This window comes from Abrus precatorius, unplaced genomic scaffold (genome assembly GCF_003935025.1).
Source record: "Abrus precatorius isolate BTA unplaced genomic scaffold, Abrus_2018 Scaffold10, whole genome shotgun sequence".
Classification (NCBI taxonomy): Eukaryota; Viridiplantae; Streptophyta; class Magnoliopsida; order Fabales; family Fabaceae; genus Abrus; species Abrus precatorius.
In genome coordinates, this window is record NW_020874292.1 from 15,062,639 (window position 1) to 15,206,817 (window position 144,179).

General features: G+C 32.1%; 5 protein-coding genes, 1 non-coding gene and 1 pseudogene across 15 annotated transcripts; 2 read left to right on the forward strand and 5 right to left on the reverse strand.

Annotated features, from left to right (window-relative positions):
- The first annotated feature begins 22,428 nt into the window (after positions 1-22,428).
- LOC113852676 (transcription factor TCP5-like) lies at positions 22,429-24,690 on the forward strand. 3 transcript variants are annotated; one of them, XM_027483014.1, is made up of 4 exons: positions 22,429-22,467; positions 22,574-22,631; positions 22,965-23,023; positions 23,113-24,690. In XM_027483014.1, the coding sequence occupies exon 4, from the start codon at positions 23,200-23,202 to the stop codon at positions 24,343-24,345; it is 1,146 nt and encodes a 381-aa protein (XP_027338815.1). In that variant the 5' UTR covers positions 22,429-22,467; positions 22,574-22,631; positions 22,965-23,023; positions 23,113-23,199; the 3' UTR covers positions 24,346-24,690. The 3 variants fall into 3 exon arrangements, with proteins under 3 accessions (XP_027338815.1, XP_027338817.1, XP_027338816.1); XM_027483016.1 differs by lacking the exon at positions 22,965-23,023 and having other exon boundaries at positions 22,430-22,467; XM_027483015.1 differs by lacking the exon at positions 22,429-22,467 and having other exon boundaries at positions 22,517-22,631.
- Positions 24,691-31,770: 7,080 nt separating this feature from the next.
- On the reverse strand, positions 31,771-31,842 carry TRNAT-CGU. The gene has a single exon. It is a non-coding gene; the product is annotated as a tRNA-Thr (tRNA).
- A 719-nt stretch (positions 31,843-32,561) lies between these two features.
- LOC113845902 (protein LONGIFOLIA 1-like) lies at positions 32,562-41,028 on the reverse strand. Its single transcript, XM_027473594.1, has 5 exons — positions 40,002-41,028; positions 39,437-39,507; positions 36,895-38,973; positions 36,615-36,765; positions 32,562-35,975 (listed from the first exon to the last, which is right to left on the reverse strand). The coding sequence occupies exons 1-5, from the start codon at positions 40,144-40,146 to the stop codon at positions 35,149-35,151; spliced, it is 3,273 nt and encodes a 1,090-aa protein (XP_027329395.1). The 5' UTR covers positions 40,147-41,028; the 3' UTR covers positions 32,562-35,148.
- Positions 41,029-60,950: 19,922 nt separating this feature from the next.
- On the reverse strand, positions 60,951-65,503 carry LOC113864558. Of its 8 annotated transcripts, none has more exons than XM_027498454.1 (8): positions 65,221-65,258; positions 64,433-64,761; positions 63,135-64,021; positions 62,962-63,043; positions 62,738-62,804; positions 61,854-62,039; positions 61,692-61,752; positions 61,031-61,546 (listed from the first exon to the last, which is right to left on the reverse strand). In XM_027498454.1, the coding sequence occupies exons 3-8, from the start codon at positions 63,970-63,972 to the stop codon at positions 61,314-61,316; spliced, it is 1,467 nt and encodes a 488-aa protein (XP_027354255.1). In that variant the 5' UTR covers positions 63,973-64,021; positions 64,433-64,761; positions 65,221-65,258; the 3' UTR covers positions 61,031-61,313. The 8 variants fall into 8 exon arrangements, 4 of the variants coding, with proteins under 4 accessions (XP_027354212.1, XP_027354229.1, XP_027354220.1 ...); XR_003504883.1 differs by adding an exon at positions 62,200-62,369 and having other exon boundaries at positions 61,055-61,566; positions 63,135-64,761; positions 65,221-65,429; XM_027498411.1 differs by having other exon boundaries at positions 60,951-61,546; positions 63,135-64,761; positions 65,221-65,433.
- Positions 65,504-80,814: 15,311 nt separating this feature from the next.
- LOC113852485 lies at positions 80,815-84,513 on the reverse strand (annotated as a pseudogene).
- Positions 84,514-127,951: 43,438 nt separating this feature from the next.
- On the reverse strand, positions 127,952-129,734 carry LOC113851951 (UDP-arabinopyranose mutase 3-like). Its single transcript, XM_027482224.1, has 4 exons — positions 129,414-129,734; positions 128,902-129,152; positions 128,410-128,578; positions 127,952-128,281 (listed from the first exon to the last, which is right to left on the reverse strand). Exons 1-4 carry the CDS (start codon positions 129,732-129,734, stop codon positions 127,952-127,954), a joined length of 1,071 nt encoding a protein of 356 aa, XP_027338025.1.
- A 4,300-nt stretch (positions 129,735-134,034) lies between these two features.
- Positions 134,035-136,340, forward strand: LOC113863650 (COBRA-like protein 4). Its single transcript, XM_027497300.1, has 6 exons — positions 134,035-134,201; positions 134,301-134,380; positions 134,614-135,070; positions 135,185-135,332; positions 135,649-135,935; positions 136,042-136,340. The coding sequence occupies exons 1-6, from the start codon at positions 134,096-134,098 to the stop codon at positions 136,338-136,340; spliced, it is 1,377 nt and encodes a 458-aa protein (XP_027353101.1). The 5' UTR covers positions 134,035-134,095.
- Positions 136,341-144,179: the final 7,839 nt, after the last annotated feature.

A 144,179-nucleotide genomic window follows, 5' to 3' on the forward strand; every position in this document is an offset into this window, starting at 1 on the left:
TCACAGTTATTTTATTTTTATTTTTTATTTTTTATTTTTTAGAAGTTTTCAATTTATTTTCTGCATTTAATAATGGTCTTACATTTGAGTTGTGATAATTCATGAAGTTGCTACACATCTTTGATGCATAAACACTTCATGTTGCATGTTACCTTATTATTTGACACGCGTTTCTGCATAATTCTAAAATTTTGCAGTAGGAGAACACAAATTGTGGAGACCATTGAGGACATACCCTTGGAGACCATTGAGGAGGTTCGCTTGCTAGCGGCCACTTATGCTTGAATAGAGAGTTCCACTTTCCCTTTCCTTACTACATTTTACTTATATTTCCATTATACATTACATTGAGGACAATGTAAAGTTGAAGTGTGGAGGGGGAGAGTAATAGGTTTTTATTATTTAGCATTGTTTTTGTTTTGTTTTATTTTTCTTTGTTGAATTGGAAGTTGTTGAGTTAAGGCATTAGTCATTAAGGAGGATAGAGTTCCTACATGATTTCATTTTTGCTTCTTCCTCTTGTTATATGTGAATTGGGTGATTGATTTTGATTTGTATGATTGAGTATGTTAGACTTTACCTTTGTGAGCTTTTGAGCCTCATTTTTGGATGGTTGGAATTCATGCCATTCTTTTCTTTCTTGTGTGCTTTCCCTCTTAGATTTTGTCATTCTAGAACTTGTTTTGATTCTTCTTTAAGGCTACAATTTTCATATGCAATTATGAATATGATAGAGGCATTTCTTTCAAATTTTTACCCACTTGGCCATATAGCTTACCTTGCATTTTGCCCTTTGTTTAGCCCCTTTGAGTCTTATTGATAATTCTTTGGCTTCTAGCACATTATAAACTTTAAGTGAAAACCATGTTATACCTAATCTTAGGGAATAGGGAGTGCATTGGTTTCATTAATGTTATTGCATTTTAAGTGTGGGGGTTGGGAAAGAATGCAAGAAGAAAAAAAAGGGGGGGGGAAGAAAGAAAAAAAAAAAAAGAAAAATAATAAAAAATGATTACAAAGAAAATGGGAAATTTTGATGAAGGGAAACGGAAGTCCAAGGAGAATAAACGTATGTTATGGCTTGATTTGTCTAAGAACCAATGTTATTTCTATTCTCTTTGGTTGTATCTTGTTATATCCTCATATTTCCCTACCCTTACCTTAGCCCCATTACAACTATTATATAAAGTTCTCTTGATTTGTGTTTGCATATGATTGTAAGTAATGAAGAAGTAGAAGATTAACAAGCTTATGGTAATGCATTGTCTTTTGAGGTGACCTGAGTGAAACACTTTGAACCATACACTTGAGAGTTAAGTTGTATACACCATCTTGTGAGATCTTTCATTCTTGATCTATATACTTTGAATGATATTGCTTGGCTTGCATTTTTGAGAGGTTGGGAGTTGGATGTTTGATTGTTGTAGAACTCTTGATGCTTTATTTGATCTTGTGTCCCTAAGTTCAGCACTTCTAAGGATTCATTGGAGAATTTATTTATTTTGATTATTCTATGATTTTTTAGGTTACATGTTTTTATTTGCTTGATTGAGTCTTACATGAGGACATGCAAGAGCTAAGTGTGGGAGAATTTGATCAATTGGATTTTTATAACATTATTTCCTCTAATTCCTAGCTCATTAATCCTCTTTTGTGCCTAATTGGTTGAATTGGATCATTTTATGATGTTTGAATTTTATTTGGGCTTTATTTAATTTTTCCAGTATTTGGCAAATCCTGATACTGTTTTGGTTTCTGGACCATATCTTGAGTTGTAGAACTTCTTTCATTGTGATTCTTGATTTGTAGGAAAGCTAAGAGAAAGGTACACAATTCCTATGAAGAGGTCAGAAACTAATTCTTATGATAAGAAGCTGAAACTGAGCCTGGAAAAAGTTAGAACGCTGACATCCAAGGCTACAATTGTCCTTCAGGCCACGAACCAAAAAGAGGTCGTATTCATAGCCGAAAAAATGGAACAAAGTGCGAACAGAATTTTGAATTTTAAATTTTGAATTTAATTTTTTGGCTCTTCTCTTCTCTTCTCTCTCTCTCTCTCTCTTAGCCCCTCTCACCTTTACGACTTGTTATGTTCCTCCATTAATGGAGGCTTAGATTTCCATCTAATTCAAGGATTAAAAGGGACGTGACACTCTTGAGGATTGGTCTCACATTGGCATAAATTCAATAACAAATTCCGTTTCATCTCTTCCTTATTTTCTACTTTTACTAATTATATTTTTGAATTGAAGTTATTCGTTTGGATTGATGATTATGCATCTGATTGATTACGTATTATTCGATTGATGTATGTAATTCAGTTTTAAGGAACGTGAATTAGATTTTCAGGTTTGAGATCTAAGATTAATGGCATTGGTGAATTAAATTAACACAAATCGGTTAGTTCTAGAGGTTTCTGAACTTTGAGCGAATTGTATGTTAATCGAATGCATAAGGGTTCTCGTGTGAATGCTTAATTTGAATTGAGGTTTCATTCGAATTTAATGTTAATCACTAATTTGTTGTTTGATGCATCTTCTTGGAATCCGGTGATAGAGTGGTCGTAGTTCTTCTAAATTCTTGGATTAGAGTTTTTAATTATTTTTAACTTTCGATTCTAATTAGTTATTCTATAAATCAAACCCCCTCTAAAAATTTTATAATCGTATAACGTTATCATCGTTGGGAGACGACTCGGATTGCACCTCTTACTACATAATTTTTATGCAATTCAATTTTTATTAATTTGTTCGAGAGCGACACTCGCGATCAGTCCTCCCAATCACCCTTCTGATCAAACACAAGCACGCAGTAAATCTTCTAATGTTTGAATGGTTCGTTCTGACTGACCATCAATTTTAAGGGCGATATGCTGAACTCAGTCTCAGCTGGGTACCCAAAGCTTCTTGAAAACTTTGCCAAAATTAAGAAGTGAAGCGAGGGTCCCTATCAGAGATAATGCTAGAAGGCACCCCATGTAACCTAACAATCTCTCCAATATATAACTGAGCAAGTCTCTCCATGGAATAAGTCATATTAACTGGTAGAAAGTGAGCACACTTAGTAAATCGATCAACTATGACCCATACAACATCATGGTTTCTAATAGTCTTTGGCAAATGGGACACAAAATCCATAGTTACACCATCCTATTTCCATTTAGGGATCTTCATGGTCTGTAATTCTCCAGGCAAACAACAATGTTCTGCTTTTTCCTTTTGACAAGTCAAATAGGCCTTGACAAATTTGGCTATTTTAGCTCTCATGCTCGGCCACCAAAATATCTGCTTCACGTCTTGGTACATTTTTGTTACTCTAGGGTGCAGATTTAGACCGCTCTCATGCCCTTCCTTTAAAATTTTCCTCCTCAACTTAGCTCCCCTAGTGATACAAACTCGGTCATGGTATCAAAGAATACCATCAACACCTTGATTAAATCCAATTCTACGATCTGTGCCCAAAAACAATACAATCCAGCATAATCTAGTATCCCACAGCTATTTATCCTTCTCTTACAGGAATTCATTAGTCACTACCAGCTTGCCACAACTGATTTTTCCAAGTACTGTCTCCATGTGTAAGTTCAGATTTCCAAATTGTTCAATCAAAAGAGACTCACTAACTCTTAGTGAGAAAGTTTGAACTGCACTTCTGCTTAGAACATCTGCTACTACATTAGCTTTTCCTGGATGGTATTGAAGTTGAAACTCATAATTTTTAAGAAATTCCATCCAACGCCTCTGCCTCATATTCAATTCTCACTGATCAAACAAATATTTAACACTTTTATGATCACTGTATACATTAAACTGTGCCCCATATAAGTAGTGTCTCTAGATCTTTAGAGCAAACACTATTGTAGCTAATTCCAGGTCGTGCGTGGGGTAATTTTCCTCATGAATTCTCAATTGGCGTGATGCATACGCCACTACTCTCTAGTCTTGGATCAATACACATCACAGCCCTTGATGCAATGCATCACAGTATACATCAAAAGGTCGACTGGTATTAGGAAGAATCAACACTGGAGAGGATGTTAACCTCTGCTTCAGCTCATTAAAGCCTCACTCACATTCCTAAGTCCAAATGAAAGGTTGATCTTGGCGAGTCAGTCGTGTCAAAGGTGAGGCAATCTTTGCAAATCCCTCTATAAATCTTCTATAGAGGCCTGCTAAACCCACAAAACTATGAATTTCTGTGGCTGTTTTGCGCCTTTCCCACTTCAACATCGATTCTACCTTGGAAGGGTCAACTGCAATCCCTTCAGCTGAGATCACATGACCCAGAAATTTCACCTCTTCTAGCCAAAATTCACACTTGGATAATTTAGCATATAATTGCTTCTCTTTTAGGATCTCCAAAATAATTCTTAAATGTTCAGCATGTTCATCGTTTGAACTAGAATAGATAAGGATATCATCAATGAACACCACTACGAATCGGTCCAAAAAAGGTCTAAAGATCCGGTTCATGTAGTCCATAAATATTGTTGGGGCATTAGTGACTCCAAAAGGCATCACCACATACTTATAATGCCCATACCGAGTACGAAAAGTTGTCTTTGGTATGTCCTCCTCCTTCAATGGAATTTGATGATATCCAGACTTTAAATCAATCTTAGAGAATACCTTAGCACCTATCAACTGGTCCATTAGATCATCAATTTGTGGCAGTGGATATTTATTCTTGATAGCTAACTTGTTCAGCCGACGATAATCTACAGAAAGTCTTGAACTTCTATCTTTCTTTCTCACAAGAAGGACCAGTGCTCCCCAAGGCAACACACTTGGCCTAATCATCTTTTTCTGCATCAGATCCTCAATCTGATCTTTCAGTTCCATCAATTCTCTCGGTGCCATCCAATAAGGTGCTATAGATACTGGCTCAGCTCCAGGTACTAAGTCTATGCCAAACTCAATCTCCCTGGGTGGAGGTATCCCAGGAACATCATTAGGAAAGATTTCAGGAAAATCCCGCACCATTGGTATTAACTGAAGTTCCTGCTCCTGCTCTACACTCATAATAGCTAGAAGAACAAAACATGAAGCCCTTTCACCAATAGCTACCTCCACTTGGCTTATAGAAATTGTTTCCGATAAGTCTTATTATTCAGGGAAAATTATACGTCGCTGGGCACAATCGATCAGAACATAATTGGCAGTCAGTCAATCCATGCCTAGGATTACATCCAAGCCCGATATAAGGATACTAATAAGATTAACCCTATACTCATGTCCCTCAACTACTACAGGGCATCCAATACAAACTGTCAAAATCGTTACTGAATTCAACGTGGGTGTTGTCACCACTAAGTCACATCTCAGATCGCTAACAGGAAATTTCAAATCTTTTACGCAAGCATCCACAATAAAGGAGTGCATGGCTCCGAAATCAAAAAGCATGGAAAGAGATGTACCTGCCACCACTCTTGTCCTTTGCACAAGATTTGTAGCTTGAGCAGCTTCTGTCCAGAGGTAGTAAACACACGGGCCTCAGCTCTAGGCCTAGTTACCTGTGGAGCTCTAACTGCTCTGGGTCTCACAGCATGTAAAGCACTAGCAGTGGATGATGCCGCTCTACTGCGAGAAGTAGGGCAATCCTTAGCAAGATGCCTCGGCTGTCGGCATGAAAACAAACCCTGGTGTTAGCCTGCTGGCATTGATTCAAGTAGTGTGGTCCTCCACACCTAAAGCATCTCACTATTGTAGGGGCTGGAGCTCTAAAAGATGGCACACTTGTTCCCCTAGGCTGAAGAGCAGAGGTGATAGTACCCACCGGTCTAGGAGCTAATGACATTGCTCCCTTAGACTAGAAAGGTCAAAACTGTTGCAGACGATATGATCTGCTATAAGGGCCCTTCCTGGCACCCCTATTTCCTCCATAACTACTAGCCTATTTGCTAGACTGAGCTTTCCCTGCCCCACCAGCATCCTCTAAATTGAGGCTCTCAATAATTGTTGCTTGATCCACCAAATCAGCAAATTTCATAATTCTCAACAGGATCAAAGTTTTCTTTATATCTGTCCTCAATCCATCAAAAAATCTCTGGCATCTCCATTCCTCAGAGGTAAGATGTGAATAAAATCTATAAAGTCGTTCAAACTGGATAGCATATTCGTAGACAGATGAGTTCCCTTGCACCAAACTCAGGAACTCCCTTTCCCTCGCAGCACAGACATGAGGTGGAAAGAACTTTTCCAGGAAGCTACTCTTGAATACCTCTCAATTAATAGCCTCACTGCAAGCCTCTAACATAGTACAACCTCCTTGTCACCATATCTCTGCATCTCCTACCAGCATATATTCAGCATAAATAACCTTTTTATCCTCAACACATGCCATGGTAATAAATATTTTCTCAATCCCTCAAATTCAGAGCTCAGTTGCATCTAGTCCGTCAACTCCAGTGAACTGAGGGGGTTCACTCTTCCTAAATTATGATAGCCTCTGATACTCAAGTGGTGGTATTGCTGTGGCAGTAGCTGTTGCTACAGCGGCTGCTTGGCTTGCAACTTGCTGCTATTGGACTACTTCGAGACTCTGCCTCACGGTGGCTACCATAGCCTTCATAGAGTGAGCCATTTAGTTCACGCCAGGTGAAGGAGGATTTGAAGCAGGTCTTCTAGGTGGTCTTGCCATCTTAACACAAACAAAACCAACTTAGAATGTTTACAGCTAACCACATCTCAATTTAACTATTCATCCATTTAGTTAATCTATTTGAACAAACATATTTACAACAAGATATACTCCATCACACATTTCAACTCTACCAACACAGCATCATGTTATCATTTATAATTTAATGCAGACAACAAAACACAACTTATTTGACCATTTCTCAAAGCTCAGCTTAGCGACATCTTACTCAGCCACCTAACCTACCTATAGCTCACCCAAGTCTCATAAGCCAAAAATTCCTTACGTTCATAATGTTAGAGAACAGAGGTGATCAAGCTCGTTCTCCCACATAATCAACTGATTAGAAAACTTTGGCTCATGATTCACAACTAAGACTCCCTGCTCAAAATACACAACTGGAACCTAGTAACCTCACCCGTAGGTTTACCTAGACCATTGCTTTGATACCACTAAAATGTCACGACCTCTTTTTATAAAGAATCAATGACATTCCGCATTTGCCATTCTTAACTACTAATTATATACATGAGTTTAAAAGCATGGTCTTATACCAAAATTTAATTTCGGCATTCACATCAACAAAATAAAGAATCTTTTTGTATATTTCTATGTAACACCAGAATTTACATAAAATTTATATATTTATAACATAGTAATTCATTGAAGATCTCAAAATACAAGAATTTAACTTATAATTACATCTATTGACAAATTAAAAATACACTAGGCCAGACCTAATACTCAAATCTAGACCAATAAAAATAATTAGCTCCATGCTCTTCCAAAAAAATGCTAATTCTAGAATCTCTCAGCCAGACCTTCCAGCTTGAGAAGTGGATGCATCCCCTATACCTTCTGCTCACGTACTATCATACGATCATCGCAAAACACATATATACCAAAACAACAAAATGCAAGGGTGAGCTTATGAAATTGACAACCTTATTAATGAAATATGAATAAATATAGATGAAATTAATTGAACAGCTCATATCAACCAGCACACAATGTTACATAGCTTCAATACAATAATACAGCATGTCCAGCCTATTCCCAACCCATCTAATGCAAATGCAGCAATTTCAGTTTCCATCTGGTTTCACAGCCTAAGTAATCCAAAGAAACTGTTCCGGTTTATAAGCGACCCATCCCAGTATCTGGATCAAGACACAGCACAACTCAATGTCCTACGGAGCTCTAGGATGATAATGATAAATGCGATGTATTACAGTTAAATCAACATATCACAGCACAACAACACTTCATTTTTAGCTTCAGCATTACAGCTACATATATATTTTCACAGCCTCAACAAAACAACAATACATATGTTCACAGCAGAACTCAACATTTCATGTATTTTAATATTCTTAGCGTATACAACACAGCATTACAACACAACATATTCTACCACAGCTATTCAAACAATTGTCATACAACAAAGAAATACACTCAATTATACTTACTTTGGGCTTTTACCCTAAAACTTGTCCATACCACCAATGATTCTCAGCTAACCAAAGTTATTCATCATATGAGCTAAATCAGCTTAGTTAAACAACCAAGAAAACTACTCAGCTATACTGCTCTAAATTTTTGTTCAAGAATATGGCAACTTAATAACTTATTTCTTGGTTACATCAACATCAAATCCATAACTAGCTCCATGTTCACTATAGAGATAAATCTCCTCAGATAAGCTCCCCCTACCTGGAATGAGTTCCAAGATAATGATCCTAGTAAGTTCTGTAGAGAGAGATTGACAGTTTGGATGTGGAATACAGCTTGAACCATTCAAATCTACTCAAAACAACTCAATTTAAGTCCCTTGAGAGAAAGAGAGAAGAAATAACGTAAAAACTAAGAACTGAGCTTCGAGAACTCACCTAGACTTTAATGAGATAGAAGATTTTGCTTTGATCGGGAAGGAATTTAGCTTCGAGAAGGTTTTCCCTAAGAGTAATAGGAGAGAAAATTTGAGAGAGAAAAGTTGTCTAGTGAGAAAATGAAGTTTCTGGGCACTGAGACCCTTTAAATACCCCTCCAGCGCGGGCTCTCGTTCAAGCGAGCTACTTCTCGCTTGAGTGGGCTCTAGTCTCACCTAGGCGATCCAACCCTCGCTTAGGCGAGAAAACCAGATAGTGGAACCTCTCAAATTTCTGATATTCTCGCTTGAGCGAGAAACTCGTCGCTTAGGCAAGCAGTATTCTCACTTGGGTGAGATTGCATCTAGAGAGCTACCTATTACTCCTGCGACATCTCGCTTGAGCAAGAACCTTTCGGTTGAGCGAGATCACCTCTCGCTTGAGCAAGACTCCTCCTCACCTGGGCGAAGGGGCAGTTGGGGTGATCCTATCTTCTCTTCACTTAAGCGAAACTGATCTCGCTTAAGCGAGAACACTCCAAGATTCCTAATTCTGCACGAAAATTTCTCACTTGACTGAGATACCCTGCATCTCGAACTCTCAATTTATCTCTCAGATGAAATTATATTGGTTCTTGATTATATTCGCTAGCTTATTTCATATACAATACACTTAATACAAATTTCTAACCATTTTGCTCATCACACTCGACAGCATCATAATATAACATTCAAACTATATACAGCTCGTCATACAACATCAAATATATATATATATATATATATATATATATATATATATATTTCATACACTTTAAACATACCTAACACAATTCAAATGGAACGATAAAGACATCAATTTGACATATTAGACACATTTCATACAAATTATTAATATTTATAAAAGAGATTAGAATTAATATGATAAAATTAGATAATTTTTATATTAAATTTGTAACTATTAATTTCATTAAAATTATCTAAAAAGCATAGAAATAATTTATAAAAATTATCAAAATATATTTAATAAATAATGAAAACTAATATGATAAATAAAAAAGATGCACGTAAAAAGATAAAATTGATAAAATGCTTAATTATATAGTGCATATAAATTGATAAAAAAAATAATATTTTTATTTTTATTTGTAATTTTAAATTTTTTTGGCAAAATTATTTTAAATCAATAATTATATATAAAATTAAATACATAGTAAATTAAAATTCACATGCATATATTATATATCATTTGATTTAAATTTCATTTTTTATGCATTGATTTATGTGAATATTTATCATCTTTTTCAGACCACGGATGTCTTTTATTTAAGGCAACTATGTTTAAGTCGAATAAAACTACTTTAAAGAGTAAAGTTTTCCTTCTATGTATTGTAAATGTAGATTTATAATTTTATTTTTCTTATAAAATTATTTTAAACAATATATCTATCCATATAATCTATATATCTACATATAATTCATAAAAAATCATCATCTAATGTTCTACATATTTATATTTATATTGAAATAACTTTATTACATATAGAACTTAATTATTAAAATTCATAATAAATAAATTGATTAGATTTAATTCTTTTAGACCATCTGTGTGGTTATAAATCCATAAAAATGAATATATATATATATATATATATATATATTCTAAAAATTCTTATACTTTATCTAAGCTTTTAATTTAACTTACATCTAACATATTATAATTTATTACTTCACTGACCATTAGATGTAAGTTAAATAAAAAGTTCAAATCGAGTGTAAGAGTTTTTATGAGAAGGTTTTTCCTATATATTATCTATGCATTGTATTTATATGCACAATAGTCTTTGTAAATTAATATATTTTCAAATCATTAAAAAAATCTCAATAAACTTTTAATATATTTTTTATATTTAAAATATAATTATTTCTAATATTTTTAAGCAAAATAATTCAATACAAGAATATAAACAAATACACGTGCATATTTCATAAATTTCTTAACACATTTAATTAGTTGACTTGTAATTTTATTAAATCATTAAATAATATTAAATATATTTTCTAAAATTTTTAAATTAATAAATTGTATATTATTTAATCTACATTAATTTATTTTTGAAACAATAAAAAAGTATATTATATATTTTATAATTTAAAACAAAATAACTTAATAAAAATATAAACAAATAGTGATATATTTAGCAGCTAATTCCACTAAAATTGAGTTAGCCTTTGTAACACCTTCAAATTTAATCATAGCAATTTATTTATTTATTATTTGTTGATTTTAAATAGAAACTTTCCATTTTGAGAAGCTGCAAAGGATCTCACTCAAGCGAGACAAGTTGTTTTGGATCAAGAATTTTAGGGCACTCTCGCTTAGCCGAGATGGGTCTCACCCAGGTGAGAGAGGATAATGTCATCCCAATTGTCCTCTTGCCTAGGCAAGCAGGCACAATATAGATGGAGAGCTATCTAGACTCATTCTCGCTCAAGCAAGAATATCATAAAAAGCTAGAAAAATTCATGATCTGATTTTTTTCTCAAGCGAGAAAGGCCTTGAACAGGAAAAAATGTCCTTGATCAAGGGAGAACTCATGAAAGGTATTTAAGGAATTTCCTATTTTAAAAACTTACATTATAATCCAAGAAACTTTTTCTCACTTTTCTCTCTAAACTCTCTCTTCTTTTTCTCTCAAAGAAAAACCCTTAAGCTCCAAACTTCTCTTGTATTCTAACTCGAATATCTGCTTTAGTAAATCTCAAGTATATGATGTATGAAAAAGAAAGAAAGAGATGCATGATTATTATGCGTGGGTCAGAATGACTTGAAAAGGGTGATTACGATATATATTATAACACACTGAATGGTGTATTATAATATATATTGTGATCCACGAAATTATATCAATTGTAACTCACGTATTATGATATGTTGATTGATAACAAGAATATGAAAATGAGAAATGATGAGAAATAGAAAGAGAATAATTATAGATAGTACAGCGATACACTGGGGGTATAGAGTCTGGAGAAGATTTGGAAAATCTTAGAGAAATGAATATGGTGAATGCTAATGACAAAAGGGTGCACAATATCAAGTTCTTCCTCAAATGAGTACTTCTCCTCACACCAGTCCACCATAGTACTCTCCTCAACAGGGAGACCCACCACCTTCTCTCATTTCCTGACAAAGTTCCTGACTATACCTTTGCTAAAAGGGGCCGAGGCGACACACGTGTATCCGTGATGTTACAGCCAACCAGTAGCTATCTATGCTAGGAAGTCCTTAAGGGATCCAAGGGGCAATGATTATGAGTGTTATAGATGTAAAATAGTATAGAATTTGTATGATTATAATATATGTATCGTAATAGATCGATTTATGTTGTTATGATATGTGTGTTGTAGTACATCAACAGGTGTGACTGGGACACATGTATTTGACATATTAATTGAGACGATATGATACATGTATAATAAATAACATACAGATCAACATAGAAATGTATGTTTAATGAATGAAGTGTTGTATATGCTTTGATTGATAGTTGTATTATTGTATGTACTTGGATGTGATGAGTGTTAATATGAATTGTGCAATATTGATAATGAATTAGAATAGAGTATTAGACAATAACTTTAGTTGCTTTTATAATAATTCATAATAAAAGAGATTTAGTGGAGCAGGGAAATACTCACTCTTACTGATATGTTTCAGGTAATGAAAGAGAAGGAATAGAGATGGATGATCCGTTCTAGGGTCACACTCGTCAAAGATTGTGAGAATAGAATTTCTTAAATATAATAAATTTAATGTAATAGATGTATAAATCTATTTATGTATTTTTATTCATTGACAGTGAAATCTTTTGTTGAGAGATTCTGTAAATTTGTCAAATTTTATTAGTTTGAATTCTCATATTGTATCATTTATTCAAACCTGTACTATTTCTTACAAAATTTCTTATTTATATTTTTAATAATGTAAAAATTTAAAGAAAATTAGTTAAAGAAGAGAAGGACGTTACAATCATGCTCGCTTGGGCGAGAGGACAATTAGACCAAGTTTATCCTATCTCGCCTGAGCGAGATTGCCCTAAAAACATGTGGTTCTAGGTGTTCAATCTCACTTAAGCAAGACTCCCTGCACCAGAACTCCAACAAACACTCATTCAATCAATTTAAAACATAACCCAATACCTCCCTATATTAGAATAATTTATCAAACAATAGATAAATAAAAGAGGGTGTTACAAATGACATCTTGATAAATACTTAAGAGCATAGTTAAACAATGAATCATGTAAAAAAAATAATTATGTTTTGATTGTTCATTTGAAACATTTTATTTTTTAGAGCAACTTTCAAGTTTTTTTTTTTTGTAACACCTTAATTTTATTTTCAAATAAATAAATTTCACAAAATTGAAAATAATAAAAATTTTCATTCAAACAGTTCCCAATATATAGTTCAATAAAGTAATTCAAAATAAGGATAGATTACAAGTTTATATCAAATGATTGCTACAAGACTAGTTCAAATACATTAGAGCTTTCAAAATAACTTTCTAAGTCCTATAACAGTTTCATCCATCCCGTCACTAGGCCCAGTGCTGATCATCTTGGTGATGAGAATCAAGGAAGGCCCATTGAAGACAAAGACTTGAAGGCATTGGAAGAGCTTCAAGGACCAATGACAAGGGCAAGGGCAAAAAGAATAAATGGAGACTTAGAAAAGATTGTTGTTGTCTTATTTGAAAGGGAGCTCAATTTAGAGTTAGAAAAGCCCAAGATAATCAATTACATATGCTTAGAGGATTTGAACTCTAACGAGTTTTATTAGGATTTAATTATTATGTTTAGTTTATTTATTTTAATATTAGTCATTACTTATTTTGAGTTTTTATTTAGGATAAAATCTTGTTATTTTATTTAGTTTATTTGAATTTAGGCTTGTTGGTATAAGAAGCCCATTAGGGTTTGCGTTAGTATTAGTTTACAAGCATTAGGCATATATAAGCTCTTGTAAACACACTTTTAATTAGTTTTGAATATAATTTGAGATTGAATACTCTTGTGAGAGCGTGTGACTCTAGGTTCTTGAGTGAGCCAATTTTCTTTGATCTTATCAAGAGGCAAAAACTCTTGTCGCGATCGTTCCTTGGCTTATCAATCTTGCGATTGTGGCGTCATTTTCCATCTCTATTCTATTTTTACTTTTTATTAATTTTCTTCTTATTTCAATTCTTATTTGTGCCGTAATAATTTCGTTTTTATTGTGTGAAATCCAATTCAAGATCGTTTAATTCGGTGACACGGTTTGTGGTTGTCATCACTTGGTCACTTGAAAAATAAATGTAAGGGTGAGTACTCTACATTATCACATACAAGCACAAAGATTCACCTTTGCACGTTTCACAACAATCACTAATATCATGAAATTACATTTAAACAAGCATCAATCCATTCTTTCAACAATGTTCACATATATTTACACATCCATTCATACACACGTACGCTGACTGCACCCTCAAATATTTCATACACACATGTGCGCTTACTGCACTTTAGCCACGCTCACTATGACACTGTGATCACAGATTTCTGACGCCCTCAACCTCAGGGACATACTCAGTTTCACACCATGGATGGTTGCTAGATAGCCCCCGCTCCACGGATACAATGTGTGCGGTTATGGGCCCCCTAAGCAAAGGTGTTAGTCAAAGGCCGAGTCAGGAGGAGAGTACGTGGCTTGTGGTGCACCCACACTCACTGTTGGTGTCACCATCACCCTTTCTTCCCCCAAGGTATTTTTATCACCTCCATCTTCTACACCCCAGTGTATCACTGAACCATTCATAGTTTTTAACATTTCAAACACAATTACACTTAGCATGCCATTCACACATATTTTCACCAATTTCATAATATCCAATAACCAATGGCATGTCTAAGCATTTCAATCACATTCTTAATCATATCATGATAGTTAATTTCACACATGGCACGTATGCCCACATTCAATCATATTACACTTAAGCACATAAATTCCACCACCATCTTATGGTAAACAAAGTCATTTCATCACACACATTTCTCAATATCAATTACATTATATCACACACCAAATTTTCATCAAAGTCCAATCACAATCAAACCATTCTTATCAAATACACATCATCCTATGTTTTATCCTAATCACATTGCAATACTTAGCATAATAAATGAATTCTAAGTACAACGAGATAGAGTAGAGTCCCTCCTTACCTCGGAATGAAGACCCAACACGAAACTCAACAACAGAAATGCTCCCCACATGGATTTTGTCCTAAATACATGGAAGAATTATATGAGAAACCAAAGAGAACCGAGAAAATAGAGAAAAGGGACGAAAACAAAACCCTAGCCATCTAAACTTACCTCTAAACGCTCCAAACATGATTCCAACCTTCAATCTACCTCACAAACAGATTTGGAGGTAGTTTAATCGATGAAATGGGATTGATGGTTGAGAGAATAGAAGAGATTTCGAAGAGAGGAATGAGAGATAAATTTTTCAAATCCTAAAACCCTCAAATACCCCTTTGGTCGTGATGTTTTTGCTACAGCGAGACATCTCTCTCTACAGCGAGTCTTTCACTGTAGCAACACTCTCTCTTGCTACAGCGAAAATATCAGAAAAAACTGCACTCTAGTTTCTGCAAAATCTCATTACATCGAGACCCTCTCGCTACAGTGAGACTGCAACTCAAAAATGTACCCCTTTCTGTTACCTCCTCGCTGCAGCGAAAGGCTATAGCAAGGAGTCTCTCGCTACAGCGAGAACACAATAGTTTCATGCTCTACGCATAGGGCCTTCTCGTTACAGCAAGAATGTCCTTGTAGCACACACTTAGCCTATTTTCTAATCAATCCAACCCAATCACATCCATATGTATTTACACATTAACACCATAATATACATATATCTTCACGATTATATTCACATCCAAATCATTACACATTCAAACATCAATTTACACATTCATATTAATAAATCAATATAAATTGTTATAAAATTTAGGGTGTTATAATTTCCATGAAATTAGTATTCTTTTGCTAATAAGTGATGAAACATTTCATTTGAACCAAATTGATTGAAAATGCATTAAAATGATGTATTATTATTTAATTTTTTCTTAATGATTGAAAATAAGAATCAATTCATTTAAATGTAATATTTTAGTTAAATTCATGAGTTTTTTTATGATTTTCAAGATTGGAACTCAAAAAACAAAAATTTAGTTGCTTTAAGTGAAGAATGAAAACAATTTGGAATGAGAATTGCAAGAAAAAGGAAGCCAGGAAGCACAAGTCTAAAATATTGAAATTTAGAGTTAGGCGTTTCATTCCAACATTGGCATCAACTCAAAAAATTTTGAGTGACGATTTCTGCACATTCTAATGCTCATTCTAGCATCAAGTTTAAATATTTAGATACGAAGTGAACTTCCTTGATTTCTTTTAATTTCCTAGACATAGGGATTGGAGAAAATTAACAAGATCCTTTTAATTCTTGTTCATCATGATTTTTTTAGTTAAATTTCACCAAGACTTTGGATTTTTCTCTAAGAATTAAGGTATAATGCCAAGGTTTACTACAATAAAAATTACATCATACAATTAGATCTTGAAATAAAGTTAGAAACCTAATTTTTTACATGAGTGAGAATATGGTTGAAGTCTAAATTCTAATCACTTTTATCATTGTAATTTCATCCTCAAATTACCTTTCTTAATTCACATTTCTAGAGTTTCATTTTTAACTTCATATCAGTCTACAGACTTTTTCTAATTTTCATTAGTTTGAACTCTTCAAGTCCTATATTTTTACACTACTTTTGCTAAAACGCTTTTCCATTTGTATATTATCACAAAACCTTAAAAACATGCTCTTTGAAATGATTTCTTCTTGTTCTATATTAATTGTTGAATCTTAATCACATTCCTTGTTCGAACTTACCTTTCTATACACATTAAAACGATTGGTATACTTATCAAAATGATATATATTAAAATGATAAAAAGTTAATAAAATTAAATAATTTTAAAATAATACCTTTATTGTATAGTGTCAATTTTTTAATTTAATGTCGATAATTAGCATATATTATAACTGTAAATTTAAGAGACAAATTTCTTAAAAGTAAACTCTAAATTCACAAAAATTAGAAAAAATTAATATAATTTTGATAAATATAAAAATAGGTATTTACCACAAATATAAAATTTTATATAAGGTAATTAGATAAATTTAAATAACAATTTTAATCTCTAAAATTTAGAACAAATTTAACAAAGATGTGGATAAAAGGTAAAATCACAGAGAAAATGCATTTTACACATCATTTTTAATCAATTTTAATCTTAAAACATACATGTGACAAATTGTAAAAGAGAGTAATTTTCACTAATGCTACACTTTCTAAATAATTGACTCTCATTAATAATATATAGTTTGATGAAAATATAAATTTTATTAGATTAATTAGTCATCTTCTATTATATCACTAAATAAATTTTTAGTTTCACTTATATAAGCAACTGTTTTATGATTTTTAAAAATTTAGTAAGTGTTCTTTCTATTATTTTACTTTATTCTTATATTTTGTGTGTCTTTAACTCTTTATACTAATCTAAAAAGGAACATATACCTTTTAAATTAATATTTTTATTTTGTTTCCATAAATTATTTTTAAAGTATTTTATTTCTATTTATTAAGTAAATATAAAATTTCATTGTTTTTAAATGGTATCATGTATAAGATTTTATTTTAATTTGATTGAATTGTATTAAATCTGTCAATATTTTGTTAACTAATCCAACTTTCAATAATATAAATTTACAGTAAAAAAATTTAGGTCATTGAGTTGATATATTGTATATGTTCATATTCTTTAAAATTTTTAAAGAGAAAACTTTATAAAAAATTATAAAAATAATAGAATTTCAGGTCATAAATATATTTATATAATTTTTAAAAGATTTTAAACATATTGATGATAAATAAAATATAATTAATAAAAAATTAAGTATTAAATTTTAGTTATTTTTATTCAGTCATGATATATTTTTATAACAGTCATGATATGCACATTATCTATTTATAAAAAAATTCATAATTAATAAGATTTATAATCATTCATATTTTTCAAAAATAACTTTAAAAAAAGTACTATGAATTGATTTAGATATATTTCATAAAAATAATTAAAATTTATAAAATAAATATTAAAACTAACATATAAAATTAAATAATTTTTATATTGAATTTATGATTACTCTTTTTCATAAAAATTAGCTGAAAAATAAAATTAAAAATATTAATTAATTAAATGAAATTATAAAAATATAAAAATTTATTTAAAAATAAAAAATGAGAACTACTATAATAAAAAAAAGTACAAATAAATATATTTATTTTGTTATTAATGATATTTTTTAAAAACTTTTAAAAAAATATTGACAAATGATTAGACACATTTCATACAAATTATTAACATTTATAAAATATATTAGAATTAATATGATAAAATTAAGTAATTTTTATATTAAATTTATAACTACTGATTTCATTAAAATTATCTAAAAAGCATAAAAATAATGATATTAATTAAACTTAATTTATAAAAATTATCAAAACATATTTAAAAAATAATGGAAACTAATATGATAAATAAAAAGATAAAATTGATAAAATGCTTAGTTATATGTTGCATATAAGTTGATAAAAAAAATATTTTTTTATTTTTTATTTGTAATTTGTAAATTTTTTTGACGAAGTTATTTTAAATCAATAATTATATGGAAAATTAACTACATTATAAAATAAAATTCACATGCATATAGTATATATAATTTAATTTAAATTTATTTTTTAATGCAATGATTTATGTGAATATTTATATTTTTTTTAGACCACATATATTCTTTATTAGAGATAATTGTGTTTAAGTCGAGTAAATCTACTACAAGCACCAAAGTTTTCCTTCTAAGTATTGTAAATGTATATTTATAATTTTATTTTTCTTATAAAATTATTTTGAACAATATATCTATCCATATAATCTATATATTTATGTATAATTCATATAAAATCATCATCTTATGTTCTACATATTTATATTTATATTGAAATAAAAACAAATAAATAAATTGATAAGATTTAATTCTTTCAGACCATTTATGGTCATGAAACCATAAAAACAAATATATATATATATATATATATATATATATATATATATATGTGTGTGTGTGTCTACATTGTATATTATGATTTTTTAAAATTTATATTTTTATATTTAAAATATAATAATTTATAATAATTCAACATAAAAATATAAACAAATACACATGCATATTTAATTTGTTGACTTGTAAATTTTATTAAATCATTAAATAATATTAAATATATTTTCTAAAAATTTTAAATTAAGAAATCGTATATTATTTAATTAAATTAATTTATTTTTGAAACAATAAAAAGGTATATTACATATTTTAAACCAAAATAATTCAATAAAAAAAATATAAACAAACAGTGATATGTTGAGCAGCTAATTCCACTAAAACTGAGTTAACCTTTGACTTGTCTTTCTTTTATATCTTGACAAATGTTGTAACCAGTGAGTCCTATGTCGTGGGAAGGTTTGGCCCTGTCGCTTTTGCAGTTTTGCGGCACAGTGCAATTACTGCGTGGCTTGGCAGCAGATGCAAAAGAAATCGACAGAGAAAGAAAAAAAGACTAACATATGGCAATGTTTGTTGACATTTATCATCTTATTAATATATCGATACACATTTCTCCAACCGACAATGGGAATTTGTTAATTACTCCTCACAACCTCTCTAATTATCTCAGTCCATCCATCTGTCAGCGCACACATTTATTAATGGGTCATTATGCTGTGAATATCTTGCAGTAGCGATGGCGATGGAATATGCATTCATTCATTAGAGAGTTACTCTCCACCCAGACCACACTGCCGATCATCATCCATCATATACCGTTTTCCCTTTGCATCTTTCATGAAAATGCAACGACCATGTTCTACATTAAAGCAAATTCCTCTCTTTTCTTTCCCTTAATTCCCACCCTTTATCCACTGCTATATATTTATCTTATTTCCTTTCATTATTATTTTATCTTCTAATTTTATGAAATAACTTGCTTTAGTTATTAATTTTTTAAAGCTTCAAGATTAAATCAATCGATACTAATAATTTAAGGACTAAAATAGTATTTACCTGTAAATTTCATTTATTTAAAATAATGAGATATTTAAATACAAAAGTGAGAATATATACATATATATATAGTTTTAATTAAAGTGTTGTGTAAACTAAAATTAATAAGCACTATATATCACACTAGTTAATGCTTGACAACTATTATACATATGGGTTTCGTTAAAGCAATTTCTCAAACTAATAAGAACAACTCATCCTCATGTTTTACGTGCAAGTGTATCCAAATCAGCACACATTTACCGTACCTAACAACATTTTCAATCTGTTTGAATATTATGTATTCAATTTTGATTCATTATTAACATAAAATTTCTTTACCATTATTAATTATATTAGAATTTGCAACAATATGAAATAGGCTATTATAAATTAGTAAAAAATAATAATATATTAACATGGAATCAAACTCGTCAAATTTTCTAAAGATTAAGCTACGTACAAGCTGTGCTTTTTACATGTGTAGAACATGCATAATAACTGTTATAAAAATGGGTTCAAGTAATGAGTTACTAATGTTACTAAGATCCATGTATAATTTTTCCAAATCCAGTTTCACTATGACGGGTTATTAATTCGTTTAAAGTTATCCAATTATCTGAAACTTGAATATACAGTTTCTGTGTATCGTTCGAACCAAGTCCAATCAGATACTGTCTCGTTGTGGTCAACACTTCTTTAGCAATAGCTCGCTGACGGAAAGATAAATACATAAACACAGAAAACCCTTGAGCAACATACATAACAGTGCGTCAAATTCATAATCATTTTGTTTTCGTAAAAGGAAAAATACAAGCATTTATAAGTAATTAGCCATCTTTTCAAAGGACGAAAAGTTCAGTTATTTGTTTTTTTATTTGAAATTTAGGGTTTTATTTTTTATTTTTCAATTTCATATGATTTGTCTAAAGAATATATAGATAAGACTAATTGGGTGCTGAAATGATTTTCACCTTGAATGCTTGTATTGTTGGTAGGTTTCCGGGGTTCATAGGGTTTAATTCATTTAGGTTTTGAAGCTAAATCTATATCAAGTAGCTTCAGCTTTTGGCAAGTACAACTGCAGTTACAGTGTCCTGAGATGAATTTCTCAATTATTTTGTGAAAATTCCAATTATCTTTTTTTTTCTTACATATTGCTTAGTTTTGAAGGAAAATCTGCAGGCTCTTACCCTTTCTCACTCTGCGGAACAGCACAACCTTTTCAAGGTTTCTTGTTCTTAAAAGCACAGTGTTTAATTACCAGCTAACACTGTAACAACTTTTGTTGAGATATTCAGAATTGTGTACGAAAATTAAATCTATAGTTTTTCCTTTTCCTTTTGACAACTTTCTATGTCACTTAACTAGGGTTATCTTGGGCTGAAACTCTAATCTAGTACAAACCCATTTTTACCTATTTCCTCTTGATCAAGCCCCATTTGGAGTGTAACAAAAATCTGAATATCACTCTTTCAGAGGAGCAATAATTGTCTGTTAGGTTTTTTCATGTTTGGCAGCCTACAAATTACTCCAAATATTTAAAGACCTCTGCAAAACAACTACTTAAATGGGAAAGACTGGAGACTTTAGAATGCCAAATTATTCAAGTTATCGAGTCAAATCCGGGCACTCAAATTCTTGGTGCTTTCTAACACATATTGATCAATTAGCAATATATATGCATCTTATTGGAGAAACACATGCATCTTAATGAAGTAATAAAACACACGCAATTAGATGGCTAAACCAAACTTGTATATTTTTGTTACAGAATAATGAAAGTCAGATCTTCCAACTTGTGCCGTGCAAATCTCACTGCCATCTGCCTGTGGTCCCTCTTTCTATGAGTTGAGTGGATGCTTTTAAAAACCTAAGTTGGTCCCTCATCTATAGCGCAGCTACCTATGATCTATCATCTAATCCAACTGATGCACACTCAAATACCATACACCACACCTTTTGAAAGTTATTATGACTTCTCTAGTTGAATTTCTTCCATAGTTTAGTAAATTAGCTTTCTGTAACTGGCTGCATATCTTACTCTTATCACCTTAATTAAGAATATTTGATATATGAATAATTCTAAAATAATTCAACGTTTAACACACCAAAAGGATTTAATTCTTATAAATATGCTTAGATTTCGCTCTTGCATGTGATCTTGCTTTCCTACTATCAGAAATGCATTAATTCTTTTATTGATGTTATGTGGAATTCTCTTTCTTTCCTTTAATTTGGAATTTCTTGATAAAGATATATGTATGGTTGCACAAAAACTGCAAACCTTTTCTTTTAAAATAAAAAATCAAGTTATAAATGGACTTAAGGTCTTTTTTTCCCTGTGTTTTCTTTTTATCTTTCTCTCTTTGGGCCGGCAGTGCTTAGTCCAATATTCAACCTTGCATCTAGTGTGCTCTCCAACACTCAATTGAATAACTATATTGATAACAGTTAATCATTAGTTAAGCAAGTGATTGATCAGTATGTGGTATGAACAAATCGAGGAAATTACCATTGGTAGTTTGTTTGACGTGTCACTTCAAGAGGATGCCACGTATTCAATAACTTTACCTTTTACATTTACATGCAATAATAAGAATGCCGTAAAATTCAAACTTCTCTTCTTTACTAAAATTCTCAATTGCAGAGTGAATTATTCCCTTTGAATGAATAAGTTGAAATCTAAGGTTGGTTTCATCTGCTCAAATAATTAACATTTATGTTCTAATTTTGGAAAAGGCTTTAATTTTAGGGTATTTCTATTCCTGCTCCTTTCATTTCTTCTCTTTCTAGGTTATGGTGGAAGGCATAGAACAGAATAACCAGTAGCATCCAGCATTTTCTCTCTCACGTAAGTTGGTTCGTGATTACAATATTAACCTAAGCCTTATGCTTCTCATTTTCTAATGCTTTCGCTGAAATCCTGTCTTATATATTTGTACAATTTCCAACTACCAAGGCTATGGTTTTCTCTTCAAATTTGATTTCATAAATATTAATCGAGTGAAATTGCATATCCTTCACTTCAATTTTTGAGAACCATAAGACTTCAACAACAGTGGAAGTTCTCAAATGGAGCTAGATAAACTGATTTCAGTATAGATAATCCTTTTTTTGGAAACTACCTCTTTTGTGAACCTTTTTGCTCTCTAATTTTTAAATCTGTTTTTTTATTATGTACCAGCTACTGATAATGGGAGTGATTCATTGTCAAGCGTGTAACAAATTTTGTATAATCTTATGGTAAATTTTACAACAGAAACTGTATAATAATAAGACAAAAAGGTTTATAATTCTAATAGGGATGGATAAATTTTTTCATTGTTTGTCAGAGGGTTTGCTTGCAGCTCTAGCGCCATATATAGAGGAGGAAAGCAATTCAAGGGGAAAATAAATGATGTGAAGAGAAAGATGAACAGATGATGATAATGATGATGTCAAGTTCAAGAGAAGGTTATCAAGCCAAGCAAGAGGGTGACACCATTATTATTGACAAGTTCTCCAAGGCATCATCCACTTCCAGACAATGGTCAGGGTTCAGAAATCCAAGAATTGTGAGAGTATCACGTTCTTTTGGAGGAAAAGATAGACATAGCAAGGTTTGCACCATAAGAGGGTTGAGGGACAGAAGGATTAGGCTCTCAGTTCCCACAGCAATTCAGCTATACGATCTTCAAGACAAGCTTGGGCTCAACCAACCAAGCAAGGTAATAGATTGGTTGATTGAAGCCAGTAAATTTGACATTGACAAGCTCCCTCCACTTCAATTCCCTCAGGGTTTTTCTCAATTCCATCATCAACAAACCCTACTCCCTTTTCATGAATCAAGTGCCTCTCATCTTTCTCTTGGACCCTTTTGTGATGCTAACTCCACATTTGTAAGGGATGGCGGGATTCAAAACCTCATGGCAAGGCCAAGGTATTGGGATAATATAGATTCAATATCAAGAGTAAAAGGCAAGGAAGTTGAGAAAGGCAAGTGGATCAAAACAAATGAGCAAATAAATCAAGATGGTGTTGGTGGTTTCAACAGCTTGCAAGTTTCAACTCAGAAGCTTTTTCCAATGGGTACTACTGCTACTACTCCTCACTACTCTCCTTTACCTGTTGGTATGTTAAACAATGCCATGTCATATAATCCCTACCATTCTGAACCTTCTAGTCTTTCCTTATCCCAATTTGGAAGCCATGGATTGTTTCCTTCCCAGGTAGATCCGAATCCAAGCGGTGGCAATGGTGTGCCATTCCCATCTTCTTTGCCATTACCATCATCTGGTGGTTCCCAATTATTGTTTGGTCCATCTTCTGCTGCCACACCATCACTCTTCACTACCTATGCTCCATTTATGACCAACTCAGTGGACAATGATCCTAGACAATTCAACCATATTCAGTTCTTGAACTCAGGTTCTCAACTCTTGCCTCATCCTCTCATTCCATCTCTTCACTCATTCAATTCACCTGTCAGACCCTTCCCAGCAGCACCATTTAGTTCCAAGCTTTTGGATTCAGATAGCAACAACAACAATCGTAGCCAACAAGATAAGGGTAGCCCTTGTTCTTGAATCTTGAAGCTCCTCGTAATTGTTCCATTCACAGATGTTACATTGTTGGTTCTATGCGTATATTATATGACTTAATGTGTGAGCTATATTGAAATCACTCAAGCAGCTAAAGCACATTATATTTTATACGCTTTCAGCCAGGGTGAGTACGTGCACGTTTGTTAGTATGGCAACGCTATACATATGAGATGGATATATTTATTTTGTATTTGAATGTATTTGGTTTCAGCTATACATACCTTATTGACAAACCATTGTGGGTACCGATTAGAATAAGTTAATCCAATTAGAGTTCATTTACCTGTATGCATATTTATGAATTCCATCGATTAATTTAATTTATGTAAAAGGAAAAAAAATTGTTGTTCGTTTTAGTTAGTAAGTTAGTAAGCACGAGACCGCTCCGTGATCCCAGCTACTCCATGCATGTGACAAGGCACGCGCCATAGATTTGTAAGGGTTTAGCTAGAATTTCACTGTGATCACCACGAACAGCTGAGACTGATTACGGCATATGATGGGGCTAGAGAGGATGATCATAAAATAAAGTTCAAGAACAAATGTATTACTCCTTCTGTATGGATTAAAATTTTTATCCTTGTTTTCCATCTCTTTCCCTGGCTCTCCATTGTTTGGCAGAATTAGCACCTATGTGATTTAGAATTAATCTTACAAAAGCTCGTGGGTCTGTTTCTTATTACTAAATATTTACTTAGTAATTTTCTTATTATTGTATCAGCTTTTTCTGAATTATAGATTGCTATGAACATGATTTTGCCAGGAAAGAAATGAGACGCAAATCATTGTCAGATGCTCCCCGCAAAAGTAAGTGCACACACATTCTAACACTAATTTAAAGGGACAAAGTTATTAAGCAGTTTGAAAGGGAATAAATTGATCAAGCTTTGCAATATTTAAGTGTTACTGCTAGATAACTCATTTTGTGACATTTTCGTTAATTAGTGTCAAACTTAACATCAAGGAAATGTGTTCACGGTGTATATTTGCATGTCTATTACGATGTCATCAGTCCTTTTTTTTCACTAAATTTTTCGGTTTTTTTTTTTATTAACAACGCTGTTTTAAATATGGATTTTTTCTTATTGGACAAGAACTGGAATTACTGACACATTTATTTTTACAGGTAACATTAAGTTATATTTTGATTTTGAGTTTTCTAAGGCAAAAATACTTTGGAAACTTTATGATATGGTGGGAGGATAACAATCTAACTTGCGAGTTGCGAAGCTGGTATATATGTTATGGTTTTGTCTTGCAACAGTAGTGATGGTCGGTTTGCTTGTTTCATGTTTTGACATAAATCTGTTGTAGTTCCAGGATGCACGGTTATTTTGTATGCTACCTAAATGTCACTACATTAACTGTGAAAAGATATATAAATAAACTGTGCCTTGTTGGTGGTACGGTATTGAACATAAAAAGATATGTTACATTTAGTGTATATATAGCTCACTAGCGTGATATATAATTTACACGCAATCAGGAAAGATGCATGACGAATTCTTAATAAATATGTGTGTACCTTGTCCTTGCGCATTAACATATAAATAGTAAGATTCAAAAGCTAGTAATGCAGGCTAAATTTAAATCAAAGTATACGTACAATATTGTTCAACTACATGATGAACAGAAAATTCCTAAAGTATTTGTAAAGAAACTTCTTTAGGTGCCCTTTGTTAATGACTTCCCGGGATTCTTTCTCGTGCATGCAGCTGCTAGCAATGCATGCCGACCTATTGCATGTGATAGTGTGCCGCAAGCTTATATAGTAGGAAATAGGAATTAAGGATAATATTCAACAAAGGCAAGGCTTGGAGATGCAACTAACCATGAGCCCCTATATACAGCAAGAAGAAAAAGGAAAAAGAAAGAAGCCATTGCCAACGCAAAATGTCCCTTGATCAAAAAGGAAAAAAAAAAAGGTTATCATTTAGTATTTTGGAATGATAAATACTTTAAATTAAAAAATTATTATTTTAAATATTTAAATTTAGTCTTAAGAGTTAACAGTGTAAAATAATAACTATACATATATAGTATTATATATGTTATTAATTTTTTGTTTTGAAATTAATAATGAAAGTGATTACCAAATGATGATAAAAAAGCATTACCTATTATATATGTTCTCTTGAAAAATAGAAAAAGTAAAAAAGCTGCGAAGTTGCATGCTACAGTCCAAAGCTCTTTATATACATAGATGTGTGTGAAATAGTAGGCAAGGAGTCTCGTGTCTATCTTCATCTTTGTACCCTATTTGACAGCATCTTGATGAAGGCATGGAAGCATCCATCCACACAAGGTGTGAAAAAGTGAGAAAAATGTTTCCAAATCTACTACAGTTCTTACTGACAATGAAAAGGAGGCAACATAAAATCACAGGCAGAGACTGAATTTGAAAGCAGCCTCTGTAGTAGACAATAATATATCACAGGATCCAAGATAAAAATTAAATTAAGGGAGACTCAGTGGTGGCAGCAAGTTAGGTTTTCAAAGGGTCCTTTAGAGGTGGCCACTGGCTTCAAAGAAAAATGACCAAAAGTTTTATATTTGCCTATGTGTGGTCCTAATTACTTATTCTGTGGTTTTGAAACATAGTCACAATTTGGACTTGACAGTACATGATTATGGAAAAAAATTTATTTGTTTACATTATGTAGTTAGCAGTATATGCTACATTAGCCCATCTTGATTTATATGGAAGCTTGTAAACTTGCAGTTTCTGACCTCACTACGTACCCTTCAATTAATGAGTGAAAGAAAGAAATCAGATTTATAAGTAACAATTTAATATGTGCCAGTTATGAAACTTTTGACCACACAACCATTGTCGGTGTTGACGCAGTGAGAGCTAGAGATTAACATTTTATTATATTAAATAAGATTAAACTTTAAACAGTTTTTGAAATGGATAAAGTGTCCATGTACACATTACAATATTTAATTAAAATTTTAATGTATCTGTACATTCTTTTCTTAAGTTAATTTCTATTACAGTAAAAAGGTTAATTAATTATGTCCATGTTTAAACACAACACATTTTGAGTTTGTTTATATCAGTATATGAGAGTAATCTTATATCGATCAGCATCCGCTTTGTATACTACTATATTTATTCCCGAAGCAAAGTTTTATATCTTGATATATAATTTATTTTTTTATTTTATTATGTTAATTGAATTTTATATTATTTATTTATTTATTCCATATTAATTTAAATTTTATTTAATATAAAAATTATTATTATTAGTTATAACATTTACTGTTTTTTAAAACTTGTAAAAAATAATTATATTTAAAAAAAATCCTATAATTTTTTTAAAATTATTTATTTCAAAATTTGATTTGCGTACAGAAAACTACTAATTTTTAAATTGAAGTATCTCTTATATTCTCATGTGATAAAATTAATTTTTTAATAAAAAATTATAATATTTAGAAGACGTTTAAATTGACTTATTTTAAGAAATTAATTGCATATCAATAATTTAATATTTAAAAAAATTGAAAATTAATAAATACTATTTTTTTAAAATTATAATATTTAATATTATTAATATATTAATTTATGTAATTATACGAAGAGGATATCCAAACCCTTCAAATTATAAGAATGCCAGAACAATGCCCTAACTAAAATTTGCAAAATCAATAAATTGCATGATTAATTAAAATAATCAGACTTCAAATAAAAGTTGAATATATAGCAAATTGAAATATTAGTATTGCTGTATGGTTGTGTTTCTAAAACGAATTAAATGATGGATGAGCAAATTCAGATTGTAAGATGTTACCATTTCTCATCTCGGAGGTAGTTGAAGAATTGCTCAGTAAATAAAAGTACTATATAGCTATCTAAAATGTTTCTGTAACATGAAAATATGCGTAAAGTAAAAAAAGAAAATATTATTAATTTAAATTAAATATGTTATTATTATAACTAACTTTAAATTAATATATATAAGATTTTACATTTTTAGTTTACATATTATTTGTTAAACTAACTTTTAAAAATTAAATGTTAATTTGTGACATTATAATGTAATTTCTGATAAAATAAGTAATGCCCAATCCACCGGACATATAATAATGATAACAAAAATGGCACCATAAGAAAATAATTTTATCAATTTTAATTTTAAGAATTGAGTCTAAATACTTTTAAATAATAATTTTTATTAAAAAGTACTTATTATTTTGTATATCCCTAATTAAATAATTATTTTTTTAATAAGTTTATTGTTTCTAGAAACTTAAATTTAGTTTTTAAGGGCTAAAATTAATTTACTTTTAAGGGTTGAAATTGAAAAACATAACAAGAAAGGCTTAAGGAGTTGAGTCTAATACTTGGATAGGGAGATTGCTATTTATATTATTCGTGCTACTTTTATGTTATTTTAAAAATAATTTTAGGAAGTAAATTTAATACATTTTAAAAATTAGATTATAGAAGTTAATATAAATGACTTCTAAAATTTTATTTTTAAAGGATAAAATTACTTTTAAAAATTAAATTTTAAAATTAATTTACCAATGAAATTTAAAATAAAAAATATAATTTTAGTTTTAGAATTTGATTTCTGGAAATAATTCATTAATCATTTCTAAAATTTAATTTTTAGAAGTACATTAAATATCCTCCTAAAACATGAATTTAAAAAAATAATAATAATACTACTAACAAGAATGACTGGTGTAAAAGTTAATCCCCATAAATTGGGATATGTTTAAAGTCTATTATATTGATGAGCTTAGTCCAGAGTACACAAGAATACTATACGTTGAAATTACATACATATTCATACGTGTGTTGATTTGTTTGATAATAATGTTTATGTGTATTAAGTATATGTATGTGTGTATTGTGTATATGCATGATTAGATAAGACTGAAATGGGCTAAATGCCTAAGTGCAAAGCGTAACACTAGGCTGTTCTCGCTGTAGTGAGAGGGCCCTAGGAGAAAGGATCAGAACTGTCATCTTCTCGTTGTAGCGAGAGACGTCTCGCTGTAGCGACAGAGCGATTGAGTGTAGTCTGTAGCAAGATTCTGCAGAAATCAAAGTACAGTTTCTCTGATTTTTTTGCTGTAGCGAGAAGGCATGTCGTTGCAGCGAGAGTATCTCGCTATAGCGAGAGTGTCGTGACTAGAAAAGAATTTAAAGAGGTTAGGGTTCGGAGTACAAATTTTAAAAGCTAAAGTAAACATGCAAATGACTCAACTTTAATACTGTAAAACTTTTGTTTTAGCCTTTAAAAGGTTATTATATTTATTTTAATGACCATTTAACTAAAAGTGTTATCAAAACCACTCTGTAAATAAAATTGCTAACAAATTACTTTTAAAAAACTAACATTTATTAACAAAAAAAATACAAGGCATTAAAATTCTCTCGAATATATAATATAATTTTTATTTCAAAAAATAAACTATTAATAATAATATTATAGATCTACATTAAATATTATAATATATCATGCATGCTGATATTTTTTTTTATGTATAAACAATACATTTCAATTTCTTTATCAATAAAATTATAAATTAATGTAATATATTTATTATTAATTTAGACTATAGATTAATATTTATAATAATAATAATACTTGAATTTTTGTAGACAATATTTATGTTAGCTTAACTATCCAATATGTATATGACTTTTTTTAATAGGAAAATTTAATGTAAGGCTTTTATTAGTGTACATAAATATGGTGTGTTGTGGTCCTTTACAATTTTTTTTTATGGGTACTATACTTAAAAAATTTATACCAATAAAAAAGAGACACATAGTAAGTTAAAAAAATATTATTATATATAATTTTTTTAAAATTATATTATTTATTGCATAATCCTATTATATTATATATATATATATATATATATATATTATATTAAATTTATTATTTTTAATAAATTTTTAATTTTGTTCATATTTAAGTAATTTTTATTTATTATAAATAACAAAAATTATAATAATATATTAATTTAATAATTAAATATTAATAATAATAAACTTAAGAATATAAAAAATATATTAATATAATATTATTATTTTATTTTTAAATTTTAATTTATTTAATTTTAATTACATTTTGGTCTTATTTAAAAATTTAAATACCTTTTCACTTATTCAAATATAATAAATATAATAATTTATTATAAAATAAATTTATTATTTAAATATGTATCTAAATATTATTGATTAAAAAATTTTATGTACAGTAGTACCTTGAAAATTTTTTAAAGGTACCACCAAATTTTTCTTTATCTAAAAAGACTTCAAAACACACAATTTTCTTTAACAATTTATTGAATTTTTTTATTTTTATCAAAGTTTTCTTTAGTTTTTATTATATTATATTATTTATTACACTGCTAAGCATTGTTTTAATTTTAGTTATATTTTTCAGCGATTTATGGTTGATGAGTGCAAAATAAAGATCGCTTTTGAGTGCATGCGGTTTGTAGGCGTGCAGACGAGTGCGTACGTCATGCCTACTAAAGAAAATTGAATGGCTTTGTGGTCCAATTAATACACATTTTACGTTGTACAATTCATTAGAGAGCATGGACCAATTCTTATCTTCTTTACCTTCTTCGCGTTTTCTTAAAACCAAATCACAAATTATATTTTATTTATATTGAAGATAAATATTAAAAATAATCTTTTTTATTGAAGAATTTTCACTTTAAAAATATAAAAGTATAATAAAATATCTAAAATATCTAAAATATCTAATTCTAACTTACATATATTGAATATTTTATTCAAAATAAAAAATAAACAATTTAAGGCTATATTTAATCATTGAAAAAAGTTATCAGGAATTACTAAGAAAATTCTAGAATATAATGATAACCTAATTCTAATTATCCAAATATTCTTCTCGTAAGTAATTATAGATTCTAATACAATGCATTCTGTAATCAAGCTTCCTAAGCTTTTATTTTTTTTTTTATTTTGTGAATGAAGAAAATAATAGAATAGAATATGGTGAACCTGGATAGTTGATATCAGCTCATCTCTAATGATATCAATTTTTCATTCTCTTTATTTATTTTTGAACTTCATCGAGAGAGATTATATCAATTTTGTGTGTTCATTCATATTACAGAGCATAGTTTTTTATCCTCCAAAACTTGACAAGAATGGGAAAGTAGGTCACTCTAGCTAAAATATTTATTTTGCCGTATCTACTTTTGCATCAAAAGAAGATATTCAACCTTTTTTCTTTTGTTCGTTCAAGACTAAGTTTTAATCTCTAAGCCCAATCTACATTTTTGTTTTTGACAGCCCAATCAGCAAGTTTGGTACTTGTAGTTGTTTCGATTATAATAATAATAAAAAAAAAAGGATCATTGGAAGAAAATGACGATTTGTTGAAGCATCCCCACAGCCATAGCCCCCGGCGAGGATCGAACTCGCGACCTTTCGCTTACGAAGCGAACGCACTACCACTATGCTACGGAGGCAGAATTAGTCAATTTTAATCGTTTTCTTTATACCAACCTTATAAACATCAAAAAGATTTTTATTCTTTTTATTGCTATTCACTTGAAAATTAATCCCAGACTCACAGTTAGGTCCTTCCTTAACATACCTTATTGCTCAATCTCACGTGCTGCCTACAAAAATGATAAGAACTATTCATACATTTCAGTGTTTTTCACCTTAAGGTTGTGTTGTATAAAATTAAAGACTTATAAAACTAGATAAAAATAAATGTGCATTTGTTATTAATTTATTTTAAATATTTTTTAATTATAATAAATTAAAATATAAAAATTAACATATCTTTACTTACTTTACAAATAAAACCCATCATATTAAAAAATCACATGAAGTCTTCTTTTCCTATGGTTGTTAAAATCTAAGCTACTAATATCACTTTTTATAAAAGTAACAATATTGATATTTGTTGATTATCTTTTCTAGACTTTTCTCATTTAGAATATTATTATATTTAAAGTTGGTAAAATGAGTATATCCAATTAAGCTAACCTAAACTCATCCAATCAAATGTATAGCTTGAGTTTTAAGATTTTAGCCTGTATTAAATTTGAGTATTTTAACTTTATCCTTGAGATAAGCTTAATCCACAAAAAGTTCAAAAATATTGAACTTAGTGAGCTCGAACACCATTTTTACGAGTTTGAATCTGATTCGATTTTTTTTTTTTTTTTGGATTACCAAGTCCATTTTGTCAGCTATAATTGTATCGTAAGAAATTCATATAATATCTATTATGTTTAAAGACAATATTTTTTTTTCTTTGTATCTTATTTAAACTATTTAACTATCAAAATTAAAGTAAAAAACAAAATACAAGTAGCATAGGTTTGTGAGAAGAAAACCATTTTTTAAAATAAAAAAATGACTTTAGAGTCTAAATAATTAAAATTTATGATAAAAAAATTATTAAAAAAGTTACTTTTATCATTTTAACTGTTAATTGTTGTAATATGATCATAAAAATTATGTATGTAAAACATTACCTAATTCAAACATTCATAGAAATACAATTTAGTAGAAGTTATTTGCTGATATTTCAAATAATATATAATTTATTGAAATATAATAAGACAATAAAGTATCAATTAATATTTAAATTGTGTGAATTTTGACATACTCAATCTATTTTATAAAAACTTTAAATTGGTTGAATTGATAAATTCACTTTCAATAAAAGAAAGTTAATTAGATATGTTATTTTGTAAAATATGACAATCTTTATTTAATCTTGACCCATTTATAATAATAAAACTATTAATTTTTATTTTAAATTTAATATGTCAAACTATTTATAGATTTAGGATGGGATGGAAATTTTGACCTTTTTATTCAGTAATTTTCTTGCTACCATGAGGATATTTTACAAGTACCTAATAAATCTAGATTCAACTTACTTTTTTTCATGTGTTTGTTTATGTGTGATAAAAATAAAAAATCTTAGTCATATAATTAAAATGAACAATTAAATTTTGTTAAAACAATCTTAAATATTTATGTATGACTGTATGATCAAAATTTATTTTATTATATATTATGTATATTCACTTGTTGAAATTTGTTTCAACTTAGGAACAATTTGGGATAGATACAAGTTTATATATTCTTGTGTTTAAAAAAAGAGTTCAAACAAAACACATTTTAGTTAAAATGATCATGAATTAAGTTTTAACTTAATTTTAAAATTAATTTAACCTTGTGTTTTATAAAGTTATTTTAATTATAAAAATAAGTCATTTGATTTTGTTTTCTCTTCTAAAAAACTTATATGTTACCCTTCCTACCATTGTTATCGTCTCTTGATTCCATTGTTGTCATTACTATCATTATTAATTGATCATCCTCTTTAGTAACATCACCATCGTTGCATTATTGTCACCACTACTATTACTCTCGCTATTATTACTATCGCAACCATCACTATCATTAATTAACATTGTAACCATTGTTATTATTATCATAGACACTGTCATTTATCATTTTCTCTTATAAAAGACTTATATGTTACCATTACTACCATTGTTATTATCTCTTAATTTCATTGTTGTCACTATTATCATTACTGACTGATCATTCTCATTAGTAACAATATCACCATCATTGTATTATTGTCACAACTATTACTACTCTTGTTATTGTTACTATCACAACTATTAGTAATTAATACTATAATCATTGTTATCACCATTATAGACACTGTCATTTATCATTACTTTTGTTGTTATCCCACAAGCCTTCAAACCACCTACCACTATTGTTATTTCTACCATTATCATTGTGAATGAATCTTTGTAGATGTCACCACTAAGATTGACCATTATTATTATGACTACTATTACCTTCACTATTGATATTACCATAAACATTGTTATTATTAATTGCCATCATCATCATCAATGTTGCTACAATTTTTATTATTTTTTCTCATTTTTCCTAACTATTTACTACTATCATTATTACTACGATCATTGATGTTCATACTACCACTAATAATCATTGTTATTAGTATTACGTACTCTCATTGTTTTATTACCATCATCCATTGACATGATTGCATTATCACTACATTTATTATCACCCTTGCTGTTATTGTCACCATAATCATTAATTACTATGTTAATACTATCATCATGATCATCATCACATTCATAGTTAGATTGTCAATAATAATTTTAACCATTTATCACCAGTGTTGTCATTACTACCACTAGTTGCCACCTCATTCCCAACAAATAAATTCAAATGTATTGAGTTATTTGCATGTTTTAAATTTAATGTTTGATATTAAAATTTGAAAACTAAAAACTCTAAAAAATTAAAATGAAAGCTATAAAAACTGAAAGCTCTTTATAGTTTTTAAAATTTTTAAAACTTAAAAAACTAAAATCACCCTTAATGAGCCAATGATTCCGAATTTGAGTATACATATATCATTGTCCAATTGTTTTCTCTAGCTTCCATGAGGTGGACAACTCTCAAGTCGTGACGCATTCATGGCATGAAAGTTGAAGGAATTGAGGGAAGCCATGGCTCAAAAATAATATGGGTGAATAGTGAAAGATAAAGATGTATCATATAAGGAACTTTTGGTTTTTATGTAGTATATAGCCATAAATCCATGGCAACTTAAATTTCTTTACAGCTTACCCAAAAAACAAAATTATCAAAGCTCTAGTGAGCAAATTTATATGGCTTGACATAAGAAAAATGTGTATGCAAATTATAAGAATCTCTAATATAAGTGAGAATGGGAAGAATTGAACAACAAACTACTTTCCAAATAGCTTCCTGCGCCTAACTGATGACTTGACTCGCAAACCAGCTGATTCGCCAATCACAATCTCATCGACCAAGTCCTTAAATATGAGTCTCTCAATATCCAACACAACCGCAGGTAAATCACCTTGAAAATCTGTCCAACTTTCGGAGCCATGCGTAACATCTTCCCACAGCATATTTTTCAGACCATCATCTTCGTTATCTAAGCAGCATTCTGGCTTCTTGGCTTGAATTTTCTCTATCTCAAAGCATAGTTCTTTGAGAAGCTTTTGAGCACTGAGGGGTTTCTTTGTGAGTCTGTTATTGTTAGGCTGAAACCACGGCTCCAGGGAGGAGCCTAATTTTGCACCAAGAATCTCATTCACAGCATCAAAGATGAGTTTCCTGTGAAATTTTTCTTTATTTAGCTTCAAGTATGCAACTTTTCCAGGGCTGGTTTCTTCCTTTGAAAGTAAACTACTTGCCTTGGTCTGTTCCAAGACAAGGAATAACTCCGGGTTAATGGGATAACCCGACGAGTGAATTTGAAATGATAGCAATTCGGAACTCAGATCTCTTAGTAGGAGACCTGAAGCTAATAATATCTCAGAGATGTATCTGTGGTCTGGATTTGTGTTTTCGCATAGGGAAGCAATGTAATCGATTCTAGCTTCATCGTGACTGGAGTTCAGCCGTCTAAGCTTCTGAACAAGGTGATCTATGCTCTGTAACTTTTTGCGATTGATCTCTCCAGTTCCTGTGCTGTTATATGTAAGGCTATCTGCAGCGTTCCACTGATCATTAATATCATTTTCTTTAGATTCTTGAGTATCATCACCTGCAGAATTTGATCTTATAATGAGATAGGTGAAGAAATTCACATATTTTTGAACAATCATATGACATCTACAAGCAAGATCTATTGACGAATCTTCAGACCAAATTTCTGGACAAACAGATTAAGCAGGGAAGAATGTACAAAGCCTAAGGTTTGTCAGTGCCAAGGCCCATAACAATTTAAATTATTGTGTAATATATGTTTTTTCTTCTAGCTGGTACCAACACCATTATTGTCTTTGACAGTGATTAATGCTTGACTTGCATACACATCAAATATCATTTAAGGTTTGCATAAAACCAAAAATTCTGGTCCAATAGATAGCATCATATCTAGCATCGACAGGACAAATCATACATTTATTTTGATGCCAAGTGCCAATGCAAGCTTGATCAACTGAAATTCTGAAATTGTTATCACTTGTCAGTCCCTCATTTAGAAAAAATTTCAATCTCTTACTTGAGGAAACATTTTAAAAAGAAAAAATCATAGATTTTTCTTTATTTATAAAATTATGATAGATCCTGATGCTGAAACAATAATGATGCTTGAATTTATCCTACAGTTTTTTTGGACTATGGCCATTATAGACAATCTGGATCAGGTCTTTTATCCTTCATGAGAAAACAGAAACTATACCTTTTGGATCTTCAGATATCTGCTTTACTGGGGATGGCATCTCATCTCTGTAGACTGAACCATCAAGAACTGAGATAGGACTAGGATGTTCTGGGGCATTTGTTGCAAGTTCTGCAGTTGTTTCATCCTCGTCCAATCTTGAAGCTGATTTCTGGAACATTAGGCACAATATACATTTTATTAGCAAACAAAAGGAATATGTTATTTGCCAAAATGTAAGATTTTATCAGATTGTTTTAAATAGAAAGCTTTGTTATCAAGAGCTGAAAATGACTCATACTTTCTGGACTGTTTCTGAAACCATTTGCTTCATAGCCTTTAAGGATGGGCTTTGGCTGTTATCAATTTCAGCAGATTGTAAACTACTAGTGACTTCCACATCCATCTTTGAGTTGACAGAGAAACTGTCTGATTGCAGAGAAACTTCATCCCCATGGCAGCTTAAACTTCTTGATTCATTGCTCATCTCACTCAATAGTTCATCACTATGCTGCAAGTTGGGGGTTTTGGGTCTTAGTTTTCCACCTGGTGAACCTGATTCTGTTACCTTCTTACCAGATTGCCTTCTGGGTTTATTAGAATCTGATGGGGGGGCAGGTGGACGAGACCGCTTCTCTAACTCCAATTTCTTGGGATGCAATCTTGGGCTCACAGATCCTGAGTGCTTCACTGAACTTTGGCTATTTTCTTTGGGAAATTGTTGAGACCTAGACTGAGAGTGTACTGATCTTGTAGTCTTACTACCACTTGCTTTCTTATCAGTGGAACTCGCAGAAGCATCCCGGTGAATGTTTCTAGGGGACTGATCTTTCGCTACTCGAGTAGATATACTGTTCTTATTATCTACATATACAGCACCATTTTGGTGTTTATGGGATCCAGAAAAGCCACCAATTGGAATGACTGGAGAAGAACAAATCACGGTCTTCTCAATAAGTTTTGCAGGTTTCATTATCACTATTGGGGATTCAAAAGCCCCATCTGAGTCAGATCCCTTGAGCGTGGAAGATAGAAAATTGTTTCTCTGATGATTTTGTTGCCTTACTGACCTGGTATTCTGAATTAGATTGGTAACTTTTGGTTCATAGTCACTTTGACTTGCAACAATATTTGGAGCTTGTTCTTCTTTTCTGCTCTCCAAGAGCCCCTTTTCTTGCATTGCTTCCAGTATCTGTTTTAGTGCTCTGAGATCCCTTCCAGATTGTTTGAATTCGAGATCCTTCAATCTCTTCTCTATCTCACTATAAACTGAGGGAAATGAGTCCGGTGCCCTTGCTGGAACTTTTGTGGGCCTTAAACTTGATTTTTGTGAGTTTCGGTTTCCCCCATCCTGCTGCTTCCACGGCGCTGGTTCAATGGGGAACCTTGAACTTGAAATGGGTTTCATAACCAGATCAGGATTCTTTCTCCGAGGAGAAGTTGGGTCTTTCAGTGAGATTTTTGGAGAACCAGAAACTCGGAGTGGCCGGGTGAGTCCATTTTTGGAAGGAAACTGACCATTACTTTGAACTGAGTAAGTTTCAGTTGAACATGATTGAGTTTCACCAGCCAAAGAGGACTCTGGTAATGCTTCCAAGCCCATTAATTTTGCCACAACACTAGGTGGACGACTTGGGGTTGCTGAAGACTGATGTGGGCTAGAGAATTTGTCATTTGAGGTGGAGGCAGAGGTGCCACCATAAATGTTTCTTGAGCGCAATGAACCTTCCTTACTATCCAGTGAAAGCCTAGGAAGCTCTTTCAGCTTTGGTGTGGATTTTATGGTATCTCGTGATTCAAAAGATAAACGGCTTATTTCTTTTCCTTCATAAGCAAACCAAGGAGCTTCCTTTGGGAGGGAATGCCAGTGTCCATCTTTTACTTCATATGATGATCTTGGATGTTCTTTGGTTTCATAATACCAAGGTGCTTCTCTAAGTTTAGCAAGGACCCGGATAGATTCCTTTAGATCAATCGACACACTTTGTTTTCCATCTATTCCAACTCCATAAGATCCATCAACTGTTTTGGACAGCTGAATAGGTCGCGGGGAATCCTTGTGTTTCATGGCATGAATGGCAGATTCCTCTCTGCCTGTAGTCTTCACTGACAGTCCTCGAGCGTCTCTATACATAGAGTCCTTCACTACATCCCTCAGGTCAAGGGAGTGACGTCCTAAATGGGGAGAGATGGTTGGTTGGTTCGTAACTGTATCCCTTGAAGGAGTTTCAGGAAAAACAATCCTGTCCATTGCAGCCTCTGCTTCAGCCTTACAGTCCAGAGAGGACACTGATGATGAACACGAAGAGAACGATGCTCTTGATGATTCTGTTGAAATTCTTTGCCTTTCGTTCACACCCTTGTTTAAGCTAGTAGTATCCTGCAATTAATTCACTAAGCAGTATGAGCCCATTTTTGTGTGCAGTATTTTCCATATTGCATGATTGTATGATAGTTACAAATAAATGATAGTATTTTCCATATTTTCCATATTGCATAATAGTATGATAGTTACAAATAGAAAGTATCAATAAATGAAACTTTTTCAGAAATATATGTGCTGAATTCACATGACTGTGCAGAATTTCAGGAGATGGTTAAATCATGAAAATGATTCTCAGGAAGCTCAAAAACATTTTCAATCTTCTTTGTCTCCTATAGATGGCAGTCAAATTCTCTCGTAAGTGAAGAATAATATATCACAGGATCAGCAAATGCATCCTCCATATGGTAACAATTAACAAAACATTCATTCCTCAATTCATATCCAAATTCAAACATTTTTCAACTGAAAAACAGTACAATTTTTTTTTTTCAAATGAGGGTAAAAAGAAGGCTCTTACAGTAGCAGCCTGGGGATGGTGTATGGTATCCGAATCTCTTTCTAAGCTGCCATCACTGAAGTGCGAAGTACCTGAGGAAAACAGAAGTATTAGACGAAACTAAGCTAATACTCGAATGAAATTGAGATTGGGAACAAACAGTAAGAAAACTAAAATCTCTTTAAATAAATTATCAGAAGCATCTTATCCACACCTTATACTGTTATTGAATACAGTGCAAATTTGAGTACTACTTAATACTGAAATTGAAAGAAAGAAAAATGCAGAACATCCCCCCTCCCCCCTTTCTAAACCCATGAAGACCTTAAATATCCTTTACACACTCAAAAGCTAACTCTTATTTGAAAAAATTTATCTAAGAATATGCAAATGCAACTATGACTGATATGAGAATGGCATCCATGTGATAAATCAGTTAGTAATCAGAAGTATCAGTAAACTCAACAGTTTAAATGATAAATCATTTCAGAGATTGACCAAAAATGATAAAAGAAAAGAGATAGATAAATCACATTCGTGCAAATTGAATTACTAAAATTGAACGTGTTCCTAGGTAGGGAAATACCAGAAGGAAGCCTCTTCTGGTTAATGCGGCGAGCCGTGAGAATATGGTGCCGATCAAAGAGTTGGAAAATCCCAGTCATACATCCTATCTGCTTCTGCAGATCTGGGTTGTCATCTGCTAAAGAATGCAGGAGTTTTGCTGCCATATCAACCTTTCTTCTCCAATTAAACTCAAACACACCAACCACCACAATCAATCAATTGCACCCTCTTCAAAAAGCTGTATGATTAGTTACCCTTAAATCTACTCACACAATATTGCAAAGTCCACACCCTTTCTGGGAAATGATCATGATTTTACTACCAACGCAACAATACAGAATCCAGAACTTCACAGAGCTCACACAGAGATATCATCTCCATATCAAATCAAAATCCGTTGTGAATAAAGATAAGTAAATGAACCTCCTTTTTCTCCCTTCACCGTTTAATCTTAGTGCAGGCCTCAATTTGTGCTGTCTTAACCCTGATAACTGAAAAAAGAATGAAACAGTTTCCACAGCTCTGTAGTCCCAAGCATTCAGAAAGGTGTTTTAACAGTTGCAAAAAAACAACTTCTTGATAAATTACAAAAAATACCCTCCAGCGAATTGCATCAAATTATATAGATTTGAGTTCTCACAAACCCGAAAAGTGAAAACTTTATCTGAATGAAGCTAAAAGTCCAATTTTTGGTTGTCTCAGATTTTCCCTTAACTTCCTCAGCACTTGCAAATGCCAAGAAAAACTGCAGGATGAAAAAGAATACCTTAAATCCCAGAAAAGTTAATGAATTGGCATCCTTGGTTGAAAGAAAACCTTGTTGGGTTTGAAAAATCAAACCAGACAATATGACAATAGCCACAAATAATGCAGATAAAGAGAGAGACGGGACCTAACACCCTCTTACAAGGCCACAAAATAAGCAGAGGGACAATGGTTTGCTTAAACCAAAACTGAAACTAATGCCAATGGAAACAGCAAAGTGTGTCAATGAAAGAAGAGAGAGAAGAGAAAAGGGTAATTTTATTTATTATTTATTTTTGTATGATAATGCAACAACAATCTGGTTAGAGCTGGCAGAGAGGTTTCCTTTATTTTATGTTTTTTATGAAATTGTTCAAGTTATTGTGAGGAGGAAGAGAGTGAGAAATGTTTGCGTGGGTCAGATGTCACGTAGGCTCTAAATCTCTCAAGTCCATCATCCATGTGGAATGAAGATATGTGGGTGTGTAGCTGTCTGCATGTGCATGTGATATTGTCAGTACAGAGAGAGTGGGTAGAATGTGTGTTGTGTAAAAACAAAGTAGAATATTTAATGATACATTGCTTTGGTATATCACTAATTAAAATTTAATAATGTCAGATCTATCTTATTTTTCAGGTCTCCTAACAAATTTAATTAACAATAAATAGTTTAAGTAAAATATACTAACTATAATTTAATCATAAATTATCATATTAAACTAATTTTAAAAATTATTCTTGTAATATAATTAAATTAAATTTTAATCATATTAAAATTAAGCTTGTAATAAAAGATGTAATTTAAAAGAGTATGGTTCTTGAAAAGAAAGATGTGAGAACAAGTTACATAAGCTGTAGAATTATCTTTTATATAAATACTACACCACACACACAAAAAAAAAAAAGAGAGAGGTTAGAATCAAAGTAAAAGGATGTTTCTTCTCTCCTCTTGTTATTACGAGTTACCAGCTGCAAAGCGCAAAGTCCAACCTTTCCTTTTCAAACAGTTGTCAGGTACCGAATTACTATTATGCCCTTCCACCCTTCAAAATTATTCACTCCCCCAGCCTTTACTTCTATGCAAGACGTTGCTATTTATTTATTTATAATTTTTATTGAAAAAGATATTATACTTATTGATTATAAATAATATCATCTTTTTAAAAGAAAGTTATTATTTTTACTTAAATTTAGTCTTAAAAATTATTTTATGTAAAAGAACAAAAATTAAATACAATTATTTACATAATGACATTGTTTATTAATTAAAATTAGAGTTTTATCATGATAATATATAATAATATTAAATATATTTTTTAAAATAAGACAAAAATTGTTGTAATTATTTTTTTTATAAAAAATCATGTAAAGTATTTTATTTTTTAAGTTCAAATTAATTCAAATTAAATTTAGTAATTTATTTTATAAAATAAATTTTAAGATTAATTTTGATATAATATTAGTATATAATAACTTTTACATTATATATAACAAAAGAAAAGAAAAACGACGAGAATTAAACTACATGACAAAATCTATCTAAAGTAACTAGCTCCTCCGCCATCATCCAGTAAATTGCTTTAACCAACTAACCTTTACATGATATAGTAAGCTTCTTTTTTTTTTTTATCTAAATAATATAATTTTTAAAAATAAGATTAGTAAAATACTATTTCTCTATCAGATTTTTACGGACAATAGTATTTTTTATTATTTTTTAACGTAAAAAAAGTATTTTTATTCTTTGAAACTTTAGATCTTGACATGTAGCATGAATTTAAAAAATTTTAAAATTATAAATATAAAAAATATTTTAATAAATTAATAATTTTAAATATATTTATAATATTTAAAATTATTAATTTATACATATATAATATTTTATATATATTATAAATATATTTATAATGTATAAATTAGTAATTCAATTAATAATTTATAATATATTTATACATAATTTTAAATATAATTTTAAATTATAAATTATATTTAAAATTATTAATTTATACATATATTTAAGATTATAAATATAAATTATTAATTTATAAAAAATATGTTTTATATTTATAATTTTAAATTTTTTAAATTCATGCCACATGTCAAAATCTAAAGCAGTATCTAAAGAATAAAAATATTCTCTTTGTCTGTCACATGTCATTATTAAGATGAGTATCAAATTGAAACTTTTGATATTAATTTAGAAAATAATAAAAAAATATTATCGTCCATAAAAGTCTGAGTACACTCTTTAACATGATAAAAAAAATCAGACAATTTTTTTAATTAATCCTATTTTTAGAAATAATTTTAAAAATTATATTATTTAGATAAAAAGGCTGATATATTATGTTATAAACTAATTAAAATATAAATTAACTATAACTTTTAAGTTAATAGTTTTTATTAATATAATACTTTATAATTAGGAGATACTGTAAAAAAATTTATATCATTAATATGTTTTAATTAAATTCATATATTTTTACAAAACTTATTTGTTTCATTTATTAAATTTATAGTTGAAGTATCATTTAAAATAATTAAAGTTGAATTGTATATTTAGTTTTTGCACATTTATTTAAAGTAAAAAAATTAAATTTTTTTCAAATAAATAAATAAATATTTTAAATAAACTTAAAATATAAATTATACAAAATTTAGATATTTTGTAAATTAAACATAAGTCACACTAAACTTGCGCGATTTGCATATGAATACACTCTTACTAATATTAAGTACCTTGCTCAATTGCAACTCATTCAAGTTTTGTACTACTTATGATTAGTATATAAATTATTTAAATTGAAGTGTGACTTATTAATTAGTACGAGATATGCTACTAATGAGCAGAGGATTTGCTCGATTGAAAGCAATAATGTAAGTCATTGTAATTTAGTGTAATTTATAATATAATTTAAATCTTTAAATCATTCAATATGGTGTACCTTAATGTCTATCATTGTATAAATATTTGTTAAGAATATTTAAGGTTATAACACATTTTATTCAAATCCTGAAAAAAAATGGTAGAAATGACAAAAATATGTTATATGTTCATTACAATGACAAAATTACAGATACTACACTGGAGGTTATTTTCAATAATGAATGGCCAATTTACATTATTGTCTATCCAATTATAAATTTTTTTGTAGTTACAACTTATAAAGCAACTTATTCCAACAATTAGATCAAACAAATAATAGGTATAGATTATGCAAATGTTTATAGAAGTTACCCATAGCCATAAGTCAAGGTGTGTGATCAATTATACAAGCTATTTAATTTGAAATTGTAATGATGTGAGTATGATGTTTAATTATTTAGATCAAACAAATAATAAGTAGATTATGCAAATATTTGTAAAGATTTGTGTAACATCATATTTTTTACCTTATGAGTAGGCAAAGTTACAACCAATTAGTTATTAAAAAAATTATTTTCTTACTAATATATATATATATATATATATATATATATATATATATAGGAACATGATCTTCTCACACTAGTGTAAGTTTAAAAACTCTTATACTTGATCTGAATCTTTCATTTAACTTATATATAATGAATTATAATTTATTACTTCACTGATTATTAGATGTAAATTAAATGAAAGGCTCAAATCAAGTGTAAGAGTTTTAAACTTAGACTAGTGTGAGAAGATTCTCCTATATTATATATATATATATATATATATATATATATATATATATATTTGACTTATCATTAGTACAAGAGGATTAATGCTACAAAATTAGTTCCAATGATTTGTCTTTGCAAACTTTATTAGTGATTATTTAGAACTAGCGATTTCTAATCTCTATTTTTTGAAATGTCCTAATGCAAGAACATTGAGTGTCATAAACACTTAATCCCAAACTATAGGAATATTGTCCATTCCAAAATTGGTAAATTAGTACAAATCCCGTACACTTCAAAATTTAGAGAATTTCATATTCACTTCATTATTTTGGACCCCAAAGACCTAAATTTCAAATGGACATCGAATGCATAATTTTGCCTCCAATGCACAATTTTTTTTACCTCAAATGGACATCGAGTGTCATAATTTTGTTTCCATTCTTTCCTTTGATGCAGCCAAGAAAACGTTGATTTTGCTACCTAAGTACAACCAAGAAAAATGTGAAAAATTTCTAAAATCCTATTTCACAGTGTAGCCAAGATGCATGTGAAAACCACTTTGCATGTTACCTTGTTTTAGCCAAAATTTATAAGTTTTTATGACCATGCCATGCATGTTTCTTTTCTAGGTGGAAGGCCACACAAAAGCCAAAGGTCTCCACTATATTTCCATGCATAAACATTAGTTTAACCACCAAAATTCTGAGTTTGGAAGAACGAAGGCTTTTCACTTTTTTCACCACGGATTACACTTTAAACCGATGTAATGGATGGTTAGATTGGTCAAGCACTATGTCTTGTTAATCACTATTAAAAACATGCAATTACAAATAAATTTTACAAACGAACTTCTTTAGTCTGTATTACAAATGGATTTATAGACAGTAAATCAAAGAGTATGTTTTTTTTTTTATTAATTTTTTGGGTAAATATGTCTGTAAAATAGACAAAAATCTGTGTATAAATAACCTACCATTTGCCAACATTTGGCGCGTAACATCATAGAAAGAAATTATAGACAAAAATTTCTATCTGTAACTTGAATTTGAAGTAGGAAATTTTGAGCAGGAATTATAGACGAAAAATCTGTCTGTATTTTGAGAAAAAAATTTGACTTTTCATATAGCTCGTTGCAAATGAAAAAATTTGTCTGTAATTGTATTTAATAGATTTAAAGCTGGATAAATTTGTCTGTAATTGAACTTGTAAAACACTTTTTCAGTAAACCAGTTACAGATAGAAAATTCCATTTATAATGTGCAAAACAGATAAAAAATGTGTCTCCTCCTTCTTCTTCCTCACTTTCCATGTTTTCTTGTCTCTCTCATCTCCCTCTCTCTAGCATCTTCAGTTCTTTGCCCATTGCTATGGTTGGAGCATCTATTAGAAAAATAATTTGCATCATTGTATTCCTGGTATAATATTCTAATTTTTAATTCGTTTAATTTTTTAATTTTTGATATAGGATAAAGACTTATGATTCTAAGATAGAGTTGTATGACTGGAGATTGTGCTTGCAAAGATTGTAGAATATGCATGTTGTGGAGTTACAAAGGGATGCGCTCAGAACGATTTAGGATTGTGATGTGTATGTTTATGATTGATTATTAACATATTTTTATATAATATATAGATTATGTGTGAAGAAAATGTATATCTTTGTATTAGATGTTAACATACATAAGGAAATGTTCATAAATTACGAGAGATTCTTTCAAAATTTACATGATAATTTTGTGTAATATAAAATAAAAGATATTGATACAGTATTGTGTATTTATATTATGTTTATATAGTTCTTGATCGAGATGTTCTTTAGAAATCGTTCATGGATGTATGATAGTTACACCTAGGTTAAGGAGGGGAATGAAACTTGAATTTTATGAGGGTGTTGAGGAATTCATATATGTTTATTGTAATTCGCAACAATTCATTATTGACTAGAAAGTTAGGTGTCCATGTTCCAAATGCAAGTGCAGAAATTTTTTGGATATTGATTTAATTAGGTATTGATTTGTATAAATTTGGTTTTAAACTTGATTATTGGATATGGACTAAACATGGGGAAGTGGTAAATATGGAAAATCAGTTTGGAATGGGTTATGTTGGAGGTAGTTCAAGTATATCGCAATTAGGTGAGAATGTAGGTAACATGAGTGTTGGGAAGAAAGCAATGGTTGTTATAAGAAATGATTTATGATGTTATTGGTCATGAATTTAGAACTTTTCATGATTTTGAAGTTGAACAAGGATCTAATGGAGATGTTGTAAGGTTTTATAGTCTTTTAGAGGCAATAAACAAGTCTTTATGAGATGGGTGTGAGCATTCAGAATTATCCTTAACAGCAAGAATGTTAAGCATTAAGTTAGAAGAAGACAATTCAAGTCAAAGTTCATTTGATCAATGAGATACATTAATTAGTGAGTTTAGTCCCCAACCTAACTCAATTTCAAAAGACTTTTACCAAGTAAAAAAAATTAGTTTCCAAACTTGATTTATAAGAAGTCAAAATCGATTGTTGTTTAAAAGGATGCATGCTCAATATCCTAATCGTGGCAACACTCTTTTATCGACTACTCTTACTTTCACCTCGACATCAGCTGCAGTGCAGAGGCTACGGGGCAAGAGCAGTTTATCATGGTGCCCAGCTTTGGGTATGTGCTTCATTCTCCTTCAGTATAACAAGTTTCATAATTTTCATCCTGACTATACATGCCACACAATCCCCCTCTACACAGTGCACAGGCGAGGGATCCATTGTTGTTGCAAGTTCTTGTGGCTAGCAGTCATCACAAACTCAAGCATCATCGAGATTGCTGTTAGGTTTGAGATGAGATGGATCCACTTGGTAAGTTATTTACAAAATATAGTGCAAAACTCTATTTATTGTGAATGTTATAATAATTATATTATTTTATTATTTTTCAATTGTTATCCATTGTAGAAGGATATTCACCAGGTAACAAGTAACATTAAAAAGATGTATGATGCGCATTACACAAGTTTTGTTAAGGTGCCTAAGGATACAAAATTGGAGTGGTTTAAAGATTAGAAGGTAATAAAAGTTAATTAAATTATTTTAAGTCTAATTAAATCTCTATTTCTTGTACGTGTATTAATTAATTTATATTTATGTAGAGTAACTTCTCCATTCCTCCCAAACAAGAAGTTGATGTTCAAGGCCTAGAAAAAGTCGCACTATAAAGCAACTAAGACATATGTATATTGAGACTCATCAAGATCCATCATTTGCCGATTGGAAACACCCTACTTCCTTCATGCCTTGTATAAGTATTGGCATATGGATGAGTTTAAAAATCTCTCTATAAAGAATAAGACAAATAAGGCATAAAAGAAGGATTACTACATATTGATAGCTCTACAACTTTGGCTAGCACTAAGGTCAACTTGTTATGTAATTTTTATTTTTTTTAAATTTATGTTATTCAATTTATAATTGATATTTGAGAGGTTTAATAATTGAAATTGTAGGAAAAGTCATTAAAGAGACCTATGCATAGAGAGGTATTCAAGAAGACACACACTCGCAAGAGAAACAAAACTTTGTGGGTTGATAGATGATCTCAGGCCACATATATAAGTATAGTTACTGACATTATATTTTATTATTAAAAATTTATAAAATATTTCTCAAGACTAATATATAATTATCTGTACTAAACTGTAGGATAATTATGTTCAAAGGCTTGATGAGACATCTTCTTAAGACCTAAAATTCATTGATGAGGATGTTATGTAGTCATAGACAGTAGGCGACCTTTATAAAAGGTGCATTTATGACATGAGGGACCATTTTGCAGACTCGATGTCCCTTGCACTTGTCACCGGATATACCCTTTCTCTTACGTCTAAGGAGGTAGAGAATGTGACATCCTAACATTACATTTCCAAATATAATAGGCGCATGCCAAAAAAATGCAATATTTTATCATAATATTATATATATATATATATATATATATATAGTTAACGTGCATAACTAAATATAATTTAGTTATTTATGTATATATTCAAAGTATATGTCATTAACATGGTGAAGAAAACAATTTTCACATAATAAATCCAAGTTCAAATTAAATACTAAACGAGTTGTCATGTAACATCTGGAACGAGCTAATTCACAACACATAGTCACATACAAGTTTTTAGGAGACTAAAGGAAATAAAATGGGTCTCAAACACTTATCACGCCCCAGGGAGAACATATCATACAACTTCCAAAAGAACCAAAATGCAACTATCATTTCCTAGCCGTTTCTTCTAAACAGTCCCATCATGCAAAAAGAACACACACACACACATACACATACACAAAACAATATCAGTCCAAAGGAGTGTATTCCTCTAAGGGGTCAGAGTCTAGTGAAGTAGATAGTGTCGCATCAGGGTCAGTAGGCAAACTGGAAAAGTCTTTATCTATATCTTCCAACCAACTAGAAGTAGGTGGAAGTATGCGAGAAAGTGGAGAGGATAAGGGTAGTGAGGGGGCTGCAGTGTAAGGGTCCAGCTTCGTCAATAGGTGAAAGTTGGAGAGAAGAGTTGGCAAATAGGGTCAGACAGATGACTCAATTACCTGAATGTCAACGCACTCAGGTTCAATATGAGGAGGAGAAGAAGGCTGAGGTACATGGGAGTCAAGGGTACTATCTGGGATAGGTGCAGGAGCATGGACATCAGTGTCCATAGGAGGTAGTGCAGTCCTAGGAGTGATAAGAGGAAAAGGTATAGTAGTAGCATATAAGGACAGGGGAAAAATAATCTCAATAGGTAGGTGTGTGGTACAACGGGGTTACCAACCTATCTCAGTAACCGAACTAAGAGCCATCGTAGCAGACCCTTGGTAGATGGTTTGCTAAGTAGTGTCATCATAGATTCACAGGTCATTCGCTGTTAGGAACACTGACATCTTGATCATGTTGGAACCCATCTGCACACAACACACAAAATACACCAACCAACAAACACACCAAACAGATGAAAGGAAAGAGAAAATGGTGAGTCATATAATTTAATTAAACTATGCAATGTGTATATGAGAAGACATTATACACTAGATATATACATATAATATTATTATATTTAAAGTAAAGACAGTGAGATCATTTGTAATATGAATGAAATGATGCATGATGCAGGCTAATTATTTTCTCTTCATTTAACAATCTCTTATGCAATGCATGGGAATCCTGTGTTCTTTCATCCAATTTGCATTAATTTCGAACATCAAGGCGATCGAAGGACTTCATTCCTTACTATCACATCCAGCATATTTGAAATTGAAAACATTTGTTATTTCTACGCCTCAAGGATGCCATTCAGGAATGGGCCTACTGTAATCCTGATAACGGGTGTTCATGTCAGGTTTGACAAGGGTTTGCTGGCGATGTGACCCAGTCACAGTGAGCTACTCTGCGCTATTGGGTCATCCCCCTCTTTGCCATTCCTAAGGCTCATCATTGAACCTAACACAAAGCACTCCACAGCTGTGTCAACTGTCATCTTAATTTCTTTCTTGTTTATCTTCGAGCATGATCCATGATTACACGATGCATGTACTCTTTTAATCCTTTACAATTTATTTCAAAATTTAATTCAGTCAATACAACAAATACCTATCACACTTTATTCTTCCTGGGAGGTATTTACGATTAGTCTCCTCTCATTACTCTCACATTGTAGCTTCTTTGATTTATGGAATTTGAATTCTAAAGTTCTAAGTGTCAAGGGAACTTGTTAGCTGCACTCTCCATTATTTAATTTCTATTCATTCCTATCTATTAATGTTTATTAACCCAAAAATTGTCTATGCTGAAATTATTTACTAATAGGTTGTTTTTCCTAAAGGTCCCCAGAATTGAGGTTTCCTAACAAGGGAATTTAGCTGGTTAACAAAATAAAAGTATGGTTGTCTAAATCTAAGTGTTTTATTGGTTTCTTTACTTCGCTCTTGTCTCTCTTTTCATTCCTAACTTAATAATTCATGTTATATGTGTATATTTGGTCTTGATCCTGCTGGACGTTTTAAATCAGCTTACTAGCATATATATACATATAAGGTTTACTTGTCATCCATGTGTCTATGATTATGCTCTAGTAGGAATTCTTTACCCTTATTCCTATTGTTTGATTAGATTGTTACGCATTGATATTAAGTTTCCTAAAACTAAGTCAATGTGAGTAGTTGTCGAAAAGGGTATTAAGGCTGTACAAGTTATAAGGTTTTTCTAGCATTTACAATTTCTATTCATTATGCAGTATTATAGATTCATTGTGTGTATACTTTTTATGTTAGTAGCTAATCTTATGTGTCATATGCAGGGGAAAGTGGGAATAAATAGCATCTTTGGTTCACAGTTTTTACACTAGCTCTATTACTTGACACGTCTTCATACAAAATCATTTAATTGTACTCACTAAATAGTTCCTTCATGAAATAGAGAAAACATATATAAGTTTTTACAAGTATCTACACTATTATCCTTTTACATAATGACAGAGATATTGCATCGCAATTCTTCACAATCAAAGGGCTAATATCGTCCAGTACCACAATAATTACTAATGTAGCAAAAGTGAACTAATAGTCGAGTTACGTATTATGCAGGATAAGGTGCAAATCATCTAACCCTTTTGGTTAGTCTCAGCTCTATCTCCCTCAACACACACACCTCACACAAAGCATTTAGCACTAAGATAGAACACTTAAATGTATTTAAAAAAAAAATAGAGTTGCCTATCAAACACACATAACATCCCACACATTAAACACATACAATATAAAATACGGTCATCTGATATCCTTATCAAAATTTCGTTCAGTTATTTGACATGTATATGCTTTGAACGAAACATCCTACATTTCAACCTTTACATGCAAAAGCTAAAGAAAGTTGTCCAACATTTTTATGATCCCGATTCAAGTTTTTCATGTCAAACAATTACCGTCATTCATCATTTCACAAGAAACAAATTTTCAATCACATGCGAACAGAGACTTTACAATATATCAAGCAATATGGACTTCCTCTTTACATTGGTATTGAAGAACCGATGATAAGGAAAGGAATAGAGATTCTCAATGATAAAACTCTGCTGCATGATGATGGTGAATACTTTAGAATAGGAGTAGAAGAAATGAGAAAGGAACATTAAAGGGTAGAAATGTAGAACCGGCAAATGGGCTTACCTTAACAAAGTTTTTGGCCCTTTTTCCTAGTTGAAGGGTGGATAGAAAGAGAATGATAAGGAAGATAGGGAGATGTGCAAGTGTTGAGTCTAAAGCCAGTGGACTAAAACAGAGAAAACTTTAAGTTGTTCCCCTTTTAGATGACGAGATTCTTCTTAAAACGAACAAAGAAAAGTATGTGAGTTACTTCTTGTTCTCCCTCTGTAAGCATTTATTTGGAAGGGTTGTAATGTGATTGCTCATAAGGTTGATATGATCATTAAACAAAGTCATTCATCTTTTCCAAGGCCACTTAGCTGACGTGAGAGGCAAAGGGAGTTGTTGGTTATTAATGCTGAAGTGAAATTTCGACAATTTGGTCTTTTTCTAGATTGAAGTGAAGTACTTTGTAGCAGCAAAGCAAGAGGAGATAGTGGACATGTTATGATGATTGGAAAGATGGTTCTAATTCATATCTATATGTTGTCATATCCACGAAGCAAGGTGGCAAATCTTCATTCCCTTTTTAGAAGCATGCATGTACATGCTCGTGTCATTTTAAGAAGGTGCCACTGCCCCCTTTGCATGCAGTTTGAAATGGAACTTTACGAGCTCCCTTTGTGTCGCAACATGTATTAGATAAGTTGAGGGAATGAGTTAGCCTTTGAGGTTTTAAGCCCAGGGTTTGGTAGGTAGGGAAAGTGTACGTGGGATTTCAATAGCAATGCCACCATTTTCATTTCATATATCTAGCAAATGGTCTTGAGGTTTAGGAAAAAATTAAGGGGAGGAGGAAATAATATAGCTACATATTATGTCCTAAAAACGTATATGCATGTATATGGGGAAATTAAATTAAGGCTACGCAAGGAAGGATAAAAATGTCATGCTAGAGTTTGGGAAATTTGGTTTAACCCTCCTAAGTAAGTTTGGGCTATTAACAAATATGGAAAGAAAATAATTTAATTAGAACATATTTCAATTTCTCATATAATATAAAATGGGAAAATTTCGCACTCAAATCTATGCCCTAAATGAAGAGTTCTAGAAGTAGAATGAGGAGATATGGAAGACTAAGGAGAGTACATAAAAGAAGAAGTGAGTCAAGAAAATGGAGATGAAGATAGAGAAAAAAGTGATATTGAGGATACAAAGGAAGTGCAGCAACAGGTGCAACAACGCATATGCAGATGCATGTATACTTCAAGCTTGTGAGAGCAAACAGCTCCACACCTCTTCTTCCTCCTCCACTAGCTTTAATACTACCAGTCTTTGACTTGATGTAACATTTCTACTCCTCTACTAATGATGATATTTCTACCAACGATGATCACGTTGAGTACTCATGATAAATATTATTATTTTATTTTTAAAATAATTTCTTTAAATGATTACTTCTTTAATTGTAATAACATTAATTTAATATTTTTAAATAATTTTAGATTTTAAATTAAAATTTTATAATTTTTTTTAATGTTTACAAATTATAATAATTAAGAATAACAAAAAATAATTATATACATAAAAAAATATAAAAATAAATGATATAAAAAAAATTTAAAAATCCGTTTATATTCATTTATCGACGATGATATTATATATCACTCTAACCCGTTTGTAACGGTAAAATCCTTCAGTAAACTTTTAGAAATCTATCTGTAATTTGTACGTTTTTAGCGGTGAATGGAGTTAAGTGAACATACAAAATTGCTCTTACCAAGGTCGAGAAAAGCAAGCTCTAACTTCACCATTATGGTCTTGCAAATTTTGGATACGATATACAAGGATTTAAAATCAATTTGCACCTTATTTTCTTTCTAGAAGCCTACTTCCTCTCTCATATTTGTACCCCTTTCCTTTGCATATACATCCTTTTGAAATAAAGACCCTAAAACCAATAAACATTTACATTCTATTCTTGGTGACAAGGCTAAACCGAGGCGACCCACGTTCACGCAAACACTGTCACTCTTCTAAGGAAGCACGTTATACACCTCGTTTTTGAAGACGAAGATCTACATGAAGTTTTGAACTTTGAGGAGGGAGAGAACCAGGCGAAGATGTCACATAACTCAGCCAAAATTCAGACCAAAGTGAACTTTATTAAATATTTTATTATATTAGATAAAATAAATTAAAAATATGAAAATTAAACAAGTTCTTTACCTAAAAAATTTGCATATAGGGAAAGTGAACAAGCATTACCAGCCCACGTCAAACTAGTTATTTTACATTTACATCCACATTCACTCCATTTTCTATAGTCATGCTGCATTTCTACATTTCTGCACATATGTTCCTAATGCCAGCCAATACAATTTATTGTGTAGTTGATGAGTTTATTCATCATTAAAACATGTCACCATACATGGAGGCTATTATTCTCAATGCCAGTAAGTAGAAGATGGGCCCATGTTGGCATAGTGAAATGATAATTGAAGAGTGGTGTACACATACATAGATACATCCATTTGAATTATTGGATTGTATGTGCATGAGGATGATACAGTATTGTATCCACTTATCTGCAAGTGATAGTGACAGTGATATATGGGGACAAGTGATAGCATTATAACCCCACACCCACAAATACAAAGGAACTCACATGTGCTGTGCCGGACTCTATCAGGCAGGACCAACTAACCTAACCCAATCATCACTAACCCTTCCTCATTCCTCTCACAAACATTGCTCTTTCGTTGCCACATTGTGCCTCTCCTTTTCTGAAGAGAGCATCCCCCACCTTTATCATATTTTCTGTGCACTTTCAGATTCACCTCAATCAGTATCACAATTACCCTTCTTGTGTTTCTTTCATAAATTCATATATTTTTTATACATGAAAAGGAGCTTAAAGAAAGAGCTAAAATGATTGATGTAATGAAAGAGCTAAAAAGAAGAAATAATATTATAAAAATGCTGTTTAATGAATTGTAACTTGCAATGTATAAATTAGTTTATTCAATTAGAAATGTGAAAGTCATTATGAGAGAGAGAGAGGCTATAGTATCCAAAAAGCACATCCATTGTGTAACCAAGAAACAAGAATTTATGCTTAAAAAACTGCTGAGGTGCATGGCGTAGGGGGAAATGGCGCTTTACTTTATCTTTTACTTTTGAAGGCTGTGAATGAAATGGAAATTGGGATATTTTAGATCCAATCTTGGATTTGAAGTAAAGTGGCAGCAAATAAAATAAAGCTGAATGAGTTATTTATTCAGCTCTTTTTGCTTTTAGTGTTTGAGTCCAAAAGAGAAAGTAGTTGGTACGTTGATTCTCTGATATTCTAATAATAATAATAATTTAAGCAACTCGATCAGTGTTTTGCTCAAATGCGCTTCACGTCCATCGCCAGAATCATTTCATATGCGCTGCCCTGCTATTAGTTTGCTAATGAATCATTCCATTTAATAAACAGTATTTAATGTAATATATTTCTTAGAAAATAATGTTATCAATATATTTAATTATATATTTTTTTTATAAAAATTATTATTTATGAATTCTTATTATATGCTTTAAAATATATGTTAAAAGCAAAATTTTATATTGATTTGCTCCCTGGAACTCATCATACTACCACATATGTTTAACATTATCTTTCTATTGGTTACTAAACATTTATTCATTATGAACAATAGATTCATTTCAAAGTTATTCATAATCAAAGTGGTCTAAAAGTCGTGCACACATACACTTTTCACTTTTCTTATTAGTTTATTGGAAGTGTCTTGACACCCTATATAGGTATTAAATACAATTCATTAAGAATGAGCATAAATTGAGTTTACACAAAATTAATTAATATTCATTTTAAATTTAATTATATGAATTGTCATTTAAACAACCTATTTTATAATTTTCAAAATCAGTTGAAAATTGGTTTTAAAATTAGTTTTAAATTCAGTAAAATATACTATAAATATTTTCTATACTATTATTAAATTATTATATATAGAATGGATAAGTGAGTGCAACAAAAAAGTATATAAAAATATTTTAATCTTTGTCAAAATTTTAGTTTTCATTCAAATAAAGATGGCCAAATACTTCTCTCTCCCATCCTTCCCCTTACTAAACAACAGAGGTAATATATTTTTACTCTATTTCCATCTAGTTCATATTTTTTTATCACGTTAAAAAGCATATCAAGACCAAGGGTTTAGTATAAGTTTAGTAATAGATTATACTTTGAAGAAATAATTATTTATTATTTTGTAAAATTTCTCCCAATAAGTTAATAAAAGTAAATCATTTTTCTTGAAAATAAATTAAGCATGTAATACTTACCCTCACTTAATTTGACCTCGATAATTAAATCAAAATTTTATTTCTTTTCTTCAGTCAAGGTAGTTTGATTTACATGCCCAAACTCTATATCACTCCTATCTCCACCATTTTAAAGTTGAAACTTTCTTTGCTTGTCAAATTTTTTTATCACTTTTTACATATAAGTTTAGTAACTTGTAAAATGTATAAGAATTTTATTTTAAAAAATGTATATATAATTTAATAATTAAAAATATAATTTTATAAATATTGAAATATGTAACAATTAAGAATTTTTTTGTATGATTATAAAATCAATCAAAATATAATACATTAATAAAGATTAGATAATTATAATGTATATCTTAACAAAAGTGTAATTTACATATATAATATAATGTTAAAAAGATGTAAATATCAAAATATTATATGCACTTACTATAATAAATAGAAAGAGTAAAATTAATTTGTAATAATTAATTAAAGAAAGGAACGTGAAATAAAGTATTTGAAAAAAAATATGAATTTTGAAATAAAAAAGTAATAAACTTTGAAATTTGCAATAAAAAATGTTTTTTAAACGAATTTACAGATTTGTAATTTTTTAAATTTTTGACTGAGAGTACGGTAAATAATAAGTTAAGTATTATGAATTTTATAAATATAAATATTTATGAGAAAATTAAAATTTAAATCAGATGATAAGAAAATTTTATAAATTTAAACAAATTATTTATAGGAAATTTGAAAGTTTTGTATAAGGTAATAAGTAATTTTTTATAAATATAAAAATAGGTATTCATGAAAATTTTAAAATTTTATAAAAATGAATAAAGACAATTTAAGTAAAAAATTTGATCTCCAAGATTTAAAAAGAAATTAATAAAGAGATGAGACGAGTAAAAAGTAAAAGTATTAAAGATTGCAATTAACATCAATTCACATGTCTTTTTTAATTAATTTTAATCTTAAAGTATCTTTAGAAATTATATCAAATAAAAATAAATTTAAGAGTTGATATTTTTCTTCAATCTTAATTTAAATTTAAATTTTTTAGTTTAACCTTATTTAATAATAATATTTACTTTTTTTAAAAATTTATTAAATTTAAAAATATTCTATTGAATAATACCCTTGTCCTGCAAGACAGGAAAATCACGGGTAAAATTAATTTTATTTATTTAATTCTTTGATAGAAAAGTGGCCTTGTCATTTTAGTTCACTCAACAACTATTTTTAAATTTGGTTTTATAATTTGACTGGATTCTTTTGCTTACATGACACTATTTTATTAGATAATAAAAGAAAAAAATGTTAGTTGTAATTTTTTTGTTATATTTTTTATTCTAAAAATTACTTCAATTTTAAGATCTTGAATTTCATTTATCTTACACAATCATGACCTGAATCTAGGAAGAGAATATATATTTTTTATTTGAATTTACTATTATATTTTCACTTTAGATAACTCCATTTCTTATAATTAACAACATTTCCATTAAATTTTATAATTAGAGTTAGACCATTAATCGTTTATTAAATTATTAAATAATCTAACAGAAAATTCTGAAAAGAGAAACAAAGAAAATCCAAAGCCATTGAGGCTGTCGTACCACTTATTCTATTAAAATAAAAAATAAAGAAATGAGAAAGCGACCAAACTTTGCCTCAACATATTCTCATGTGATTGGCTTCAAACATATTATTGGTGACTTCAGCTTTCATTTTTAATGAACTTTGGCACTCTTTCATTTATTTTTTGTCCACTAAATCGATCGCGTAAACATCTTATATAGACACACATACTGTACATCCACACCTTCCTATGCATTTAAATTTCTAAGTTGGTTCTTCGTATATCCTTTTTATTCAATATAAAGTGGGTTGCACACTTATCCTAAAAGGGTATGTGAGTATAATAATATGATTATTAGTAAATTATACTACAGTATTACATTTTAAAGTTGTAAATTTAAGAGATGAAATCTATTTTATTTCACTTATTTTAATGTAAGCAAATTCAAGAATCAACCAACTACTCGTGTTTTTAAAGTTAACTGTAGTATAATTAGCACATCCTTTTACAATTTTAAGAGAGAAATAACTATTTGGATTGGTGCAGAGCATACTCAAGGGCATTTGGAAGGGTGATGGTGTGGGCTAAGGAGAATAGAAGGTGAAGCATTATGTCACATCCTGTATTTGGTATTTTGTTGATTGCATAATTAGTACCAAAAATGACATTTGAATATTTGAATAATTTATAAGACAAGTAATAGAGTCAGGAGTGCATCCATAGCACATGCAGGTTGATGAGAATTGTAGAGTGAAAGTTGCCAAATACTTTATAATAATGATTAATTGGGTCAGGTGTGTGTGATGAGAAGACTCCTAAGAAACCGGAATTTTTCCAATCCACATATTGTTGAGTCATTCTAGTTTGGATTTTGTGGCCTTTTTCTTAGCTGTTGTGGGAGAAACAAACACAACTTGTCACCATTTTGTAGCTTAAAGAAAAGGATCTTATAAATCTGTGGTCCTATGCAACACATTCTCTTTTGAAAACAAACACACACACCCCTTCTTTTGGAAACCAAGGAATAAATATAAGAAAAATACTTACCAACATTTTTAGTGTTGCTCAGTTAAAATTGAAGTTTTACTTTGATAACATATATTAATAATATTTAATACTTTAGACACGGGTAGATAGGATAGAATAATGATATTTTTGTTCTTAGTTAAATATTTGTTGAGCCACACAAATATGATTTATTTATTGTATTATTTATTTTATCTTATTAGACTAGTGTAACTGTCATAAAAGATGACTTGGTTAGAAGAGTAAAAAATATATAGCAATTATCTTCCTTCAAATACCCTTAATTTGTTCTATTATCTCTCTCTCATCTCTATGTTATATATTTTAAAAATATATTAAAATTTTAAAAAATATATTATATTATTTTATATATTTAAAAATATTTTAAATTATTTATATATTTTCTATAAATTAAAAATAAATAACTTAAAAAAAATAATTTAATAAATATAGACAAAAAGATAAATTTATTATTTTTTACATATTTATGTCACATTCTTCTATTTATTAAATTTATACCAAACATTAAATATAATAAAAGTTTATCATGTTTTTATTATATCATACTCTTATTCTATATACTTGCTATATATTTTGATCTTAAAACAAGAGACCTGAGTTCTATTCCAAGTATAATAATAGAATTGCTTTTTAAAATAGTTGCATAATTGGATGCACATGGAAATACAAGTCTAGCATGGATGGGGTGTAATGTGCCCCTAATGGATATGCCAAGACTGAGAAACACATGCCATTTTATTGGTGGCAGAAGCTCGAGGGAAAATGGTGGTTGGGTTACAGCATTGTTCAACTGTCATTGCCAACTACTCACATGAAAGTGAAGATTGTAACAGTGATATTGAAGATATTCGAAAATAAAATTATGGGACTTGATAGCCAAACACTGCCTTCTCTTTGGGCCTATAATCCGAGTGCAATACCTACTACTTTTATTCATAATAAAAGCTTTAACATGATGAATGCACTTCTTGGCTCTTGCTTTCTTGCTTTCTTGCTTTGCTTCTTGAACATGTCAACATGAATATATGACATGGACCTGTTGCTTAATTGAATAAAAGGCAATATAAACCCCCTTTTATTATTCCATTTTCTGGTTAAAACTGACCAATAAGTTAATTTGTCAGATAGCATAACAACTCTGCAGTATCTCCGACAGCCACATAGGTTAGTACATGTATGACAACTCAGACCATGTTCTTGTTCAACTTTTATTTTTTGTGTCCAACAACTTATGACTTCCAACAAGAGTTTTCTACTTTTCTTCCTCAACATAGCGGTTGGTTCAATGCAGTCAATAAAAGCCGACCACCATGTTCACTGTAATCGCTTGTGTAAACCTTGTTTAGTGCTTGGATGATGAATCTTAGATCCATTTTTGCACACAGTTATCCAATTCTATCTTAAAATTATTTTATCGTGTCATATACCCTTATTTTTAAAATAAAGTTATTTATTTATGTAAAATATATATTAATTTTATAATATATATATATATTCACATAAATTCGATTTGAAGTAGATTAGATTATTTTTTAAAATGGGATTCAAATCTAATTCAATCCAATAAAATTTTTTCAATTTTTGTGGTTTTCAGTTTGTTTGATTTTCTGTTAAGTTATTAATTTTACGATTTGATTTTTGCTGTTTGCATTGGATAATATAACCATGTAAAGCATAAGTTTACATCTAATAAATTCTGTATATTTTAAAATCAGTTTCTTTTTTTTTTCAGAAATTGAAACAAACTGGCTCTAAATCATACTCTCTATTTTGTCTTATTATGTAATAGGAACTACATATATTTTTCTTAAATAAAAAAATGTTTTAAACAAATGTTCTAAGAACTAGAATAATATTACTAAAATTTCTCCTCTATACTTACCTAATATTTTAAAATAAAGTTATCTTATTAAATCAAATACAGATCATGTGATGTTTTACACTAGCTGCCTCGTGTAGTCCTTGTGAATTGCACCAAAGCGTGCGATCAATTTAAATGTTCATCAACACGATCCATGCAAGCCGAAACAACTGATACAACTTCCTCGAATTGTGCCAGTCATGGTCTAATCCATATAAAGGCATTTTATATTTTATAATCCAGGCTTAAATATACTTATATTTTCTTTAAATATTGTAACCTTCATTTAACCTTTAGTTTAAAAAAGATGTAGACAATATGAACATTTTTATTTCGTTTCCCAAGCACCTTCCCATTAAGACTCCCCATTCGTTTTATCCATTTTTCATTCTTTGATTTTCTGTTTGTTTCCTTAAACATCACAGTTCTTTTAAAAATGAACCAAATGAAAAAACTCGTATACTATGTTATGGTTCAAAAGACAGGTGGGAAAGAGATTCCAACGAGAGGAGAGTTTAAATAATATAATAATAACGTTATTATACTCCTCTTATAAGTATTAATGGTGATGAAAAGAAATAAGTAAAACGTAATTTCATAATGACTAAATTTCCTAAAGTTCCTCTCCTCCAAAACTAAATTGAAATAGAATAAATTTTATAATGACTAAATTACAACTTTTTGAAAAAGCAAGGCTAGCGAGAAACTTATCATATTTAGAGTAATCAAAATCACATTTAAGCCTAAATTTATGTGATATTATGATAGTAACTTTCAAAATTTCTATCTATTGAACAAAACAGCTCATGACCAAGGCAGAAATGAGTTTAACACACAATACAGTGTGTGCACTACCCTGAAGTAGGTTTTAATCACAGTAGAACTATATGCGGCTTAACAGCAGCTATATACCTAACTGATATATTTTAGACACCTGACCAACCAAAACTCAACAGAGGTAAGAACTACGCACTGCTTGTATCAACACGAATGAGAATTGTCTTAACATTTTTCATTGTGCATTGTTCTGTTAGCAGTTGGCTCCCTACCTGGTGATGAGTGCCTAGCTAGCATTTTGGCTGTTTTAACAGCTTCAATGACTTTACGGTAGTAACCCCAAGATGGATTTGTTTCTCTTATGGGCCTTTGACCAAATGGATTTGCTGACACGTACTCTTGAACATTATCAGCCATAGCCAGCCCTTCTAGATAAACCCGAAGATCACCTTCTGGTCCTGTGAACAGAAATGGAAGGCTTAACATGAATTGTTAAGGCAAATAAAGATAATTAGAGGCACATCAATTTGCTTAAAGCATTTGATATTTGCAAAGAAATACGGGTGTAAGAAAGAAGAGGAAGAGAAACAGAAAACATCTCACCTAATGACGAGTCTGTGGTGTCGTAGTACCGGTAAGAATAAGGAAATATTGCTGTATGCCTCTGAAAATAAATTGATTATGGGAGTGACAATAGGAGGAAAAGTTATATAACACAAGAAAGTGAGGCTAATTGCATAAAAATAAAACAAAAAAGAAGCTTACAGGATTCACTAGTGCTTTGTATGGAGAGTCATCCAATAATAATGTGTTTGACTCATTAAACTCTCCCTTCTCCCATGGTAAACCAGGTTCCGATTTTTCCCACAACTTTACAAGTTCCTTCAAAACCAGCGGCTTGTTTCTATTCTCAACAGTGGTGAATTCAGTAATAGTACAGTGGGACTGATTCTACATAAAAGATTATCTAAAGATTAATAGTGTCTAGAGAAATTCCAAGTAGGAATGAACTTCTACCGCTAACCGTTTACAAGTTATAACTGCATCTTTAATGATGCTATGAATAACAAACTAATTTACTAAAATGCAATTATAGTTTATAACATCAAACCATTTCCATTTTGTCCAAACTGAAATCTCTGTCTGTGTCTGTGTCTGTCTGTCTCTCTCTCTCTCTCTACACACACACACACAATTGAAACTAATGACAACTAGAATTACAAGGCTGGTTCTGTTTGGTAATGATAATAAAAAAGCATTCAATTGATGGTGTGGAAAATCCTGCAGAAGGCATAAAAGTCAATTAGGAAGCAGAAGTATAACAAGTTTTATTGCAGGGACATGATATATTAACTGAGAAAAATTTTCCAGTATGCAATATTTTACTGATCACCAAGATTTCCCTTCATTCAAATGCAAGGAATGAACACAAACTAAACTCAATACCCATTCAACATCTGGCGTAAACAAAAGGCCAGCCATTTAGAGTAAAAATGTTAATACAGTGCAATTAGACAAAAAATGTAACTTAATAGGCTAATACCTAAAATTACGTTGAGGAAAAGAAATCATTCGTAGCAGACTAATATAGCTAAACAAAAGCCCCTAAAAATTATGCTAAAAGCTACAGAAGATTTAGAACAGATTACCCAACAAAAGAGCAGTTTTGATGCAGATTTCCCAATTAGAAATTCAATTGCTTCATCAACATTCCTCCTGCCAATAAATACGAGCAACAAAGCACAATAATAAATGTATAATGCTCATTTTGTGATACCGAAATGTAAACCAACTAATCCATTATTGCATCTTAAACTGAAGTCAAACTAAAACAAAAGCAATGAGATAATTTTAGTCGCAGATTGGCAAATACTTGGCTCTAGATGACCAAATCCCCACATGAAATTTGTCAAAGCAAAACTGTAGAAAATCATCACAAAAGGGCCTCTTGTAAACTGCAAAAGGCAAAAGTAATATCTGTCAAATCAACGAAGATAAAGATATGAAATCTATGGAATGAGGAAACACAATATTTGATCAGGTCACCTTTTCTCCTTTTAAGCCAAAAATCTGGCTCTGGTTCTGGTCCATATCTTCTACCAGTATCACTGACAAAATCAGCAAGAAGTCCATTCACATCAAGTATGAGAAGTTTATTCTTTGTGTTGCTGGCAACAGTTCTGTCCAGTAAGAATTGTGAAATCTTTGAATGACCATCTTTTACTTTGACTGAGCTTAAATCAGAAACATCACCTGCACAACACAGATCATTTCTTGTAATTTCAGTATGATCTAGCTGTCCACCACTTGTTTCAAGTTGCTCCCCAGGGGCAGGGATGTCTACTACAGAAGATGTAGTCATAAATCTTTGCTCACAAGTGTTGTCTGTTCTCAAATTCATTTCCTCAGTTGCAGCTCCACTTTGATAGGTAACTTCATCATTCGAAAGTTTTGTTTCTCTATCCATCAAGCCAACTGTCAATGGTCCATCAGAAAATTTATATGAATCATCCCCGTGATGGTCCTGCATAGTTGGTTCATTGTTACAATTTTCAAGACTTGGGTGGCCACTGCTTCTCCTACAATTGGAATTAACTGGTTTTCTCCTTGAATAGGTCTTAACACACTGTTTTTTATCAGATATGTCATAAACTGCTGGGTAGTGATAATTTTTCCTCACCAGACTTGTATTTTTTACAATACCATTCTTATCCTCAGGGTTGGAACTGTTATCATTTATACCTTGCTCTATGTTCAATTTCACAACTTCTAACACACTCTCCTTTGCAAAATGCTCAGGATTTGTTACAACTGAATCATGGTTGCAGCTTCCTTTTTGAACGTCACACTGTCCACAGCTGTTTCCTGCAGTCTTATTGATCATATTCTGCTCGTTTTCTTCATGATGTCCTTGACAAATACCCTCGTCCACACAAGATTGTCTTGCTACTGAATCAATTAAAACACATTGAATTGGATGTTCTGAAGGCATATCCAAACCAGATGTGGAAGATCTTGATGAAAAAGTATTTTCTGGTGCACTGCAATCATTAACATTGCTTTCAACAGCATTATGCTCTGTTTTCTTCCGTTTGCTCTCTCCATTTTTCTTTGTTGAATCACACACTACAATTGTTTGGCAACTTAACAAACTAGGCAAAGCTGCGGACTCACGTAATGGGTGCTTTATAGTCACACCCGCCTCTGATGCAGAATTATCGATTGAAAAATCAGGACCTTCATGCTCAACAACGTTACCTTGTTTCTTCTTTCTTACCATTTTCTGCTTTTGGTCTGTACTAGTTAAAGAATCTCCCAAACTGGTTACTGGTGGAGGCCCCATGTGCAACTCATTTACAACATCCGTCAATCCCGAATCTTCAAACGAAAAATCGTTTCCTAAACTAGGAAATATGGAGAATATACAGATCCACTATCACAGCAATTGCGATAATTCAAGATCAACAGCACAAACACGTTTCTCTGTATCTACATACGTTGTACAGTATTATCACCAAGCACTAACACCTTTCTCCATATCTATGTATATTTTACAGGGATTTTAACTTCATGTGTCGAAATTTCCCAATTAGATCATTCCCGCGTCGATTGCTGTCAAATCAATACTTGTATTGATTGATGTATCTTGTTTCAGTCCCTTCCCCTAAAAAGTCTGCAAGAATAGTCACTGTAAACAAGAGATCTGCCCAAAATTGCCAAACTTCAGAACATGATATCAAGTCACTAAATATTACCCTAAATTGACCAATTCAAACCTTGAAACGAAATTTCAAAAGCCAAAACACGAATGACTAAGATAAATAGAAACTCAAAACAACACAAAATGAAGAAAATGCTTCCGAGTCCATAAACAATAATATACAACTCTCCTCTCTCAATGAGCTTCGGGCATTGATCACAAGAATACATTTCTTTTCTTCATTTTATTTTTTGTTAAAAATAAATAAAGTCACTTGATTTCTTTCTGTTGAAAATGAAAATCAAGAGCACAGTATGGAAGAGGGTTCAGAGTCGTTTCAGATTTTAACCAGCAAAAGTAAAAAGAAGTAAATTAAAAAATAAAATTAAGAGCATAGAGATTGAAAAATTCATTGAGAGCCAAAGGAAGAACCTGGGTTGAGAGAGAGAGAGTGGCGTTTGAAGTTGAAACTACATAGCGGTTTTTGCAAATGAACGGTTTATTTTAGGGTTAGACCGCAAGTGTTAACCTCTTCTTGTTACCAAACAGCCACCAAATCGGCGTGTGGATTGGTATTTCTCAATTGCTTACAGCTGCCACTGATAGTAGAACATGGACTGGATATCATTTGATTTCTTTTTGTGCAAAGACAAGACTCAAAAGTAAGTCTTATAAAATGAAACAGATAAAGGAATGATCACAGAACATTGAATGGGTATTGTTTGAATAGATTAATCTATTTTTAAGACATTGTTTGTTGAAAATTATATTTATATGTGTTTAAAATTACGAGAAAAGTACATTAAAATTTTTTTTAAAATTTTCCCATTAAATTCTGAACTAATATTTTAAAATACCTTATAATATTTATCATACAATAATTAATATCATTTTTTGTTCATACTTATTTATTTGAACGATTTTTTTTATTTGCTGATGGAGGCAAAAGCTTACAATAATATTATTTTTATTAATATTTTTTGTTTATATAAAAATTTAAGTATAATAAATAAAATATCTATAAAATTTAAGAAATTTAAGAATTAAAAAAATGCTTGTTAATAATTTAAATATATATATAACTTTTTAATTAATTTTTAAAAATATTTTTAAAAAATACCTGGACAATTCTTTAACTAAATATACAAATAAAAGTATGATACTATATATGCTAATAATTTTTTGTTTCTTATTTTATAGAAGCAGTCTTCTTATGATTAGGACTCATGCCTATCTTAAAATTACCTTTAAAATTTGTATAAATAATTATCTCTTAAAAATTTATTATCTTGAAGTTATTGTGAATTTTTTATAAAAAAAATATTAAAAAAATATTAAAATACACAAATAGACCAAACAAGAAAATATTTACTCATATGAATCTATTTACTGTTGATAAATTCATATTTTATTATATTTTTAGCCTAATTTTTGTTAGTAAATAAGGAGTTAAATAGTAAATAAACTTGAAAATATCATAAAAATTGTATTAATATTCATAATTGCATAAATAGTTTAGAATTTTAAATTTTATTCTACTTTTGGACAATTTTGCTTAAAAAGACTTAACTTTATGCAAAACCTCAAGTTGAAGATGTCTAAGTTGAAGATTGAACTAAGGAAGTAGAGGAAGTGAACTTAAAAGATGAAAAATCAAGTATTAAGTGTTGAGAGTAGCCACGTACAAAATTGAGTGTCCACTTTAAGTGCTGAGAGTAATCACGCACAGAAGAGAGTGTCCACTCTAAATGCTGAAAGTAGCCACTCAATGTTGCGCATGGACACTCTGGCCACTTAAAGTAGCCATGCACAAGGCTTATTTGCACATAATACATGCGCGTGACACTCTAAGTGCCGAGAGTGTCTGTCTATGCAAAATAATAGAATTTTGAAAATCACTTCTAATTGTCAACTTTGGATGATTTGAGCTCCTATTTCAGTTGTAGAAGCTTCTAGAAGAACTTTCATGCTATAATCCTTAGAGATTAAAGTGTGGAAGTGGAAAAGGCGAGAAAAATATTATAAAAAGAAGTTAAGAGTTCAAAATTGGAAGTCTTTTGCCATTTTTGTTTTCTTTTCATTTCCACACCTTAGGAGAGTTAGAGAGGATGATTGAGGGCGACTTCCAAGCTCTGGACTTTGAGGATTAGGCTGGGGAATAGATTTATGAAGAAATTCTACAGCTCCTCTTCTTCTACTCTTTCTCTCTCTTTTTCTTTTAGGAACATGTTCTGATTTCTTTTTGTTAGGGGTCCATGGATCCAGATTTGATATTGTGATGTAATTTTGGATCTGGACCTTGAAGTTTTGATTGAATTGAGTATGTGATTTTGTTCTTAATGCAGTTGTGAATTAATCCTTCATTCAATTGAACCTAAAGGAATCTTCATCAATGGAGATTAAGTTTATTTCTCAGATCTGAATCATATGCCTAAGTTATTGAGATCTTAGGAATAAGTATCATAATCTAGTAATCCTACAATTTTCAGAACTTAATGCAATATTTGATTGAATTTCACCAAGGAATTAGGGAGGTTTAATTAGGTATTAGGATAAATGAGGCAAGGAATTGTCATTTGGTTAAAGAAGTGAAATTGATTATTAATCAATTAGAATTCTTAAGAGTCCAGAACATGATTACATTGCAATTGAAAGTCTGGTGAAGTGATTCCTAACTATTTTTCACATAGCATTTTAATACAAAATTTGTATTTCTATTTTGCTATATTTTTCATATTTCTGCACTTTATTGCTTTGTTTGTTAAATGATTGAAAACACTCCAAATTCGTTTGGGTCAACTAGTTATAGATTTGTGAAATAATAATTGATAGACCTAATCCTTGAGGACGATACTTGAGACTCACATTGATTTTCAAATTTTATTACTTGCTACAACTACCTAGTACACTTGTTAGTTAGTTCTCCAATTTATGTGACAAGTTTTTAGAACTGTTGTCGAGGATTATGTACTTTCAATATCATTAGTAGCAGAAAGATAGTTAGATTGAGCATTTTTGTTGTTGTTTTGCTTTCTAATTTTTTTGCATAATTTTTTTTTTTTGCATATTGTGAAGTTTTCTGCATATATATATATAGATATATATTGTGTTGTTGATTTTTGCATGAGTTATTTTGCATTTTTCTGCATAGCTGTTTAATTTTTCTCCATAATTTATTTTTGTTTCTGCGTTTTTTTTTTTGGGATAGATTTTGCATTTTTTGTTTGCTGCATAACTTTTCTGTATTCTTTTGCACTTTTCTGTATAATTTCATTTTACATTTGCTGCATAGTTGTAAATTTCATTTTGCATAATTTCTATGTTTTCTGCATGTTAAGTTTTGTAATTTTCTACATAATTTTAAAGTTCATTTTGCTTAGTTACTAATTTCATTTGAATTTTGTTTACTTCCTTTTTGTATGCAAAGAAAAATTAGAAAAATAAAGTGTTCTATTATTTGATGGTAACCAGCATGTATCAGAATTTCTATCAAAGCCAAGTTGTAAGAAGAAGAGCTTATGAAGCAGATGCTTTTGAAGCTTTGATTAATAATTTTCAAGCTAAAATTTTCCAAACTAACCCCATGGTGTGTGATTTTTACAGTGAAAAACATGTGCATGAAACCTATGATGTGGCTGCACCAGAATTTCAAGAAGAATTCAATTATGGAGGAAATTTTCAAAGACCTAAATCTACCTTTCCTCATATATATCAATATCAAGCTAACATGAGTCAGCCATATTATGATTGGAATCAACAAATGATTGCTGCAACAACACCATTCTTCAGTCCTTAATTTTCACAGCCTTGTTTTCAAGTATCATATTCTCAATCTCAAAGAGGACAACAGCCTTCAAAGACTCTTCCAAAAAGAAATAATGAACTTGAAGAAACTATGCTCCAATTCATGGAATTTACTCAGTTAAGTTTCAAGAATCAAGAGGCATCCATTGAGAAGATGAAGATGTAAATAGGACAAATTTTAGAACAATTGTTAAATAGGAATGATGAGAAATTTCCTAGCAACACCATTGTGAATCCAATAGAGCAATGCCAAGCTGCTTTCACAAGGAGTGAGCTGAAAATTTCAAGTCCTAAAGTTGGTGAGAAAAAGGAAGCATTAGATAAATATGAAGAAAACAAGATTCAAGATAAGCAACAAGAGAATTGCAAGGAAGAGCAGTTAACGATTTTAAAGAAAGAAGAACCAAAGGACTATAGCAAGACATAATCTGAAAAAAGAACCAAAAAGCGGTTGTTTGAAGATACTTGCAAGCCAATAGATGAAGCTAGATGCCAAAAGCTTCCATTTCCTCAAGGACTGCAGAATCCCAAGCAAGGAAAACAGAATGATGATTCTATACTAAGAGAGATCCTTGCTGCAGTAACATATCAAGACAATGAAAAGGAGGGAAATAAACTTAATGAGTATATCAAATTGCTGGAAGTCCCTCCACTTTTATTTTTTGCATGTTCTAAATTAAATGAAGAGCTGCAAGTTGGTGAGAAAAAGGAAAAACTTTAAAGATAGAGCAAGAGTCGCTATCATCAAAATCATCTCTTAGAATCAAAGATTAATAGGCGTTAAGCTAGTGACATTAAAAGAGCACTTTGTGAAAGGCAACTCACACTTCTTTCCCTTTAGATTTTGTTAATTTCTTGTTTTTTATTTCAGTTTTTACATGATCTAAATTTCTGGTTGTAGATAATAATTTTTTTTAGGAGTAAAAGTTTTAACCTATAGAGGAGTTTTCTGAGTTGGAGTGCTGAAACATCCATTTTTCTCAGCATCACCACATAGATACTTTAGGATTATTTCTCTGTTCCTTTCTAAATTTCTAACCTTTAAATTTTGATAGAATTTAGATTAATTTTAAATTTTGGTTAATTTTGAATTTTAGAATTCTGCATGATTGTGAATTTTTAGTATGATGGAGTAGTTAATTCTGAGTTTTCAAAGAATTGAATGTGTATAATTTGAGTTTTGATTTTGCAGGTGTTAATTCAAATAGAGAAGAATGAGACAAAGTGATGTAATTGTGTTTAAAAGAATGTTCATTAATTGAGTAATCATTTTGAGGAAGAAGAGTTGAGGCGCAGGGGCTATTTTCTGAAGTGTGATCATTTAAGTGAACACTTTAAGTGCATAAAGTGTCTATGCAAAAGTTCATTATTCCTGAATTTTGCAGCGAAGTTTTCAAGTGGACACTCTGACCACTTGAAGTGTCCACGCGCAAGAGCATCTGAAAAAAATTAAAAAGGAGGCGTCTGCGTGGCTACTCCAGGCGTTTAAAGTGTCCACGCGCAACTATGCGCTGCTACTCTCGCCACTTAAAGTGAAAAGACGCACCTGAGTGAAACTTTTATGTGGCTACTCTTGCCACTTAAAGTTACTACGCACACATTATATTTCATTTACATGACTCCAGCGTGTTCACTTTCCCCATTTAAAGTTTCTACCTAGTCTGCGTAGCTACTTAAAGTGCTAAGAGTGATAATGCAGAACCACAAAAACCTAAGCTCTCAAAACCCTAGCCCTAAAATTTGATTTTCTTACTTATCATTAGGTACATTTGTGTTGATTATCTACAGTACCATCACTTATAAGTAGGATTACATCATTATTGCACTCCAATTCCAGGTAATTCATCCTTTAATTTTGAATTTTCTGATTAGGGTTCTTGAAGGGGATGAATTGGGGAAAATTTGGGAATTTGGATTGAGGGTAAATTCTGTGAAATTGTTGATTCGAATAGGTAATTGAAGGGTGAGAGAGTTGATTCCCTACTGAAATTATCATTTTTAATTGAGATTCGACACTGAATTAGGATTTTCCACATGAACATGATGTTGTGTTTGGTATTTGAACATAAAGGTTATTCTCTACGAATTTTACTGTGATTAGACTGCATTGTGATGTTAGAAATTGTGTACATGCACTCTACATAATTCTGAAATAATTTTTGATAATTGTCTGTGCAGAAAAGGTTTTCATAGTGAATTTAGTGGGTGTTAATGTAAATTTTGGTTGCTGTAATGGATTGATTATGATGTTCTGAATTACTAGTTACTGTATTGCATTTCACTACTCTGAAATTCACATGTTTACCATTGAAATCTGATTGGAATATGGCCTGATCATAGAGCATTACATTACCACACTGTACATGATTGATTAAAATTTAAGTTAAACTTGAATGCTATTCTGCACTCTGTATTGCTGAAATTTGATGATTTGTACTTGATTGATGAATTGTTGATGATGCATACAGTCTGAGGACAACATATTCTCCATGTTTTGAGTTAGAAAAAATACTTAGTTTGCTGAAATATTTGTTGCAATTTTGATAAGTCTTGAAACTCATTCTTTCCACACTTTATTTGTGATTTCAGTTGAGATATGACAAGCACACCTAAAGGAAATCTTAGATCAAGGAGGCGCAGGTTTACAGGTGCCTCATTATCAAGGGCTGTACTTGATCATAATCCAAGAATCAAAAGCTTGAGTGATGACATTCATAAAATTAAAAATGACATTAAAAAAATTTTAAAGTAATAAAAGCAACATAAACCAATGGTGAGAACTAGAAGCTTGAGCGATGTTTGGACATGTCTTCCTTGTGTGACCAGGGGTATGATAATAAAAATAAATTTTTGTCTGACTTTGTTATTCTCTAATGTCCATATCTATTCTTATCCTATTGGACTTGAGTTGACCCTTTGAAGTTCTTTTCAGTTCTGGATTTGGACACAAAGTTGGGCCCGTGTAAGTTGGCTAATAGTCTTTGTGTCTAAGTTCTTCAAACTGACCTTCGTATACCTTATAAACTTATTGTAAGGTATACACGAGAGATATCTAGATGTCAAAGTTGTGGTGTGTGTGTAAGCATGAAGCAAGTACATGCGAGCATAGGATGTGAACTTTTTGGAACTTGCCACAATCACACAACATTTCATCAAATTGTACTGTAAATCTTCCTACGGGTCAAATTTCTATCGAATGTTGTGTTTCTTTGACTAAAAATCTAGTGCTTGTTCTGTCAAAGGTGGTGACTTTATAAGTGTTCGCCTTTGACTGTGCATCTTAAATTGCTTTAGTTGCAACCTCTGAGTACATATGTCCAGCATTAATCATTGCATCTACTTACCTACCACTCTCAATAAAGAACTTATTGTAACGGGTGTATGTTGCCATGACCATGGAGCAAATTGATTGACTCTGCTAGGTTTGTTGTCATGTGTTCCCAGCGTCGTCCGTTATCCTATGCTAGCGTCCATTTTTTCCTTGGGATGTTGTGCAACCATTTTGCAGCTTCAGGATTATTATCTTTTACTATGTTGTAATCGTAAAAGAATCTCAGTTCAGTAATCCTATATGCTGAAAAAAATATTACAAAATTAAATTAATATAACTAGTTAATCAATTGTATAAAATATTAATGATAATATAAAGTATGTAAAAAAATAAAATTACCTATATTGACGACATTTTTCTTCAGTGCAGTATTTTTGAATCGTCGCATGAAGTTTTTGTGCAATGTGTCTAATGCAATAGACATGGACAGAATTGTTTTCCATCCAACCACTTTTGTTTCTGGAGTATGCACTTCTTATGACCTTATGAAGATCCAAAATGAGGCATAATCCCTTTTGCGAGGTTATGTACCTTCTTAAGTTTCTAAAAAAAAAGAACCATGCATCGCTGGTTTCACCTTCAACCACAGCAAAGGCAATGAGAATTATGTTGTTGCAGCCGTCTTGCGTAACTGCCATTAATAAAGTCCTTTTGTATTTGGCATACAAAAATGTTCCATCCACTTGAACAATTGGTTTGCAGAAGAATAAACCATCAATGAATGGCTTGAAGGTCCAAAACAACCTTTTGAAGAACACATTATGCTCATCGACAAAGCCACCCTTGTATGCCGGTTGTGTACTCAATTTTCAGATGAAGCCCGAAACATAAAGTTGCATTGCAAGTAACTGTATAGGTAACTTATGGTATGACTCCTCCCAATTTCTGAAGATATTTTTAATGACATGTTGTTTCCCCAACCATCCCTTTCTATAGTTGATTGTGTAACCCATTGTGGACTTTATGTGGGCTAAGATGGTTGCGATGGGTGTGGATAGATTAGTCTTGATAATTTCATGAATTGTTTGACAAATCATGCGTGATCCCAACTTGTTATGATCCTGTGAAATGAGTGGGAAAACACATGTGTCCCTTCAAGCTTCATTATTTTCTAGTGTTTTTCTTTGATGCGCAATATAGCGTGACATCTCCAGGCACAATCGTTGTGAACGCATTCCATGACAAGCCTAGTTGTGCTTGACATCTTTACCTTGTAAGTGCAATGATTGACAATGTGAAATCTATTTATGACGTCTTGCACTTGTTCTTTTGTTAGGAAGCGCTGGCCAACAAATAATGTTTCAGGCGGATACACTACTATTTCACGATCAAGGACATGGCCAAACTCAGAGTCATGTTCTTGTATTTGACTGGGAAAGTCTAGAAAATATAGAGGTGGGTTGTATAATGGTAATGGTTGTGATGGTGAAATATTTGGGAGTGGGAGGGAGTCTTCTTCATCATCCTTCTATTGAGATAGAATTTCATCTTCGTCCTCGCTAAAAGGATCAAAGACTTCGATTGGGAGACCCACAACAACATGTTCTTCAATGGGGGTTTCTTCAAGAGGCTGAGAGGGTAAGATTTGCTCAAATGGTTGGAAGGGTATTTTATTAAGGTCTACGAATAGACTAGTTAAAAGTTGTATGTAGGTTTGAAGGTCATAATTTTTATCATATGTTAGAAAAGATGGATTTATGGTTTCATATATTTGGTAAGGTGAATGTGAAGGTGAAAGTTGTGGTGCCTGGATTACATTTGTAGCAAATGTAACATATAATTCTATACCTGATTGAAGTTGATTTGAATCGTGGATGTTGAACAGTGCCTCAACGTCTTCATCATCGTTCAACTCAGCACATGTGTAGTTGCTAAATTCCAGGCCAAGTCTAATTGAGTAGCAAAAATGTATGGTTGCCACCCTTTCATTTTCGTCTCGGTTGAGTTTTATGCGGATGACTTTCTTGAGCTTTTGTAGAGTCACTCCTCTCTTTAGATGTACCAATTTGACTGATGGTGAGGTGAACGTGACTCCTTCATTAGGATGTTGGTTAATGGCATCATCAGAGTGAACAATGACATAGATTGAAGACATTTTTAGATTAAAGAAAGTGAGTGATGAATAAGTTTAGAAGGAGAAGGTTCACACAAATAAGGAATAAGCTTAGAAGGTTGAATAAAGAAAATAAAGACGAATTGACTATTTATAATGGTAACATTGGGTTCTCAGTTATTCAATACTTCACCATATTTTATGAGTGATGGTGACTTGTCCATGACACCATTAAATATTTTACAATACCTGACACCGAATCCCCTCCAAGAGGTAATGTAAATGACAATGCTGAAGCCCCTGTTGTGTATGCGGCCGGTCCTGACGCCTCTGGCCCAGATGTTGGAGATGAAGGAAATTGAGTTTTTTTTTTTTTTTCTTTTGTATTCATGGGCCGATAGTGCCCAAATTTTGTAATCCTTTGACAAAGAAATAGAAGTTCTAATTCCTTTTTGTTTCGTTCCAAATTTTCTTTAAAACAAGTTAGCCAAAGACTTTTTTGTTACGTTAGTTGGCCGAATAAGGATACATGACGGTATTCGTTGTTAGCTAGATAGGTAATAGTAATTAATTCTTCTTTGGCCGAGTAGGGGTACTCGACAGAGAAATAATTTTAACTTTAGCCAAGTGATACTTGTGAGGAAACCTTAATAAGGATTCATCCTTGACCGAGTAGGATTACTCGGGAGGAAAATAATTAAATCAACCTTAGCCAAGTGATACTTGGGAGGGAATTTTAATGATAATTCATCCTTGGCCGAGTAGGGGTACTCAGGAGGGAAATAATTCAACCTTAGCCAAGTGATACTTGGGAGGAAATTTTAATGATAATTCATCCTTGGCCGAGTAGGGATACTCGGGAGGGAAATAATTCAATTAAATGAAGTGCTTGAAAGAAATCCTGATGCATAGGAAACCATATAGCTGAAAAGTAGTATTTTATTGATAAGGTGCCTCGTTAAAAACCTTCCCAGGAAAATCCCTTTTCACTTTCTTTTAAGAGGACAAAACCTGGGCGAAGAAAAGAGTACATCGATTACAAATTACAAGGCTTTAACTGTAATAATGCTTCAAGTGCGTAACATTCCAAGTTCTCGGTACAAGTTTTCCTTTCATTGTTTCCAACTTGTATGCTCCATTGTCTAATCTTGCCGTTACCCGAAAGGGGCCTTCCCAGTTAGCTGCCAGCTTCCCTTCTCGCCGATCTCTTCATGCCTCTCTGGTTACTCGCCATACAAAGTCATTCTCATAAAATTGCCGTGGATTGACTTTGGAGTTAAACTTTCTTGCCATCATTCTTCTGCTAGCTTCGATCATGATGGCTACTTGGCCACGCACCTCATCTATCAAATCTAGGTTGATGGCCAAAGTATCATTATTAGCTGATTCGTCAAAATTTTCTCTTCGAAATGACGGTTCTCCAATTTCTACCGGCACCATGGCATCAGTGCCATATGTAAGCCGAAAAGGGGTCTCCTTCGTAGTGGTTTGCGGCGTGCACCATAAGCCCATAGTACCTCAGGCAGCTTCTCTGCCCATTCTCCTTTTGCTAAATCTAATCTTCTTTTTAACTCATATAAAATCACTTTGTTTGCCGCCTCTGCCTGGCCATTAGTCTGAGGGTGTTCAACAGATGTAACTCTGTGTTTGATATGAAGACCTTCCAAAAATTCATTGAATCGTTGATCTGTAAATTGCAGTCCATTGTCTATAATCAATGCATGAGGGAGACCGAAACGTGTGATGATGTTTTTCCAAGTGAATTTATGTATGTTGCTAGCTGTGATAGTGGCAAAGGGCTCGACTTCAATCCATTTGGTGAAGTAATCCACAGCGACAAAGAGAAATTTACACTGCCCTTTTGCTAAAGGGAAAGGGCCGAGGAGGTCCATTCCCCAAATAGCAAAGGGCCAAGGAGAGCTAATAGGGCGAAGGGTATCGGCATGTTGGTGTAGGTGAGGATCGTGTTGTTGACATGGAATGCATTTCTTCACAAACATGTGGCAATCTTGGGTGAGTGTCGGCCAATAGTACCCTGCTCTGATTATTTTTGCTGCCATAGTTCGTCCGCCCGAATGGGTACCACATATACCTTCATGGATCTCCCTCATTACATAGCTGGCTTGTTCATCATCCAGGCATTTAAGCATAGGTGTTGAAATCCCTCTTTTGTATAAGTCTTTGCCGAGAAGGAGGTATTTAGCTGCATGCATTCGTATTTTCTTAACTGCGTCCAGATTATTTGGCAAGCTGTTATTGGTAAGGTATTGGACGATGGGGGTCATCCAATTGTGAGGCATATTTTCTATGTCCATGCACTCTTGTTTGGTGATGTTAGGTTGGAGGATTTCTTGATGAATCACACTTTGTAATTGCCCAGGTTTCCTTTGGCTAGCCAGTCTAGCAAGCCTATCGGCTCGTTCGTTCATGTTTCTTGGTATATGCTGAATAGATATTTCATCAAATTCAACTTTTATTTTCTTAAATTCTTGATAATATTGGAGCATAACCAAGTCCTTAACCTGATATATATCATTAACCTGTTCAGCCACAATTTTTGAGTCACTCCAGCCAGTAATGCATTTAATTTCCATCTCCTTTGCTAATCTGAGACTAGCAAGTAAGGCTTCATACTCGGCTTGATTATTGGACGCCTTGAACCCGAAACGAATGGATTGTTCGATGGTGACGGTGTTCAGCCCTTCCAATATAACTCCTACTCCACTGCCTAATCGGTTTGACGACCCGTCAACATGCAGATTCCACATATCTGAAGTAGTTTGTTTGTGAGCTGTGAACTCATTAATGAAGTCCGCTAACACCTGAGCTTTGAGAGGGCGTCGATTCTCGAAGTGGATATCAAATTATGAGAGCTCAATTGTCTATGCAACCAACCGACCAGCCAATTCTGGTTTTCTCAAAATTTTGGCCATCGGACAATCTATACGCACAACCACCCGATGGCTTTGGAAATAATGTTTTAACCGACGAGCTATATGGAGTAAGGCTAGTACTACTTTTTCCATTAGCTGGTAACGGGATTCGGGACCTTTGAGTATTCGGCTAATGAAATATACAGGAGCCGGTTCAGGTATTTCCTAGAGTAAAACCAAACTGATGGCGTTATCTGATACAGTCAAATAAACAATCATGTCTTGATCAGGTTTCGGTTTTGTTAACACAAGCGGCGCTGCTAGCATATGCTTGGATTGGACAAAGGCAACCTCACATTCGTTGGACCAAGCGAATTTTTAGGATTTCTTTAACAATTTAATGAAAGGCCGAGACCTCTCTGCCATTACTGGCAAGAATCTAGCAAGGGCTGCAATCCGGCCGGCAGTCGCTGAACCTCCTTGATATTCTGAGGACTGGCCATTTCGATGATGGCATTGCATTTGTCGGGATTAGCCTGGATACCTCTTTCAGATAACATAAATCCCAAAAACTTACCCCCAGCTAAACCAAATGTGCATTTCTCGGGGTTAAACCTCATACCGTGCTTCCTGGCTTCCCCGAATACCTCCTCCAAATGGGCGAGATGTTATTCCAATGCAAGGGATTTAATCACCATGTCATCCACATACACTTCCATGTATTTACCCACTTGTTTCGCAAAAATTTTATTCATGAGTCTCTGATATGTCGCCCCTGCATTCTTCAAACCGAATGGCATCACTCGGTAACAAAAATTGGCTAAGTTCGTGATGAATGCCATTTTTTCCTCATCCGGGGGATACATTCGTATTTGATTATATCCATAATAAGCATCCAAAAAACTTAATATCTTGTGACTGGCTGCACCATCTACCAAAGTATCAATGTTTGGTAGCGGGTACGCGTCTTTTGGGCATGCTTTGTTAAGGTCTGTGAAGTCTGTGCACATTTGCCATTTGCCATTAGCTTTTTTAACTATGACCATGTTGGCTAAGCAAGTCGAATATCTGACTTCTTGTATGAAGCCGGCCTGTAGCAGTTTACTAGTTTCTTCTTCTACTGCTTTTGCTCTATCACCGCCCATCTTCCTTTTCTTCTGAGCTATCGGTTTGGCCCCCTTATAAACCGATAAATAATGACATAAAAATGCCGGGTCAATGCTAGGCATGTCCGAGGCTGACCAAGCAAATAAATCAGCATTATTCTGCAAAATTTCTTGAAAGAGTTGCTTCTCCTGTACAGCCAAACCGACTCCTAAATAAGTAACTTGTTCAAGTTTTGAGCCAAGTTGAAAATGCTGCTTGTTCTCACTAGGATCAACCCGATATCCCTCATCCATTCTAGGATCAAGTTCAACATCCAATTCCTCTCCTAACTGAGGGGATACAATGTTGACATCTTGGTTACCCCCATGGAAAGGCTTAAGTCGTAGGCTTGCAAAGTAGCATTCTCTAGCTGTCTTCTGATCAGCGTGGACTGTAACGATTCGGCCCCTTTCAGATGGAAACTTCATGGCCAAGTGCGGAGTAGATACTATGGCCTTTAACTTGTTTAGGAATGGCCTGCCGAGTAGGATATTGTACGAGGTATTTGCATGAACTACCAAATACGTGACCTTGATGCGCTTTCCTTCATGTTCTGATCCAAATGAGGTATAAAGGTCAATACACCCACGAGTCTCCACTCGCTCTCCCAAAAAACTGACTAAGGGTTCTCGGTATTCTTTAAGTTTCTCTTTTGGTATCCCCAGTTGTTTAAAAGTATTCTAGTAGAGGATGTCAGCAGAACTTCCCTGATCAATGAGTGTTTTCCGGACTGTGCAGTTGAGAATGTCCACACTGATCACCATGGGGTCGTCTTGCACAGGGTCCACTCCTTGAAAGTCTTCATTAGTAAATGTAATAGGGGGGATCTGAATCCCACTTCCAAGTGAGATATTATTGACTGATCTGACTTGTCTCAAGTGTCTCTTTTTGGCCGAATGGGTATGTCCTCCCTTGGCAAACCCTCTAGCTATGGTATTAATGACCCTTTTAGGATACTTTTCACGTTCATCGTATCGTCTAATTGGAGGTTCCCGGGACCTATTCCTCTGTCATTCATGTCTATTGTCATATCTCCTTGATGGCTTAGGGTTACGATCCCTTCCTCTGTTGGATTGATCGACGGGACTTGTCTGCACAAAATCTTTTAGATGTCCTTCCTTGATTAATTCTTCAATTTTATCTTTCAAAGTTGTACATTTCTCAGTGGTGTGACCCCTGTTCTGATGGTATCGGCAAGCCTTGCTTTTATCTGCCCGATGAGGGGTATTGGCGCGTCTAAGCATTCTCAATATTTTTGTGGCCAGTGCTTGATCAAGTACTCTAGATCGATTAGTGTTAAGCGTGGTATAAGAAGGATACTTTTCATCTCTGTCACTTCTACTTTGAGCTATCTTAGTACAGCTAAAAGGCTCTCATCGGTTCCTCCTTGCATCACTACTTCAGGTGTCGGTTCATCTGGTGTAACATTCTCCAGCTGTTGTCGAGAGGTTCCTGCCTGTTGAACATGTCCTTCCTGCTAGCTTCTCGTTAAAACAATGTTTAATTCTGAAAAATGAGGCTAATCGTGCCCCATAGTGGGCGCCAAAATGTTCCTGCTAGAGAAACGGTAGTCTTCAAATCCCTGATCTGACGTCCTTCTAACAATTGCTGACGTAGGAAAGTACCTGCAAAAGGCACTTCGATGCTGAAATCAAGATTCGGCTCTGTAATAAATGGTATGTAATAATGAAAAGTCAACCCTTTTACCTGTACTTCCTACCTTCCTTTTATAGGCATTGTAATGGGCTAATGAACCTGTTGAGTCAGCCTTGACTTTGCCTCTTTTCTTGATTTAAATAATATTTTAATTATTACCCTTAATTAAGTTATTTACCTTTAAATCCTGACAAGATATTGGTTCAAATTGACCGAGTAGGTATTCAGTTTCCTTTTTCTATATGTAGGACCGAGCAGTTCTCTTATCCAGTACATATATAATACTGGGATTCCAGATATTCCAGAAATTGTGCACCTAGCCTGTGCAGTTCATTTCAGAGTAATCAAACTTTTGCTCCATCACATCATAGTTCAGAATCGAGCAGAGCTCCTCTTCGTTCAGCTTTCGCAGGCATAGATACAAAACAACGATTATCAAGTGCGAATAGGACCACCCTAGGAATAAACATGTTTTATTTATTTATTTATTTATTTATTTATTTAATAATTAATAAAAATACAATAAAGGTATAAAATAATATTTTTTTTACATTTTTATCTAATTATTTTTTATTTATATTTTGCCAACATATACAGATCGATGATAAATCATACTTGTGTTTTTATATTCTTTTATATATTAAATTTTTTTTATATATTTTCTTTTCAGATAAACAAATACAAATTATATACAAAGAAATTGTTTAAAAATAATATTAAATAAATAAAAAGCCAGATTTGTTGAGGGCTTTATCCTTTCGAATATTGTGTTGACATGGTACCACTACCTATTATCGTGGGACTCAGGTTTTAACTTCCACGTTAAGACATGATTTAATGTGATTTTAATTGTTTCCAAACACTGCCCCTTTCACTATGTTTCTTTATTATTAATAAAACACTCCACGTTCCTGTGTTGGATTTCATGATAATGACTAGCAATAGCATTACTACAATATTAAGATGGAACAATAATGGATTGATGCAGACCTAATATTCATCTTGATATAAGCTCCAGTTTTAGTTAACAATTGTCAGGATTCAAGTATCTATATAGCATGAACCTGAAGGGCACACTTTGATGTATCTCAGGATTTTGTTTATTATATTCAGATTCCAGATGGATATGTTTAGACTGAGGACTATTGTGTCCCAAGTCATTTTCTTAAGCTTCTCTCCTCCCTTGTGCCCTAAATTGTTTATTCTGCAACAAGCACATGTTGATTCCTGTACCAATGGAAAATGAAATGTTTTAGCCCACTGAACTGAGAAATGTCGTGAGAGAATTAAATGAATCTGAGTATATACTTTAGAACAGAAAGCAATGATGCAAATGGAGGCTAGATGCACACGGAGACAACAAAATTTACTTCCCATATCTAACATTAGCTTTCACTTTATAGAATAAAATCAAATCAAACCATACAAATTAAGCTCTCCCACCTCCTACTTGAATTATTCTGACATGTAGGGTTTACGATTTAAGATCTGCCTGAGGTATAGGATGCTTCTGAGAGGTGCATCAACACCCTTCCATGGAACTTGTCATTGAACTGGTTGAAATGGTACCTTGTTCCCCTTAAAAGAACAAAGATGAAGGATAAAATGATTGGTTTGGATCCCATAAGGAAATTTTAGAATCTATTATTAAGTAGATAATTGATTAAGAAAGCCTTTCTTTCTCCAATACCATCCAAAATTTCAATTGTTTACTCCTACAAAGAGGAAACACGACTTCAACCTAGAGAATAATGTGCATCAGTATGGCAAGCTTTGCAGCGAAGTGCTTAAGTAGTATGCAAAGAGAAATGTGGTGATTAAATATCAGAAAATGTACCTCTTTGAAGCATCTTAAGTAATCCGAAGAGAGCAGGAAGAATCGTTTTCTTGTTTCACCTGAAAGGACTGCCTCTGATGCTCAACGCGCTGCAGTTGAGATGATAGTTGAAGCAGGTCAATGGTGAGGCCATCATCACAGGAAAGACGGTGTTTTCCATTCACAAAATCTGACCCTTGGAAGATCCCATCTGCCATTTCAAAGTTGACAATTTCATTATTGTTTGGTATCAATATAGGACTAAGATAACTTCCATCTGCAGGGTTCAATTCAGATGGAAACCTATCTGAATTTATGCCTATCATCTTCTCAGAAACCTGACTCATGCTGTAATGGCTCTTGCTGCTTGGAATAACCAATGGGCGAGCCATGGGAATTCCTGATGAATGGCTTGAAGAGTTCTGGGATTGAGATGACAGAAGAGAGAGAGCACAGCCAGAGACAGAAATCCCTGATAATCCTTGAACTGCAGATTCTGCATCAAAAACATGCAAGTCCTCACTTCCTAAGGTGTCCTGGAACAGCGATTGAGACCCGGGATTTGGGCCACTGAGAGCAGGTGGATATTGGCTATTGTTTTAACAGAAGATGTTTCCTGTAGCAGATGTAGCACCATTTTCATGAAGAAATGGAAATTGTTTTTGGCTGTATGAAGGAAATAAAGATCTTGACTCAGAATATCCATTGGTAATTGGAATAGAAGAAAGAGGCCTGAAACCAGTGCTGTCTTCAGATTTTATAGGTTTCCACCAGTCACTTGTTCCATATTTCTCAGAAGACAAGACCCCACTGGGGAGTATCTCTTGGCAAATAAAAGATGTTGATGTTAGCATAGTTCCCTGGAATCTGCTATCTGCAAGGACAATACATTAAATTTTTTTCTGTTATTAATCTGGCAAGATTTGATCATAAGCAGATAACTCTATTCTTTGAAGGAATCTACCACTCAATAAGTCACTTGTGGTTCAAATTCGCCACTGGACCAAAGAATCCAAAGTAAAGCTATAGCTTACACCAAAAATGACAATAGATAAAGAATGGCACAGAACCAGCACACGTGGGAGAATATCAACGGAAACTAAGCATTTAGAAACAAGAAAAATGACAATTGTTCAAGAATGGCACTAAACTGTCCATGCTGTAGATGGATACCCCCATATCTTTTTATTTTAGATCTGTTTTTTTGGGTGAAAAAATAATGGTGCTACGGCATGACAGGGAGCTGGCAAAGACATGGCATCAAATGAAAATTGCAGAGAAATTTGTATGACAAATGGGCTGTCAGGACTAAAATTTCTTGGATATTGTATGGGCATATATATAATAGAGAAAACCTTTGAGAAGGTGGAAATGGACAAATGGAACCAACTTTATTATTCCATGCTTCTATTTCTATATATTTCATAATCAACCAGTCAAACATGAACTGTGAAGGATTAGTAAGTTACAGTGATTAATTAATTTTCTAATTTTGAACTTCAGAAAATATAATAAAGGAAAGTAATCAATGAGGAAAGCAAAAGATGAATATTCATGGACTGCTAGGAAGGATGGAACTTTCAAAGGGAAGAGAGGTTAGTTATATCTTGATACAATTTTAGAAATATATTATTACCACCATATGACTGAAGCAACCTCCCAGCTTTTCCAGAGTGAACACCCATTTGTGGCTTTCTTCGACGCTCATTATGGCCTGCAAGGCGTTTACGACAGCTACGCTTACCATCATCAAATTCAGCTAGCAAATGAAACCTGGATAGTAAGCTAAATATCACAGCAGCACTACATATCATAAACATACAGCATATGCCAAGCTTGTCTATTTTGGAAATTCTGAAGCTGAAATATTAGTGGAGTGAAAATAATACAGTTAATAGGAATGTTCAGGAAAGGATGGTTTCTTCCATTTCAGAAAGAGAAATAGGACCCAAAAGGAATAGATCTTTTAGCTAAAGAAGCAATCCAATAGCCCCGAATCAATAATTTGAACTATCTGATTATTGGTTAAGCCAATCTTTTTCTAAGTTAAGTTAGATTTGATATTAAGGTAAGGCATAGCCGCATAGGGTGAAAACAAAATCAGATAAAAGCTTTTAGAACTCATGACATGCAATTTAGGAGAAAAATGGTCACAGTTTAGCTTTCCAATTGGTGTGAAAAGGAGGTAACCTTTGGGAGGGCTAAGCCTGCAAATAAAAAGAATTGAAACATGAAAGCTAGGAAGATTGACCAACCTACTACATTGCTGACAAAACCTCTGTTCAATTCCATTCACAATAACTTTAGAAGTCTTGGAGTGAAGCTCACAAACTTTGTGCCTCTTGTGGTAGTCTTTGCAGCCACTCAGATCCTTGTTACAGCCATAGACTTGGCAATAAGCAGTTTGAGAATGGACACAGGAAGCTCTCACCCTCTTGGGCGGCGTTGAGGACACTGATGAAGACAAAATGGTCCCTTTGGAAAATGTTGGAACCATGGCATCTCCATGATCAGCAAATCCACCGAGTTTCAAATCAATGAGTGAATTGCCAGTGTTAGAAACAACAAGAAGAGAGTTTGAAAGCTTGGAATTGAAGTTCTCTCTCACAGAAAATGCATTTGGGACAGCCACAACAGCATCACTATCCACCTTTCTGCTCTGAACAGCACCAATAGGATCATCGCACAATTGTTTCCCCAACATTCCAGGAATACCCTGTTCCTCAAAACCTTGATCGTCAACGTTTTGCTGACTCAAAGCCAACAAGTCATTCGAAAAAATACATGGGGCTTTCAGTTCACAACCCAAGAAAGAGCCTTTGCTTCTATCAAGTGTGTTGGGAGATGAAAGTGCATCATTGGAGGCACACCCTTTCTCCTCAGCAGCATAACTCCAAGACTCCATGACTCACACACACACACACAAGGATCAGAGTGCAAGAGAAATCAAACAAAGCCACTTCAATGATAGCTCAAAAACATTAGAATCTCAATTTACATAGCTTTAGCAGACAACAAGGTTAACAAAGAGGAACCATTCAAGAGCCTCCAATGAGTGGCTGAAGCTGAGGCCACAAATTTTTTGTTTAATTTATGAGAAACTAAAAAAGTTAGAAATGGAAAAGATGAAAAAGGAGGTAGCCGACAGCAAAGAAACTACAAAAATGTCAGAATCCCACGTGATAAGAATCCAGAAACACGGTGGGAACAGGTTAATACGCTGAATGTAAAGAGTGTGTCAGCTTAAGCAGATCGAACGGAGGCAAAAACACAATCTAAATAATGAATGAAAAAGCCTTTCTGTGGCTTGGAAAAGGAAGACTCAAAAAGTTGCTTAAGTCATGAGAGAGAGAGTCGCTTTATCAGTGTACTTGCAATTGGGGAATGGGCTGAGGATGATTCAACTCAAAGCTGCTTCCCATACTCCATGAAAATTTTGCTGGTTGTTAATGAATACAAAGTATATTTTTATTAGGAATCATGTTACCGTGCATTATAAATTATGGAGGGTAATAGTAATTTTTAATCATTTTTTATTTTAAATTTCTTAACCAGTATTTTAACTATATCGATCAGCATTTAACAATTTTTTATCTATATTTATATAGTAAATTTGAATCTTTATTTCTTTTAACTATTATTTCTTTAATAATTTAAGTGATACATGTTTTATTTCTTGTGAGAATGATTGTGTTTAATCTTGTTTGTGAAGAATAAAAATCTCTTGAAAGACCTAATTTTACTATTTTGCAAATGTTTCTTTCTCTAAAGAATATCTATTATAACCTAATCTATAATAGTTGAATTGGATTATCTATTTTTTAAAATTATTTAAATATATGAATAACATAGTTTTTTTATTAATTTATATTTTACTGTAGGTTTTAATAAAAAATAATTTTTAAATGCAATATGCATATGATCTAATAATATGAGTTGTTAATTTTTTTTAGTAAGACTCTAACGCTCTATATTAATAAATTATTTCTTTCTATAATTTATAAAAGATTTATAAATTTTAATTAAATTTTGCTTATATGTTATAATTTAACATGTTTTTTTATTAAGTTATTTTTGATTTTTTTTTCACATTGTTCTGTTACAATTCCTTCTAATAATAAATTTTCATATCAACCAATACATTTTGCGATAAAAAAATTGACACTAATATTTTGTCACTTATTTTAAAACTTAGTAACCAATTATATTTTCAGTTCCTAAATTAATTTGCAATTAGTAAAATTTTAAGACTTTCATTTCTCGCTATTTGTTCTATAAAAGTTTAATAGCACTTGAAATGATAGAATTAAACATTTTTCATTGCAACATAATCAGCTACATAAAATACAATTTGAACAACAGTGAATAATTAATATATTTAGTATTACTTAAATTCAAGATTTCAATATTTACAAGTTATAAATAAAATACATTAAGATTTAATTTAAATAATTACAAGATCAAAATAGATCAAGTCCTAATAAGCATATCACTTCCACATAAATTTTTTTGAGAATATGATCTTAGTTTGGATTAATCTTCACCAAATCAGCTCTTAATTTCTTTTATTTCTTCTATTTCTTCCTATGTTAGATCCTCATCATAATGGTGTTAGGAAAGATCAATACTAGAAAGGTTGTCAATCCCTGCTTCAACTCAATAAAGCTTTGCTCGTAGTATTCCATCCATACGAAGGGTTGGTCTTAGCAAGTCAACAGTGTCAAAGGAGAAGCAATCTTTACAAATCCCTCTATGAACCTTTGTCAATAACCCGCTAAGCCTATGAAACTACGAATCTCTATAACTGTCATCGGCTTTTCCCATTGTAGCATCAATTCCACTTTCAAAGGATCAACTGCAATTCTCTTGGCAGAGATCACGTGGCCAAAGAACTTTACCTCTTTAAGTCAAACATCACACTTGCTAATTTGGCATACAATTGTTTTTCCTTTAAAATCCCCAGAATAATCCTTAAATGTTCCATATGCTCCTCCAATGAACTAGAATACATGAGGATGTCATCAATGAAAACTACTATAAATCAATCCAGAAAAAGGTTTAAAGATTCGATTCATGTAATCCATGAATATCGTTGGGGCGTTGGTAACTCCAAAAGGCATCACCACATACTCATAATGGCCATACCGAGTGCGAAAAGATGTCTTCGGAATGTCCTCATCTCTAATCGGAATCTGATGATACCCAGATTTCAGGTCAATCTTGGAGAACACCTTAGCACATATCAGCTGATCCATCAGATCATCAATCTACGACAACGAGTATTTATTTTTTATAGTCAATTTATTCAACTGGCGATAGTTAACACAGAGTCTAAAACTTCCATCTTTCTTCTCCACTAGAAGAACTAGTACTCCCTAGGGTGATACACTTGACTTAATAATCCTTTTCTACATTAAATCCTCAATCTAATCTTTTAACTTCAACAACTCCCTTGGCACCATTCAATAGGGTGTTACTGATACTAGCTCAGCCCAGGGAATCAAATCTATACTAAACTTTACCTCTCTAGGTGGAGGTATTCCAAGAACATCTTCCGAAAAGATCTTAGGAAATTCTCATACCACTGGTATCAAATGAAGTTATTGCTCCTACTCTACATTCATAACAGCCAAAAGAATGAAGCAGGAAGCTCCCTCACGCAAAGACCTTTTTACCGGGCCTATAGAAATCACTTGTACTAAACCTTGCTGCTCAAGAAAAATCAAACATCGCTGGGCACAATCAATCAAGACGAGATTGGTAGTCAACCACTATAAGGTTCACCTTATATCTCCTTCCCTCAACCACTATAGGACATCCAACACAAACCATCAAAGTCATCACTGAATTCAAAGTGGGTGTCGCTACCACCAATTCATATCTAGGGTCACTCACAGGTAATCCTAGGTCCCTTACACATGCATCCGCAATGAAGGAGTGTTTGGTTCTAGAATCAAAAAGTACAAAATGAGAGGTTTCTGCCACTACTCCTATCTCATGAATAAGGTCTATAGCTTAAGCTGCCTCTATCCCAAACATAGTAAAAAACATGTGTCTTTGCTCTAGGTCTCGTCGCTTGTGGGGCCTTGATTACTCTACGTTTTATAGCATGTAAAGCACTGGCTGTGGACAACGCTGCTCCACTCTGGGAAGTAGGGCAATCCCAAGCAAGATGTCCCAATTGCTGACACAAAAAATAAACTCTATTGTCAGCCTGCGGGCACTAATTCAGATAGTGTGGTCCTCCACACCTGAAGTATCTGACTATTGTAGGTGTTATGGCTCTAAAAACTGGTGCACTTGCTTCCCTAGGCTGGAAAGCAAAGGTAGCAATCCCTAATAGCCTAGGAGCTGATAAGGTTGCCCCTGCAAACTGAGAAAGCTAAAACTACTGTTGGTGTTACAAAGTTGAGAGAACACTAACTAGCAATTGTACTAGGTAGTTGTAGCAAGTAATAAAATTTGGAATTCAATTTGAGTCCCAAGTATCGTCCTCAAGGATTAGTTCTATCAATTACCACTTCACAAATTAATAACTAGTTGAGCCAAACGAATATTGGAGATGTTTTGAGTCATTTGAGAACAAAAGCAATAAAGTGTAGAAATCAGAAAATAATAGCAAAACAAAGTGATGAATTTAGAAATTAATTGATGTGTGAATGGATTTAGGATTGATTTCACCTCTTTATCAATTGCAAAATAGAAGTAGATCTGAACTCTAACTTCCTTAATTGATTGATGATCAATTTCACTTATTTAATCAAAGGACAATCCTTTGCCTCAATGATCCTAATATTCAATTAACTACCCTAATTCCTTAAGTGTAAATCAATTAAACATTGCATTAAGTATGAGAAATTAAGAGATCACAAGATCACGAATTCTTATCCCTAAGATACCCATAACCTTGACATTCAATTCAGATATGAGAAATTAACTCAACTTCCATTGATGAAAATCCCCTAGGTTCAATTCAATTGAATAGCTAATTCAAGAATTGCATTAAGGAAAGAATTAAACATTCAATACAATCAAGATCTTAAAATCCAGATCTACAATCAATTTACAATATCAAAATCGGATCCATCAATCCATAACAAAAAGAAATTAGAACATGTTACTAAAAGAAAAAGAGAGAGAAAGAGTAGAAGAAGAGGAGCTGCATAATTTTTTCATAAATCCAATTCTCAGCCTGATTCCTCAAGGTCTAGAGCTTGGAAGTCACCCCCAATCTCCCTTTCTAACTCTCCTAAGGTGTAGAAATGAAATAATGAAAAAAGATCCTAAGTTTCTGAGATAATCTCTTATTTATAGAATATCCTGCCTTTCTGGCATGGTTACTTTTATAAAATAAAGTAACCACGTAGAAGCCTTTTTGTAACCTTTATGACTAGAACAATCACTTTTGTTTATAGTAGCAACGTAGAGATGGATTGTCTCAAATAGCATGTGCGTGATCACTTTTATTGATAAGAAGAGCCACGTGCAACTTGTTTTTCTGGAATGCTTTCTGGAACAATCACTTTTATTGACAAAAGTAATAACACGTAGCTTGTTTTTCTCTTTACTCATGCGCATGATCACTTTACTGAAAAATAGTGATGACACACAAGTTGTTCTTCTCACCCCAGCTCTGGAACAATCATTATTATCAGAAATAGTGATCACATAGGATCTCTCTTCATGGGCGTGGTTACTATTGTTAGAGAAAGTGGTAACGCACAAGTCAGTCCTTGAAGTTAGGCTCTGGAATGATCACTTTTCTTTAAAATAATGATCACGCCCAACGACTAGCTTCATTAATCCTTGTTCTTTGTCTCCAAAATTGCTACTTTCTTCTACTTTCTCTTCTTCAATCCTTATTCTTAAGACTTTTATCTTAGAATCTCCTACAAAACTAACAGAATTACATCAGAATTCTATCAAATTTACATAATTTGAATTACTGATGAAACCACATTTTAACTAGTATTTTATTGTAGTTTTAATCCATTTGATAAAGAAAATATGTTGAAAAAAGTAGAAAAACTCATAAAAATAGAATAGTTAAGGTTTTATTTTAGATATATTGTCATTTTAGCATTTATGAATTTTCTGTGTAGAAATTAATAATTCAATCTTGCTTTTGTATGAAAATCTAAGCAAAGTTTATGAAGATGGAAGATCAATGGAAAGATAGAAGAAAAGTAGCAAAACTGGATGCAAAGAACAGGGTTTAATAAAGTTGAAGCTGGGCGTGATCACTATTACTAGTTAAAGTGACTGATGCAGAGCTTAAATATGGAGTGGAATCTGTGCGTAATCACTCTTATCCACAAGAGTGAGTGTTCTAGAGAGTCTTTCAGCAGAACACAAGGCGCGTTGTCACTTTCGCTAGTGAAAGTGAACGTTCCAGACAAGTTCCAAACTTAGCAAGTTGCGCGTTGACACTAATACTGGTGAAAGTGAATGTTCTAAAGGAACCTCATTCACAATAAAGAGCGCGTTATCACTTTCGTTGGTGAAAGTGGATGTTCTAGAGAAGCTTCATGTTTAGCAAGTAGTGCGTTATCACTCTCGCCAACAAGAGTGATTGTTCCAGAGAGACATGTAGCTATGCAAGTTGCGCGTGGCCACTTTTGCTCATGAAAGTGAACACGCGCACAACTCGACTTCCAGTGTTGCCACTTTTATGAAGAAAAGTGATCATTCCAATCTCAGAGAACACTAGATAAGCCTCTACGTGACTACTCTTGTGAAGAAGAGTAATAACGCGCTCATGGCGGGAAATCTATAAATTGAAGAAACGCTCAGATCTTTGGATCTTTGGTTCATTTTTCACTTCCACTTAGTTTTTTTGGTGTGGAGGGAGTCCAAGAGAGAGATTGAAGATGAACATCGAGCTTTAACCTAGATGAATCAGATTGAAGATTGATTGGAGATGACTCTTCTGCGTTCACTCTCCTCTTTTCTTTCTTTTCCTTTCTCTACTGTAATGGTTGCGTAAATTCTTCATAGTTAGTGATTGTGGATCCAAAATGAATGTGTTGAATCGATTCTGGATCTGACTTTTGAGTATTGGAATGGATTGAGTGATTGATTCGATATTTCAAGTAGTGATTGAATGGAAGTTTGATTAACTAAATACAGAGGAACTTTTGTCAATGGAAATTGAATTTGTTCTTCATATCTGAATCAATTACCAGGATTATAGCTTTCTTAGGGATAAGAGAACTTAATCTTGCAATCTTCTGGTTTCTAACACTTAAAGCAACATTTAATTGGATCAAATCTAAGGAATTAGAGTGATTTGATTGAATGTTAGGTTCATTGAGTTAAGGAATTAACTTTGAATAATAAAAAAGTGAAACTGATTGTCATTTTTTCTAATTACTTGAAAGTTCAGAACTTTATTGATTCAACATTGAAGTTTTGGTGAAACAACTCCCTAGCTATGTTTTCCACATCTGTTAATCACACGTTTGCATGTTCATTGTTCTGTTTCTCCTTCTGATTTCAATATTTGTCACTTTTATTTCTAAACTCAATCTGACATCTGTGAAGCTCAACTAATTATGGCCTTGTGAAGTGATAATTGAACACTTTTATTCCCTGAGAATGATACTTGAGACTCTAATACAGTTCTATCATTTTTATAACTTGCTACATCAACACTAGTACACTTGCTAGTCAAATTTACTTCTCTTTAGAAGTGTGACAATTACTAAAGACAACAATTTACTTCATTGACCATTTATATATTTTTGTGTAGTTTTCACTTTTAAAATTACATTTTCTATCAAAAACAACCTAGAAAACTACATAAAAACCTAGTAAACTCTGCATTTATGAGTTGGCGATATGATTTGTTATTAGGGCCCTTCTTGGTACCCTTATTTCTCTCATAACTATTGGTATGTTTGCTAGATTCGGCCTTTCTTACTCCATCAGCATCCTCCAAATTAAAAGTTTTTATAATGGTGGCTTGGTTCACCAAATCAGCAAACTCAGTGATTCTAGGCGAAATCAAGGTCCTTTTGATGTCTATCCTCAACCCATTTGAGAATCTCTAGCACATATACTCTTCCAAACTTGGATGAGAATATAATCGATTGAGTCGTTCAAACTGGATGACATACTTATAAACTGACAAGCTCCCCTATACCAGACTTAGGAACTCTCTCTCTCTTGCAACACAAACATATGATGGAAAAAACTTCCACAAAAAACTGCTTTTAAATATTGCCCATGTAATGACCTCTCCTCAGGTCTTTAGCATAGAACGGGCTCCTTGCCACCACATCTTAGCATCTCCCGTCAACACATATGCAACATATGTTACTTTTCGCTCCTCAGCACATCCCATGGTGAAAAAGATTTTCTCAATCTCTCAAAACCAGAGCTCAGCTGCATCTGGTCCATCAACTCTAGTGAACTGAAGGTGGATCATTCTTTCTAAACTTAGATAACCCCTAATATTTAGGCAGCGATGCTACTATAGCAGTAGCTATTGCAGCTCCTTGACTTGCAGCTTACTGCTGCTAAACAACCTCTAAGCTTTGCTTCATGGCTGCTGCTATGGCCTTCATAGCATTAGCCATCTATTTCACGTCAGGTGCAGGAGGGTTTAATGTGGGTCTTCTTGGGGGTCTTGCTATCTTAACACACATATAATTAATTTAGAACAATCATAAATTAACAGACCTCGCCACAAAGCAACACAACATTACACATAGGTTCAACATATGGTAATGTATTAAAATCAGGCACATCATAATAATCTAATCCATTCAACACAGCATCATATCAATATTCACAAGTAATACAAATAACAAACACAACTCTTTCAGCTACTCATCACAACTCAGCTTAGTAGTACATTACCCAAACATCATGACTGGCCTATAGCTCACCCAAGTCTCATATGCCAAAATTCGCTACCTTCATTCTAGAGAACTAAAATGATCGAACTCGTTCTTCTCATGACTTTATGGTTATGGAATTGTGGTATATTATTACAAAAAAGACTCTTTGCCTATAATACACAACTGAAGTCTAGCAACCTCACCTCGTAGATTTACTTAGACCATGCTCTAATACCACTAAAATGTCACAACCCCTTTTTATAAGGATTAATGACAATTTTGCTCAATCATAATATGTATAAAATTTTCCATAAAATAAAATAAAACTTAACTCGAGGCAATTTTTTAGAAATAAAATCCAATGTTTTAATGGAAGAACAAAACCTCTAGGCATTTTCATACAACTCAAAAATCATAAATATATAGACGTTACTCAACATGGAGCTCAAAATACATATTTACAATCCAATAATTATATTTATTGAAAAATGTAGCTAAATAGTCTAAATCCACCTCTAAGACCTAGACTAACAAAATAAATAAAGCTACAATTCTTCTAAAAAGCATAATAAACTCCAAACATCCCTAAGCCAGACCCTCTAGCATGGGAAGTAAATGAATTACCTTCACACTTGCTCATGTACAACTGTACGATCATCGCAATACACACACATAACACAGATAGAATGAAAAGGTGAGCTTATATAACAAACAGTCATAATCATAAGGTACAAAATACAACATAAATATTTATATAGCTTTCATAAATCTCAGGGAAACAGTGCAACAATTTCTACCAATTTATAACCTATCTAATGCAAATGCAACAACTTGAGTCCAACTGGTTTTACAGACTAAGTAATCCAAAAGGAACCTACAATTTTTCAGTCTAGGAGTGACCCATCCCAGTATCTGGATCCAGACACAACACAACTGAACATTTTTCTTACTGTTACGTGTCTACCCACCTAAACATGGAACTCAGCTCTAGAATGATGAAAATCATTTTATTTCTGCATGATACAACACAACCACAACTTTATATATATTTTTTCAGCCAGTCTTAGCATTTTGGTTTTACGACATATATCAAACATTTTCAACATATTATATTACAACATTTTAAATATTTATCTCAGACATAAACAATTTTGTACCATTCACAAAACAACAAAGAACCCCATCACAAATATTATGTGTTCTACCCTAAGGTTTGTCCATACATCAATCCATTCTCAGTTAGAACAAGATTTATATACAATATCACAACACCTGAGTGAATAGTAAAAGCTATCTAGGGTAAGCTCCCCTTACCTGGAACTTGGTTTTCTCACATCACAATCCTCATGAGTGCCAAAGAGAGATATGACACCAGAAGAACTCAGATTTCCTTATTATTATTACATAATAGAAAACTATTAAGAAAAGAAATCAAGAAACAAGGAGTGAAAATGGAGAACTAAATCAAGAAACAAGGAGTGAAGACAGAGAGCTAAGTTCCAGAAACTCACCTAGATTTAGATGAGATAGACGTTCACACTTGGATCGGGAAGAAGTTTGACTTTGAGAAGGTTTTCTCTATAAGAATATGAGAGAATAAAGAGAAAACAAGAGGGAAAGGTTGTCTAGTGAGAAATGAATGTTATTGGGGGCTGGGGTTTCTTAAATAACCCTCCAGATTTGGGTGCTCTCACTTGAGCGAGGCAACCCTTGCTTGTGCAAGCTCTACCCTTGTCTGGACAAAACCCTCCTCGCCTGAATGAGAAAACTAGATAGTGGCATCTACCCAAATTTCTTCTATTCTTGCTTGAGTAAGGCGTATTCTTGCCTAAGCAAGCGACATTTTTCCTAATTGAGAGGCCCGCTGGGCCAAAATGGGTTTAGAGAGTTCTCCATCTTTCCTACGGCTCCTTGCCTGAGCGAGCTCATCTCGCCTGAGCGAGATCCCTTTTTGCCTAGGCGAGAGGATAGTTGGGGCGATCTTATCTTATCTCGCTTGAGTAAGATTGATCATGTCTAGTGAGATCGCTCCAAAATGCCCAATTCAGCACGACTTAATCTCGCTTGAGCGAGACATACCTCGCTTAAGCAAGAAATCCTACACCAGAATTCCTAAGAATGAAGGTTTTACATTGAAAAGCTCTACTATATTTCCTACGCTAATACACATACAAAACACTTAATAATTAATCACATACCCCCAACTACATATTACACCAAATAAATCAACCACAAAGCATTGCAAACATACAACTCTTTATTTAGCAACTATTCAACTCACATATTTCATTTCAATGCATACAATCAAACAATTGCAACGCGAATTAAAGGAATAATATATATATATATATATATATATATGCACACACACACATAAAAATATAGGTCTGACACACTTTTTGCCAGTTATCTGCTCTTGAGTGAAACTAGTTGGTTTTCCTAAGTAGTCGAGGTCATGGAAGGTATAAACATAATTTACCATAGCTGTTGTTCTAACAGTTCTTCTATACATGTATAAATTGAGGGTATGATGGATCTTACCACTGGATGTAATCAAAAGGACTATAGTACCCTATTATAATCTTCAATCTCACTAACTATAATAAACTTACATTGACAAACTCTGTCATTCCCTAAATACATTATTTAGTCTACTTTCAAAACTCTACTCAGTCAGCCTAACTAGTCTCTAATGGGTGGTCATTTTTATTTCTTGAAAATCCAAGTAAGAATGAGTCTTATCCTCACCTCTAAAACATAACCAAATAATCAATTTGAAATTCCTCAATAAACAAATATATTAGCAATATCATAACATAGGTACTATAAATAAACAATGCAATATGTCATTCTCTTGTGCATTGTGATAACAGTCAATTGTTGCCTCTTGTATTCCATGAGGTCTTACATATGTAGGTGAATAGTTGTCGGTTAGTTTATGCACATGGATACAACGTATTCAATATCAGGCCCCTTAGCAAAAGTACAGTCAGGAGTTTAGTTAAGAAATAAGTATGTGGCTTGTAATGCTTTCGCTCCCATTAAATTACATGCAACCACAAATATCATTCATATTCTATATTTTTTCCAGATTTCCAAAATCATCTGCATTTTCAATACTCGTAGTGTGTCTTTGTTACTATCCACACTAATTCCTTTCATCATCATATTCATTGATAGTACATTTTCCTCTATTTATTTCTCATTATACATTCATACAAGTTATGTCAAAGGTGAAACACCTTTGAACTTGGCTCAAATTGCATATTTTAAGCTATCATATTCTATCCATTCCATTAACAATAAAACATACATCATCTAGTTCATCATCTGAAGGAATCTATTTTTAACTTTGATTTCTAAAACAAAAGCATGTAACTACAAAGAATGTATACAATATATATATATATATATATATATATAACTCTCCTTACCATTGGTAAACGATTAACATAGAAGTTTTAGGTAAAAGGTGTTGTCCGAAAGACAAAGTTCTTCCAAAGCACCACAAAGTAGAGTAAAATTTGAGAAGAAAGAAAATGATGAAATAGAAGTGAGATTGGTAGTATAGTCTCCAAGAAAACTTATGGGAAGTCGAATGGAAAGGATATCTAAGCTCAGATTCAAGAGAGCTTTTGAGAGTAAGATTGTTTTCTAGCTGTGGAAGAGAGTAAAGGAACTGAGAGTGAGATAAAAATGGTTACTTGCCTTGTAACTTAAGTTTTAAAATGTCAAAGTTACTTAAATAACCCTTTATTTAACAATTCTCGCTTGAGCGACATCCTTTCTCGCCTGAGCGAATAAACTAGGCAAAAATTTTCTACTCATTTATTGATATTTTTGCTTGAGCGAGATCACTCTTACTTGAGCGAAAACACTCTAGAGAACTCCTCATTCTGTCGTCTAGCAAAAGCATAGTTGAGAAATACTTATCCATTTTCACTTGAGCAAGAACTATCTCGTTTGAGTGAGATGCTCTAGATGCATTCTTCCTGGATTAAACAATCTCGCTCAAGCACGACATTTCTCACTTGGGAGAAAAATACTGCAGTTTTAAAAATACAACTCTTCTATATTAAAATCAAAAGCAATAAAAATTAGGGTATTATAAAGACTACAGTTGAAAAATATATATACCAAGAACAAATATGGCAAAGTAGCTCATTAAACACTTCATTGTACAATATTTAATATAGTTTTCATTTTTTAGCTACTTAATAAGAATGATAATATGATAAAGAATTAATATAACTTCAATAGTATCTTTGAATTACATGCATCTTCAAAAACAATCTTAAATTTGTTTTCATGATTGTTTCAACTTAATATCTTATTTGCTTAAAACTTTTTAAATTGAATCTAAGTAATTTTAAAAAAGTACAATTTTTTTAAAATATAAAGTAGAAGTTATTGTATGTTTGATTACATTAGTTTTAATAATTATATTTACTTTTATTCAAAAATTACTCAAAGTAACTTATTAAAATAAAATAAATTTATTTTTATATTCTTTTTTTTGAAAAGATTAAACAAACAGATTAAATTTTTTTTAATTTATTTTATTCACATTAAAAATAGAAAATAAGTATTAAGATTAAATTTTTGATATACAACAAAATTTCAAATAATTTAAAAATTATTTTATATGCATTTAATTTTGTTATATTCATATATTTTCATGTATAAAAATAAATAATATTTTTTAATATAGAACTTAATTTATAATTAGTCTTAATAATTTATATAAAGAAAAGTAGACATATAAACTACGAAATAAATTATTATTATTGTTGTTATTGTAATTGGTATTATTATTAGTAGTAGCAACAAAATAATGTATCAATTTATATATTTTTATATTATTATGAATTTATTTTAATATATTAAAATGTTCCTTATGACCTTATTTATTTCTAAACAATAATAAGAAATATAAAAATTAAGTACATTGTTAGGTGTTAAATTTTACAATAACTACATTTTTTATTTAGGAGTTTTAATATGTTATATAAATTTAAAATGTCATGCATTTAATACATATATAATATTTTAATAAATAAGAAAAAATAAAATTACATTGGTATAAATTAAAAAATAAAAAATTAAATATTTTAATAAAAATATATGATTTTTAAAGACCTAAACTAAACTAAAAATTGAGATTAATATAACTAATATTAAAATAGTCAACCAAATGGACATAACCTAATGCCTTCAATTTTTATTTATTTGGTCAAATTAATTTTTTTTAAAGAATTTTATCAATGTTAACTTTTAAAAGTAGAATTTAAATATTTTAAAAGATAATTTTTTTTATCCAAAAAATATAAAAATATAATAAATATGGTTTAATAAAATTTTAATATTAGTGATTTCTTTAACTCAACTCTAATTTCATTTGATAGTTGGACTTTGTAACAAAATATTCAATTTTTTTATAAAATAGTAAATTAAGTAAGAGTCATTGAGACATTTTTCCAAATTCAAAAGTAAAATGTAAGCTAAAATTTAGAAAAGTACTATAGGATAAATTAATAAGAATCGTGTTAAACTTCATTTGTTGGTTGACGTAAAAAATAAAGGAAGAAACCTTAGATATGGTAAGATATATTCAATATTCAATGTATATATACTGACATAAATTGTAATTGATAAATCCACATTTTACTATAGTTTTAGCCTAGTTTTTGTTGGTAAATAAGGAGTTAAATAGTATATAAATTTGAAATATCATAAAAATTGCATTAATATTCTTAATTGTATAAATAGTTTAGAATTTTAGATTTTTAGTCCAATTCTGAACAATTTAACTTAAAATGACTTAATTGTTGTGCAAAAGCTTGAGCTAAAAATTTGAGTTGAAGATTAAATTGAAGAAAGTAGAGGAATCGAGCTTAAAAGATGAAGAATCAAGTGTTATGTGTTGGGCATAGCCACTTTGAGTGCATAGAGTTAACACTTTGAAGAAGAAAATCCATGAAGACCAAGAGAGTAGCAACTCCAAGTATTCAGAGTAGCTACGCCTAAGGCCAATTCACTTTTGCACAGTGCGCGTGTCTACTCTAAGTGCTAAAAGTAGCTACGCAGTAAGCGCGTAGCCACTCCAAGCGCTGAGAGTAGCTACGTGTGAGGCTTTTTCCATGTAGAACACCTGCTCGTAGACATTCTAACCACTTAAAGTGTCCATGCAAAAGTAACAGAATTTTAAATATCACTTCTAAGTGTCAACTTTGGACAATTGGAGTTCCTAATTCAGTTATAGAAGCTTCTAGAAGACCTTTCATGCTATAATCGTCAGAGATTAAAGTGTGGAAGTGGAAAAGGCGGAAAAAACATTATAAATAGAAGTTAAGAGTTCAAAATTAGGAGTCTTTGGCCATTTTTTGCTTTCTTTTCATTTCTACACCTTAGGAGAGTTAGAGAGGAAGATTGGGGGCGACTTCTAAGTTTTAGACCTTGAGGAATTAGGTTGGGGATTGGATTTATGAAGAAATTCTACAGCTCCTCTTCTTCTACTCTTTCTCTCTCTTTTTCTTTTAGGAACATGTTCTAATTTCTTTTTGTTAGGGATCCATGGATCCAGATTTGATATTGTGATGTAATTTTGGATCTGGACCTTGAGATTTTGATTGAATTGAGTATGTGATTCTTTTCTTAATGTAGTTGTGGACTAATCCTTCATTTAATTGAACCTAGAGGAATCTTCATCAATGAAAATTTAGTTTATTTCTCAGATCTAAATCATATGCCTAGGTTATTAAGATCTTAGGAATAAGTATCATAATCTAGTAATTCTATAATTTTCAGAACTTAATGCAATATTTGATTAAATTTCACCTAAGGAATTAAGGAGGTTTAATTATATATTAGGATTAATGAGGCAAGTAATTGTCCTTTGGTTAAAGAAGTGAAATTGATTATCAATAAATTAGAATTCTTAAGAGTCCAGAACATTATTCCATTGCAATAAGAAATTTGGTGATGTGATTCCTAACTATTTTCTAGATAGCATTTTAATACAAAATTCGTATTCTGTTTTGCTGTATTTTTCAAATTTTTGCACTTTATTGTTTTTGTTTGTTAGTGATTCAAAACACTCCAAATTCGTTTGGCTCAACTAGTTATTGATTTGTGAAGTGATAATTAATAGAACTAATCCCTAAGAAAGATACTTGGGACTCATATTGATTTCTAAATTTTATTACTTGCTACGACTACCTAGTACACTTGCTAGTTAGTTATCTAATTTTTGTGATAGTAACATACTAATTTTTACTTCCTCTATGTTTATGAGTGTTTGCACAATTTTCTCTTTTTCAAAGGTAATTCAATGCATTTTGCAAAATTTTACGATGCTGATTAAATAAGTTTTGAGATAAAAGTACTTATTTTTATTTTGTTAAAATAATGTCTTTAAATACATGTTTGATTTATTTTTGAAAGATGAGATTTTTAATACTTTGAATTATTTAGAATCCCTTAAGTATAATTGATTTCCAAATTTCTTACATACCAATAAAGGTGGTGTAGTGGTGGATAGGCTACTCTTTTCTCTTGGACTTAAAGGATTTAGGTTCAAGCCTTACAAAGCTAAGTTTTTGGGTTTAGCAAGGTTTTTCTTTCAGATTTTCACGTGTGTGAAAAGTCCATGATGCCCTTGCATGATTTTAACATATGTGGCAATGAGATTTCATTACACGATCACTCTCCCTCCCTCATTGTGAGACACCTTAACTCTCACTCACTCACTTGCAGTTTTTCTCTCATCTTCCCCCCATCTTTTCTCTCATTTCCAGCAAGCTTAGGGCCAAAAACCACCATCCTCCACAGCCAAAAACCTTGAGCAATCCCCCCTCCATTCTTTAAGCAAGATTTTCCTATTTTTTCTTCTATAAAACTTGAAACCGCAACCTCCATTATAACAAGGAAAATCATTTTTTCACCCTTTCATGTTGAAAGGAGTGTGTTGATTACTCTCTCAACATCCAAACTTTCATCTTTCTTTCTCAACGTTTTCACCAATCAAAGTAAGGAAATGAAGTTTTTGCACATTCTACATGAAAAAGCATGGAGCTTTCTGCATCTAGCCACTGTGTGAGTCAATTTTGACCATCTGAACATATTTTGTATGGCCTAACCTCTGCATATTTGGATTGTACAGTGAAATATCTTTCAAACACAATTGGTTTCACTCAAAATAGACATCAAAATCACAAGTTATAGTGAAAATGGGGAGATTTATCCTTGTTCTACGTTTTTAGTGTTTCAGTAGCAAAGGAGACTATTTTTCTCATTTTTGTGATCTCCAAAACCTGACATGCAACATCCCTATGTATTCTTTGCAGAATTATCTTTCCAACGGTGTATCTTGAGCTCAAATCCGACATCGTTTGCCCCCTCAATCGTGTAGGATACGTGAGCACCTTTAGTTTTATGTTTTCTGCAGAAATAGTATAAAGAAATTTTTTTACACCCTTTGTACAGAGTTCTTTTCAACCCAAAGAATTGATTTTCATAAACTACATGAAAATATCTTTCCAACGCATATTTTGATGTTAATTTTGGACTTCGTTTGAATACCTTACGAAATGAATTACAAAAATGGTGCAAAGCTGAAAAACCTACTGAACAGCAGTAAAACTTGATTTTTCTGCACTTTGATAAATCCACATTTTACTATATTTTTAGCCTAATTTTTGTTAATAAATAAGTAGTAAAGTGCTAAGCAAACTTGAAAATATCATAAAAATTGCATTAATATTCATTGTGTAACTAGTTTTGATTTTTAAATTTTTAGTCCAATTCTGAACAAATTAACTTAAAAGTGACTTAATCCTTGTGCAAAAGCTTGAGCTGAGAATTTAAGTTGAAGATTGAAGTGAAGAAAGTAGAGGAATTGAGCTTAAAAGATGAAGAATCAAGTGTTATATGAAGGGCGTAATCACTCTGAGTACATAGAGTGAACACTTTGAAGAAGAAAATTCATGAAGATCAAGAGAGTAGCTACTTCAAGTGTTCAAAGTAGCTACGCAATTGAGCGCGTAGCCACTTCAAGTGCCAGAGTAGCTACGCAGTGCGCATAGCCACTTCAAGCGTCTAGAGTAGCTACGCAATGGAGCGCGTAGTTACTTCAAGTGTCCAGAGTAGCTACGCAGAGCGCGTAGCCACTTTAAGCGTTCAGAGTAGCTACACAGTCAGCGCGTAGCTACTTCAAGTGTTCAAAGTAGTTACGCAAAAATAACAGAATTTTAAATATCACTTCTAAGTGTCAACTTTGGACGATTTGAGTTCTTAAATCAGTTTTAAAAGCTTATAGAAGACCTTTTGTAACACCTTAATTTTAAATTTTTGAATGAATCTGTTTTCGCAAGGTTCAAGTAGTAAAAATTTTCCATTCAGATAATTGTTCAAGTACAATTTCATAAAATGTTTCAAATTAGAAATTAGAGAACAATTTGCATCATTACTTGCTATAGGACTTAAATATACATAAGATTTTAAAAATAAATTTCTAAGTCCTATAGCAATTTCATCCCTCCTTCCTTTAGGGGTCCCTGTGTTGACCGTCTTGGTTACCTGAAAAATAAACGTAAGGGTTAGTCCTTTACACTAGTATAAACACACAGATAAGCATTAGACTCACCGGACTCATTATACGTAAACTCTAATCATATTAGGAGCATACGTCAACGACCATCATGCATCCAAATTCTCAATCACCATAGGTGCGCTCACTGCACCAATTACAAATTCACACATTTACACAAACACACGTACGCTCACTGCACGTAGCCACGCTCACTGTGGCACTGTGATCATAGATTCCTGATGCCCTCGACCTCAGGGACTTACTCAGTTTTACTATGGATGGTCGCCCAATAGCTCACGCTTCACGGATACAACATGAGCGGTATTGAGCCCCCAGGCAAAGGTGTTAGTCAGAGGCCGAGTCAAGAGGAGAGTGTGTTGCCTGTGGTGCACCCACGCTCACTGTTGGTATCACCACCACCCTCTCTTCCCCAAGGTATTACTACCGCCCCCATCTTCCACCACCCCTAGTGTATCTCTGAACCATTCATAGTTTCCACATTCAAACACATCGCAATCACATCTAAGCATACCATCATACTCATTTTCAACCATTCAAGTTATTCAATCATTCACCCATAGTATGCCAACACAAATGTACAATCACATTTTACTCAACATTAATCATATTCTCATTTCTACCACATGCAACATGGGTTTCTCACACAATGCCTACTACATTCAACTTATCACACAATTCACACAATATGCCGGAGGTCGGACACCTCCAGACTCAACCCAACTCGTACAGTCCATCAAGATACATAACCTCACCTCCTATTTCTATCACATTACCATATTCATTCAAATAAACTTATTCCGAATAAAGGTAACTAGAATAAAGTCCTCCCCTTACCTCAAAATGAAGGTCCGACACGAAACGTTGATGAAATCGCCTCCCCACATGGATTTCGTCCCTAAAGCACACAAAAATCCCGAGGAAACTTACGGGGAACTTCAGAAAATAAAGGAGAGGGACGAAAACTGAAACCTTAACCATAGAACTTACCTCCAAAGACTCCAAACGTATTTCTAACCTTTAATCAAGCTCCCAAACGTCCATAGAGGGCTTTTAATCGGTAGAAATGGGTTCGGGTAAAGAGAATCGTGAAGGAGAGAGAGGGAAATCGTGAAAATAACCCCCTCCTTGAACCCTAACCCTTCAAATACCCCTCTGGTCGTGACTCCCCTCGCTGTAGCGAGGCGTCTCTCGCTACAGTGACGCCCTCTGTCGCTACAGCGAAAAACTTAGACAAATCTGCACTCTGATTTTTGCAGAATCTTGCTACAGCGAGACCCTCTCGCTACAGCGAGATTACACCTAGAAATGCACCCTCAACTGTTGCTCTGCCGCTACAGCGAGAAGGCGATAGTCACATGCCTTCCTCCTAGGGACCTCTTGCTACAGCGAGAATTATCTCGCTACAGCGAGAATGCCTTGCACCAGGACTTAACCTATTTCTTTCAGTCCAAATTCCAATCACACACACCTATATATACATTCACATATATTTGTATTCACACACACATTCCCATCAACTAAGGCATGCTCATATCACCATTAAGTCAATCAATACACCAACACGTGGCAAAACACGCATCCATCTATATTTACATACCATTAAATTATATTACAAAATTTGAGGCGTTACACTTTTGATGCTAGAATTCTCAGAGATTAACATGTAGAAAAGCAAAAGGCAGGAAAAACCATATAAATAGAAGTTAGAGGTTCAGAAAAAGGACTTTTGTTCATTTTTGTTATTTTTCACTTTGTAACTGTTTTAACTTCCAAGGGAAGTCAGAGAGAGAGATTGGGAGCGACTTTCAAGCTTCATTTCTAGAGGAATCAGAGTGAAGATTGGGTCTTTGGAAGATGTTCTTCTACTTCTTGTCTTCTTCTTCTCTTACTTCTCCTTTCTCCATTGTAATTTTGTTCTAAACCTTTTTGGTTAGGGATCTATGGATCCAAATTTGATGTTGTGATGTAATTGTGAATTGAGTCTTGAGATTTTAATTGAATTGAGTATGTGATTCTATTCTTAATGCAGTTGTGAACTAATCCTTCATTCAATTGAATTTAGAGGAATTTTCATTAATAGAAATTGAGTTTATTTCTCAGATCTTAATCATATGCCTAAGTTATTGAGATATTAGGATAAGTATCATGATCTAGTAATCCTATAATTTTCAAAACTTAATGCAGTATTTGATTAAATTTCACCTAAGGGATTAGGGAAGTTTAATTAGGTATTAGAATCAATGAGGCAAGGAATTGTCCTTTGGTTAAAGAAGTGAAATTGATTAGCAATCAATTAAAATTCTCAAGAGTTCAGAACATGATTATATTGCAATTGAAAATCTGGTGAAGTGATTCCTAACTATTTTCCATATAGCATTTTTAATACAAAATTCGTATTCTATTTTTACAGCAAGTTTATTACCTTTTATTGTCTTTATTTCTTACTTTCACATGTTACAAACCCCTCAAATGAATTGTTTTGCTCAACTAATTGTTAAATTGTGAAGTGGTAATTGAAATAAGATCCTTGTGTACGATACTTGGGGCTCATATTGAATTCCAAATTTTATTACTTGCTACAACTACCTAGTACACTTGCTAGTTAGTTCTCCAAATTGTGTAACACACTTTCCTCCACATTAAAATTTAATTTTTAAAATCTGATTTTTATCCTTAAGATCTTAGCTTTCTAACAAAATTTTTGAATCATGATTTGGGTTTTATTTGAATCCGTTACACTTAATTTTACAAACCCTACACAAATCTAAAGTTTTTTGGTTTTCAGCAATAAGTGCATGGCTGTTTCTGAAATTTTGAAAATACTAGCTCTTGTCCATTTTGGCTCAAGGGATTCTAGTATACTCTTCTTTGAACTAGGAATGCAACGAATCAAGAAACTGCAAATTCTGACACCGGGAAGTCCAAGAAAAAGAACCTACGAACTACCTCACTTACCAAGGTAAATGGGAGGAGGTATTTCAAGTAAACAGTAAGAAAGGAAATAAATCAAAGAGGGTTGTCCCTTAACCATGAGGTCTAGGACACATGTATTAGGAGGCATGTGGTGGTTGAATTACATGTTGACACTTTTGAATATTTACTTGAGAGTTTTGACGTTTTAAAACATAATTATGAGTATATTTTGATTTTAACGAATCTTGATCTTTGATTGAGAATTATTTTACACTTGATGTTTGAGTAAATATTATTTGTGAAAATTGTGAGTTATTTTAAGTGAACTATTTACTCAAAGCTTGTCGAAAACCAAAGATCAATTAAATAAAATGCTTTATTGAAATGTCCAATATGAGTAATATGCCTGGTGTATTTGAACATGATATCTTGTGTATTGTGCTCTTTGAAAACATATGGTTTGGCGCATGTGTTGTGTAAAGAACTAAGAATATGCATATAGGCATATGCAGGTTGAGTGGACACCATTTGTGAACTTGAGCACTTTGAAGGTGGGAACATGAGTGATTATACGCTGAGAGTAAATTGGTATGTAAGTATATGCGCTCTAAGGAGTTTGGCCATGGTTTCAGCTTCGATCTTAAGTTCAATAATTGAATCTAATGACTAAAAGTAAACCTTTGTGAAAACTTTGTTTTTTCCTTTTTGAAAATAAATGAGTAGTGTAACTCTAGTCAGGTAATGGTTGGAACTCAAGGAAAGCGATGAAAATAGTGAGCTTGGAACACTTAGAGAAAGTGCATTGAGGCACGGATATAAGTCCTTGCCAATTCTCTCTCTCTCTCTCTCTCTATATATATATATATATATATATATGGTTCTGAATAGTTGATGAAATCATGTGAAATCTTAAACTTGGCCAGCGCCTATGTGCGTGATTAAGGCAGTGAAACTCTAAAAGTGTGCATGACTATTCAGAAGACAAATGTGTGCAAAATCCCACTCCCCTATGAAGGAAGTCATGAGGTTATTTTATAACTATTATTGGTGAAAGATAGGGAAGACCTCGATGTCTAGGGGATTTAATGGAGTTGGGTAACTTACCAATAGCCTTATGAGTGTCCTAATCCCCGGAACTCTGGCTAAGAGTCTCCACGTGATGCTTCTTTATCCTGACTTTCTCCTAAGGCTTATCTTGTTGGTTGAGCTAGATCAGTCGATAGAGGTTCGAGTCCCCACCATACATGCATGCGAAATGTATGCTGGCTAGTGAAATTCCCAACAACTTCCGAACAATAGGATTGTTATGGATCCAAACTCGCATAAGCATAAAAATGAGAATTTGCCAAACCAAGAGTTATCATTTGCATTAATCATGCATCATGTAATTAGACTTGCATTTTGTTAGATTATAAAAGTTAGAATGGTATTAATGCAATATATGCTTGTACTTACTTTGTTTTGTTTCTTTTCCAAAGGATATTTACTTCAAAATATATCTCATTCCTTCTTTTCTTTGTTGAAATATGTTGTGGTGTTGGACATTTTCTTTTAGTATTCACATAATCTTGAGGATGACCTTTCTCTGTCTTATTCTCTATCTTGAGCTCAATTTGAGGAGGATCCTTCAGATACCAAGGAGATAGAGGAGGACCCTTCCAAGGAGTCCTGAGCGGTGTTTAGTTATTTCTTTTGTAGTCCGTTGCTAGGGTACTCCACTTGTTGTATGGTGGAGAATTCGATACTTTATATTTTATTTTGGTAGCTTGATGTAATGTACTTTTCTTTGGTACTCTGATGGTCCTGGATTATGTTTGAAGAATTTTGGATAATTTGTGGTTACTTTGGATAATTATGGGATTATTTATATGACCAGGTTTATGTTATCAGTTATCTTGTAATTTTTATTTGGATGGAATTAAATAGGCAGGAAATTAGTTCCTCAATGCATGTAGGTAATGAATGTGAACTCTGTGGGTTTGTCCCTTAAGAGAGTTCTAATTGAAGTGATAAACCATATGTTGTATCGCATATTATTAGTAATTAGCTCATGAGCAGGTGAAAAAGATTAGAGTCCACTTGTATAGTTATGTCAATTCATGGTCTGACTATATTATTCAAGTGGTACTTACTAATATTATGATTTTCTAAAGGTTCTAACTATGAGTAAATGAAGAAAAAAAAATCTCATGAGTAATTATTAGTACTAAGAGTATGACATGAATCTTTATAAACTGTTGCCTGTCAGGTGCATGAAGAATCAAGATCCATGCCATGACCGCGTCATTATAAAATATATTAAGAGCAAATCTCTCAATACTCAAGAATGATAGTGGTATCCATAAATCAGGTTGAATAATCCTATGCACTCATGTTTAAAAAAAATCTCATTTGGTCGAAGACTCTTATAGCAATCCGTATACATTACACCTCAAGTTATCTAAGATAAGATATGAAAAGCTCTTATACTAAGGACCAAAAGACCTGGATTTTTCTCGAGAATAAAAATAAAAAAGATACAACATGATGATACTTCATGGTATACTAACTAAGCATTTTCTTGATAACAAGAAGTGTTCTCGAACTATTTCTACGTGGGTCTCGCACTTTGCAAAAACCATCAAGTAGTAGGATTGTCGGGTCTTGGTCGTCGTTGTTACATAAATCATTTTTCATATAATTTTAAGTTGATTCTAGATTAATTAGATATCAAAATATTAAACCATATTGTTTAGAGTATATTTTGATTAATTATTGTCATTGAGCTTATATAAATTTATTGTTAGTGAATATAGTTTTATGATTATTGTTATTGGATTGAGGCATAATAGGTAGGTTTCGCCCATTCCGTTATTGACTAGAGGGGCCCTAATCCCTCTGCATTCTAGGCTTTGGTCAGTTTTCTCTCACAAGAAAAGGGAACACTTAGTCATAGACTCATCAATATCTACCATTTAGTGTAATTTTGACATCTAATCTTGATTATAGCATTTAATTTTCATTTTTCATATTAAGAATTAGATTAAATTTTCATCAAGTGGTATCAGACTTAGTGTAATCCTAATATGGCAATGATTTTACTATTCCAAATTAAGAGTTAAGAATGTATATTTATACATGTGATGAACTCGAATAGATCAATCTAGGAATTTCGGCTTTCACATATTAATTTCAAAATTGATTTAGGAACACGAAATGTTCAACCTATTAACACTAAAATCATGAATTTTCATCAAGTACTATGAAAGAATTTGTAAAAAAAATTGAGACTACTTATTCCTTTTCGTGGAATTATCTAAGATGCTAAAGATTACGATTTGAAACAAAATTACATGAGTCTTGTAGAGTACTGAAAAATAGAATTTATAGACACCAAAATCACGTCAAACTGTGATTTTATATGAGAGAAATTGGTAAACAATTCCTTTAAGAGCAAAACCAGTCCAAAAGCCTATCTCAAACCTAACTCAAGGTCAAGGATGTTGAATAGTTCCATCGGCACAAGGCCTAAGCGTAACCCTAAGTATATGAGCTGCGTGCGGGCCCATCTGAGACCTATTTTCACCTATTTTTTTAGTTTCAAATTCTTATTGTTTAAAAATTATTGGTGAATTTTATTTATTTTTTGGGCACTAGAAATAATTATTGCTTTTATTGTAAAATTGCTTAAAATATTAGATGAGTTCCTAATTTTGGTCTAAAATTTTTTGTTCATATATATGGCACTATTAGGCACATTATGTTTAACATACTCTTAGATTTGGTATTATTTGATTAGTTAAATAATTTTGTGCCTTATTATGTGCATATTATTGCTTATTGTGATTATGTCATATGTAACATCTTTATTTCTTATCTAATATAAATAATTATTTTTAACAACGAATGAAAATTAAATGAATTTTTTGTTATATTTATAATTCAATGACTTGAAAAAAAGTAAAACTTGTATCCTTATTATTAGATTCATGAAAACTCAATGACATTCAAAGTCTTTAAAATGAAATAGTTGTAAAAATTTCAATTTATCAATAGAGCAAAAACTATAATTTTCATATTAACAATTTACTTATTTCACATTATATATACTTATAGACTTAAAACATAAACAACATTACTTTTTACAAAGTAAATTTCTATCTAAAATTTGAATGTAAACTAAAATCAAAATAATTAACTATTAATATTTCAAACGCTTCAAATCAATGATTATAACAAAATTTACCAAAGTGTTGTGAATTCTAAATTTGACATTAAAATAATTACATAGCGTTGCTAGCTTAAAATGGAAGCTTACTAAAATATTACAAACTTCAAATAATTCAAATCCTATACAGCAGCCTTTCCTCACAATGTTACTGAAACTAAGATCCTAGAACGGACCAATTTAATTCTCGTCATTTTTCACTAATAAAACAATTTATCATCCAAAGGCAGTCAAACACTTTTTCATAATAACATGAATTCACCAATTTCAACCTGCATCAACTACCAGACAAAAGTCCACACTCATTGTAATATATAATATCAATCTAACACATATAATCATTCATTACTTTCACATTATACAAATCAACATAATGTGCCAAAGGTCAAACACTTTCAGACTCAAACCAATTGTGCAGTTTAACATACTTTGAAACTAAACTATAGATATGTTGTCGGAGATCAAACTCTCAGTCTTAATAAAATCTTCTATTCTAGAGTTTGACATCATTCACAGTACACATATTATCCAAAATAATAAATAATGATCTTAATTGTACATATGTAATGATCAATAATAAAATCATAGGACTTCTTTAAAAGTGATATTTTTTAGAGCTTTTGTTGTAAAATTGCATTTAAATACTTTTGAAAACAACCATAGATTTTTCATCCAAAATTTTCATTCTTAACACCGAGATTTTAAGAAATATTAGGTTCTCAACCAAAATACATAAATAGGAGTCCTTACCTGGAAGTAGGTCTATAAGACTACACTCTTTGCGAGATCTATAGAGAAATGCAACATTATGATAGTAGATCTACCTAAGGACCAAGATTTTTCCTAGATATCACAAAAGGGAGCACTTTTAAGAAGAGAGAAACAAAGGAATAGAACGAAGTTTGAAGAATTAAGCTCTAAGAAACTACTTAGGATTGGAAGGAATAAGCGTTCAAACTTAGATTTAGAAAAGCTTCAAAATTTGGGAGGTCTTTTCTAGGAAATGAATAGAGAGAAATGAGAGGGAAGGTGGTTTGGCTCTAAATGAAGGTTTTTAGGACGGAAGTTCTTGAAATACCTCTCATACTCGCGACCTTCTTGCTACAATGAGTAGCTCTCTAATAGACGATGCTGAGTCGCTATCAAAACAACTAAGTTTTCTAAAGATTTTGTAGTATAGAGCCAAATTTGGTTGATTCAAGGATACATATTCTTAGTCAAATTTAATTTTACGTTTTCTTTTAAAAAATGTAAATAAGGTTTTTGGGGTTTTAAAAATTGCAAATTAATTGAATTGGATTACGAATAGAATAAAATTGAGTAAAAATGAATTAAGAAACATCAATTCACAGAATACCAAATGCGTGTAACTCCGGCTATCACAGTATCGATCTAAAGATTTAAATTTCTGTTTGAACAATCACCCAATTCAATTATTAATTTAATCGAATAACCTAATTGAAAAGAGTTACAAATTAAACCAAATAATCATTTAATCTAATCTGCATTAATTATCAAATCAGAGCATCAATCGAGTCATAATTTGAATTCTAACGACAGAAAAGTTAATTATAATGACAATACATAATTCTAAGATTAGAGACAAAAAGAAAATAAACTCAAAGAAATTTATCGCAGAACTCAAGTCGCAATTACAACGTTTTGATTCCGCGATTGAACGACAGGTTTAGGCTTCGATCGAAGCACTTAACCCATGCAAGAAAGAGAAAAGAACGAGAGAGTTCAAGAGAAAGTAAAACAAGGATTCTTATTTTGGCCAAGTCTCAAAATCTCAAAGTGTTTAATCACGTCTTCCAAGTCAAAACCTTATTAGTCTATTGATAAGCTTTTATTAGGGTAAACTAAATGGCCAAAATTCAGGCCTTAATTATAACTATAAGCCCAAATACAATTATCTAATAACAAAGGGTCCAAATGCAATCTCGCAACAATATTAAGCAAATCTGCCTCAACTTCAAAATAATCATAAAAAATCAAAATCAACTCCAAATCCAACGACCCATATATGCTTTTTGAATCCCTGGACGTGTAGAATCCAATGCAACTAGAATCAATAAAAAATGATATCTTTAGAAAAAGTTATGGCCAAAAGAGTAGTCAGAGGTTAGAATTATCGAAAAAATACAAAATTAAAGCATTTATTTGTAATAGGCCCAATTTATTCCAATAAGTAGAAAATGGTAAAAGCTCTAAAAAAAAGCATATTAAAATGTTTATAAACCAAAATAAAACTATAAATATAAATTTAAATTATGTCACATCACTCTCGCTATAGCGAAAAAAATCAGACAATGGTTTAACTTTATTATCTGTCATTTTGGCTACAGCGAGACTCTTTTGCTGTAGCAAGAATGCTCTAAAGTGCCTAGTTTAGAATGTTCTTTCTTGTTATATCGAGACATTTCTTGCAACATGGAACAAATTTATTTTTTTTCAAAACAAGGCAAATAAATTAAGGGTGTTACATCATATTGCTATTAACTAAAATTTTGTGACATATATTTCTTAAATATGTTGTCTTATAAAATTTTGTATTGTTATTGGTACTTTGTATTTATATTTATGGAGGAACAGTTAGGACTCCAATGGTTGGGAACTATTTGTACACAATATTTGATCATGATCTCTTTAGAAGACTAACCCGATTATCTGTTAAGTGAGTAATGCGTGACCTCTAGAGATCTTGGAAAGGATGAAGATTTGACTCCAGAGGAACTGGAAAAAATAGAGAGTTGGTGTTACTTTTCAGAATATAGCAATATTCTTTGTATAAAATCACTAACTAGCAAGTATACTAGGTATTTGAAGCAAATAATAAATTTTTGGAAATCAATATGAGTCCCAAGTATCATCCACAAGGATCTTATTTTCAATTACCACTTCACATTAACAATTAGTTGAACCACACAATTCATTTGAAAGATTTGTAACATGTAAAAAGATGAGAAATAAGAACAATAAAAGGTAATAAAATGCTATAAAACAGAATACGAATTTTATATTGAATTTCACCAGATTTTCAATCAAATACTGCATTAAGTTCTGAAAATTATAGGATTACTAGATTATGATACTTATTCATAAGATCTCAATAACCTAGGCATATGATTCAGATATGAGAAATAAACTCAATTTCTATTGATGAAACCTCTAAGTTCAATTGAATGAAGGGTTAGTTAACAACTGCATAAAGAACATAATCACATACTCAATTCAATTAAAATCTCAAGGTCCAGATCCACAATTACATCACAATATCAAATCTAGATCCATGGATCCCTCTAGCAATGAAGCTCGAAAGTCGCTCCTTTTCCTTCTCACTGACTTCCCTTGGAAGTTAAAACAGTTAGAAAGTGAAAAATGACAAAAAATGATAAAAGTCCCCAAATATGAACTCTTAACTCCTATTTATAATATTTTCTCCTTCTTTCCACATTGGCACTTCAATCACTGAGATTAATAACGTAGAATGTCTTCCAGAAACTTCTAAAGTTGAGATGGAAACTCCAAACGTCCAAAGGTGACACTTAAAAGTGATTTTCAAAATTCTGTTATTTTGCGTGGACACTTTCAGGAATAAGAGTGTCCACGCGCTTGTGTTCTGTGCAAATAAGCCTTGCACATGGCTACTTTAAGTAGGCAAAGTGAACACTCGCAACTGCGAGTGGCTACTTTCAGTGACTAGAGTGTCCATGCGCAAAATGTCTGAGTAAATTAGCCTTCGGCGTAGCTACTCTCAGTAGTAAAAGTGAACACGCGCAAGACTCTTCAGGATTTCTGTTGCTGGAGTGATAACTTTCAGCAATTAGAGTTGTTACGCACTTGATCTTCATGGATTTCTTCTCCAAAGTGTTAACTCTATGCACTTAAAGTGGCTACGCCCAGCACTTATCACCTAATTCTTGCTCTTTAAGCTCAATCCTTTTACCACTTCAATATCAACTTCAAAGTCTTAACTCAAGCTTCTGCACAAAAATTAAGTCTTTTTAAGTCAAATAGTCTAGAATTGCAATAAAATCTAAAATTCTAAACTATTTACACAATTATGAATATTAATACAATTTTTATGATATTTTCACGTTTATTTATTATTTAACTACTTATTTCCTAACAAAAACTAAGCTAAAAATGTAGTAAAATGTGTATTTATGAGTTGGCATGGTAATGAAGACTAGGACTGAACCCTCAAAGTCTTGGGTGTGGATAGTAACTATTGGTAAATATTAACCCTTTGCATGTAAATGGAGTTCAGTACACACACACACATACATATATATATATATATATATATATATATATATATATAATGTTTCAATGTAAATGTGATTACTAAAGGATAATTTACCTTTTATTATTCTAATACTTCTATAAAATTTTATGAATAGTCTTATTTATAGGAAGGTTTTAAATTTTATCATGCCCTTATATTACATATTTTGAACAAAATATGTTAAATTTCTTCATCATGTATAAATTATTACACTTCTAGATAGTAAATTATAGGATGTTACAAGTACAACACTGAAGTGCATACTTTCTATGATGAAGGTGGTTACATGTAGAAACCTTACATAAAACACAACTTCTAAAGTTTTGCTCCTAAAAGTAGCTTTGTGCAGCACAATTCTTCAAATAAGCTTGCGCATAGCCACTTTATGCCCAAAAAGTGTCTATGCGCATGACATTTTTTCAATAAAGCTTCTTTAGTTGCAACTTTTGCTCCTAAAGTAGCTACGCACATAACCCTTCTCCCTAAAAGTGTAACGCCTTACATTTCTTTCCTTAATATATAATAAATATTCATAAAAATTTAAATGGTAAAGTAAATTTTCTTTCAAAAATTCTCTAATAAGAAAGAGACATTGAAATGATATAAGATTCATAGAGTAAAATTTCATTAATTCATAAGTACTTTAGAAAAACAAAGACTTGAAAAGTTTTCATCAGCAACAAAGAGAAATAGTAGTTTTACAATTGTTTCAATAGAATACTATAGAACTGAAATTATCCATTACATAACTCAAAATAACTAAGTCCTATAGCAGTTCTCATCCATCCAAGCACTATGAGCCTAGTACTATTCGTCCTGTTTTCCTGAAAATGTTGTGTAAGGGTAAGTCTCTACCTTACCACTCATACATATCACATATCCATCACAAAACACATCTTATCACAATTAAGAAAACATCATGGCATTACATATCACAGTGTCATATAAAGCATGTTCTTATCTCAACACACAAACACATTATATTCCATAAATTCATAATTTCTTTTACTTTTAAGCGCTTACCGCGCCCTGTGGCTACAGTTATCCGATGCCTTTATCCCCAGGTCTTACACATCTATGTAAATAATCTCCGGATGGCCCAATGCAATACGGATACAACGTATGAATAGACGGCCCCTTAGCAAAGGTAATGGTCAGGAGTCAAGTCGAGAAATGAGTGTATGACCATGTGGTGCATTCGAACACAATATTCTATGCACAATCCCGTATGTCACTCACCACCCTGCATTTCCCCAAGATATATCATATCATCTCCATCTTCCACTCCCCAGTGTATCTCTGTAACTATTTACACATATCTTTTTTCCATCTCATACTTTTTCAAGTATATTTACATGTTCACATATTCCATTTCTCATGTTCACACATATTTTTCATTATATTTCCACATACTTTTCATCAAATCATGGCATATTCACAATTCACATCATTTTTACATGAAACACAATATATCCAAACATGAAACATCCATCTTTTTGTATATTTCATATCACAAAATCATAAAATCTTATCAACCATCCTCAATATACCTTATCATGCCCTATTTGAACATAATATCACATTTTCATCATGTATTCATCATAAATAGCCAATTATTCTCACTTTTCACCGATTATTTCTCATAAAACAAGGAGTATTCCACATATAATCACATACATGACAAGATCTATGAGAATACAAGTAATAAACATAACAAAATGATAAAGTAGAGCCCTCTTACCTCAAAACAGAGCTTTTACAAAGATTTAACCGAAAATTTAACTCTAGAACAGAGGTTTTCCTAAGAACATCGTGAACATCTTTAAGAAAAAGAAGAAGAAGAGAAACAAACGGTAAATCTAACTTCAAACTTAGAGAAACTTACTTGAAATCCTTTAGTATGGGAGAAAATGGCGAGATATGGCCTTAGAACCTTTGAGAACCTTGGATAGGAATGAAGAAATGAAAATTTCGTCTGAAACCCCCTTTTTATAGAAAATTTTTGAAAGTTACTGTTCACCGCCGGAATTTACTGTTCATCACCGGAAACATTGTTCATCGCCTTACTGTTCACGCTGGAAACACTGTTCGCGATCACTATTCACGCCAAAAACACTGTGCACACGTACTATACACGGACTGTACGCGGATGTGACGTCAGCCATGACATCATGATGATGTCACTGATGACATCATCGTCACTGTACATACGCGGTTTCACTGTTCATAGGCGGTTTCATTGTTCATACGCGGTTTACTGCTCATAGGCGATTTTACTGTTCACTCTTTTTAAAAATATATATATAAATTCTATCCAAATCTATTCCAATTATACTTTAACAAACCTCATTTTATTTAAATCAAAATGCAGGATGTTACATAAAGCCTTTAAAGTGGCTACTTTCACCATAAAAAGTAGTTACACACACAATGTTCTTACTTCAATACCTCTGTAGTGTCTAATCTTGACCCTAAAAGTGGCTACTTTCACCAGAAATTCCCTTTCCAACCCTTTGAAGTGCCTACTTTCTACATTAAAAGTAGCTATGCGCAGGCCATTTGGAGTTCTCACTTTGTGTGCTAAAAGTGACAACACTCAGCCCAATTGACCTTTTAATGCCTCTAACCCATGTCTTCTTCCTTAGAATCTCCTGCAAAACTAGTTCAACAACAAAATTCCATAAGATCTCTATTAAATCCAAACAATTTGAAATACTAAAAGCAAAAATTGAATTTGTTAAACAAAGTATATATATTTTTTGCAGTTTTCATCTTCCAAATTACTCTTTTCTATTAAAAAGATCATAGAAAACTTACTAAAAACCCAATAAAAATTTGGATTTATCACCTACTATAACTTTGACTCCAAGTGATGTTTTGTTCACTTTCTTCTCACTATCACCAAAGTCTCTGCTTGCTTGGAATTTTCTACTCTATCCTCTTTATTCTTGCATCTAAATTCTTCTTCAAGAATAGCTCTTGCAACATCATCAAAGTTTAGATAGTAAAAAATATTAATATATGTAATATTGATGATGAGTTGATCATACGAGTCTGGTAAACTTTGAAGTAAAAGCTTTGCATGTTCATTTTTTGCTATTTGGAAATTTGATGTTATGAACTCAGCAAATAGTGTATTTAAATTGTTGATGTGATTTATAATCAAAGCGGATTCACTCATTTGAAGAATGTAGAGTTTCCTATTTAAGAAATTATGTTGTGAAGAGACTTGACCTCATACAATTTCATGAGTGTATCCTAGATCTCATTTGCTAACTTTTTTTCTACAACACTAGACAAGACTAAATCTGCCATTGTCAAGTGTAGATTGGCAACAACAATATCATCCATCTCCTTCCATTTTCCATCAGTAATATTGTAACATCCTGAATTTTACTCCCTTTATGTTCATGTGTATTAGTACAATTTTATCTATTTTAAAAGTAATTAATGTATTTTACAAAATTTCAAGATTTTGGTTAAAGAAGTTTTGAGATGAAAGTATTTATTTTTATTTCGTTAAAATAATTCATCTTTAAATACATGTTTGATTTATTTTTGAAAGATGAAATTTTCTAATACTTTGAATTATTTACATATCCCTTAACTTTATTTGATTTCCAAATTTCTTACACATTAGCAAAGGTGGTGTAGTGTTAGAAAGGTTTATCTCATCTCTCCCCATCTTTTCTCTCATGTTTTCCACTTTTCCTTCTAGAAAACTTCAAACCGCAACCTCCATTGCACCAAGGAAAATGATTTTTGTCCTTGCATGTTGAAAAGGAGTGTGTTGATTGCTCTCTAAACATCCAAGCAAGGTAAAAACACTTTTTCATCTTTCTTTCTCAATGTTTTCACTGATCAATCAAGGAGATGAAGTTTTTGCACTTCCTCCATGAAAAAGCTTAGAGCTTTCTGCCTCTAGCCATTGTGTAAGTCAATTTTGACCATCTGAACATTTTTTTTAGCAACCTCTACATATTTGGATTGTGCAGTGAAAAATCTTTCTAACCTAACTTATTTTACCAAAAACAGACATGGGACCATTCAGTTACAAGGAAAATGGTAAAATCCCTTCTTTTTCTGCGTTTTCTGAGTCACAGCAATAAGGGAGAGTGATTTTCATTTTTTTTTGGCCTCTGAACCTTGCATGCAATCATTCCTTTATGATCCTCATGGAATTAGCTTTCAAATGCAAGTAGTTTCACTCAAAACAAACATAAAAAAATCACAAGTTATAGTGAAAATGGTGAGATCTCTCCTTATTCTGCATTTTTAGTGTTTCAACAGACAATTTTTCTCATTAATATAGTCTCCAAAGCTGACATGCAACACTGCTATGTATTCCTTGTAAAGTTATCTTTCCAACGGTGTATCCTGAGCTCAAATCTGACATTATTTGCCCCCTCTATCGCTAGAAATAATTTTTATGCCCTCTATACAGAGTTGTTTCAACTTGAAAAATTAACTTTCACAAATTACATGAAAGCAGCTTTCCTACGCATATTTTTATGTTAATTTTGGACTTAGTTTGAATACCTTACAAAATAAATTACAAAAATGGTGCACGGTTGAAAAAACTTGCGTAAATAGTAGTGAAGTTTGATTTTTCTGCATTTTCCTATGCATTGAAACTGAATTTTTAAAAGTTGACTTTGATTAATCTTAGCTTTTTAACAAAATTTGCAGATCATGATTGGGACTTTGTTTGAATCTGTTAACCTTAATTTTATAAACATTTCACAAATATGAAGTTTTTTAGTTTTCTACAGTAAGTTTTATTTTTTTAGTTTTTTAATAGACTCATCTCAGAATTAGGAACACAACAAACAAAGAAATTTCAAAATTTGACACCAGGAAGTCCAAGAAAAAGAACCTTTGGACTCACTCACCAAGGTAAAGGAGAGGAGGTATTTAAGTAAACATTAAGAAAGAAAATAAATCAAAGAGGGTTGTCTTTTAACCTTGAGGTCTAGAACACATGTATTAGGAGACATGTGGTATTTGAATTATTTGTTCATATTTTTGAATCTTTAATTGAGACTTTCGATGTTTTAAAATGTATTTATAAGTATATTTTGATTTTGATGACTCTTAATCTTCGGTTGAGAATTATTTTACACTTGATGTTTGAGTAAATATTATTTTATGAAAATTATGAATTATTTTAAGTAATTTATTTACTCAAAGCCTGTTGAAAATCAAAGATCAATTAAATAGAATGCTTTATTGAAATGCCCAACATGAGTATGTATGCCTAGTATACTTGAACAAATTATCTTATATGATCTGCTCTTTGAAAATATATGGGTTTGGCACATGTGTTGATTGTGTAAAGCACTAAGAATATGCATATAGGTATGTGCAGACTTAATAGGGCACCATTTGTGAATTTGAGCCCTTTGAGGGTGGGAAATGTGTGATGATACACTACGTAGAAATTGGCATGTAAGTATATGCACTCTAAGGAGTTTGGCCATGGTTTCAACTTAGACCTTGAGTTCAATAATTGAATCTAATAACTAAAAGTAAACCTTTGTGAAAACTTTATTTTCTTTATTTTGAAAATAAATGAGTAGTGTAACTCTAGTTGGATAATTGTTGGAACTCAAGGAAAGAGATGAAGCTAGTGAGCTTGGAACACTTAGAGAAAGTGCATTGAGGCACGAGTATAAGTATTTGCCAATTCTCTATATATATGGTTCTAAATAGTTGATGAAATGATATGAAATCTAAATTTGTCCAGTGCCTGTATGCTTGATTAAGGAAGTGAAACTCCAAAAGTGTGCATGACTATTCAGAATGCAATTTTGTGCAAAATCTCACTCCCTTATGAAGGGAGTCACAAGATTATTTTATAACTGTTGTTGGTGAAAGATAGGAAGGACCTCAATGTTTAGGGGATTTAATGAAGTTGGGTGACTTACCAATATCCCTACGAGTGTCCTAGGCCCTAGAACTCTGGTTGGGAGTCTCCACTCAATTCTCTTTTATCCTAACCTTCTCCTGAGGTTTATCTTGTTGATCGAGTTAGATCAGTTGGTGGATACTATCCTTGCTTGGGCGAGAAAACCAGATAATAAAACTACTCAATTTTTTACTATTCTCACCTGAGCAAGAGACACTCTCGCCTAAGCAAGCGGCATCTTGCCTGGGCGAGAGGTATTCTTGCCTGGGCGAGAATGGATCTAAAGAGCTCATTGTTTTTCCTATAACTCCTTGTGGATATGTGTGCCTGTCTAGTTTATATTTTAAATCTTTCAATCCATGATATATGGGGTGTTTTTTATGATGTATAGATGAATTAATGGTGGGTTGGGTGAATTGAAGGTAGATCAAGTAGAAAAACCAATAAAAGAAAGAAAATAACAAGTCTAAAAGCAAAATTCTCTAGGGCTTCCGTATGAATACACTACATGGACCGAATATTTAACTGTTTAAATATTATGAAAATATTTTTATTTTAAACTAGACACCTATATCTTTCTATACGTATAGAAATTGGATTAGTATAGAATTAGTTATGAATTTTTGAAATTTTCCCTAAGTTTTAGATTTTAATTTTGGGCAGGTAAGCTTCCGTAAGACATAACTCGTCTCACATAACTTGGATGGAGGTTAAACAAAATGTGTTAAAAAGATAATATCTATTTATTTATACTCTAAAAATTTTAGAGTCCAATTCAATTTAAGCAGTTCTTTAAATTTTTTCAAAGTTACCCCTGTGCTGTTGAGTCAGAAACAGAGCAATCTATAACAACCAACTTTAGAACCTTATAACTCAAGTTCTATTTAACCAAATGAAATGAAACTTTTTGAATATTAAAATTTCATCCTTTAAATTTAAAATGACATGGATTTGGTAATCATACACTTATAATTTGAATTTTAGTGGATTTTAACATTTTTGAGTGTTGTTCTAAATAATCACAGGATAGGTCATAGTAAAAAGCTAAAATCTTGAGCTATAGTTGTCAAAATTGAATGGGACCAAATAGGTTGGAAAATAAACAAATAGGGCTTCAACATATAAAAAATTCAGATCTATTGAAGTCATATAGCAATGAACATAGTAAAAACAAAACAAGGCAAATTTGATCCTTTTGAGGATAGAATCATTAATTCAAAGGTTTTATTTTATTTTATTTTATTTTACTTTTTTTGGCTACGATATATATATGAATGTCTATTTACTATGAAACTGTTGAATTATTGATAATGTTGTTGCTGGCACTATTCATGAAGAAGCAAACATGATCCATTATGCTGCCCAAATTTTATAAGAGCTATGAATAGTTTGTAAATTTCAAAGAGATATGTGAGCTACAATATGAAAGTTATGAAAGTCTAAGAAGGTTGAAAGTTATAAGAAAGTCCTACATCACTTGGACCAGCCCCAGATAAAATGTTAAGGGAAACAAGTCGGTGTGATCGTCGAGGAAAGTAAACCCGACAATCCTCTATAAGAACGAGCTTGGTCTTGATAAGCAAGCTATTACCCATGAGTCTTATAGCCAAGAACTCCAAGGGTACCAAGTATAGGAACTTGTATAAGAATTAAGCACATTGTTATGTGATTTAAAGTATTTTAATTAATAGTAGTTCATTTCTATGTTGCTTTCAATTACAACTTTAAGTATTATTATATCACATGTATGATTCAGGTCGAGTCTTTTGACTATTTATTTAATTGCTTATATATTTGTATCATAATCATTATGATCTTTTGTATTACCAATGTTAGACATAAAATTTACTTTGCTTCGGACCATGTTTTCAATAATCATAATTGAAAGATTTCCTTATTAGTTTAACAACCTTTTATTTAAATAAAAACTAAAGCAATTGATAATGAAAGCGATGTCAACATAGAAGTATATAGCTCTACTAAGAATTTTAAAAATTCTCACCCTATTTAGTTTCTGTTTCATTCTCAAATCTGCACGATAGATGCAATACCAGTGATTTACATTTAGTTCTCAGATATATAGCTACACTATGATCCTACCTTTGACTCCCTATATATAGTTGGCTCATGTCATTTTAGAGTTTTTTTTCTCTTAGTAATAGGGACTTTTCTATACCTCTTTTTCATTTTTCCTTTGACCTTGCTACTCCATATTTCACATTTTCGTTGTTTGCGACACATCCTACACTTGCAGATTATGCAAAACCCATATTCATTTCAGCTCTATGCATTATGCCAGAAATTAGCTTTTGAAGCGTTAACTTTAATAGCAGTTAGTAAAAACCGTTTTGTATAAAATACTAAGAGAGCAGTTCTGCCCTAACTGCTCTCCAAATTCAACTTCTTAGAGTGGTTCATTTGGAACCACTTTCTAATAGGTACTTCTTAGAGTGATTCATTTGGAACTGCTCTTGTAAGTGTACTTTGGAGATCGGATTAAATAACCGCTCTCAGAAGTGTTATACTTTAGAAAACAGTTCACACGTGGAACTGCTCTTAGAACTTTATAGAGCGGTTAACACGTGGAACCACTCTGAAAGGTGTAGATTAGAGAGTGGTTATTTCTTAACCGCTCTCAGATGTAGTATTTCAAATTAAACCTTAAGCCCTAAATTTGGTTATCCCTATCCCTGTGCCAAGTCTGTACCTCAAATTTGTTTTTGTTCATAGTTTTCTGAGAAGTTTTTACAGAAAAACAAGCACTGTTGGCATCGCATTTGCAATTTTAAGGTATATTCATAATTGTTTCTTTGTTTTATGGCTATGTTTGGACATTCGCACTCTCTCATTCTCTCTGTTCACTGAAATGCGCCTGTATTATTGACGTTGAACAGTTACAAACGTCCCTTCTCTATACTTGACTTTAGGTGAACTGCGACAAATTAGTGGAACTTCTTTCATTCCAGGTTAGTGTTGTTATGTTTGTATGAACTAATTATATTCAAATGTTGACCATTGCTGTGAGACAGAGAGCATGAAATTAGTATTTATTTTGTAAAAGTTAATTTGAAAAGGTTGAACCTTAGGTTAGTTAACCTCTGAAATATTGTTAGAATGGTTATTTAGGATTTGCTAAACATGATATTAGGATAAGAGTTGACTATAATGCAAGAGATTAATGTGAAAATGAAACCTGTGATATTGTTAGAATGGTTATTTAGGGTTTGTTGAACATGATATTTGGACACTGGTTGACTGTAATACAGGTGATTAATGTGAAAATGCATTTGATTGTTGTGGAAGTTGATGTTCAAAATTGAAGTCTCATGTTCTGTTGTGTTTTTTTGTTGTTGTTGTTGTTCCAATATAAACAGAAAGCTGGGAACATGTTATGTTGTTTTGGGAATTGAATTAAGTTTATGTATTGAACAAGATATTGTTGTTTGTTTTGCCCTGTTATGTATATTTGCTCTGTGTATGAATGAAATTGATGTTTTGCCTTATAAAATGTTATGAATACATGATTATTGTTAGTGATTGAACTTTGTAGGGTATGATTTGAAATCTAAAATTGAGTAAAGCCTTAGTTTCCCGTTTGAGATTGAAAATAATTATTTATTAATCATTATTATCAACTCAAATTGTCCAAGTTGGACAGTTTGTGAACAAACTTATTCATTCATTGGTTAACATTTGCTTCTCATAATGTTGTATTTAATACTTGACAAAATTTTAGTTTGGAGCATTTCTCATTATCTCTTGGTGCATGCTTGATTGAGGTAAATCATCTCATATTCAAGTTGTGTACTAGGAGACTAATGCAAAATACTGCCCAAATTTTGTCAAGTAAAAAATACAACATTTAAGTAACAATTGTTAATTAAGGTATAAAAAAGTTTGTTCTCAAATGGGATAAGGCCCTACCATGTGAGAGTTAATAAGACATTCACATTTGTAATTATCGTAACCGTAGTTAGAGCAAATATGGATCAAAGTTGGATGGTAGCTGATTGTTTAAGTAAAGAATACGAAGACAGAGTCAAAGAGTTTATTAGATTTGCGATTAAGCATGCAACTGATGTCAACCTTATTCCCTGTCCTTGTTAGTGTTGTTTGAATATGTTACAAGTAAATAAGGAAGAATTGGAAGAACATCTAATGTGCAATGGATAGATAAGAAATATACTTATTGGACAAAGCACAGTGAGATACAAGGTGGAAGTACATCAACTAACATGGAATCGAGTGTCAATTACTTAGAGACATTTAGAACAAATAAGAGTGATCATGCTAAACAAATTTCAAATGTTGTTAAAGAAGATTTTAGAGATTGTCCAAAGATGTTTAAGAGGCTGAAAGATGATGCAAAAACACCATTGTATAATGGATGCACAAAGTTCACAAGATTGAGTTCTGTTTTAAAGCTTTATATCTTAAAAGCGTGGAATGGATGGACTGATAAGAGCTTCACAGACTTGCTAAGTTTATTATATGAGATGCTACTAGAGGATAATGTGCTATCAAAGAGAACATACGATGCTAAATAAGTACTTGCTTCTATTGGATTAACCTATGAAAAGATACATGCTTGTCCTAATGATTGCATTTTGTTCCAAAATAAGTATGCATCACTAAGTCAATATCCAAAGTGTAATGTATCACGATACGTAAAGAAAGAATCAATACCTGTGAAGGTTGTGTGGTATTTTCCAGTAATACCCAGATTAAGATGCTTATTTCACAGTGTAGAAAATGCAAATCAGATGACTTGATATGCTGAAGGCAGAATTAGAGATGAAAAGCTTAGGCATCCAACAGATTCTCCACAGTAGTAAAAATTTGATGACAAATATGAAGAGTTTTCAACTGAAACAAGAAATATACGTTTTGCATTAGCAACTGATGGAATGAATCCGTACGACATGCAAAGTAGCACCTATAGTACATGGCTTGTGATTTTAATAATGTATAACTTTGCATGAAGAGGAAATATATGATGTTTTCTTTGTTAATCTTTGGTCCTAAACAACCTGAAAATGACATTGATGTGTACTTGTCTCCTTTAATTGAAGATTTGAAGTTGTTGTGGAATATTGGTATAGAAGTATATGACAGGTTTAGAGATGAATTTTTCATGGTCAAGGCAATGTTGTGTGGAACAATTAATGATTTTCTTGTATATGGAAATCTTTCTAGTTACAACATCAAAGGTCAATGTGCATGTCCAATATGTAAGGAAAAAATAGATTACATAAGACTAGAGCATTGTCACAAGAATATGCAGAACTTATTTAATAAGTAAGCATTCATTTATGTCAAACAACTATGATTAATGTTAAGTGGTTCAAATGTATCTAAGTTCTTTCATGCACCATTGTCAGTGCTCTTGTCACGTATCGAGCAAAGAGAGAAGTGTAGCCCTCTAGGACAAAGATGCATCAAACAAGATGGATCACTCACTGTACAGGTAACACTATATCATACAATGTGTTTTTAATTTTTAGGTTAATATTAATTGGACTGTATATCTCTTTGTGTTAATGCTGGTTTATTTGTTTTTATCTTCCACATAGTGTCTAAAGCAAACAAATAATGATGATTGTGGATGTTATGTGTGTCTATTCATTGAGGATGTTTTGCACCATGGACAAATTGTAATCCCAGTTAATGTAAGACCCTTACATATGCTAATTGTCTACCATTTGCGTATTATTTAACTTAATTAATTAAGCTTTGTGTTTTATTGTTTTGTATTCAATATTTTCAAGAGTTACAGATGCTAACTTTTCCTAACAACAGAATTCATCAAGTGCAAAAAGAGTTATATGCATATTTGTGCCATAAATATTTAAAGAACACATTAAGCACAATAGATTTGTAGTATTTTTTTTTAACAATACTTAGACAATTTTCTTTCAAGGCATTAGGCAAAAAGTGTAAATATCAGATTATTTTCTTCTTGTCAATGTAAACTCTGATTGTAATCTGTACATGTGAATTATAATTGAATAATGTAATGTGCAATTGCTTTGAAATTCTTGTATATGGCGCTGTTTGTAATTTATATTCTGGTTGAACTGGTTTTGAATACTATATGCTTTATCAGGTATGCTAAAAATTGAAATAATGACAATTTTATTAAAATAATTAAAAAAATTTCCTTAACTTCGGAGAGCATTTCATGAACAACCGCTTTGCAAAGTCCACTTCTAAGAGCGGTTCATCAAATAACCGCTCTCAAAAGTACACTTAAGAGAGCAGTTATGAGTGAATCGCTCTCAAAAGTGAACTTTTAGAGCGGTTATAAAAGAACCATTTTTATAAGTTCAAGATTAGAAAACGGTTAGCTGTGAACCGCTCTCTTTGGTCCAGCTTTTGAGAGCGGTTCACTCATAACCGCTCTCCAAAGTGTTATATATAAAAGCGGATATGCAGTTAACCGCTCTCTTTAGTGCACTTCTGAGAATGGATATGCGCGTAACCATTTTTCAAAATATACATTTGAGAGCGGTTAAATAACTGCTCTCTAAAATTCAAGACATTGCATATCGTGAAATTTTATAGCACTTATAACCGCTCTCTATGTTCAACCGTAACCGCTCTAAAATATCATTTCTAGCATAGTGGTGGGTTATCCCCGAGATTCGCTCAAATTCGAGAGTAACCCATCAGAAACTACAGACTCATCATCATCCTTCCTTGGACCTGATGACTATACTCCTATTGGCCCTGCAATGGCCAATGGCTTTTCGTCTAAGTAGTTAGTGAAGTAGCTGACTTTGTACAAAGTGGCCTTCTTTTGGTAGGATAGTTTAGTGGGCCATGATAGTACTTGTAGGACACTGTCCTCAATTCTAAATTGTCCTGTGAGGACTCGTTAGGATTGCATTTTAAAGATATAGGCCACCGATCTTTTTGTATGTAGTGATCCTCATATGTATTTCTGATTGTATGAAAATAAGATGGTGTAATATATATATATATATATATATATATATATATATATATATATATATAGTTATCTCTCTGTAACATGTATGAGTTAAATTAATTATTACATTTATCCAGGTTATTCCATATTCAATTTGCTTTTATTTTTATTTTTATAAGGTCTCGCTCTTTTACACATTTGACGATTACTACTAAATTAGTGTGAAATGAATTAATCACATTAAAATGTAATGGAATAAACGAATTTATTTTTAATATTGTAATGCAACTACTAGATTTAGCATTTATGACTTAAGCATAAATTGAATACAATAGGGTGTTACATAACCGAGATCCCTTCTCACCTAGACAAGAGAACAGTTGGGACAACTTTATCTTATCTCACTGGAGTGAGACTTAGCTCGCTTGAGCGAGAATGCTCCAGAAAGCCCAGTTCAGAAATATCTATCTTGCTTGAGCGAGAAACTCTGCACCAGGAATTTTATTTTTTTCAAAAGCAAGGAAATAAAAATGAGGGTGTTACAATGGCAGGAACGAAATGAAAGAATTTTTCAAGCACAATCATCCAATTGGCTTGGGAATGGAATTTTGTTAAGGGAACAAAGTGTTCTTACAACTTCCAATTTTGGCAAAAATATCCAAGTAAATGTTCGACTATGAAATATAATATTAGTGAAATTGGAGAACATACTAATTGAGGCTAATGTTGTGGGGTCCTCATAACTTAATAGGGTCATTTAAGCTTATTTGTTTAGTTGCTAATAGCCATTGGTTTATCAAAGTTCTAAACATAACAAAATTCTGCTCTTTTGATATGTTTTTGTAATTTATCGGTACCACTGGTACCTTATTAATTAAATAAATATTATTGTTGATAAAAAAAATAGGATATATAGATGTTTTATAATGTATGATATCATTACTCTTTTGGGTATGATTTTTTGCATTCTTAAGATGCTCATAGCTCATGTTGGCTTATTTTTTTCATCTTGTTATTACTACATGTTGTTAATTAATCTAGAATAATATGATGCTTTGATTTATGATGTTCAAGTGAAAGAATGTTAGATATTTTATGTGTGGACTGACATAAATCATTTTTGTGATTAATGTTAGATATTTTGTGATACTTTTAATTTGATTCTAGATTAATTGATCCCAAAATATTAAATCATGTTATTTATGCCATATTCTGATTAATTTTTGTTATTAAGCTTATTTGTAATAATTTTATTTTTATTGAATATGATTTTATAGTTATTGTTATTAGACTAAATCATAACAAATAAGTTTAACCCATCCAATTACTAACTAGAGAAGCTTATGCTCCTAACCACCTTATAATAACTATTTTTTCATTAAAACATAATACATGTTGTAACTAAAAAGGTGAAGAATTTCTATTTATATTTTATTTTTTGGTTGGTCTTTTCTTATAAAAAAAAAATATTGAGTTATGAACTCATTAACCTCTACTTGTATGAGTAATTTCTTACCTCTAATCTTAATTATGACATTTAATTGTCATTTGTCATATTTTGTCACAATGAGAAGATGGTCAATATAAGTCTAATAATAAGCTAAATTCCAAAGTGAAGAAAATATATTAAAATGTATATTTGTGTATATATTAATGTTTAAGAGCCAGTCAAGTTTTATTGTTGTACGAAAAAACAAACGGTAAAATGATAACACGAAAGCCATATCCTCTTCCCTGCCCAATGAGTGACTTTTATCTAGAGGCCCCATATATGAAGAATTTAATTTGCGGGAGCATTGGATTTTTCCCCTGATGGGTTGTGCTCGTTCCAAGCTTCAATCCATGTCACCATGGCATCTGCAAGCTTGTCGAAATACTCATCAACTTTGCCAAGCTTTGCCTTAACTTGCTTGGAGAGTTCAAGATAGCAATCCTGAGCAGTTGTGCATTCCTTTGGAAGACTTACAGATTGGAAAAAGGGGATCAGCTCTTCCTGCCAGAAAATTCCTTTGTACTCTTTCATAAGGTTCACAAATGGGCTGCTAGCTTTGCTGTGCCAAATGTAAGGCAAGCCTGTCTTCACCCCCAATCCCAAATGATCACTTACAACCTACAAACAAGATCAGCAATTAAGCACAAACATGTCTTCGATATAATAAATGCTTCTTTTATAGAATGAAAACTTTTGTATTCTGATGTTAACAAAACCAAATTTAATACAAATTTGGAATAGAGTACCTTTATGCACCAGCCAGCCCACATATCATCATAGCGTCCAATAGGTTGACCTTCACCCATGAGTCCAAAGTACATTGCAGGGCCAATTAATTCACGGTTGAATGCCAAATTCATGGCACACATGGGAAAGAGAGTTCCCTTTGGTATCGTCATAACAGCATCTACATACCTGAGAAAAAGGTTCCAGACATGCTATATCAGTAAGCTACCTCAACAAGACATGATGCAAATGTAAATGATATAAATACTTATTTTAGTGGTTATAATTGTAAGTATAGATCATATAGTCCCTCATAATACAAAAGTCTCACTTTAACTTTTATTTTTTAAAAACACTCATTTTATATCCTTTCTCCCTTTTTTCAATGTCGTTTTGTATAAAAAAGAATTAAAATAAAAGTCATATAGTTAAGTCAACAATTAAAGCGAAACTTGTATATATAATCAGATTAAAACACTGACGTTTACATATATTCTATAACATTTTCATACCTAGTGTTTCTTTCGAGAGGCTTGACAAGCTGGGTTGGGGCATCATAATCAGGAATATTGAGCCAGAGGCCATGAGAAACAGCTGTTGGGACACCTTCACGCAGACTAAATGGATATCCACGGACAAAATCAGTACTCTCTCTGTATGGGTCATAGAGGGTGTTGAAGAAAAATGGGGTTGATGGAGTCAGAAGGTTCTTAAGGTGCTGGTGCAGGGCATCAATTTCTTTGCCAGATGGATCTTTTGCAACCTGAAAAATTAATAAAGAAAAGAAAATAAAGGAAATCTCATCTTATAACCGGGATCTAACCCCTTCTCCAGATGCATCACTATATATATTGCAAATTTAAGTAGTGGCAGGCTAGCAGCTATGCTACGAAGGAATATATGTTACCACGAAAAATGAAAGACAGACTTAGCTGATGTCAAATTTATTTTTATGTTTTGTTTTTTGCAAGGGTATTTGATATGTATATTAAAAAAGAGATAATGGGGAATTGACGTGACTTACAAAGCAATCATCGTCGATGGTGAAGATGTACTTCTTCTTGGAGATGAGGAAAGCAAAGCAGCGACAAGCAGAGTCCTTGAAGGAAATGCAAGAGGCCTTAGGTCCAAGAATGCGCTTAATATCGTCGTGATTGTAGTAGTCGTAATCGAAGCCTTGGGGGACCTTGATGACTTTGGAAGGGTCACCATCTTGCACAATTATCAGATGGTATGGCTCAAAGAATGGCCTCCACGACTCCAAGAACTCAAGGCTCCTTATTGTTGGGATCACTATGTCCACCTCGTCCTTCAGAAGGGCTGTTGCTCCTGTTGCGCTCGACATGCTTCCTTCAGAGAGAGAGAGAGACAACTTTGTTGTTGCTGCCTTGTAGCTTCGGGGAGTACGAGGACGGTGCTGTGTGCTTGTGTTGGAGTGAAGGGGGGTTTTTGTATTTGAAACGCGTCATACTTGGCACGTGCCATCATAGATCCACGTGTGAGATAAAAATGAGAGCTTTACAATTTCATTTCATAAATGGTTAGTTGTTTATTACTACTTATTGCTTTTGACTGCATTCAATTACTCACAAGAAAAATATTAAAAAAAAAGATTTGGGGTTTGAATGCATTATGTTAGTAGAGAGTTTTTCGCAAGGTTTATTATTATTTATACAAAACTCATTAATTTTTAAAATTATTTTAAAAAGAATAATGCATTATAGAATTAATTATAAGTATAATTCAAAATTCTTTAAATCAAATAAATATTTTGAAAAATTTTTAATTTTAATTAAATGAAACATGAAATAAATAATTTTTAAAATTTTAGTAAAAAATAAATATCATTTTAGCATATGTTTGGAAATGTTTATGAAATTATGGCTGTCGAGACAGATTTTGACAGGATAATTTTTTTAAAGTGATGATTATGTATATCAAATTTTTATTAATATAAATATTCGTAAGTATGTTATTTTAAATTTAATATTTATTTATATTTTAAAATATTTTATATATTAAAATAAATTAATACGATAAAGTACTTATTAATTTTATTTTTAAATATAAAATTTTATAAAGTTAATTTATTTATAAATTTTTTTAAATCAATACTTAATTTTATATTTTATAAAAATAATTAAATAGTATAACTATTAAATACCTTTAATTTTATTCCTTTTCAATGTCTTAATGAAAAAGTTTTATACAACAGTTTAGCTAATGTTCGGAGGTAAACCTCAACATGAAATTAGGACTTTAACGACACAAATTTTCAAAGAGAAAATGTCATTGTTGTGAGAGAAACGAAAGTAGAAAAGTTATTCAATAAAAGTTTTGCAATTTGTCGATTTGAAAAATCTAATGAATTGAAGAAAGTTTATTTTTCATGAAAAGATATTATAAGTGTAGGAAGCGGTATTAATGCTAGGAAATCATAAAAAAAACAAGCACTTAAACAGAAACAAGCGCTGGATTTGGTCATATCACCACAAGATGAGCACTGCATTTTAGTTCACAAACAATGTATGAATGGATAAGATAAACTGCAAAGTGATTTACATTTTTGTAGTTAGAAATTACGGAATTTAGTTAGGGGAAAGGTTAGATTAAATTAAATGCTCAATATGGTCATAACAGTCCAAATGTGATGTATTTCAATAAATTTATGGAAATAAAAAATGGAACAATTTGTCGCTTAAAAACTTACGAACAAAGTTATTTTTTTTTTATGGAAGAAAATCCCATAGAAAACGCTCTAATAAATTATAGTTCTGAGAAGCATTCGTTGTGAAACGTACGTCATTCACAATGTCAATATTGCATAGGAGAAACCAACTACTGTAGTGTAATGATATTTTTTGTGCGTACGTACTTTACCTACTTCTAAGTTCTAACAAAATTCCAAGTCATCGTTATGATGTATTAGGAATACAAGCAGCGTGAATATTCCTTGCAAATAACGGTTAAATGGCCATAAAAACTTGTGGTACTAATAACCTTATCTAGCAGCCTAAAATTACAAAACTCATTGACCCAAATCATAAATAACAAATACTTAAACAACGTAAGTTGGTCCTTGATCCATTCTAGGAAATATCTTTTGATTATTGGTTAAATTTAAACAAAACAACAATAATAAAGATTTGTTTCACGGGATAAAGACTTGAATAAATATAAAATATTATTTTATGTATGATGTATATATATCATAATAGTAAAATAAGTAATATTATAATTGTTTTTCAAAAAACAACATATAAATATAAATAAGTAAATTGAAACTATTAAAGATACCTATGTAATATTCTAATTTATTTTCTTTATTTACGTAAAAAAGTCATAGAACAACATTGTAATATTCATATAAAGAAAATAAATATAATAAAAGTAATAGTATAATAGTGATAAAAACAATAAATAAAAATAAATTAATATTATAAATATTTAAAATAAAAAATTAATATATTTAAAAAAATTTAAAACTATGAAATGATTATAAATATTTTGTTTAAACAGTAATATATTGTAAAATATAAAATAGAATTATTATTTATCCTTTACTTTAAATAATGTTTTTTTCCTATAAATAGTAACCAGTACAAAAATAATTAATTTAAATCTTTAAATACTTTGTTTAATCACAATTTTAAAATATTAAATTAATGTTGTGTAAGTGTTTATTATAATAAACGTGTAAGTTGGTTGAAAAATAGCGTCGATAAAAGATATTTGACAGAGTTAAGATTTAAATTAGTTAAACCCTCTTTTGGGCTCCAAATGTTAAAACCGTTTGAAATCTGAAGTAACTTACAAAAAGCTGGTAAAATTTCAAAATTTTTTAAAAATAAACTATAATTAATTATTAGTTAAATATTAATTTTTATTAATATAAAAACATTATTTAAACATTTTTAATATTTGATTGATTTTTTTAATTTAAGCTTACTTTTGTGTGAAAGAACAAGCGAGGCAACTAACCCGTGTTTGGGAGAGAGAGAGATTGTTTTTTGGGGGGGGCGGCGGCGGCGGCTGACTTGCTATATCACCCTAACCAAATTTTACTAGAAATCATTAGAATAAATGGTGAGATGAGTGGGAGGTATAAAATTTGTTTATTCTTATAAATTTATTTTCCAAAAATTAATTTATCTTTAATATATTTATACATGTTAATGTTGTTTCTTAATTTTAGATTAATTTCTGTCTTTTAGTTAGAAAAAACTTCCAAAAAGATATTTTATTATTTTTATGTGTAATTTGTCTTAGCATTGCGATTTAAGATAACATTATTTATTTAATTGCAATTTTTATTTTTAAATAGATTTTAAAATTTGATATACTTTTATTTAACTACAAATGGTAAAGATAAATGATATCTTTTATTTTTTATATTAACAAAATTGATTATTAAGGTCAATCGGGTTTGAAGACCAAGGCCCAATAATTATTTTTCTTGTCCAAAATGGTCCAATAACTTGAATTGAGACCTCGCTAGCAACATTGCATTTGTTTAGGGAATCATTTTAAATGTATTGTTGCACCGTTGTACTACCAGTTTTAGGTTCTTGTTGGGTTGGGAAGCATTACATTTGTTGTCAATCAACTCCAAGATGGTAACTCTATACCATATTGCTCCCGAAGTTCATGAATCTCAGGCCATATTTTATAATGGTGATAACAGATGATTTCGCTATTTGCTCTGTAAGGTAAATAATTATATTCATGGATGTGGATGCATAAACCCCAGGTGGAAAAACCAAATCCAGATACACAACTATTTTTCAGGGCTAACTAATCAGATAACAGAACAAACCAAGGCTAAAAGGGTCCCTAGCCATAAAGCATAAGCATCAATCAATTTGAAGCAAATAGTTCCATGAACGAAAAGTAAGTGAAAACTGAACAAGTGGAAAACTGGTTACCCCCTGATGTGTCCCTGAGGCACACAGAAAATCTCTCACCAGCTCGCATGGGTACTTCAATTTCACAAATGTACTCATATCCCATTAGTACCAAATACCTCGAATATAATTACATTTGGATACCTATTAAAATTATTTTTTTTAGTAAAAATTCTATGCAATTTGTTATGTGCAGCTTGAGGTAGAGTTAGGTATGTCTTAAATACAAGTCAAATTATTTTTTCCCTAAAAATGACAATGATTTGGATATCTTTTCTCTGTTTTTCTCTATTTTTATATATTTATTTTTCTATTTAATTAAATCCACCATCCTTAAATGTAAATCTAAGATGCGCGTTTACTAATTTCTTTTATTATAGATATTCTTATAACAATTATAAATATTTTATATTCTTCATTTGTATTATTTAAAAACTATATTAACATACCTGTATCAAAATTTTTAAAATTGTCATATTCCTGTATTTATGGGTACAAGTAGAGTACCCGTATTCATGCATCATAGGCACCCGAATTTCTTCACTCCATTCCCTACGTTTTTGTTTAAACACTTAGATGTTGTAGGAGTGCTAGCTGCAACTGAGCAGGGACTGATTAGAGAGATGGAGACAGAATATTTCATAAGATGATATCACAAGGACCTAACAACTACTAGGTGATAACATACTCTAAAATCTAATAACAGTGCAGCACATGTTGCTATAAACACACTAGCAATTTGCTCACTTGCAATTTGTGTACCACACAAGAACTAGGGGTTCTGTGAACTTCATCCTCAGGCATGGAATTTGATAATGGTAAACAGCAGCAAAGGAAAAGCTCCACTTTCAGAGAGCTGAAGCTTGTTGCCGTTGTTGCTCTATGTCTCATTCTTATCTCTCCTGCTGGTAAATTACTTGTCTATATGCAAAATGTTGGAAACTACTGATGAGAATAAAATTTAGTTTCTCATGGATTTATTTGAACTTGTTATCTTGTGCTTGTAGAGTCATTTGATCCATTGGATCCAACTGGGAACGTGACAATAAGATGGGATATCGTGTCCTGGACATCAGATGGTTATTTGGTAACTTCTAATTCTAATCATTTTATCAGAACTTATATGGATAATTCATGATTGTAGCAATGTGAAATTATGAAATATGAAAATATCATAAGGTCTCTAGAAAATAGAAATTGCTGGCCTTGTGTGATTACCAAAGGGATAAACCAGCAGAAATTTGGAACATGATTTTCACCTAAACAATGATCAAATTATACTCAAACTGATGAATATGTTACTATATTAAAATTTGACAGGCCACTGTGACACTGTTTAACTTCCAACTGTACCGGAATATTATGAATCCTGGGTGGACTATAGGATGGACATGGGCAAAGAAAGAAATAATATGGGCCATGATGGGAGCTCAAGCCACAGAACAAGGAGACTGTGCCAAGTTCAAGTTGAAGATTCCCCATAGCTGCAAGAGGAACCCTCAAGTGGTTGATTTGCTTCCTGGAGCTCCTTTCAACATGCAGTTTACCAACTGCTGCAGGGGTGGTGTGCTAACATCTTGGGGGCAGGACCCTTCAGGTGCAGTCTCAGCATTTCAGATTGGTGTGGGCCTCTCTGGCACCTCTAACAAGACTGTGAAACTGCCCAAGAACTTCAAATTGTTGGGACCAGGACCAGGATATTCATGTGGCCCTGCCAAGATTGTTCCATCCACTGTCATCCCCACAGATGATCATAGGCGAAAAACTCAAGCTTTGAGTATGCATACTAATTCCCTTCATTCATTTTATGTGCATGGAGCAGTGTTAATATTTATGGTTACAAGATGCATTAGTTGTGTTTAACGTTTCTATTTTATGGTTTTCTATGCAGTGTCCTGGAATGTGACATGCACTTATTCACAGTTTCTTGCCTCCAAGAACCCAAGCTGTTGTGTTTCTCTGTCATCTTTCTACAGTGACAAAGTCACGGGTTGCCCAGCTTGTGCTTGTGGTTGTCAAAATAACGATACCTGCGTCACGTAAGCCACCCTTCTAGTTTTACATTGGGGAATTTAGATAGGAGAAAAAAATAGAAAGAGAAAATGAATTAAACTAGTCCTACGAATTAAAATCTACATTTTGAAAGACATACATGAAATGCACCAGTTGATTTTAACATGTAGAAGTTTAATTATTTAATTTTGTTTTTTAATATTTTTTCTTAAAGTATTTATTGAAAAAGTTACTTAAATTGGGTCTAATCTGTACTCGTGCTAATTAGTAGAGTCACGACGTGTTATATGTGTGCTACATTAACAGTAATGATAATTTCAATATCTTATGATGGTTGTGCAGGAAGGATTCAAAGTTACTGCAAGAAGATGATGTCTTACCAAAACATAAAAAAGATACCACACCAAAACCATTGTTACAATGCACACACCATCTATGTCGTGTCCGGGTGCACTGGCATTTGAAAGACAACTATAAGGACTATTGGCGGGTCAAGATTGCCATCATCAACTTCAACTATCGGTTGAATTTCACTGAATGGACTCTTGTGGTGCAACACCCAAATCTCAATAATGTCACCCAAGTCTATAGCTTTGAATATATGCCACTTCTTCCGTATGAATCCATAAGTGAGTTCTTATAAATAGACAAAAAGTGTTGAATCTTTTCTATGTTAGAGCTTCATGAAGATGTTGTTTTCTTTCTGACCATGTGCTTGCTGATTTGTATATGCAGATGATACTGGTATGTTCTATGGTTTGAAATATTACAATGATCTGTTGATGGAAGCAGGGCCTAGAGGGAATGTTCAATCTGAGGTGCTCATGAAGAAGGATAAGAACACGTTTACCCTCAAACAGGGATGGGCATTCCCTAGAAGGGTCTACTTCAACGGTGATGAATGCATGCTGCCACCTCCTGATTCATACCCCATGTTGCCAAACTCTGCTCATACACTACAAACAAGTGTTATATTGATGGCAGTCAATGTAATTTTGGCATTACTTTTTCATTTGGTTGTTACTCTTTTGTGACGTGTAAAACGGCTATTAATTTAGTTTAAGGGAAAAGGAGATTTGATAAACAGAGTTTCTTGTCTATATATATATATATACCATGATAACATTATGACAGCATGTCCCACGAATATGAGTACATTAGAATTGCCTATTTTTATTTCCGATTTTTTTTGTTATTAAAATATAACACATCATTTAAAATGTTCTTTTTTTATAGAATTATTTGATTTCAAAAATTATATTTTATTTTTACTTTTAATTATAAGAAAGTCATTTTATTTTGTTTTATTTTTTATTTTTACTATTTAGAGAGGCTAGCATTCAACACAAATAAAACCTCACGCAACATGCTTAGGAAACTTGCCCTAACGGTCTCAAATCATACCACCGCAAGCAATGTAACATCCTCATTTTTGCTTCCTTCCATGTTTACATGTTTAATGTGATTTCTCTTTTTTTTTCTCAAATATAATTCAATGTATTTTACGAAATTTTATGATTTTATTTAAATAAGTTTTGAGATAAAAGTAGTTATCTTATTTCGTTCAAATAATTCATTGGTATGTGTTTATTTTTTTATGGATCTCAATGTTTTGCATTATTTAGAAATCTCATAATTATATTTGAGTTGCAAATGTTATACGCACTAGCAAAGGTGGTACAGTAGTAGAAAGGTTAGTCCTTAGTTTGAAGTTGGAAGTCTCTAAGTTCAAACCTCAGCAAGGTAAATTTTGCTTCAACAAGGTTTTTTAGAAGGAAGAAGCCTTTGCATATGTGATGCCATGTGTGAGCCACGTGTCAAAGAAAGAAAAAGCCCTTGCATGCGTATTGCCATGTGTGCCTTTGCATGTGTTGAAGGAGGGAATGTCATGTGCTAAAAAAAGGAAAGAATATGGCATTTGGTGAGACACCTTTCTCCCTCATCGTGTAAGCTCTCTCTCGATTCTCTCTTCTCTCCACCATTTCTCTTCATTTTCTGGTGACCTTTGGATTGTAAACCACCACCCTTCACTGCCAAAGCCTTAAGCACTTCCCCTTCCATGCACAAGTCAAGGTTCTTGCACCTCCTCCATGAAAAGGCTTGAAACCTCCCTCATTGCATCCATTGTGTGAGACATTTTTGGCCCTCTAAACTTGTTTTTCTGCACCCAATAATTGCATATTTGAATTGTACAGTGGAAAAGCTTTCAAACGCAAGTAGTTTCACTCAAAATGGACATCGGATTCACAAGTTATAGTGAAATCAGTGAGATTGCTTTCTTGTTCTACATTTTCTGCATTTTAGCAGTGAAGAAGACTACTTTTTAATTTCTACAGTCTCCAAATTTGACGTGCAAATCTTCCTCTTTGTTCCTTGAAGAAATAATTTTCCAATGGTATATCATAAGTCCTAATCTGATATCATTTATCCCCTCAATTGCCTAGAGTACGTGAGTACATTCACTTTTACGTTTTTCTGTAAAAACATTGTAAATAACTAATTTTTACGTCCTCTATATTGATCTCTTTTAATCTTAAATTTTTATTTTCATAAATTACAAGAAGATATCTTTCCAACACATTATCTCAAGCTTGATTCGGTTTCACCACTCAACGACCTGATCTCATAAGTATGACCCAATCTGAATTCTACTGCTCCAACAGTCAAGTTCTTAAATTTCTGGGAAAATTTCATGCAAAGAAACTGACATGTAAACCTCCATCTTGTTTTCTATTGTCTCAACTTTCCAACGCACTTTGCAACTCGTCAATTGGACTCCAATTGATCAAGATATGCGCAAAATGGTGAGACATATGCAGAGTTCAAAGCTTCATAGAGTAAGCATGCGTTTTACACCTTGCATGTAATCTATTCTACATATTTCACTTGCTAAACCTCCTTGTTTTTAACTTGACCTTATTCCTTCACATATTACACTTCATTAGCTTTCCATAGCCACTTTCGGAGTAAGATTTGGAGCAAAGATCAAGGAGAAAAACTATTTTTACCATGCTATATCCGATTTTGAAAAATTTATGAAAATAGTGAAAAGAATAAATTTTTAAATCCCTCTTCATCCAACTTTAGATCTTTCCAACAAGCTATCTTAAGCTAATTTTCAATCTCATTTGCTAAGTCAAAATGTCAGGACAAACAGAGGTCTCATTTTGAAAATCAGCAAACACACTCTGCATTAATGTGAACCAATCTGTATTTCCAAAAATTTGAATGATCATATTTTCATAAACATCAATGTCTTAGCTTTCAAACAAAATTGATGGGACTTGGTTTGGATCACAAATTAATGAGATATGCAATTTTTAATGAAGCTGTCTCATAATTACGTTTTCTCTGCTAATAGCAACAAAATTCTTCTTTTTGAACCACTTGTATCTAATTTTATTGGCATGCATTCACATACTTGTGTTCCTTATGACATAACCTTTCCATAAAGTCATCTTGTACACAATTTTAAGTCCATTTGATCTTTCAATGACATACAAGAATTAAGTATCTTAAATTTGCTAAAACAATCCATGACAACAAAAACACATCTCTGTAAAATTGTTATTTTGTACCACCTGCATACATAGAAAATTATTTTAAGAACATCTCCATAATCCTTAGGATGTTAGTTTTCAAACCCCTTTTGCGAAACTTAATTTAGAGGTCATTTCCCCTATTTTTAGTGCAAAACCCTCAATCTACCTAATGCGGAATTATGCAAAAAATATTTTTCTAAAATTGCATGCGATGACAACTTTCTCTCAATTTCTGGAAAAATATGCATATGAAAAATGTTTCCTAACTATGTTCCTATATTCTAGGTTATATAAGCTTTCTCACAAGCTATCCTAAGTTTGAATTGAATTCCATTTGCTTTCCCAAAGAACGAGGATAAGTCAGCAATTCATTATCTAAATCGTCACAGTTTTACCTTTCCAAAGAGCTATCTTGAGCTCGATTTGGACACCATACCACTCAATTACCCTCCAATTGGTAAGTGTACCAAAACTTAAAATTCTAGTTGTTCAGAACTAAGCACCTTGTTGTATCGATACTTTTTTTAGCTAACAAAAATTTATTTGACTTAGTTTAAAACCTCCTATAATGAGCTTTGTGTTTGTTTCCTTGAATGAGAAATGTGTCGGTACCTCGAACGCTTCATTCACATTCTAAATGCCTAAGTTATAATCCCAATAGCAAGAACTGCTCGAAAAGGACGAGTATCAATCCCGTTGAGAAAAACGCGAGCACAACCCAAACAAGGCTAGAAGTGGAGCATCTTTCCTCACTAAACTGAGTTACTCTTGAAGGTGAGGGGGGAAAACTTTCATATGACTCAAGTTAGGAGTTGAGGGAATAGACAAGAATACACTTGATGAAATTATCAATGTTGTGTGTGATTGAAAGCTCTTGAGAATTCCTTAATCTTTTGAGTTTATAGACATGTACTTGATATTGAGATTGATATATTTACTTGTGTTACTATAGTGCACATATATGTGTGAAATTGTGTGGTTAAATGCTAAGTTAAGTAAAATTTTTATGAGAAGTTTTAGACTCCTAAACTTGATAAATACCAAGGAGAATGAAAATTTTCCCCTACAACATAACACTAAATACATCAAAACTAGTTGAATGAACTAAGTTATAAATTAACATGTATATTCTATCACCTAGTAAAATCAAACCAGACTATGCAAGATAGAAACACTTAGACACTTGATTCTTGATAATTTAGAAAAGGATATGAATCCTAATCAGACTATTGCTTAGAAAATCCAATAAATTGGCAAATCCTATAACTGTAAGTAATGCTAAGTTTAATCATCCTAATCTATAATTTTAGTTAAAATAAGCAATAAACAAGAAATTGGACAAGTTTAATAGATACTCCAATAATGGATGAAAAAGGAAAGAGAAAATGAAGCCTCGATTTAGGTATTTAACCTTTTAGAAAATTTAATTGAATGTGGTATAGAATAGGAACAAAATGACTTAGGTTATGTTTGATAAAATACTAGTCACATTAACTATACCCGTAGTTTTAGAAAATAAAATAAAAAAATCTAAAGTTCTTGTATATAGCAAAATGTTTGATGAAAAGATTGAATGAACTACCATAAGGAAACTTAGACAAACCTAATGTAGAACGCCTATGAGAATAAAATTCACCTTTACTAGAGATGATTGAGGCATTGTGATTTTGAATATGCTATTATTTGTATATGCATAAGTCTTGCACACATTGTGACATTTCAATATGGATATGATGATTGCATGATTTTAAAGTTTGGTTTAGCACATGTGAATTGATGACCTGTAGCTGGTTGAAAGCATGTAAAGATGCATAGGCAGGTGGATTGAGGCTCCCACTGTGATTATGAGACCCTGAAGGGGTGTGTATGCGTTAATGAGAACACTTAGAGAGAATTGACATGTAAGTATGACCACACTATTAAGTCTAGTCACTTGCTTGCCTTGGATCTAAAATTCGTAATCAAACCTTAATAATTGAATCAAGGAAAGCAACTGTTTGCGAAAATATAACATCTTTTCAATCATGAGTAGTGAACTAATTAGGTGGATAAATTTGGAAATTTAAAGAAAGAGACAAGGCTAGTAAGTTAAGGACCCTTAGTGGATGTGCTTGAAAGCATTAGTATAAGTATATGTCAATCTCTTGTAGAAATTATCTGAATAGTTGAACATGAAATATTGATCCTGGATTTAAACCAACGCTTGAGTGCGTGATATGAAACGAGATGGGATATTAATCTTGATTTGAATTGGCACCTGTGTGCGTGATATGGAGATTGAGCTCTAAAGAGAAATAAACTATTCAGATGGCAATTGGTGTGGATACCTCTGCCCTGTGAAGAAAGTCATGAGATTATTTTATAGCTGTTATTGGTGAAAGATAGGAAGGATCGACATCTAGGAGATTTAATGGAGTTGGGTGACTTACCAATAGCCCTATGAGTGTCCTAGGCCCCAGAACTCTGGCTGAGAGTCTCCACGCGATGCTCTTTTATCTTGACCTTCTCCTAAGGCTTATCATGTTGGTCGAGCTAGATCAGTCGGTGGAGGTTCGAGTCCCCCCAGACATGCGGAATATTGGCTAGTTAGTGAAACTCCCAACAACTTCCGATGATAGGAATGGATCCAAGAGTCACGTGAGCATAACAAATGATTTTAAGTCAAACCAAAAGTCAGCATATGCATAAGTCCCATGCATCATAGTCTGGTATTGAATTGGAAATATATGAGGTGCCTGCTTGCAAATAAATGAAATTATTTATATGATATTGGTTAAGTTGATTTTTAAAAATAAATGTTTTATATAAATTGATATTTCTCCCTATTTATTTCTTTCCTTACTTTCAAGTCCTAACTGCTTTGATAAGTATTTGAAAAGTCTCACCCTTCTCTTTTATCCTTGTTTTGGAAATCTTCAATGTTGTGTCCAGGGACACAGATATACTCAAGGATTATAAGATTCTTTTAGCAAGATTGCTACAACCAGAAACACATTTGTGTCAGTCAGATCATGGTCACACAAGGAGATTCTTATGCACATATAGAATTTCATAGGTTATATAGAGTTATTAGAGTCAATGGGTGAGTAATTCTTTGATGTTTGATTTTATCAAATTGGTATGATACTAGTTAAGGATTTAACATTTACTCTGAGAACTAATATGGTATGGAACACATTAGATCCTTGGAGTACAAGGTGTAAAGTGGTATGCGACGCCTTATGCCTTGTCTGAGTGCTAATTAAATCTCTAGGACTATTAAATAGGAGAGTTTGACAAGTTGCTTGTAATTGAAAGTGTATTTGGTTGATTAGAATATACATATGACAAATTGTATGAGAATGATTCACTAAGAATAAGAATCAATTTAGGTTGCGTAAAAAAAAATTGGCATTTTCATCATTAGAAAAAGGTCATTACAAACAACAATATCGTTGGATTTGGAAACTATCCCTATCAACATTCAATTTTAGTTGATCAACAAGGGGAAGGATCCATCTCACACTCCTATGATTAGATGTCAATTTAAATAGAGATGTAGAACTATTCCTGCAATAGAAAGAGAAAAAATTATAAACATTTAAGGCTTTTTAAGTTTAAATACTAGACTGAACAAAGTGATTATGGAAGATAGACTCATTTCTATCTTTCCACTGGTGCCAAATAACAGTACCAAACAAAATAGACTAGTTGTGAAACTTTCTAAGGCGGGTGTTAGCTAAATTAGATAGTGACCGATCATATAAACCATTGCTAAATAAATGCACCCACTAATTAGGGGAAATAAAATGATTCTAGACCCTCCTAGCATAAACATAGTCTCTCAACACAAGCATAACATATTCATGACTTTCTCCACACCTAGAGCAAATTGGAGAATCAAACATACCTCTCTTGAACCTTTCATCATTGGTTAGTAATTTGTCATGAGCTACTTTTCAAAGGAGGAAAGAAAATTTAGGGGGCTCTTCCCATTTCCAAATAAGTTTTAACAAATCTTGGCAAAGAATAGAATGATGAACATAATTATAAAGCAATTGGTAAGTAGATTTAATAATAAATATCCTATTATTTGTAAAATTCCAAAAAATAGTATCTGAGCTATTAGACCTATAAGGGGTATTAATCTGATTAATGGATTTACAAACTTGATCAAGAAGGATAATTTTAATTTTATTCTAGTCTCAATCTCTCTTAATAGAAAACAAAGATACATGTGTATCCAAATTAAAATCAGAAACAAGGGTCACAAAATAACTAGACTATTTCTCAATATTAAGAATCCAGTTATTGGTCCAAAATTTAATAGACATGTCATCCCTAAAAAAGCAACCTAAACCCTGAGAAAATTGAGGGCTAGATAAATGATAAGTCTATATTTTTGCATGCTTTTACAGCATATATATTTATGTGTGGCCATTATTTTATTATGATTTTGCACTAATTGCTATATTATCATGCAGTTTAACATAAGAAGACCACAATTGGATTTTTGGTGCATTTTGGGCTTGAATTGGGTGTCCTTAGTATTTCTGGAGTGGTGTTAGATTAATCTTTGTGGAATCCTCTTTCTCTCCTCCCTTTGTTCTCTTTCCCCTCTTGAAGGTAAGCTCCTTCTTCCCTTGATCTCCTCCTCTTCCGCGTGACTAAGGTGTCTAACAAGAAGGTTGATGACTATGTGAATTTTATGGGATAATCTAATGTTTTTGGTGGAGTGATGGATAATTTAGCTTGGTGAGGTTCAAGTAAGGTGTTGATGTGATCCTTGAAGTTTTCTTAAAGAATGACCAAAATTTGGACTGTCCAAGAGATGTTTCAGCCACAGATTGAACAAGGAGGATGAATAGCTCACGGATCTAGCACTAAGAAGAGAAGAAATTACAAGCAAAAAACAAGAAGATGAAAGTATAAGGCAAAACGCTGTAACGCCCCGATTTTCGTAGCCTAACTGTTATCTGATAGAGTCATGAATTTCTCGCAGTTCTGACCTGCCACTGTCGGAATAGATAGTTAGATATTAGACTCGAATTGATTGTCTCAATTCGTAGAGAGTCCTGCATTTTAGAATGACTGCATGCATGATACTCGGTCCCGACATCGTCCAAAAATCCCTAATCTTGTTCCGTTGTGAATTTTGAGAAAGTGCCTCGAAAACTATGCAAAAAAGTATCTTTACTTTTTACTTTTCCGAAAAGTCACTTTTTGCCTAAAAAAACGTGAGATTCATTAATCATTCCCTAGATTTAGTAATGATTGCTTAGCCGCCGCAATTGTTACACCTTTTTACTTTAATCATTACTTAGCCGTTGCAATTAATGCATTAGACCTCCT

What these genes read in the sequence shown, in the direction of transcription:
- LOC113852676 (XM_027483014.1), top strand. Translation starts at nt 23,200, where the DNA reads ATGATGATAATGATGATGTCAAGTTCAAGAGAAGGTTATCAAGCCAAG.
- LOC113845902 (XM_027473594.1), bottom strand. Translation starts at nt 40,146, where the DNA reads ATGGCAGCAAAACTCCTGCATTCTTTAGCAGATGACAACCCAGATCTG. An exon ending in CCAGAAGAGGCTTCCTTCTG is followed by an intron (nt 39,508 to 40,001) that starts GTATTTCCCTAC and finishes TGTTTTCCTCAG; the next exon opens with GTACTTCGCACTTCAGTGAT. An exon ending in ACCATCCCCAGGCTGCTACT is followed by an intron (nt 38,974 to 39,436) that starts GTAAGAGCCTTC and finishes AATTAATTGCAG; the next exon opens with GATACTACTAGCTTAAACAA.
- LOC113864558 (XM_027498411.1), bottom strand. Translation starts at nt 64,431, where the DNA reads ATGGGGCCTCCACCAGTAACCAGTTTGGGAGATTCTTTAACTAGTACA. An exon ending in TTGGCTTAAAAGGAGAAAAG is followed by an intron (nt 63,044 to 63,134) that starts GTGACCTGATCA and finishes TGCCTTTTGCAG; the next exon opens with TTTACAAGAGGCCCTTTTGT. An exon ending in CAAAACTGCTCTTTTGTTGG is followed by an intron (nt 62,040 to 62,737) that starts GTAATCTGTTCT and finishes TCTTTTATGTAG; the next exon opens with AATCAGTCCCACTGTACTAT.
- LOC113851951 (XM_027482224.1), bottom strand. Translation starts at nt 129,734, where the DNA reads ATGTCGAGCGCAACAGGAGCAACAGCCCTTCTGAAGGACGAGGTGGAC. An exon ending in CCTCTCGAAAGAAACACTAG is followed by an intron (nt 128,579 to 128,901) that starts GTATGAAAATGT and finishes CCTTTTTCTCAG; the next exon opens with GTATGTAGATGCTGTTATGA. An exon ending in GGGCTGGCTGGTGCATAAAG is followed by an intron (nt 128,282 to 128,409) that starts GTACTCTATTCC and finishes TCTTGTTTGTAG; the next exon opens with GTTGTAAGTGATCATTTGGG.
- LOC113863650 (XM_027497300.1), top strand. Translation starts at nt 134,096, where the DNA reads ATGGAATTTGATAATGGTAAACAGCAGCAAAGGAAAAGCTCCACTTTC. An exon ending in CATTCTTATCTCTCCTGCTG is followed by an intron (nt 134,202 to 134,300) that starts GTAAATTACTTG and finishes TTGTGCTTGTAG; the next exon opens with AGTCATTTGATCCATTGGAT. An exon ending in GGACATCAGATGGTTATTTG is followed by an intron (nt 134,381 to 134,613) that starts GTAACTTCTAAT and finishes AAAATTTGACAG; the next exon opens with GCCACTGTGACACTGTTTAA.